Source organism: Pistacia vera, unplaced genomic scaffold (genome assembly GCF_008641045.1).
Source record: "Pistacia vera cultivar Batoury unplaced genomic scaffold, PisVer_v2 Contig435, whole genome shotgun sequence".
NCBI lineage: Eukaryota > Viridiplantae > Streptophyta > Magnoliopsida > Sapindales > Anacardiaceae > Pistacia > Pistacia vera.
The window spans coordinates 412005-556183 of record NW_022196263.1 but is presented as its reverse complement, the minus strand read 5'-3'; the positions used below and the strand labels follow the sequence as shown (position 1 = coordinate 556183).

Here is a 144179-nt window from a genome sequence, read left to right as displayed (position 1 = left end):
ATGTGAAAGGAGCACCCTAATTCTAATACCCACTCCTTAGCACAATCTGATATGGACACTCTAAGGACCTTAGGTTCTTCTATTAGGCTTTTTGTGGAGGTTAGATTACTCTCTGTGTTGCCCTGTTTTTGTTTCTTAATCCATTCAAAACAGTTCTTTTTTAGGTGACCAAGTTTATTACAGAAAAAACATTTTCTTGTTTCAGCTTTTTATTTATTATTCCCTTTACCCCTTTTCTTGTCTGTGGACCCCTGACTGTACCCTTTCCAAATTGGCTAGGTTCAGGCTTACCCCTCACAAACAAGTTGTTATCATTTCGTTTTTGGACGTTCAATTTTAACTCCCTAGCTTTAAGTCCTACTACTATTAAGTCCAAGCTAGGTACAATACTAGAGTACTGAAGTGCATTCTTGACTACTTGGTAGTCATCTGTCAAGGAGTTCAATAATATCATAGCAAGGCTGGTCTCTCATAATTCTTGATTTGTGCCTTTCAGAAGCAAGGTCATTTTCAGAAATTCATCTAAGTTGTCCTCTATAGTCTAAGAGCTGTCCATCTTATATGAAAATAAAGCACCTTTAAAGAAAGCAAGATTCGGTGCAGATTGTAGAGCATACAAGGATTCGAGCTTACCCCACAACGCAAGAGGAGTTTCGATTCTGTCAACCTTCCTCAGTATGTTGTCTGAGAGATTCATCATAATCAGGTTGTATGCTTCCTCGTCAATATCCTCCTTCTTCTTTAATTTCTTTTCAGATCACTTCTTGGGATCTTTTTCCAGCACAAAACTAACCTTGTTATGACAGAAAAGTGTCTTCATCTTCTTCTTCCAACTACCGAAGTTGATCTTCCCATCATATTGGGTGATTTCCATTTGGGTAGTAGTGTTTGCCATGGTGAGGTGTTTTTAGGTTTGATTGAATGGATTGACAGACCTAAGAACAAAGAATTGTTCTTCGCTTTCCAAGATTCAGTAAACCCTAGTTTTTCCCAAATTTGTTTAATTGACACCAATTCTCTCAAATTTATGATCTATAGACTCCTAATTAGATCAAGGACCGCCAAAATTGAGAAAGCCACAAATTTTTGATACCCTAGAAATTTTCCAAATCTAATTTGAGATGTCCATAACCCAAATCTAGTCACCAATAGCTCTTATACCACTATTATTTCACAATCCAAAATCAAACAACTCACACAAATCAATAGATCACACACAAGAACACCAAGATTTACCTTGACTCACTTGCTCAAGATTTGAGCAAGCTACGTCCATGTTAAGCTTTGGAAATGGGAAAGCTCGCTACACTAATATTAAGAGTGTATCAACAATTACAAATATTACAAGAACTCACACAAGAATCTTTCTCTTCGACCTGTAACTTGACCCCTAGAGAGACTAAAACCCGGAATCCCTAGAATAAGAGCAATTAGACCCTTACCGAATGACTAATGCCTAATCACTCAAGATTCTCACAAGTTACAACCAAATTTCAGAACACAATTGCAAACCCTAGCAAAGAGCAACTGATACAATATGAGAAAAGCTTCGAAAGAGAAATTGGGTGATTTTAATATTTGTCTCCTTTTATACTGTTGACGTGAAGGTGAGATTTCAGCCGTTGGATTGGTGTTGGATCAACGGTCAGGATCCAACTCAGCTAACCCCCAAAATGACAACGTTCCACTAACTCTCCAATGCGGTGTCGTTTCAAGCCTTCACTTCAACAATAACTTTATCGACTAGAAATACTCAAGTTTATATGTTTCTTCCTTTTTTTTATAGGCACATGTTGTTTTAAAGAAAAAGGGATATAAAAATTTTTATAAAAATGAGTAGAATTGTTTTCAAAAAATATTTTTCAATACAATCCAAAACTATTATAAAATTAGGAAATGATTAAAAATCGTTTTCACATTTTTCTACATGCTTTGAATCTGAAAATAGTTTTAAATTTTATATCATACACATTTTTATATATTAAAAATATAAAATACAACTCAAAATTTGAATCATGTTTTATTTTTTAAAATGAATCTATGTGATGGACAATTTACTCTACATGCAGCTCATAATTTTAAAATCTACAGCTTCATAATTTAAGATTTTGTTGTTTAAATTACTTAAAAGAAAAAAAAAATCTATGCTGTGAGTGGACAATTATTTATTTTAAAATGAAGTTATTGTTAAAAATTTCCTAGCACCATTTTATTAGAGTGCTTACCACTAATTCAGACTTGGTTTATGTAGATGGTGCAATTTTTTATTGATGTTTTTCTTTTCTTTTGTTGAAAATGAAGGAAGCTCTTTATTTTAAGAAATTAAACTATAACAAATGTTAAAAAAAAAAAAAAAAATAGAAAATCCTCGCTAAATCTTAATATTATAACAAATGTTAAAAAAAAAAAAAAAATGGGTGCAAGTTTATGATGCTCTATTTTGGTGAATTATACATAATTCACATTTTTGTTGAAGATGTTTCAATTATATAAATTTTTGTAAATATGATAATTATGTCATTACTATAGATCAAGATTGTATAATTATAAAATCATGTTCTTTCGAAACACAGTTAAATTATTATCTTTTAAAAAGAAAAAAAATGTCATCATATACACGTACAACTACTAATCAAACTTAAATGCAAGACTCAAGTTGAGCCTATTTTGTTAAATTTATCTATTGACCCACAAAACTTATTTAAAGTTATAAGTACTCTTCGAAGTATTTTTTTGGTTAAACTAATCTACAAAGCTTTTCTACCTTTTCCTTATCTAAACAATATTCTCATGAAACTATATTTTCATACTCTATTCTAATAAGCTTTTCTCATGTAATTTTACTCGAATAAGTCGTATCAAAATACTCATACTTTTAGGATCTGCGAAGCAGATTATGCACCAGAATTAAACATATTTCAATCAGTATGATCTAACATTTACGTAAACTCAAAGTTATAATTTCAAGATAAATGCAAAAACCCAAAAATATATGTCTTTATCATAATAGGAAGACTGAATAATCCAACAAATAAAAAAAAAAAAAAAAAAAAGAAGACTTAATTTGAAAGAAAACTTAACACATAACCAAATAGAAAAATTACAAAAGAGAAGAAAAAAAGATTACCAACTCAAGAATAAATATAGACGTTGTATAGATGTTCTAAGAAAATAAAAAAAAAATGGTGCTGCACTTAGTTTTGGACAACCCACCAAAATAGATGGCCCTGCAGCTGCATTACTGGTGGTTGAGCGAAATGATGTGATTATTTCATCCTGTCCGATGTCATAAATTCCATGCCACGGCCAATTGACCACTCCTTCCATAATTATCTCATGGACCCATCAACTTGCTTTTTATCATCAGTAAAATTATCTATTGCTTGTATTTCTTCCGAATAATCATTGCTGACAAGCGCGATGACTGATTATATCCAAGAACAAGCATATTCACCTATATCTTTCACTTCCCTCCACTGTTTTGTTATATAATCTTGTTTGTAAACTTGAAATCGGTAATTTTATAACCCATGTAATGACCTGAGCGACCAACTACTATCTTTCATCTCCACAAGGAAGCAGGTAGAATAATTGATAAATGTCCAACCCTAACTAATTGGTCAATCTTGGACTAGAGGATTCAGATCACAAGTAAAGATTTTTCCTCTAATTCTAAAGCAATAATTTTCCCATGTGATCATGGCATCCGAGATGAATTGTTTCTAATCTAAGACGGGGATCACCTTCTCCCTCTTTACGAATTCAAGTCCAGATTGTATCTCCCAGTTTGCAATAGAACAAGTTATTGTGGCAACAATAACGAAACAAAACAGCCGCTTGAAAATCAGGTTGTGAAATAAATACCCTTTCAATTAACACCTATAGCACTCATCGCAACCAATTTGAATTATCTGGCATGGATGATATTCACTAGATATCTCCCGCGGAAGGCGGCGGAATTTGTTGACCGGAGATATTTTTGCAGTGCATGGTAATCCTGGTTCACCATATTGAGCATCGACATAAACTTCGTGCATTGATAGCGTTGGCAATTTTGGAGGAGCATCGAGGTGAAGGTTAGTGAAAGGCAAAAATTTACCATTGAAGAATAGAGACAAGAAGTCGATGGCGGATGCGGTGACTATCACTTTTGCCATCGTCTCCATGACAAACAAACTCACAAAACGAATATAACCACATACCTGGTCTAGTTTTTTGAGAAGGATGAGTACTAGATCTTCAGAAGCTCATACACTTAGACATGGTGTTGTGTGTAAAAAGAAAAGTTTGCAGTGAGTATGTGAAGATTTAGGGAATTTTGCATAGTGTTATATAATATGGACTCCTAATCGGATATGTTTAACAAGAAGAAACGTAGCAAGGATATGTTTCCCTATCTATGTATTACAGAATTTGAGTTGTTCAAAATCCTCACATAAGGAATTTACCTAATATTGAAGTACTGAAATAACTCATTAATATTGAATAAAGAGTAGAATTAATATTTTAACAAAATATATAAAACCAACTTAATTAACAAGTGAAAGGACCCTATCAACCACTATTGGTTGGTCTGATAGTAAAAGTAAAAGGATCTAATATGAGTTCCTAGTTCGAGTCCCCTATGCCCTAATAGGGGTTGCTATTGAGGGGATTTACGCGTCCTAAACTTCAAAGTCCCGAAAGATTAGTTAAAGTGTGTGTAAGCTGGTCTGAACACCTCCGATCCCACAAAAAAAAAAAAAAAAAAGGGGGACCCTAAAGTAAATAGAGATCTAAGCAAGGGAGACATATAATATTGGTATAATATCCGTTATCGTGCTGCTGCTTTAATATTGTGATTTCTTCATCAAGTTTCCTGATCCAACAGAAATAATCTATTTCTTAAAATATAAATAATCCGGTACATGATCTTGAATAATTGTTTGATGATGTGGGTTTATAATTCCTACAGCGTTCTACAAAATGTGAAACCAGAGAGCAGGGGCGGATTCAGCCCCCAGGCCTACCCTCAGATTTGAAAAAAAAAATTATTATATACATACAAAAAAATATTATTAACATTATATACTTATACCCACGTTCAGATTTAAAAAAATAGAACTATTATACATACTGTATATCTAGGTCTACAAAAAAACTTGTTTATATATATATATTTCAAACCCACATTATATTAAAAGTTAAAACTCTCTCTAGTGTTTTTCTACACAACTTTACCTGTTTTTTATGATTTTATTCCCAAATTCTTTACTCTGTCTTTCTCTTTCTCATGTTATTCGCTCTTAAATTTTTTGTTGGACGCACTCAAGAATCAAAACCAAGTCAACTCCTACTTTTTAGGCTTTTTAGTTTTGTAACAATTTTTAGTTTCCGTTCACGGTTTTTTTAATTAGTTTCCTACTTTTCTGTATATTTTAATTTAAATCTTCCTTGTAATCTGTATATATATTATTACGATCATTGAATAAAACACAATTCAAAATCATTACTTTTCTCCTATTGTGCTTGTCATTTTCACATGGTATCAGAGCAATAATTTTTTTTTTCTCTCTATATTTCTTCACCATGTCTAATGCAAATCCTACCACCAACATCACATCACCATCATCATCTCCACAGTCATCACTACATATCAAAACAGATCCTTATGTTTTCATCACTCAGATAGCCCTTCTACTTTCTTGTTCCACCTCTATTGACAGAGACAATTATGGGCCATGGAGTCGTGCAGTGACAATGGCACTTCGTCAAAAGTAAGCTGGGTTTTTGATGGGTCACTTCCCATTCCACAGGAGAAAGATGCTATTTCCAACTGGGAACGATGTAATGATTTGGTTGAAGTTGGATTTTTAATTCATCTCCCCTGAGATCCGTCCAAGCATCTTGTATGCTGAACTGCAGCACAAATTTGGACAGATCTAAGGATCGTTTTTCTCAATCAAATGCTCCTAAGATCTATCAATTGAACAATCAATCTCTTCCCTCAAGCAAGAAGGTATTTCCATTTCATTATATTTCACACAACTCAAATCCTTATAGACGAACTCATTTCCATGTCTGCATCACTCCATGTATCTGTGGTAATGCTAAAAGCAGTATTATCAGCAAAATCAGATTGTGCCATGGAGTTTCTTCAAGGACTCCTGATCATTTTTCAGCAATTCGCAGTCAAATTCTCTTGATGGGCCGTTCCCTTCAATTCAGCGTATCCATAATTTGGTTCGTCAAGAAGAAAAACAACAAGAGATTAATATTGGAACAATTCCTACCATTGATTCGGCAGCGTTTCATCATTTAAAACCGCCTTCTCAGCCATTGGGAAAGCGTCAACGTCCTTTTTGTGAACATTGTAACAAGCATGGTCATACTCTGTGCCACATGCTACCGATTCATGGCTTTCCAAATACGTAGTAAGAATTCGGGGCCACCTCCATCCACTTCCGCTACTAATCAATTAACACCTGAACATACAACAGCTTCTGGCACTTTTATCCAAAGAGGAATCTAGGGATCATCATCCATTTGGCAGGTACAATTCTCACTTATTTGTCCTCTTGTTGGATTATTGATTCAGGTGCTTCTAATCATATGCATCTCTTCATTTTTTTCTTCATATTCTACTGTTCATAAAGCATGACAGTTCAATTGCCTGATGGTTCTCATGCGCCTGTGACACACATAGGCCAGTTCATTGTTCACCATCACTTATTCTCACTAATGTTTTTCACATTCCATCTTTCAAATTCAATTTGTTATCTATTTCACAATTAACTAGTTCAACAAATTGTGATGTTTCTTTTCATCTTCTGAATTTATATTTCAAGACCGAGCAACAAGAAGAAGATTGGTCGAGGTGGTGCTCGAAATGGTCTTTTTTACCTAGATGCAGATTTAGTTTTTTTCTGCTTTTCCATTCAAGCATTGTAATAAATTTGACCTATGACATTCTCACCTTGGTCATCCATCTAGGTCTCATTTTGATTTCATTGTTAAGAATTTTCCCATATTATGCGAATAAAGATTTTGTTTGTGATGTATGTCCACGTGCTAAACAGCCGCGTCTTCTTTTACTCAAAGATCATCTTGTTCTTCTCATTGTTTTGAATTAATTCATGTTGACATTTGGGGTCCTTTTCTATCCCGTCCAAAAATGGATCACGTTTCTTTTTAACTATTGTTGATGATTATTCAAGTGTGTACTTGGATTTATTTAATGAAACATAAATCTGAAACTTTCAACATGTTAATTCATTTTTTTAATCAATCAATCGTCATTCAACACAAAATTTCTCGTATCAACTCGGTAATGGGCAATTTTTCTTCCTCAACTTCAACCATTCGTTCAGATAATGGTACTGAATTTCTTTCTAACAATTCAAACATGGTTTCATGAACATGGTATTATTCACCATGTGTTGCATTGCGACCCCCCAACAAAATGGCATTGTCGAACGTAAGCATCGACATCTCCTTGATGTTGCTAGATCTCTACGTTCCAAGCAAACTTGCCTCTTTCTTTTTGGGGTGAATGTATTCTTCCTGTCGCATTTCTTATTAACAAACTTCCAACTCTGATCCTCACTATAAATCACCTCATCAAGTTTTACTTGGCACTGTTCCTTCATACTCGTCTCTCTCGAGTTTTCCGATGTTTATGTTTTGCTAAAAATATGAATATTCAACATAAGTTTGATGAGCGCCAAACCTGGTATTTTTGTTGGTTAGCCATACGGTCAAAAGGATATCGCATATATGATTGCAAAACTCATCAAATCTATGTTTCTCGTGACGTTATATTTCATGAGTCAATTTTTCCATATCGCGTCTTCCATCTCCATCATTAAAAATTCAATTACTATCACTCCAATTAGATGATGAACTTTGGACTACACCACACCACCGATTGTTCCCACTAATATTTCTTCTAGTGATTCTATCCCTCATAATCTAGTTGATTATTCCATGATTCTCCACTTAATGACACACCCATTTCAATGGCACCTAGTCCTCATCTTGATATTCACCCACTCTCCACCTATTTCCGAGGACACTCATTCTAATACTTCTCCCCCAATAGCACCTGGTTCATAATAAATAATCATTCTCAACGAATTCGTCGTCCACTAGTTCCATCTCAAGATTATATTTGTAACCATATTTCACTTTCAACTGATTTTCCACTAGCCAATTATTTTTCTTTGTCCCATCTAAGCAATTCTCATCGTGCTTTTCTAACAAATATTATTGAACATCAAGAACCACACTCTTATTCTCAAGCCAATAAATTGTGAATGGCGCAATGCCATGGCCAAAGAAATTCAGGCCCTTGAATCAAATAATACTTGGTCTTTATGCTCACTTCCCAGAAAATCACCCATTGGTTGTAATGGGTCTACAAAATAATATCCGATGGTTCAATTGAGAGATATAAAGCTCGTTTAGTTGCCAAAGGTTATACTCAAGTTGAGGAATTGACTATCATGATACCTTCGCACTTGTGGCCAAACTAGTTACTGTTCGTCTCCTTCTCTCCATTGCTGCCATTAAAAATTGGTCTCTACATCAACTCGATGTCAACAATGCATTTCTCCAAGGAATCTCCATGAAGAAGTTTATATGAAACTTCCTCCCGATTTCTCTCGTAAAAGAGACTCGTGTATGCAAATTAATAAATCAATCTATGGTCTCAACAAGCTTCTCGTCAATGGTTTTCTAAATTCTCAACCACTCTTATTCATCGAGATTTTCGACAACTGTTGCAGACTATAGTCTTTTTACATTATTCATGATCAGACTTCTATTTTTGTTCACGCCTATGTCGATGATATTATTATCATTGGCAATAATGATGATGCCATCACTGAAATCAACACTTTCTCGCTCAATCTTTTTCCATAAAAGATCTTGCCAATCTTCGATATTTTTTAGGTATTGAAGTGTCTCGATCTAACAAGGAATTTTATATGTCAAAGAAAATATACCCTTGACATCTTATCTGATTCTGGTATGGCTGGTTCTCGACCATTTGAATTTCCTATGGAACAACATCTTTGTTTACGACCAAGGATGGTACTCCTCTCCCTGATCCGACAATCTATCATCGACTGGTGGGACGTCTTTTATATCTTACGGTCACACGACCAGATATACAATATGCTGTAAATACACTTGTCATTCATGCAATTTCCCTATTCGACTCATCTTGATGCTGCCACACCAGTTCTTCGTTATCTTAAAGGTACTGTTGGTAAAGGATTATCTTTCTGCATCTAGCTCTCTTACTTTTGTTGGATATGCCGACTCTGACTGGGCCGGTTGTCCTACTACACTTGATCCACCACTGGTTATTTTACAATGTTAGGTTCTAGTCCTATTTCTTGGAAAACCAAGAAACACCAACTATTTCTCGTTCTTTTGCAGAAGTAGAATATTGTTCTCTAGCTGCACTTACTTCGAGTTGCAATGGTTAAAATATCTTCTTTCTGATCTTGGTTTCAACCATTCACAACCATTGTAGTTCATTGTGATAGCAAGCTGCTATTCACATTGCTGAAATCCTATTTTTCACGAACGAACCAAACATATTGAGATTGATTGTCATTTTGTTCGAGAAAAAATTCAAGGAGGTCTCATGCTCCTTCCTACCTATGTTCTCATGACCAGTTGGCGGACATTTTTACAACCACTTGGAGGTGATGCTTATCGTCGACTACTCTTCGCAAGTTGGATGTCCTTGACATTTCAATCCCAACTCCAACTTGAGGGGGGTGTTGGACGCACTCGAAGCAAGACCAAGTCAACTCCTACTTTTTAGGCTTTTTGTTTTGTAACAATTTTTAGTTTCCGTTCACTGTGTTTGTTAATATTTTCCTACTTTTCTGTTATTTTAATTAAAAAATCTTCCTTGTAATCTGTATATATATTATTACGATCATTGAATGAAAACACAGTTCAAAATCATTACTTTTCTCCTATTTTGCCTGCCATTTTCACATTTTTGAAGACTGAAATTGTTAAATTTTCACTACTCAAGGTGTCATATTAGCCCTTTTTTCTATTTTATTTATCGATTTTAGGTATGTGTATTGTTCATTTCAATTTAGTTTATTTAAGATTGAATTTTTTTTTCTTTTTGAGGTTTTTGATTCTAATTTGAGAGAAAAATATTTAATCTTGTGAGTTTATTTTGTATTTTCTGTCTAAGAATGAATCTGCTTTCTCAATAAAACCTAAACTATATTTTAAAGGATATTATTCTTCATCCTTCATCCACCCTTTCCTACATTTTAACGTCACCTTTTAGTTGTTCAAATATTAAGAAATTTGAGTTACTATCTATGTTAACAAAAAAAAAAGTTCCCCTCTTTTATTAATTCATATTAAAAGTCAACGTAACGGGACTTGATTAAGTTTTTGTTGACTTTAGCTTAATTAATTTAGGTTTGATCAACGCTATGAAATTTTTATTATAATCTTTGAAAGCCAAAATAAAATATTAAAAGAAGTTTTTGTTCAAGGTTTACTCAACATTTTTACTCAATTTTGCTTCTCATAATTTATTCAAGTAGAAAATATTGTGTTATTATATATCTTTTTTCTCAGGTTTTAATATTATATTTTTTTTTTAAGGTTTGATGATTTTTTAAAATTTTCACTAATTATTTGACAAATAATGGCGGGCTGCGGAGGCCCCCCTCGATAAAAATCCTGGATCTGCCACTGCCAGAGAGAATACACAATTCACTTCACAACATCCTCCCTCGAGCCAAGCAGTATGGGTTTCTTGAAAGAGCATAGCTTTAATACCAGAATACCATTCTTATTAGCTGCAGCTTGCTGGACTCTGATTATTTTAAAAAATAAACTTCTGCACCTGCACATCTTCTCTTGTTGCTGCTGAATCACCCTTCTAAATCCACTTCTTTAACTGAACTTTTAGTCTCAGTTTCTCCTTTAATTAACATGAGATTCACTCAAAGTAAAACCTATAACTTGACTAAATTTTCTTATTACATTCTAAACCTTAAACAAACTTCTTTTTCTTTAATGGTATACGTCTAAGCCCACTTGAACTTTTAAGGATCTCATACACCACGTGCATTTGTATTTATCATAGTCAAATTAATTTTTTTAATATATTTCTGAGAAGAATTGATTTAGCAATCTCTCTTACACGCTTACATTGAAACAGCCAAAGCATTTATACACAGCAAGTGATAAAACCAAATTAAAACTGAAATATTCAAAATCAGGTGGCGAATATTTCTCAGATGGTTTGGTGATACTCTTGGACTTGGTCTCTAATAGAAGTGGATAGCTCTTGGACTTGTTCTCTACAGAAACATCTTGGACTGGTCTTAATCATTAACACCCCCAAAACTGGACGGCGGAAGAAAGCGAAGTCCCGTTTGGAACGTTAGAAAAAACGGAGTCTGTGACAAGGATTTTGTAAAGACGATGGAACAAATCTTGTTACTAGAGAACCGAGGGCACTTTCCCCGAACAAAGTGATAATCATAGCAATATGTTTAGACCGAGAATGAAACCACCAGATTTGTAGTCATCGAAAGAGCTGATGTATTATCACAATACAAAACCATCGGTTGAGGTTGAGAAACACCAAGCTCTGTATTCGCCTCCGTGGTGATCGGATACAGTGCGCTGTTTCTTAGCTAACCAATAGATTAGATGGACCCGAGAAACATAAAAATCCTATGGTAGACCCGCGAGTGAGGGACACCTACCCAGTCCCATTACTAAAGCCATAGAGAGATGGAACTTTGAGCACGGATCGCGAGACATAAATCGGGGTTCCTTGAAGATATCTCAAGATCCTTTTTGTTCAGCAAAATGTACATTTTATAGCATGAGATTGGGATGGCTGGGGTGTCAGATCTGGGTAAATGAGAGGTTGGATGTGGACTGAGGAGGTAGTGACGACTTGGGTTGTTACTAGGAGGTTGTGACGAGCTTGGTTTGTTAGATGGAGATGCTATTTGGGCTTGGATTGACATGTGGAGATGGTGTATTTGGGCTAGTGGATCCTGGACTAATGGTGGCAGGTGTAGCTGTTATTGAGTGATGTAGAGGTGGAACATAGGAGGCGGAGGTGATGATATTGCAGCAGTTTGAGAGAATTACCTGATTCAGAAAGATCTGTTCATTCAGCCATTGTGGAATAGCGGTCGAAGAGGCGCTACAAAGAATTCGAGTGCTTGCATATGGAAAATTTTCTTCATCAAATATTACATGCCTAGAAATGCAGACACGGCCACTAGCCAAATGAAGACACTGATATCCTTGGTATTTTCGCTATATCCGAGAAAACACACAGAAGAGACCTCAGTTGAAACTTGGTCGATGTGTAAGATCGGATCATGGAGCACTAAGAGCCAAAAACCTGAAGATGTGTGTAATTTAGTGCCGCTAAAAAGCAAGAAACATGAACTTTTAGAGTGTAATGTCGAAGATGGTAAGAGATTAATGAGATAATTTGTCGTTGTAAAAGCCTAACCCAGTAATGCAAAGGACTTGTGCTTAAAATATCATAGAGAGACCCATTCAACAACAACTCTGTGTCGTCGTTCTACGAGACCATTTTGCTCCGGTGTCCGAGGACACGAAATAAGATGTTTAATTCCATTTTCTTGTAATAAAGACGTGAAAATATTACTCCATGAATTCACCACTCAGCCATCACTTTGAAAGGATTTAATCTTGGCATCAAACTGATTTTCTACCATCTTCTTGAAGGATGAAAAAATTGCAACAGATTTTTTCTTCATTGGAAATAACCAATTATAGCGTGTATAATTGTCAACAAAAATAACATAATGCTTAAACCTTGAACGATGAACAAGGAGAAGGCCCCCAAACATCCCTATGGAGCCTTTCAAATGGCTTGACAGCCTTATAATCAGAAAAGTAAAAGTAAGTCTACCGCTCTTGCTCAAATGACAACTCTCACATACCCAATACGGTTTTTTATTTTAATAAATTTCTGCTAGTGTAGGTAATGCAAGGACTTCATATCTGTATGCCCAATCATCTGTGCCATATATCTCTTCAAAAGCTAATTGTTGCCAAAAGAAATAGAGCAGAATGATAGGCTGATGCAAACTGTACGTAGAGACCATTAATGTCTGACTGCTCAACAGATCCTTCACATACACCCTAGAGGAACCAAAGGTAATGAACAAGGGTAATCAGATGTTAGTTTAGAAACAATAACAAATCCTTCTCTATATCCGGCAAACGAGGACATCATTAAGAGCCAAGTTAAATGAATGAGATGATAGAGTTGTTGATCCAATATGAGTAATAGGAAGTATGGCCCCATCACCAACCATGAGTTTATCATATCCAATTAAGGAGAAGAGGAAGTGAGCTTACAACAAAAATCAGTCACATGAGAGGTGGCTCCAGTATCTGGAAACCACTCGTACCAAGAGATCTAGATCTGAACAGCAGCGAGAGCAGCAGGCATGGATTCATGTTGAGACGAATTGTCAAATCGATTCCAACAACGTAAAGCATCATGGTTACTTTCCCACAATCTAACATTGTCACCACGATTGATTTAGAGAGGAAACAGACTGTTGATTACTGCTGGAAGTAGTAGAGGAACCTTTAGAATGGATGGTCCGTAAAGGGAACCACAGCCCGAAGAAGTAAATTGGGATTTCCCATGGATCCTTGACCGCGACCACGTCCTCGATAGTTATTGCTTCGACTTGTTTGAGTATAAAAAGCTTGATTTGGATTTGGTGTAGGTAGAGGTATTTGCGGTTCTGGATTTCATACCCTTGAAGGTGAGCACAACATTCTGACAGGAAGGGATGGTGGGCTTATACATTGAAGTACGAAATTATTCATATTCTCGACCCAAGCCTTCTAGTAGAGAAAAACTTTCATTTGCGGAGCAACCGGTTTCCCAATTGCATTAAGTTGATCACATACACCCTTTAAAACTCCTGAATATATTCGTAAAGATTTGGTATCTTTTTCTATGGTTTGTATTAAGCTAGTAAATCGAACTCCAGATATAGAGCTTTGTAAGAATGCTCCACTAAGGAGTTCCATCCTTGAGATGTCGTTTCCAAGCCGACGGCATATCCTATAAAGTATCTTTAGAAAGTGTACTGATAATCCATGATTTAACAAGTTTATCAGTTCGGGTCCAGGATTTATAATCCGGATGTTCTAACTCTGCTCCTGCATCATTGACAGTGGAGTAGGTGAAGAAATGTTCAATCAAGGAATCCAAGCAGATCCTAGTTGAAACAAAATCCTCAACTTGAGTTTTTCCAATTGAGATAATTTGTTTCAGACAATTTGAGGGATACAAACTAGGTACATGCAGAGAAATAGGGAATGGATACTTTGGTGCAGCAAAAGAGAGTGCCATTTGTGATTGCACAGGAACAAGTAATAGCAATATGGAAGAAAGAATCAAAAGAGTGATTCTGATGATAAAAAAAAAAAAAGAAAACAATAGTTATTTAAGAGAAATAGTTAAAAATATTAAATAGGTTTAATTAATAACTACGGTTGTTTTGATATATTTATAATTATAAACTTTTTTTTTCAAAATCCATTCTTGCGTCTGCCCTGAAATGGAATATCCATTCATTTAAAACAAATAGCAGAATGGGATTCTCAATCCCATTCCCATCCCCTCACCTATTGCATTGATATATAAAAGAAAGAATGGGTTGGAAAAATATTATGTATTTCTTTGTCTAGCTTGAATTACAATATCAGCTATATAAAGAATTTACAAGAGAATTAAGAAACCCAAAGAAGATAGAGATAAGCTTTGCTGAGATTTAAATGAAAATAGATAAAGATGTTGTATTTGAAATGAAGATAGATAAGGCTTACACAGCCCCCCTCAGCTGTCGATTCTACATGCAAAAGTCGTAGCTTGTCTCGTGTCGTTCAGAGTCTGCATCCTAGTGGCTTGGTGACGATGTCAATGAGCTGGTCCATCACTCAAAAAATTTAACTTGAATCTTGCCTTGAGCAATCAGTTCGCAATAAAATGATAGTCTAATTGGAGGTGCTTTGTACAGCATTAAATATAGATGTATAATTATGTAAATTGCTCCTACATTATCACACCATAAAGTTGTTGGAGACAAACACAGAACCACAATCTCGCTTAATAAGAGTAGAGCCAAACCAATTCGAATGATGCATTTGCCAAGCTCGATATTCACTTTTAGTAGATGATCTAACAATTGTGGTTGTTTCTTTGCAGTCCAAAGATTAAATTATTACCCAAATACACAGCGTAGCCATTTGTAGAGCGTTTGTCATCGGGGCAAACCCCACACCCCCCCCCCCCCCCCCCCCCCAATCACTATCAGCAAAACTTTGCAATTGCAAATTTAAATCCTTGGAGAGGACATTGCCGATGAAGTATTATTGTGGATACCGCAACAACCTTTTGAGAGCTTTCCAATGATCTTCATTAAGACAACGCATAAACTAACATAACTTGTTAACAAAAAAATGTTATATATGTCCGGTCGTGTCAATGTAATATACTGAAGAGCTCCGATAACTTTACGGTAGGGCTCTACAGCCGAGATTGAACAAGCAGAATATTGACTGAGCGGAGGACTGTTGGCCATAAGAGTGGCACAAGGTTTACTGGTAGACATCCCTATCTAGTTCAAAAGATCGAGTACATACTTTTGTTGGGACAATCGTATACCTTTTTGCAAATAGTGTACTTCTATTCCTAAAAAATAATGAAGAGTTCCCAAATCGTGGCCGGGAAAGACTACTTGAGGTTTCTTAACAAACCAAGAAATTTATTGTAAATTGGAACCTATTACAAGAATATCATCGACATAGACCAAAACAAATAATTTTGATTTGTTAGTATTCAAAATAAATAATCAAACATCTGCACGTGAAGCCACAAAACAAATTTGTAGTAGGAATTCAGCAAGGCCCCAATTTATTCAACCAGCACACAAGATCTGATTGGTCATGATCAACAAATCTATTTGGTTGTTCCATGAATATTTCTTCAGCCAAAAAACCATGAAGAAAAGCATTTGATATGTCCAATTGTCGTATTTGCCAACCAAGAGAAGTAGATAAGGCCAAGACTGTGCGGATTGTGGTTGTTTTTACCACCGGACTAAAAGTTTCAATGTAGTCGAGCCCACTCTGCTATTTAAATCATTTGGAAACCAAGCGTGTCTTATAACGATCAATTGTACTATCCGACTTTCTTTTAATCTGAAACACCCATTTACTGTCTATGATATTTTTGTTGAGGGGTCTGGGTACTAAATCCCATGTTTTGTTGGCAAGGAAAGCATTGATTTCTGCTTGCATAGCTTCACGCCACTTAGCATATGGCTGATTTGGTGCACTAAAGGTATGCGTTGACAGATAAGTCATTCTTTTTCAATTCTTGAAGTTCTATATTTAATTGCAATTGGCGGTTTTGAGAAATAGAACCAAAGGCAGTGGAGAGGGCTTTCCAGACTTAGAAAGAGGTAGAGAGATTGATGACATAAGGGAACACTTCTTCTGTTAAAGAAGACAGTAACCAAGAGAGAAGCATTTGGTCCTTTTGGAATCATGTTTGATATGCAAGATTAGGAATTTATTGTGGTGGTAGAAAGAATTGTTTTTGGTGGGGCGTGTGAGGAGCCATCAATAAAACTGTTGAGATTTTGATAATCAAGGAGAGGAATAAATTGAGTTTTCCAAGCTAGAAAATTCTTTGTATTAAGCTTAACAGATAAGGTGTGATGGGCATTTGGAGAAGAAGCAATGGGATTGACCATAGTTATTTGAGAGTTTGAAGGATCTTGAGATGCAATATTCACAACTCTGATAACATGTAAAAAAAAAAGAATAGGCTAGAAAAATATTTTGTATTTCTTATGTCTAGCTTGAATTACAATATCAACATATATAAAGAATTTATATGAGAAAATAAATAACAGTTGTATAAGATAATAACAAGATAAAAATCCCAAAAAAGATATAGATAAGTAGTTACTGAGATTTGAATGAAGATAGATAAAAATGTTATGATTTGAATGAAGATATAGATAAGACTTAAACATGCCTTTAGTTCAAAGATGCTCCCTTCTCACTCGTAACTCTAAATTAGGCAGTTTTTATTTGTTTTTAATGAATGGATTTATTATACATGTTTAGCGGATCATGATACAATCAGTTGGTTAATTCATTTTGGCTTTATTCATGTTTAGAGGATCATGAAATGTCACATCAACCCCTCACTCCCTTTTTATTCCTTATAAATATCCATTCCCTTTTTAATTTTCTTTTTTATTTCAACAACTCTTTAGAGTTACTCAATTGCTCGTAAAGTCTAGATATTTCGATGGCATTAAACTCCTTGAACTCCATGCTTCTCTTTTGAACAATTGCTTCTTCTTTGACTTGTTGCAATAATTTTAACTTCGCCTTTTGAGGTTTCGCTTTCGCCAACGTTTTAACCATTTACCAAAATGCATGCTAATTTATCTAATGCACAATATTTGATTAATTTCACTTGAAGCATCAAAAGGTTTAATTTGTAACATGTGGGTTGTTGTCACAGACTCACATGGAGTTTTCATTATTTGAGTTAACATGAAGTCTATGTGCCTCCTTTAAGATTAACATAGTATTATTCATCCAAAACGTGTTTAAGTAAAAATAACTTATAAACATAGAGATCGATCAATACCTGATAAAAGCTCGAGTTATTGGCATAGCTGTAAGGGCTTTCTCCACCGTTCATGGGATAAGATTTAAGTGAAGGTGAATTGGTGTTGATCTCCTTATAACCTTCCATATTTCTCTTCCTCAATATATTCTTATTCTTAATCTCTTGCTAAGTACTCCTTTATATAGGATCACAAAACAGAAGTTACCGTGGGAAGTATTCAGCTAGTGAAATATTTTAAATATGTACTACATATTGATTTTAGTATAGATGAAGGAACCCGATGAGCTTGGTTCAACTTTGCTTCTCTTAATTTTGTTGCTCTGTTGGATTTTACAACACTCTTAAGAATTTACTAGAACTAATTGTACTTCTTTAATCCTAACCTAAATCTAATTCTTGTTGGCTTATGATTACAAATTACTTTTTCATTATTTTTGAGAGTAACCTTACCCTAGTACTGTATCAACTTCCTATCTATGCATATCAAATTAAAATAGAGTATATCTACCTATCTATACATAAACATTTTAAAGATTCTTTAATATCAAGGATAACATTTCCCTAGTACCATATCAGCTTCATATGAGCTTCTATCTATATATAATATATACTTTGAAATTAATAGAGTATTAACTTTCTATCTATTCATAACATTTCCCTAGTTCTGTAAGACTTCCTATATATATATATATTATTTTAAAGATTCTTTAATATTGATAATAATGTTACCCTAGTATATACATAGCTAAGAAACCGAGATAATCCTCGGAGCTTTCATAAGGGAAGGCCTAGTACCAAAAAATCAGAGTTTGGAAAAAAGTAACTACGACAAAGCTTGCATAGAGAAAAACTTGAGCATTGCAACATGTGATGGTTTACGGATGAGATTGAGACAGCCACACTCTCAAATTTCAATTTATTACGAGCTTTCCAAAATGTAGTAAAGAACTACACGTNCCTCCACTGTTTTGTTATATAATCTTGTTTGTAAACTTGAAAGTCGGTAATTTTATAACCCATGTAATGACCTGAGCGACCAACTACTATCAGTTCATCTCCACAAGGAAGCAGGTAAGAATAATTGATATAATGTCCAACCCTAACTAATTTGGTCAATCTTGGACTAGAGGAATTCAGATCACAAGTAAAGATTTTTCCTCTAGATTCTAAAGCAATAAGTTGTCCCATGTGATACATGGCATCCGAGAATGAATTGTTTCTAATCTAAGACGGGGGATCACCTTCTCCCTCTTTACGAATTCAAGTCCAGATTGTATCTCCCAGTTTGCAATAGAACAAGTTATTGTGGCAACAAATAACGAAAACAAAACAGCCGCTTGAAGAATCAGGTTGTGAAGATAAAATACCCTTTTCAATATAACACCTATAGCACTCATCGCAACCAATTTGAATTATCTGGCATGGATGATATTCATCTAGATATCTCCCGGCGGAAGGCAGCGGAATTTGTTGACCGGAGATAGGGTTTTGCAAGTGCATGGTATAATCCTGGTTCACCATGAATATGAGCATCGACATAAACTTCGTGGCATTGATAGCGTTGGCAATTTTGGAGGAGCATCGAGGTGAAGGTTAGTGAAAGGCAAAAATTTACCATTGAAGAATAGTAGACAAGGAAGTCGATGGCGGATGCGGTGACTATCACTTTTGCCAATCGATCTCCATGACAAACAAACTCCACAAAAACGAATATAATCACATACCTTGTCTAGTTTTTTGAGAAGGATGAGTACTAGATCTTCAGGAAGCTCATACCAATTAGACATGGTGTTGGTGTGTAAAAGAGAAAGTTTGCAGTGAGGATATGTGAAGATTTATGGAATTTTGCATAGTGTATATATAATATGGACTCCTAATCGGATATGTTTAAACAAGAAGAAATCGTAGCAAGGATATGTTTCCCTATACTATGTATTAACAAGAATTTGAGTTGGTATCAAAATCCTCACATAAGAGGAATTTACCTAATATTGAAGTACTGAGAATAACTCATTAATATTGAATAAAGAGTAGAATTAATATTTTAACAAAATATATAAAACCAACTTAATTAACAAAGGTGAAAGGACCCTAATCAACCACTATTGGTTGGTCTGATAGTAAAAGAGTAAAAGGATCTAATATGAGTTCCTGAGTTCGAGTCCCCATATGCCCTAATAGGGGTTGCTATTGAGGGGATTTACGCGGTCCTAAACTTCAAAGTCCCGAAAGATTAGTTAAAGTGTGTGTAAGCTGGTCTGAACACCTCCGATCGACCACAAAAAAAAAAAAAAAAAAAAAAAGGGGGACCCTAAAGTAAATAAGAGATCTAAGCAAGGAGGACATATAATATTGGTATAATATACGTTATCGTGCTGCTGCTTTAATATTGTGATTTCTTCATCAAGTTTCCTGATCCAACAAGAAATAATCTATTTCTTAAAATAAATAAATAATTCCGGTACATGATCTTGAATAATTGTTTGATGATGTGATGGTTTATAATTCCTACAGCGTTCTACAAAATGTGAAACCAGAGAGCAGGGGCGGATTCAGCCCCCAGGCCTACCCTCAGATTTGAAAAAAAAAATTATTAATATACAGACATAAAAAAATATTAATTAACATATATATACTTATACCCACGTTCAGATTTTAAAAAAATAAGAACTATTATACATACTGTATATCTAGGTCTACAAAAAAACTTGTTATATATATATATATTTCAAACCCACATTATATTAAAAGTTTAAAACTCTCTCTAGTGTTTTTCTACACAACTTTACCTGTTTTTTATGATTTTATTCCCAAATTCTTTACTCTGTCTTTCTCTTTCTCATGTTATTCGCTCTTAAAATTTTTTGTTGGACGCACTCAAGAATCAAAACCAAGTCAACTCCTACTTTTTAGGCTTTTTAGTTTTGTAACAATTTTTAGTTTCCGTTCACTGTGTTTGTTAATTAGTTTCCTACTTTTCTGTATATTTTAAATTTAAATCTTCCTTGTAATCTGTATATATATTATTACGATCATTGAATGAAAACACAATTCAAAATCATTACTTTTCTCCTATTGTGCTTGTCATTTTCACATGGTATCAGAGCAATAATTTTTTTTTTCTCTCAGTATTTCTTCACCATGTCTAATGCAAATCCTACCACCAACATCACATCACCATCATCATCTCCACAGTCATCACTACATATCAAAACAGATCCTTATGTTATTCATCACTCAGATAGCCCTTCTACTGTTCTTGTTACACCTCTATTGACAGGAGACAATTATGGGCCATGGAGTCGTGCAGTGACAATGGCACTTCGTGCCAAAAGTAAGCTGGGTTTTGTTGATGGGTCACTTCCCATTCCACAGGAGAAAGATGCTATTTCCAACTGGGAACGATGTAATGATTTGGTTGGAAGTTGGATTATTAATTCAGTCTCACCTGAGATCCGTCCAAGCATCTTGTATGCTGAAACTGCAGCACAAATTTGGACAGATCTTAAGGATCGTTTTTCTCAATCAAATGCTCCTAAGATCTATCAATTGAAACAATCAATCTCTTCCCTCAAGCAAGAAGGTATTTCCATTTCATTATATTTCACACAACTCAAATCCTTATAGGACGAACTCAGTTCCAATGTCTGCATCACTCCATGTATCTGTGGTAATGCTAAAAGCAGTATTGATCAGCAAAATCAAGATTGTGCCATGGAGTTTCTTCAAGGACTCCATGATCATTTTTCAGCAATTCGCAGTCAAATTCTCTTGATGGAGCCGTTCCCTTCAATTCAGCGTATCCATAATTTGGTTCGTCAAGAAGAAAAACAACAAGAGATTAATATTGGAACAATTCCTACCATTGATTCGGCAGCGTTTCAGGCATTTAAACCGCCTTCTCAGCCATTGGGAAAGCGTCAACGTCCTTTTTGTGAACATTGTAACAAGCATGGTCATACTCTTGCCACATGCTACCAGATTCATGGCTTTCCAAATACGTAGGTGAAGAATTCAGGGCCACCTCCATCCACTTCCGCTACTAATCAATTAACACCTGAACAATACAACAAGCTTCTTGCACTTTTATCCAAAGAGGAATCTAGGGATCATCAGTCCATTTGGCAGGTACAATTCTCACTTATTTGTCCTCTTGTTGGATTATTGATTCAGGTGCTTCTAATCATATATGTACATCTCTTTCATTTTTTTCTTCATATTCTACTGTTCATAAAAGCATGACAGTTCAATTGCCTGATGGTTCTCATGCGCCTGTGACACACATAGGCACAGTTCATTGTTCACCATCACTTATTCTCACTAATGTTTTTCACATTCCATCTTTCAAATTCAATTTGTTATCTATTTCACAATTAACTAGTTCAACAAATTGTGATGTATTCTTTTCATCTTCTGAATTTATATTTCAAGACCGAGCAACGAAGAAGAAGATTGGTCGAGGTGGTGCTCGAAATGGTCTTTTTTACCTAGATGCAGATTTAGTTTTTAATTCTGCTTTTCCATTCAAGCATTGTAATAAATTTGACCTATGACATTCTCACCTTGGTCATCCATCTAGGTCTCATTTTGATTTCATTGTTAAGAATTTTCCCATTATTATTGCGAATAAAGATTTTGTTTGTGATGTATGTCCGCGTGCTAAACAGCCGCGCCTTTCTTTTACTCAAAGATCATCTTGTTCGTCTCATTGTTTTGAATTAATTCATGTTGACATTTGGGGTCCTTTTTCTATCCCATCCAAAAATGGATCACGTTTCTTTTTAACTATTGTTGATGATTATTCAAGGTGTACTTGGATTTATTTAATGAAAAATAAATCTGAAACTTTCAACATGTTAATTCATTTTTTTAATCAAATCAATCGTCAATTCAACACGAAAATTTCTCGTATCAACTCTGGTAATGGGCAAATTTTTCTTCCTCAACTTCAAACCATTCGTTCAGATAATGGTACTGAATTTCTTTCTAAACAAATTCAAACATGGTTTCATGAACATGGTATTATTCACCAATGTAGTTGCATTGCGACCCCCCAACAAAATGGCATTGTCGAACGTAAGCATCGACATCTCCTTGATGTTGCTAGATCTCTACGATTCCAAGCAAACTTGCCTCTTTCTTTTTGGGGTGAATGTATTCTTCCTGTCGCATTTCTTATTAACAAACTTCCAACTCTGATCCTCAACTATAAATCACCTCATCAAGTTTTACTTGGCACTGTTCCTTCATACTCGTCTCTTCGAGTTTTCCGATGTTTATGTTTTGCTAAAAATATGAATATTCAACATAAGTTTGATGAGCGAGCCAAACCTGGTATTTTTGTTGGTTAGCCATACGGTCAAAAAGGATATCGCATATATGATTGCAAAACTCATCAAATCTATGTTTCTCGTGACGTTATATTTCATGAGTCAATTTTTCCATATCGCGATCTTCCATCTCCATAATTAAAAAATTCAATTACTATCACTCCAATTAATGATGATGGAACTTTTGACTACACCACACCACCGATTGTTCCCACTAATATTTCTTCTAGTGATTCTATCCCTCATAATCTAGTTGATTATTCCAATGATTCTCCACTTAATGACACACCCATTTCAATGGCACCTAGTCCTCATCTTGATAATTCACCCAACTCTCCACCTATTTCCGAGGACACTCATTCTAATACTTCTCCCCCAATAGCACCTGGTTCTATAATAAATAATCATTCTCAACGAATTCGTCGTCCACTAGGTCATCTCAAAGATTATATTTGTAACCATATTTCACTTTCAACTGATTTTCCACTAGCCAATTATTTTTCTTTGTCCCATCTAAGCAATTCTCATCGTGCTTTTCTAACAAATATTATTGAACATCAAGAACCACACTCTTATTCTCAAGCCATAAAATTTGGTGAATGGCGCAATGCCATGGCCAAAGAAATTCAGGCCCTTGAATCAAATAATACTTGGTCTTTATGCTCACTTCCCAAGGGAAAATCACCCATTGGTTGTAAATGGGTCTACAAAATTAAATATCGATCCGATGGTTCAATTGAGAGATATAAAGTGTTTTTATTTGCCAAAGGTTATACTCAAGTTGAGGAATGACTATCATGATACCTTCGCACTGTGGCCAAACTAGTTACTGTTCGTCTCCTTCTCCATTGCTGCCATTAAAAATTGGTCTCTACATCAACTCCGTGTCAACAATGCATTTCTCCAAGGAGATCTCCATGAAGAAGTTTATATGAAACTTCCTCCGTTTCTCTCGTAAAGGGAGACTGTGTATGCAAATTAAATAAATCAATCTATGGTCTCAAACAAGCTTCTCGTCAATGGTTTTCTAAATTCTCAACCACTCTTATTTATAGGTTTTCAACATCCGTTGCAGACTATATCTTTTTACTATATCATGATCAGACTTCTATTTTTGTTCCGCTATGTCGATGATATTATTATCATGGCAATAATGATGATGCCATCACTGAAATCAAACAATTTCTCGCAATCTTTTTCCTAAAAGATTTGGCAATCTCTCGATATTTTTTAGGTATTGAAGTGTCTCGATCTAAACAAGGAATTTTTCAATGAAAGAAAATAACCCTTGACATCTTATCTGATTTGGTATGCTGGTTCTCGACCATTGAATTTCCTATGGAACAACATCTGTTTACGACCAGAGGATGGTACTCCTCTCCCTGATCCACAATCTATCCGACTGGTGGGACGTCTTTTATATTACGGTCACACGACCAGATATACAATAGCTGTAAAACACTTAGTCAATTCATGCAATTTTCCCATTCGACTCATCTTGATGCTGCCAACCGGGTTCTTCTTATCTTAAAGGTATGTTGGTAAAGGATTATTCCTTTCTGCATCTAGCTCTCTTACTTTGTTGGATATGCCGACTCTGACTGGGCCGGTTGCCTATTACACGTGATCCACCACTGGTTATTTTACCATGTTAGGTTCTAGTCCTATTTCTTGGAAAACCAAGAAACAACAACTATTTCGTTTTCGTAGAAGAGAAATGTTCTCTCACTGCACTTACTTTGAGTTGCAATGGTTAAAATACTTCTTTTCGATTGGTTTCAACCATTCACAACCAATTGTAGTTATTGATAGCAAAGCTGCTATTCACATCGTCGAAAATCCTGTTTTTCACGAACGCACCACATATTGAGATTGATTGTCATTTTGTTCGAGAAAAAATTCAAGGAGGTCTCATTGCTCCTTCCTACTACTGTTCTAACGACCAATTGGCGGACATTTTTACCAACCCATTGGAGGTGATGCTTCTCGCACTACTCGCAAGTTGGGTGTCTTGACATTTCAATCCCAACTCCAACTTGAAGGGGGTGTTGGACGCACTCAAGAATCAAGACCAAGTCAACTCCTACTTTTTAGGCTTTTTAGTTTTAACAATTTTTAGTTCCGTTCACTGTGTTTGTTAATTAGTTTCCTACTTTTCTGTAATTTTAAATTTAAATCTTCCTTGTAATTGCTAGAGATGGGCGCGGACCGGGGACCCCATGCCCCAGGCATCCCCGTTACCCTCTCCGAGGACCATCCCCAGCCCATCCCCGCAAGCGGGGATTTTTCTCATGCATCTTGGCCTGCTGGGGACAAATCATGACCATCCTCGTCCGGCCGGCCGGCCCCGATAACCGGGGCTTCCCGGGTTTTCGCCCCATGTAAATCAAAACTTTCCGTAAAATTAATTATTTTAATTGTGAAAAACTAGTACGTTGATAAGTATTATATTTAACAATTTGACTGTTTAATTTGAATAGTTAATTAACTTAATTCATTAAAAATGCAAAATTTAAGGTAAGAAAATATAAAGTCTAACAATTTCTTGTAACATTAAATTAAGATTAAAAGCAAATTGATATGAATAATTGAATATGGTGAATAACAATTTCTTGGAAAAATTGGAACATACTCATGGATTTCAAAGCAACAAATATAATCATCATTCAGGCTACATTGCTACAACTATGCGTCTATGCCATTCATAGTTCAAAAAGTTTGTAAACCATATATTTCCAATTTCTTAACAACTTGTTAAGTTAAATGTCATCTAATTTCTGAATAGTTGGAACGATAATCTACTTTCATTAAGTGATTATTAGATAATCGAAAACTTGGATCTTAAATACTATTTGAAATTCAAAAGAACTGCAGGGAGGGCCACCTGAACGATTGGGAAAAGCCAGGGCCCATTTGTGGAAAGTTAAAATATTGGATTGCTGCCGCTAGAGTACTCAGACAACTCCAACAAGAAATCAAGAATTAATACAATAATTATATTCAACTTAACATAATTTATTAGGTAAATTGCTTAGTTATTCAATTGTATGGAGGCTTAGGTTTAGTTAGCCATGTTAATTAATTAATTTTTCATGAAATTAACATAACTAAATTCAATCTTAACATAATTTACTAGGTAAATTGGTGAATTAATTCATAAAACACTATCTCCACTACAACTAATAAAATTAGTCAATTTGTGAAAGGGACAAATCCCATTATTTGATTAAGTTTAACATCATATTTAATTGATAAATTAATTAATTACAAGGATAATTGAATTTGTGTAATTTGTAAGTCATTAAGCAATTGTATATATTCTTATATTGGTTTATAAATTGTAATAATCTAATTAAATTTATTTTTGGGTCATGTCTCATGTATTGTTATTTTTTGAAATTCACAAAGTAATAATACATATATTTAATTATTAAACTCTCTCGTTTAAATTATTTTTCTATAAATTTAATACAAACATTAGAAAATATTATAAAAGTATATATCATAAATGTAGATACATTACTTCAAATTATGATTTAAACTTTAACTTTATATACAATTTTGTAAAGGAAACAAAAAAAAAAAAAAAAATTCTCAAAAAAGCGAGGCAGCCGGGGCTCCATGGGGATGGGGCGGTTCGGGGCGGGGCGGGCCGGGGATTGCACTATCCCCTCTCCCGGCCCATCCTCGGATGCAGGGACATAACTAAGGACCATCCCCGGCCCTATCCCCGTTTTTTTTGGGGATTCCTCGGCCCATTTGGGCCTGGTCGGGACGGATCCCCGCGAGGCCGGGGCAAACGCCCCATCTCTAAATCTGCCTATATATTATTATGATCATTAAATGAATAACACAGTTCAAAATCATTACTTTTTCTCCTCTCGTGCTTGCCATTTCACACTTTTCCTCTCTTACCGTCTTGAGATCATGAGCTGCAGCATCTCAAAGTTAACCACAAAGTTCTACAATAAGTCAATAATTTGTATAGAACTTACTTCTTCCCCAAAATACATTGTGTTGACGCTTGATTTTGGACGCCAACGACTCGCACGTGGGAAACGCTGAGCTGACTCAGGAATCACATGTGATGGATCCATGAGATTTGAATATGGAGCTAAGATTATATATTGTGCAGAAAATATAAATAAAAGATTGGCAAGAGGGGGTTTTTATAGTGGTTCGGATGCTCAACAAGCGACTCCTACATCCACTGTTATTTTATTGATCTCTGACTATTTCTATGATTTTGTCCGTAAGGCATACAAAGATGAAGAAATACAGTGTTTACAGAGAGAGAATGAAATGAAGCTCAAATCTCAGCCTAGCCTTCTTCTTCGGGAAGAGGAGTGCCCATTTATACACCTTTGCACTCAATGTAATGAGTGTTTTGCAAGTTGCCTTGACACATGGAAGGCTCTCGTCCATTCATTTCTTGAAATGAGATAGAGTTGGTGTGAATATCTTTGGAGATATGGGCTTGGCAGCTAGCACAAGAAAACATTAAATGATCTGACATAGGCGTGACTTTTGAGGCATAACAGAAGCCCCCTAGTTTTTGAAGTGCGTAATCGCACTTCAGAAACTAAAGTCTTTGATCTGACTGGCTACAATCTCGAACTGAAGAGCTCGAACTATTCCTAGCGCGATCGAGTGTTGAGAGCTAGGAGCTGATCGCGATCTGTTAGGAAAACGACCTGAAATTTGTTAAGAAAATGACCTGAAATCTGTTAGGAGCTTGACTTGAACGAGTACGACCTGAGCACATAACGAGCACAACCTTGGCTCGACTTGAGCACATAACGAGCACAACCTTGGCTCGACTTGAGCACATAACGAGCACGATCTATGCTCGACTTGAACAAGTACGACCTGGACTCGATCTAAGCACATAACGAGCACAACCTGTGCTCGACTTGAACCAGCACTACTTGAGCTCGACCTAAACGCATAACAAGCATGACCTGTGCTCGACCTGAACGAGCACGACCTGGGCTCTACCTAAACGCATAACGAGCACGACCTGTGCTCGACCTGAACGCATAACGAGCACGACATGAGCTCGATCTAAACGCATAACGAGCATGACCTGAGCACATAACGAGCACGACCTGGGCTCGACCTGAACGAGTACGACTTGGGCTTGACCTGAGCACATAACGAGCTCTACCTGAGAGATCATAATGAGCTCTACCTAAGAACACAAGAGATTAGCGATCTGAACACGCGATTTGAAGTTAAAGATCAGCGATCTGAAGCCGAGGATCAAGATGGCATGGGCGTGCGATCTGCGATCTGGCCACGCGATCGGAGGACTCTGATCGGTGCGATCTACGATCTGGCCACGCGGTTGGAGAATTCTGACGCAGGTTTGAGATCTGAGCACGCCATCAAGGAACTTGGATGCAGGTTTGAGAATCGAACCTGCCTGGGCCACCAAACTGTTGACGCTTGATTTTGGACGCCAACGACTCGCACTGGGAAATGCTGAGCTGACTCAGGAATCACACGTGATGGATCCATGAGATTTGAATATGGAGCTGAGATTATTTATTTTGCAAAAAATATAAATAAAAGATTGGCAAGAGGGGGTTTTTATAGTGGTTCGGATGCTCAACAAGCGACTCTTACATCTACTGTTATTTTATTGATCTCTGACTATTTCTATGATTTTGCTCGTAAGGCATACAAAGATGAATAAATACAGTGTTTACAGAGAGAGAATGGAATGAAGCTCAAATCTAGCACAGCCTCCTTCTTCGGGAAGAGGAGTGCCCATTTATACACTTTTGCACTTAATGTAATGAGTGTTTTACAAGTTGTCTTGACATATGGAAGGCTCTCGTCCATTCATTTCTTGAAATGAGATAGAGTTGGTGTGAATATCTTTGGAGATATGGGCTTGGCAGCTGGTACAATAAAATATTAAATGAGTTGACATAGACGTGACTTTTGAGGCATAACATATAACTCCACTCCAACTAATTGTCAGCTTAGAGCAATATGCAGCACAAACAACAAATATGATCTCTCTATATATATACATATACATAATGTTTAAGGCTGCGTTTGGATGAATATTTTCATCCATATTTTGAGACAGATTTTGAGAATAGTGTTTGGTTCAATATTTAGACAATAGGATCTTCAAAAATTTATTCCAACACTTTTCTGACAGCTTGACCGTTTGAATTTTTTTTTTTTTTTTTTTGCAACCTTCCCCTTTTTCACGCGTTCTCTTTTGACAGCTTATGACACATTTGATTGTTTTTTTGCGGCCTTCCTTTTTCACGCGTTCTGTTTTTCTTCTTTCATGCTGCTTTACCTGTTTTTTTTAGACGAACAAGAGAAGGTTATTATGGTATATTGTGTACTTCATAATTTTATTAGAATGTACAATATGAATGACCGTATTTTCGAACAAACGAATAATAGTATGGGTAATGAACAAGTATATTTTGATCGTCAAAACGGGATAGAATATGAGCGAAATGGAGAAGGACTGAGTCTACCGTAACAAGGTATTATAGACAATATGATGACTGTATGAGATAACATAACGAATGCACTGTAGATAGTACAGTAGACCATGTCGTAATTGATAATGTAGTATACATGTAAGAATGATTGTAATGGTTGATAATTAGTACTTTTGTTATATATGTATTAATATGATGTTTTTACACAGTTAGATTAGTACTTGAAATTAATATGAGTTTTTGTTTCTTAATATCTACGGGTGACAAAATTACCAATAAAATATTTAGTATTATTAAAATGTAACTTGATAAGTTATATATATAATAATACATTATTTTAATAAAATTCAATAAAATATTATATTAATAAATCATTTATAAAAAAATATATTAATCAAATATTCAATCAAAATACACAACCAAACACATATTTTGTAAATTTTATTCTCGTAATCATAACCCTATCTAACTATCCAATCCTATCCTTAAAATCCTATCCAAAATACTGAACCAAATACACCCTAAGTTATTTTCTGTGTAAAGAGGTTTCTCTACAAAAGCTAGCCGTCTGCAGAGCAGGAGAGACAAAGGTTTAATCCTTTTTCCAGAACGTTAAAAAAAATTCCCTTCTATACACAAATTGATCTAAGTAGTGATGATTTATTAAAAAAAAGAACAATTCGTCCACATTTCTATCCTCACCGTTCTCCAATCTTAGTCTCGCAGCACGTCACGATTGAAAGTGGCACGCATAACAATGACCATCAGAGATTACAGTTAATACAAACATTAGAAAATATTATAAAAGTATATATCATAAATGTAGATACATTACTTCAAATTATGATTTAAACTTTAACTTTATATACAATTTTGTAAAGGAAACAAAAAAAAAAAAAAAAATTCTCAAAAAAGCGAGGCAGCCGGGGCTCCATGGGGATGGGGCGGTTCGGGGCGGGGCGGGCCGGGGATTGCACTATCCCCTCTCCCGGCCCATCCTCGGATGCAGGGACATAACTAAGGACCATCCCCGGCCCTATCCCCGTTTTTTTTGGGGATTCCTCGGCCCATTTGGGCCTGGTCGGGACGGATCCCCGCGAGGCCGGGGCAAACGCCCCATCTCTAAATCTGCCTATATATTATTATGATCATTAAATGAATAACACAGTTCAAAATCATTACTTTTTCTCCTCTCGTGCTTGCCATTTCACACTTTTCCTCTCTTACCGTCTTGAGATCATGAGCTGCAGCATCTCAAAGTTAACCACAAAGTTCTACAATAAGTCAATAATTTGTATAGAACTTACTTCTTCCCCAAAATACATTGTGTTGACGCTTGATTTTGGACGCCAACGACTCGCACGTGGGAAACGCTGAGCTGACTCAGGAATCACATGTGATGGATCCATGAGATTTGAATATGGAGCTAAGATTATATATTGTGCAGAAAATATAAATAAAAGATTGGCAAGAGGGGGTTTTTATAGTGGTTCGGATGCTCAACAAGCGACTCCTACATCCACTGTTATTTTATTGATCTCTGACTATTTCTATGATTTTGTCCGTAAGGCATACAAAGATGAAGAAATACAGTGTTTACAGAGAGAGAATGAAATGAAGCTCAAATCTCAGCCTAGCCTTCTTCTTCGGGAAGAGGAGTGCCCATTTATACACCTTTGCACTCAATGTAATGAGTGTTTTGCAAGTTGCCTTGACACATGGAAGGCTCTCGTCCATTCATTTCTTGAAATGAGATAGAGTTGGTGTGAATATCTTTGGAGATATGGGCTTGGCAGCTAGCACAAGAAAACATTAAATGATCTGACATAGGCGTGACTTTTGAGGCATAACAGAAGCCCCCTAGTTTTTGAAGTGCGTAATCGCACTTCAGAAACTAAAGTCTTTGATCTGACTGGCTACAATCTCGAACTGAAGAGCTCGAACTATTCCTAGCGCGATCGAGTGTTGAGAGCTAGGAGCTGATCGCGATCTGTTAGGAAAACGACCTGAAATTTGTTAAGAAAATGACCTGAAATCTGTTAGGAGCTTGACTTGAACGAGTACGACCTGAGCACATAACGAGCACAACCTTGGCTCGACTTGAGCACATAACGAGCACAACCTTGGCTCGACTTGAGCACATAACGAGCACGATCTATGCTCGACTTGAACAAGTACGACCTGGACTCGATCTAAGCACATAACGAGCACAACCTGTGCTCGACTTGAACCAGCACTACTTGAGCTCGACCTAAACGCATAACAAGCATGACCTGTGCTCGACCTGAACGAGCACGACCTGGGCTCTACCTAAACGCATAACGAGCACGACCTGTGCTCGACCTGAACGCATAACGAGCACGACATGAGCTCGATCTAAACGCATAACGAGCATGACCTGAGCACATAACGAGCACGACCTGGGCTCGACCTGAACGAGTACGACTTGGGCTTGACCTGAGCACATAACGAGCTCTACCTGAGAGATCATAATGAGCTCTACCTAAGAACACAAGAGATTAGCGATCTGAACACGCGATTTGAAGTTAAAGATCAGCGATCTGAAGCCGAGGATCAAGATGGCATGGGCGTGCGATCTGCGATCTGGCCACGCGATCGGAGGACTCTGATCGGTGCGATCTACGATCTGGCCACGCGGTTGGAGAATTCTGACGCAGGTTTGAGATCTGAGCACGCCATCAAGGAACTTGGATGCAGGTTTGAGAATCGAACCTGCCTGGGCCACCAAACTGTTGACGCTTGATTTTGGACGCCAACGACTCGCACTGGGAAATGCTGAGCTGACTCAGGAATCACACGTGATGGATCCATGAGATTTGAATATGGAGCTGAGATTATTTATTTTGCAAAAAATATAAATAAAAGATTGGCAAGAGGGGGTTTTTATAGTGGTTCGGATGCTCAACAAGCGACTCTTACATCTACTGTTATTTTATTGATCTCTGACTATTTCTATGATTTTGCTCGTAAGGCATACAAAGATGAATAAATACAGTGTTTACAGAGAGAGAATGGAATGAAGCTCAAATCTAGCACAGCCTCCTTCTTCGGGAAGAGGAGTGCCCATTTATACACTTTTGCACTTAATGTAATGAGTGTTTTACAAGTTGTCTTGACATATGGAAGGCTCTCGTCCATTCATTTCTTGAAATGAGATAGAGTTGGTGTGAATATCTTTGGAGATATGGGCTTGGCAGCTGGTACAATAAAATATTAAATGAGTTGACATAGACGTGACTTTTGAGGCATAACATATAACTCCACTCCAACTAATTGTCAGCTTAGAGCAATATGCAGCACAAACAACAAATATGATCTCTCTATATATATACATATACATAATGTTTAAGGCTGCGTTTGGATGAATATTTTCATCCATATTTTGAGACAGATTTTGAGAATAGTGTTTGGTTCAATATTTAGACAATAGGATCTTCAAAAATTTATTCCAACACTTTTCTGACAGCTTGACCGTTTGAATTTTTTTTTTTTTTTTTTTGCAACCTTCCCCTTTTTCACGCGTTCTCTTTTGACAGCTTATGACACATTTGATTGTTTTTTTGCGGCCTTCCTTTTTCACGCGTTCTGTTTTTCTTCTTTCATGCTGCTTTACCTGTTTTTTTTAGACGAACAAGAGAAGGTTATTATGGTATATTGTGTACTTCATAATTTTATTAGAATGTACAATATGAATGACCGTATTTTCGAACAAACGAATAATAGTATGGGTAATGAACAAGTATATTTTGATCGTCAAAACGGGATAGAATATGAGCGAAATGGAGAAGGACTGAGTCTACCGTAACAAGGTATTATAGACAATATGATGACTGTATGAGATAACATAACGAATGCACTGTAGATAGTATAGTAGACCATGTCGTAGTTGATAATGTAGTATACATGTAAGAATGATTGTAATGGTTGATAATTAGTACTTTTGTTATATATGTATTAATATGATGTTTTTACACAGTTAGATTAGTACTTGAAATTAATATGAGTTTTTGTTTCTTAATATCTACGGGTGACAAAATTACCAATAAAATATTTAGTATTATTAAAATGTAACTTGATAAGTTATATATATAATAATACATTATTTTAATAAAATTCAATAAAATATTATATTAATAAATCATTTATAAAAAAATATATTAATCAAATATTCAATCAAAATACACAACCAAACACATATTTTGTAAATTTTATTCTCGTAATCATAACCCTATCTAACTATCCAATCCTATCCTTAAAATCCTATCCAAAATACTGAACCAAATACACCCTAAGTTATTTTCTGTGTAAAGAGGTTTCTCTACAAAAGCTAGCCGTCTGCAGAGCAGGAGAGACAAAGGTTTAATCCTTTTTCCAGAACGTTAAAAAAAATTCCCTTCTATACACAAATTGATCTAAGTAGTGATGATTTATTAAAAAAAAGAACAATTCGTCCACAGATCTATCCTCACCGTTCTCCAATCTTAGTCTCGCAGCACGTCACGATTGAAAGTGGCACGCATAACAATGACCATCAGAGATTATCTCTAAAGGCAAAAAATGTCACCACGTTTCTATCCAAATTTAGAGCTGTCGTGACGGAACTGTTAAAAACTCAAACTCCTATTACAAAACGCTTCGTTTCATTTATAATAATTGAAGTTTATACTGACCTTGACCATCTTCTCCCACGAATATCACATTCTTTCGCTCTGCAATTCCATGGAATCCAAAGATTTAACAGCTCCGGCGCCCTCACAAACCTCCCAAAACCCAATTCAACCGATATCTAATAACAGAGACTTCTTGAACCATCTAGAAGCGTACCTGGCAAAACGCGATGGTGTGGACAAGCTTCTCAAAATCTCCAGATATGCAACCAAGATCATTTTAGCCTCTTCAGTGCTGCCTGAAACTCTTACTGTAACAGGACGACTCAAGAGCTTCGAGTCCAGCGTGGGACTGAGTCGTAAAGCCTTTCGACTCGGTAAATTCATTCAAGATGTAAACGCTTTGCGAAATTCTGGCATAGATTCCAGAGAAGATCTTGTTCTCTCTATTATTGCGTATGGAGGCGAAGGTTTGTATTATTTTGTTGAACAGTTTGTTTGGTTAGCTAAATCGGGATTGATCGATGCTAAACACTCGCGTAATTTACAAAAGATCAGCGCTTGGGCGGAATTTATTGGTTATATAGGTAGTATTAGCATAAAATTTAAGGATTTGAAGAAGATTATGGAAGACGAAGGGTGTTTGGCATCGACTATTGAGATTGCGATTGCGAGAGGAAATCGATTTAGAGAAGAAGAGCAGAGGATGAAGAAATTGAGAGAGAAGAAGTTGATGAAGAAACTTTCAGTTGTTCAAGATTTGGCTGATGGGTTGATGGCTTTAGCTGATCTTCGTGATGGCAAGGGAACACTTTCGGCTCCGCTTTTTGTGGCCTCTGCCGGTCTTTTATCGGCGATTATTAGTTCTCATAAGAATTGGGTATCTTGCTGAGTTTCACAAGGTACGGTTGTTTCAAAATTTGGGAATTTGTTTCGTTTACTGAATTATGAATTTTATAAAAGATGATTTCATAATGCAGTTATGTGCTTATAGCTGCCTTTGTGACAGTGACCAAGCGTGAAAAGTATTCTTGTACTAGAATCATGAAATGTTGATGTGAACCCGTGAAATTTTTTGGGTTCTTTATACCACTTCATTTCTCAGGAATAAAACTATAGTTGCGGTGGGATGGGATCCATCTTTAACTTTGTTCAATATACTTCACAAGAACAGTTCAATAACCTTTTGTTTCAAATTATATTTAAAGGAAAACTGATGGAGCTTGGTAACATTTTGCATTTGCATTTAACAAAATCTTTCCTGTTGAGTAACTTATTTTGATTCAAAACAAGTACTTTTCCTCTCTATTATCGCATGTGTTGGTTAGGGTTTGTATTATTTTGTTGAACAGTTTATTTGGTTGGCTTATTCGGGTTTGGTCAATCCCAAGCACTTGCAAAACTTTGGAAAAGTTAATGCTTGGGCCAAGTTTATTGGGTGCTTTGGTAGTATTAGCCTTACAAATAGGGATTTGAAGAGGACAGAGGAAGATAGGCACATGTGAAATCAAGTATAAAAGTGGCAATCTCAAGTGGAAATGGTACAAAGAAGAAGAGGAGTGAATGGGGAAGTTAAGAGAGGAGAAGTTGATTAACACACTGCCCTATTATTCAAGATTTGGTTGAGGGATTAATGGAATTGTGAAAGGAAGGTTATTGTAGCCACTATTAGTGGTTGTGCAGGAATTTTATTTGCAGTTATTAGTTCTCGAAAGACTTGGATTTCTTGCCGATTTTGGTGGCCATTAAAGCATGATTTTTGTGTGTTCTTATCATTGGTGGTTTGGCTTTAGTTTAGGTTTTATGATGGTGAAACAAAATTTAATGATGCAGTGATGATGGTTAGCTGAATTGGTATAGCGAGAAAACTTTTTAACCATCACTGTGGGATACACAAAGTGAATTCATTGAAGTTTTTTGGGTTCACCTTTTTCCCAGATCCTTCCTTTAGGTTTGTGCTCATTCTGCTGATGATTAGTTAAATTCATAACCTATTGATGACAGAAAAGATATGACTGCAAGCAATTTGAGAGGTCCTACACTAAAACAAAAAGACAATATGCCAGAGTTTTCTCTGCTGCTTGTTTTTGGTTCTTCATACTGGCTTTATTTTCACATTACAAGTTTTAAACAATTGTGGGTTTGTAATATCAAAGATTTAGTTGCAGAGCAATTGTTGGAGTCAAATATTCTTAGAGATATAAATGCTTGCGTTAGCACACCTCTCTCAGATTTTTTATTCATTTTGATGCAATGTCATGTCGGTATCCTAGTAATCTTCGTTACCACTCAAACTCACAACAGTTGATGTTAAGGCTTATTAAGCTAGAGGCAGTTGGCTCCTCCTTGGAGAGTGTTGTGCTATTACACCAAGATACTTTAATGTGGGCTCGAGTACTATTGCTGCATATAATATTGTGTTTGATTCTCTCCACTTGCTGCAAGTGCTATCTGGCTGTCTGCCAATTTATGTTTTTTCTTCTTCTGGGCTCCAATGCATCACACTGATTTTTTATTACAATTGGCTGATAATGGTACAAGTTACAATTTAAGATGCATCTTTGGGAATATAAATTCCTGACTTTTATTCAACAGAAATCGGAAAAACAAGATTAATAAAATAATGAAGAATTTATAGAATCTGTGTCTTGACGTTTTTACCATATTAGTCCAGACGGAAAACTCTTTCCTCTCTTCTGCTGGTTAGGTCGAAATTAAATTATAGCTACCATGTTCATTTTTTTCTTCATTAGTCTTGGATATTGGTGTGTCTAAATTTGTATTTTCCTACACATTTGGGTTCTTCAGATTTTTCTGTGAGAATCAGCCTGCTTTGACTAAAATAAGAAATTAACTTCTTCTTGCATTAACTAATGCGATTATTGTTCTCCTGATCCTGTGCAATACAGAGCTCCTGTGAACGTGGGTGGATTTGGGAATGTGTTTTGTCCCCTTCTCTAAGGCAAATACGCTTTGTCTTCAATGAATGTTTTATTTGAATTGCTTTCTATTTGGTAATTTCCTTCACTAATGTAATGGACAGAAATATATAGATGGTATTCTCTTCTTTTCTATCTCTCTCGAAGTTGATTTACTTCTTTCTGGTCCGATGACTGCTGACTTGATTTGGTCTTCTCTCATCCAGTATCACTTAGGCCATTTAATGATAAAAGTACTGGCGGTTGTAAGTTGTAACTTTCAGTTTTGTCATGCATGCATGGGTTTGGAGTAAATGCCTCTAACCAGACAGTGACAATGTTGATGTTATTTAGGTGTCTTGATCGTAATCAACTATATAAGTTGGTTATATGTCCATGAAACGAAACAAAAAGTTTAGGAAATAAGATAGCGAGGTGGGGTTTAATTGGGCCCGAAAATCTGTTGTAGACTACTTTCTTAAACCAAAGAAATTCTTTGAATTGAAACCAAAAAAAAAAAAAAAAAGGGGGCAGGCATGGTCCTCTCATCAATTTAAGGGAAGAACTAAATTAGCCGCAATTCTTAATTTTAAGATTGACAAAAAATGGGATTGTGATGACCGTTCAAAGAGGGATAAAATTTAACTGATTAAATGGTAAAAATTAGCGAGGCAGTTGTAATATGGGTATTTCGGTTTGACAAAGCGGTCCAAGCCCAACGAGTCCAATGAAAAGAAGGGATCGGATTTGGATTTGGATTTGGATTAGGATTGGGGTAGCTTGGAGAAAAAGATAAAAGACTAAATAATTTAGTTGGTCCCACAATCGTGGGATGTTCCATCCAACGGCTGTTTTGTAATCTCAGTAATATCTGATGATGAACGCACCAAGTTGAAATCTGAGCTCACCAAGTGGCGTATTTTATGGGGTTTTTCACACACACACTTACCCGCAACCTTCAGGAGAGGTGGACAGAAAGAGATGATGATCCTTTTCTTGGATCTACAATACAAGCTTTCTTATTCCTTGCTCAAACTTGGAAATAACAGTAATGTCTATCCAACAATAAAACTCTAGACCTAATAATTTCCCAATTATTTTAAATAAATCCTAAATAATGGAGTCTGAGATGAAAGACCTGAATTCGAAGCCAGCTAACTCGACAGCCCCCGCTGATGGCCCAACCAAAGACGACAGGCCTCTTCTTAAGCCCGAGTCCACTGAGAGCCTCGAAGAATTGGAGAAGAAATTCGCAGCTTTTGTGCGCAGCGACGTGTTCGGCACCATGGGACGTGGCGAACTCCCATTGTCGGAGAAGGTTCTACTTGGTATCGCTCTGGTCACGCTAGTTCCAATACGAGTGATATTGGCGATGAGCGTATTGGTATTGTATTATTTAATTTGTCGGATTTGTACGCTTTTCTCGGTACCAAATCGGGACGAGGAGCAAGAGGATTACGCTCACTTGGGCGGGTGGAGAAGGAGCGTTATTGTGTGGAGTGGTAGATTCTTGTCTAGAGTAATGCTTTTTGTGCTTGGGTTTTGTTGGATTAAAGAGACTTATAAGATTGCTGATGCTCAAGATAAGTCATCATCTACTCAGGTACTATCCATATGTATTTATGCTTATGCTTATGCTAATGCAAATAATTTATTACTTCACTTTACATTAGCTAGTTAGAGAGTGTAGTGGCATTTAATTTTTCTTCTCTCTGTTTCATTAATTTTTGACAGAGTGAGGTCAATAATCAAGTTGAAGAACCTGAAAGACCTGGTGCTATTATATCTAATCATGTATCATATTTGGATATTTTGTATCACATGTCTTCTTCTTTTCCGAGTTTTGTTGCCAAGGTTTGTTAATTACTTATGCTGGCTTTTATTAGCTTTAGGTCACCTTTTGGTGTTGTTACTGACTTGTTTCTCTTTTTATTTTGTCAAATTTGATTCTGGATTTTGTTGATGAAGAGATCAGTCGCAAAACTTCCTCTAGTTGGTCTCATCAGGTTAGTTCACTTCATACTACATCCTTCAAATTTAGCTCTGGTTTGTCAATACAACAAAATATTTAATAAAGTTTAGCTCTTGTTTCTCCTCAGATTTTTTCACATCAAATCTATTTGTTACAGAAAGTATCTTATTTTTTTGCTTATTCCAATTGATTGGAAATGCATATTTTTGTATTTTTTTGGGAAGTGAGATGGGGTGTTCTTAAGGACTACCCATCTTTTCTTAAAAATTTTCAATTTAAGAAAAAATCATCTGTTGGTAGTTTTCTTGCATTGTGCTGCTTTACCTTCATGGCTTGTTGCACTTTTATGTTGTGTTTTTTTGTTTAAGGAATAGTGTGCATTGGGTAAGAGTTTCAATTCTTATGACTTCTTATTGACAGCAAGTGCCTCGGTTGTGTCTATGTTCAGCGGGAGTCTAAATCATCTGATTTCAAGGGTGTTTCAGGTAGATATAAATCATTGACGTTTATGTGTTTTTTGCAATTTATTTTGAATTTTTTTATTATCAAAATGCATGTATTTTTGTGTTTTAACCAATTTTGTGTTGGGAAGGTTTTGGAAGCATAAGTAGCTCATATCATACTATGATGCCATGTCAGCACTTTTAAATAGTACCGTACTGTAGCAAGAAGCTCCTTGAGTTTTATGATACATCCTGAATAGAAATAAATTAAAAACAGTACAAAAGTTAGATGTTTGTCATGTTATATATGCAGCACCCTTGCAATATAACCACAAGTTAAGGGTGCCCAATTCATCTGTATAACATATGGCGCTTCTGCCAGTATGTCTGTGTTATTTGACTCATCAGGCTAGGATCTTGTTGCCTAGGCTATTAAGAAGGTGATTGGCTCCCCAGCTGTAGGGAAGAAACAAAGTCATCATATGACTTAAGTTCTACTTGCATTTGAAGTCCAATTGCTGAATCGCTCTCTTTTGCTGGCAGGTGTTGTGACTGAAAGAGTTCAAGAAGCTCATCGGGATAAGTCTGCTCCAATGATGATGCTATTTCCGGGTCAGGGTTATAGGATCTTGTTCATACGTTTTTCTCTGTTATTTCTCTTAAGTTTATGCTGCATATTACATAAATTGCTTTGGTATTATTTGATATTCTCTGCTTTCCTATTTGCCATAGCACTCTGTTGAAATCTCGGAGAAAATCCAAATGATAAATAAATGAATAAGCGTAAGGATTTTTTCTGTGGAACTGAGTATGTTTCCTATATCTAAACATTCAACCATGACACTAGTCATCGTAACACTGATGGTATAGCTCAACTTAAATCTACTGTTTTTGTACCCATGACCAAATTGATAAAATTTAAGAGCATTTGCACTTGACTTACATGTATTTGCCTAGTTTCCTATCAGTTATTGATTTTATCATCAATTTCATTGCAGAAGGTACAACTACAAATGGTGACTTTCTACTTCCATTCAAGACTGGTGCATTTTTAGCAAGAGTTCCTGTGCTTCCTGTGATTCTCAGGTATCCTTACCAGAGATTCAGTCTTGCCTGGGATTCAATATCTGGGGTATGTTTTTTTCGTGCAACTTGTACATTTATGGGTTACCACAATCTCATATAATGAAAGCTGATTTGTTCCCTGATTTCCTAATAGTGGATACAATATATAGTGCCATATGTTTTCTGTAACTCTCTACTAAACCATAGTCTACAGATTCTCCGGTTTTGGTCATTAAATGGTGGCTTGGCATTGGATGAATCTTATATTTCTAGTTGTTTGGATGCTGACAGTGGAATTCTTAGTTTAAAAAATGATTGTGAATTTCTCTTGAGTTTCATAAGTTTATTACAGCCAAGGGAGACCCAATGCTTGCAGTTTAGAGTTTGGTACGTACCTTTAAATACCAGGGTGCATACAGAAAAAGGTCTTATGGTTTGTCTTGCATTGAGATGTTCAGTTAAAAAAGGCAACTTGTTGGATCTGATCATTACAAGATGTAAAAAAAAGTAGGTCTACTTTGGGTTGCTTAACTAACTCTTCTTCTCCTTGTTGACAAAGGCATTGAGTAAAAAATTCCCTCTAGAGCGTATATTTGTCTAATTGCTTATAATCCTTGTCTATGATAATCATAATCTCCTTGTACTATATCCTGTGTATTAATAAATATCAGGTGGTGATATACTTTTTCATCATATTTAAAATTTGTTTTTGTTAATGCAAATATGTATTTCTATTTGTAGGCACGCCATGTCCTTTTTCTTCTCTGCCAATTTGTAAATCATATAGAGGTGACCAGGTTACCTGTCTACTACCCGTCACAGCAAGAGAAGGATGATCCAAAACTCTATGCTGAAAATGTTCGAAGGTTGATGGCTGGCGAGGTATGCGTTTCCTTCAATTTTAACCATTAGAAGTTTGAAAAATTGAGGTACCATGATTTCAACCATTTTTTCTTCACAGCCTGCATAAAAGCTGACTTTCAACTAGAAACTTATCTTAGAAGACTCATGAAACTTAGAGGGCTTCACCATGACTACTCTTGGAAGGCTAATGTATCAATGCTAATAACCTTGATGCTTTGTAAAACTTAACCTTGATGCTATAACATTATTGTTGGGAGTTAGGACCTCAGATATGGTATAGGGAATTAGTATCCATTGGATAAAATTTACTTAAATAAGAGAAGATCATTAATATTCTTGTAAAATGCACAAGCAGATCATTAACATTTTTGTAAAAATCCGCAATGTATTAGAAAGAGGAACTGGATTTGAGCTTGACAGGACAATTATAGAAGGTAAAGCCATAACAACTGTGATAGAAAGATTATAACTAAAGAGATGTCAGAGTATATCTTTCTTAAGTTTTGCTTGCCATTGGGTTTTGTATTCTGAAGCGCTGGAACTCCTCTAGAGTTGCTTGTATTGTGGTGATGTGGTCTGTACTGTGGTGTTGACTTTTTTTTTGAAACGGTGGTCTTTATTGTTATTAGCACCACCACAGCTTGAATTGGCATTTGTATCGACATGAATTTGTTTCTGTTTCTGCTTTTCTTGCAGGGTAATTTGATAATGTCAGATATTGGGCTTGCTGAAAAGCGAATATATCATGCTGCTCTCAATGGTAATAATAGCCTGCCTAGTGTTTTGCATCAGAAAGACGATTGATAATTTCTTGGCCTCGCTCCCAAATGTTATCTAGTCTCAGTTGAGAGTTTCTTAGTTTCTATTGGCATTTTCTCATGAGTGCACAGCTAAAACAGGCAGTGGTTGTGTCTCCCCTTCTTACTCAAAGAGAAACTGGTGTGCCATTATTGTCTTGTAATTTCTTGTATGGAAAATGTGGTCATTGAATACAGTTTTAGTTGTGGTGGTTGAATTCAACTTCTGAGATTTGGTTATATGTCCAACGTTAATGCTTAATAAGTTAACTATTTGATGCCCTGACACACTTTTAGACAGAAGTATGCACCTGTAAATCTGAATCATTTCTTTCGTGTTCCTGCAGGTTTGTTTTCCCCATGCTAATTCGGATTGGCCGTCTGTAAATTCATTGTATGATTCTATTATTTATGAAAAAAAAGATTAAAAGTGATTTAGAAAATCTGTGCAGAACAATTGTTTTAATTGTCATCAGTTGACAACATATTACCTCAATGTTGAAGTACAGTGGTGGAGCTAAACTAGCGTTTTCAAAGAAGGGCTGCCTCTGATGTTTCCACATTTAGCAGTTAATAGACATCCAGGAAGTTGATATGTTCGTTTATGAGATGGCTTTTAGGTATTGTGATTGGTGCTACTTGGTCTTCAATGTTGAGTTTAATGCTTAGAAACAGAGGCTGCCTTTGTATTGGCTGAGATGCGCTCCTTGACAAGGGACTCAGGAGCGACTCATCACATTTCTTATGGTGGGGTCATATCCATTGGATTTTTGAGCAAGTGTTTGTTCCTGTAAATTAGTACTGGCGGGTTCGGCATTTGCAATTTTGCATGAATTTCTAAATTATGACCTCTTAATTACTGCCATGACTCAAGGTTCTGAGCTTTAAAAGAAATATTAGGGTTCAAATGCTCTGCAGTGCTGTTCGTTCAATTGATCTATCAAATTTTGTACTACCCTGGACCTACACAAAAGCAACATTCATCATCTCCGTGTTTTTTGAAGGTCCAAAAATGGAATAACATATTTGTTTTTTAATATGGTATAAAATTAAATTGTTATACAATCGCTTTCATTACTTTACATAGTGATGCAGATTCATTGATCAATCGCAACTATTAAATTAATAGATTTGAACAACTTACATCAAATTTCTTCATTAATTTTTAGATACGCATATAATTCTAATTTCTAATTATTGAGATTTGAGAGTGCTTGAATCTAATTATTAAAACTTACATTAGATAATTTATTAAGAAAAAATTAACCTTTCGATCAGTTTTATTTCGAGTCCTAATGTTCAAACTGATTTAAAAGAGTTCTAAATCTGGAACCCTCACTGCGCGCAATTTTTTTTTTCTTTCTGCAACAGCTCTTGAATATGAACCTAGAGAAAAGCCTTTGAACCCTGTGAACTGGGCCGGACCCCAATATAATCCGCATGTTCTCATAAGTCACGCCTAGATAACAAGCGTCAAATTTGACAGTATTTACAAATTGATGAACAATCTCTAGTAGCACAAATGATGCAGAATTTCTACAGACAGCTATTTGCCAAGAACATTAATAAATGACATGAAAAATAACACTCGAGTTATGAGCACAATGTACATTTCAAAGATGGCAACGCCATTGATCCATCGAGATTCTTCTTTGATCAGTTGCTTGCCATCTTAGTAGTTTCTAACAGCAGAGGCCAAACCAAGGCAACCATCAATCCGAAAACTTGCAAAACCAAAAGAATATAAGTGATGGCAGCCTTCTCATGTTGGCATTTATGTAAACAAATCTCTGTAATCAAGCTTAGGGANGCATTGCAACATGTGATGGTTTACGGATGAGATTGAGACAGCCACGCTCTCAAATTTCAATTTATTACGAGCTTTCCAAAATGTAGTAAAGAACTACATGTGCTTATAACCCCAAGGGGCGGCAGTTAATGAGGTTTGTTCATTTCCTTGAGTTTCTGAGTTCAAACCTTAGGGTTACTTACCACAATAATATTGTGGCTTACTTGATCCTTTGGGCTTGTAGGGTGTTCAATAGATTTTAGGGATTTGTTGAGATGCATGCAAACTGGTCTGAATACCCCGATTACCAAAAATAAATAAATAAATAACTATATGTGCTATAGATAGCCAAATATTAAAGAACTACATGTAGATAGAAATAATATTTAAGTCAAATAGTCCCTTCACATAAAATTTAGATTTTATTTTTATTCATGGCTCTTATACTAAGTAAATTATCACATGACTTGAAAGCTAGGGGAACTAGAATATAACGATTGAACAAATCTTGACTTTACATGAGTTAATTAAAATATAAATTAAAATCTTTTAAAACTTAAGTAATTATTTTTTGAGAAATTCCTCTATATAGCCATCTTCACTAATTTAAAGTCAAAAAATGTCAAGGTTTTGTTTAAAAGACAAAAGTAGTCATAAAATAATGTGAGTTAACCTAATTGCTTTTAATAAAAAATTACAAGGACAAAAGTAGTCGGAAACACAATCTAGTATGCACTACAAGGAAAATGGACTACAGTAACATGCAAAAAATATTACCATAAGTAAATAGTAACATGTATAAGGATGCTATGACAGCTCATGTTACTAAAAAGTAAACATTAGTAATACTTTCTGTATTTTACTATTCATTTTAGTAACTGCAATAAAATATTGTTGTTAAATATATTGTAACATTTATTCGTAGTTACGAATGGTTTTAAGTAATACTACATAAATGCTATAAATAAGTTTTCTGTAACATTCTTAATCTATTATAGTTTAGTTTTTTTGTAACACTCTCAAAATGTTATAGATAACAAATTTATAACATTTTAAGATTGTTACAAATTGGTTTTTCTTAACATTGTTGAAATGCTATGGAAGAATTCTAAATAACATGTAAAAAGTGCTACCAAAGTTTTAAAAAGTGTAATAAATAGATATTCATTGCATTTTGTAAATGTTACAAAATTATTTTCCATAACATTTTGAAAATGCTATCAATGTTATAGCATATATAAAAACTGTGAGAGTTGTTATTTTAATAATATAAATTATAAACAATGATACACTAATTTTTCACAGAACATTTCATTGATGATGAACCTTCATATACAAAAAGTTTGCATATATGCCTAATAAATAGGCACCCAACATCCATAAAATCTAATACCTAGATGATTGGAAAATTAACTATGAATAATAGTTAATACTTTTCAATCATTCAAAAAAATCTAACAACAAAAACCATCATGCATACCATCTTCCATTCCCAATTGTGTTTTACCAAAAAAGTACTCTTGCATTTTCACAACCTACAAAACCATTAATAAAAAAAAACATCTTCGAAGGGTACGTTTGTTTAGTTATTTTGAGTATTATTTTTGAAATATTATTGTAAAGTTGAATTGGGTTATTATTTCGAGAATAGGATTTAAAAAAAAAAAAATGTGTTTGATAGAATATTTAGTTGGGTTATTATTACGAAAATATGATTTGGTGTTTGCTAAAATATTCAGGATAGTATATTAGAGTTAAATAAATTGTAAAAAAATTATTTGGTATATTTTTTTTATAAAGGATTTATTGATAGAACTCTTTATTGCTTTTTGTTAATATTAATTTATTACTATAGCCTAAAAACTTATCAATTAACGTTTTAATATTATTAAATATTTAATTGTTAATTTTGTAATCACTAACTTAAAGACAACTTTAGAACTATTAGTTTCAAGTACTAATACATCATTTAAAAACACCACATTAATACATCTCTGATGAAGCTGCTGATTGTCAACCCTTAGAATCATTTATACAGCTATACTTCATTAATAACTATGACATCGGTCATATGTTCTTCCCACATTTCAGCCGTTATGTTATCCCGCACATGCGCCATGTCGTCAATAATACGTTGCTGCGGTTGACTCGATCTCTCCCCATTTCCTTCATTTGCTGCCTCATTTTGGTCGTGCAAATATACTTCCTCAGTAGACTGTTCGAGATTTCATCCTGCATATTGTACCTTCTAATAAAATTATGAAGTACATAACAACCCCTCTGGATCATTTCGATTATGATGGCGATCATGTAGATGGTAAGGATCTCGTCTATGAGGGGCAAGGAACCCCCCTCTATTTGCATAACCCGCATCAACCAAATAGTATTTACCTGTAATCGAACCACACATGTTATTTGATATGTCAATCCAAAAAAACGGGAGCAAATACACTATAATACGTAAAGAAGCTAGTTGTACCTAGTGGAGGCTGTGGGATTAATCCAGAATTAGGATCATCAAGAACCAAATTTAAAACCTTTAAGTCGTGGGCGGATTCTTCCCAGCCAGTGACGACATAAGTAAACATCATCCTGAAGTCACATACAATCATGACATTCTGCAACAACATTCCTTTACAATTCTGGAATACACCGGCCAACTCAGTTAGAACCCCAGCATCGACATGTGTGCCATCAATCACCTCTATGTCCTGTGAACAAAAGATAACATTCAATAATATCAACCGATTGTCAACATAAATAACACAACGAACTGAAGTATCTACAAATAATAATAATAATAATAATAATAATAATAATAATAATAATATAGTAAAACCTCTTTATAATGATACTCTATATAGAAATAAACTCTACATAATCATAAAAAAATTTATTCCCAATTCGGAATAGTTATAAATAAGAATAAACTCCACATTGTAATAAGTTATAATTATTATAATTCCCGTCCTAAGGAAAATTGTCTCCACATAGTAATAATTATCTATATATTGCAAAAAAAAATATGTTATGTTACATTAAGGGTTTAAGATGAAATAAAATATTTATTTAAAATTGTTTGGGACAATGATTTATGTTTTAGAGTTGTTACCACATCTTTTAACTTGCGGGTACATTACTCCAAAATATTTCTAGCTTCTCAAGCATACTTAGAGCGTCTTGACACAAAAAATTTTGTATTTCCGTACTATCATCCTCATGATTATTTCATTTCTCTTATTGTCAAATTATAGCAATAATTTCTTCTTCAATTAAAGCATACATAACTTGTTGCTCATTTGGATGATTGAGAAAGACATTAATATCCATTCGATTAGTGTAGTGACGTTGTGGAATCTGGTCACTCAATTATACAATAACTCTTTTATTCTCCTTATCCACTTCATTTGTAACTTGCAATTCATCGACACCGGGAGTCCTAATTTTGCAATGCTTAAAATAATTGGCAATTGTTTGTGGCTTTACATCAATTGACCATGCAATAACTGCATTTACAATTCTATCAAGGACACTTATCTTTGTTGGTTCTAAGACATGATCTTCTATCCGTTTCAAAAATAGGCAATTGAAGCGCTAAATTGAAACCTGAGTACTATTAAAACATGAATTGAAATCCTAATATTGTACTACCAAAACATGAATTATGAAATAAGAAATTTTTGTAACAACACCTCTATTAAGTTATAACCTCCTTATAGTAATAAAATTAGTTATTCCCACCATTATGATTATAGAGAGGTTTTACTGTAATACAATAATATTTTTGGTTGGTTGATATTTCCTCTGGAACTTCAATGAAGTACGGTGCCTTGATAAACTTTGTCTGCAACCCACATATCACGTTGCAAACTTTACCCACATATCTAGAGATTGTCTCACTCGAATGTTGAAAATCCTTCATAATAGTATTGTATGTCCCGTTTTTTCCAACGGTTGTAAAAAATATCATTACATGTTCTTCAATAGTCATTGTCTTAGAGTCTCGCAAATTCCCTTGCTGCGCCAAAATGTAACATAAGTATCTAAAGCATTGTTTATCCATGCGACACTTTGCAAATATTCTATCAAAATGGCCATTAAGTACTTCCAACATGTTATTGTCATGGTCATGGTTGTCAAAACGTGTATCGTATCGTGTATTGAAAACCTAATTTTCCGAATCGCGTATTATATCGTAGGATACATCTTTTTCAAAAATATTAATAAAATAATAAAATTTTTCTAAAAATTAATATCATTCCAAAGATTAATTAAAGAATTTTGTGGTATTATTGGCTTTAAATTATGGTATTACATAATCAAAATTAAGAATCTATATCATTTTCTCTCAACCATTAATATTATTTCCAAGATCAATGTCAATATTTATATCTCCACTTGTATTATAATTATCATGCAAAATAGGCAACACATGTTCCTCTTCACTTTCTTCATGAAAAATAGGTAAATTTGGCAGGTTTTAGTGAACCAGGTTGGGTGACCTGGATCCAACCCGAAATTTTTTTTGGGCCTTTGGCCTAAATTAATAAAATCGTATCAATTTGTATCGATATTTTTAAGGATACGTATCATATCGTATGATACATATCAATGTATAAAAATGTTGAAGATACACTCTCTGATACGTATCGTTGGTGACCCGTATTAAATCGTATCGTAAGATACATATCTCGTATCGTAGGATACTAATAACCATGATCATGGTTGTCAAATCGGGTATCGTATCGTGTATCGAAAACCTAATTTTTCGAATCGTTTATCGTGTATCGTATCATAGGACGCCTTTTCCAAAAAAAATTAATAAAATAATAAAAAATTTCTAAAAATTAATATCATTCCAAAGATTAATTAAAGAATTTTGTGGTATTATAGGCTTTAAATTATAGTATTACGTAATCAAAATTAATTACAAAATTAAGAACTTATATCATTTCCTCTTATTCATTCATATCATTTCTAAGATCAATGTCAATATCTATATCTCCACTTGTATTATTATTATTATCATGCAAAATGGGGCAACACATGTTCCTCTTCACTTTCTCCATGAAAAAATGGTAAATTTAGGCAGGTTTTAGTGAATTGGGTTAGGTGACCCAGATCTGATCCGAAATTTTTTCGGCCTTTAGCCCAAATTAATAAAGTCGTAGCGATATTTTTAAGGATACGAATGGATACGTATTGTATCGTAGGATACATATCAACATATCGAAATATTTAAGATACACTCTGATACATATCGTTGGTGACCCATATCGAATCATATCGTAAGATACATATCGCGTATCGTAGGATACTAATAACCATGGTTATTGTGACCAGTTAATGCGGATGTATGTTATAATTGTCGTCCATGTGTTTCAAAGTCTGTTTCCAACGCGGCACTTTTTTAAAACCTGGACTAGACAGGCCGGTTCGACCGAGACTTGGGTTCAACTTCTGTCCGGGTTAATATTAAAACAGGTAATAATCAAAAAATCGCTTCTGACCGTTAATGGACCTGTTAAATAGTACAAACCGACCGGTCCAACCAGCCCAAAGTTTAATCTGTTTCACTATTTGAGCCCTTAAAGAAAACCTAATCGTCATCCCTTTCATTCTCCATTTCTTTTCTAAGTTTCAGTCGAGCTAGCTGCAACAGCAAAACGTGGGAGATTCTCTTCATCTTTTTCTTCTTCATCTTCTTTTAACTTCCAATTACATCTCCAATCGTCGAATCTTCTTCATCTTCTTTAACTTCAACTTCAACAACGGTGAGTGAAACTCGGGAGATTCTCTTCATCTTCTTTATTGATTTTGCTGTAAAGCTAGTGTTTCTGGGTTCTAGTGGCTGTTTTTGTCCTCTTGTTGGGTGCGTCTCTGCGAAGTTATTTTTTTTCCCTTTTGGTGCTAGGCTTCAACCATTTACTGGGTGGTCTCTTTTTGCTGGTGCGCTAGTGCTGGTGCTTTGGTGTTGGGTTGGTTTTGCCTGCTGTTTTTGCTTTTTAGCAGATTTGGGAGGTTGTTTCTCTTGTTTGAGTGGGTGCCCTTAGGACTTTAGGCAGATTTTTGAGCTCTGGCTTTGATAAGGGCTTGTTTTGTCTCTCTAGTTTGTTTTGTGAAGGAGTAGGCTGTTTTTTTGTGTATTTTTTTTTTTTTTTATATGATTACTAGTTACCGAAAAAAAGAAAAAGTCAAAGAAGCACATCGGAGGGTGATGGTTGCGACGTCCAGAACAGGTGGTAGCCATTACCTTGCTCAGGCGAATGAAAGGGCAGCAGTTCCGTATTTTAATAAGATTGATCTCTTTTGTCTTTGTAACATCAACATCTAGAAGCTTAGGGTTAAATGTTGACAGGCCCAACCGATAGTCCAACCGGTTGGACCAGTCGACCCAAGACCCAGGCAACATACCGGATTTCTCAACGGGTCAGTTTTTAAAACAGTGCAACGCAGTAACTGTGCACAATGCAATCACAACATCTACCAAAATTTCCCTTTTTCATTAGCATCAATTCGGTTACGAGCTCTATGCCTAGACGACGCCATCTAAACCTATACATTTGTAAAACATGGATCATCAATTCATATTGTTGTGGTACTTAGAAAAATATAACATTCAATATTTATTTGTACTTCCAATCTCAAACTTATATGAAACCTACTCTCACATTAAAACAGTAGCACATTGTATAAGTACATACAATAGCAAACATAATTACGTCGAAACTAAATCAAGATGCTACAAAAAATAAACAACCGTATAAAGGATTAGTGCCCACTGGTTAGTACAAAATTGTGAGACTACACGTAGGACAAACAAGCTCATCCTAATCAATTTGAAAACCTAGTATAAACCCAATTTAACCTATGCTCAGGTGGCAATTGTACGAATACCTCCCTAAACCTTGGATTTTCATACAAGTATTTGACAACTTTGTTATATATATTTGTATGAACTTGCATAGACGTTAAAATGTCCATACAGTTGGACATGGAAAATGGATTAGATAGAGCACTGGAGTTCTCTCTGACCCCCTCATCTTCACTACGATTTGCAGCCCTGGATCCCCTACTCCTATCGACAAGTATGTCTACCAGTCTGCCAATCACATCCACAAGTTCTTGTCTTTGGTCGAATTTCTTCCTCCTCTTCTTGGGTCGTCCATGTGTTCCAAATTCTATTTCCAACGCGGCAAATGCACACAATGCAGCCGCAACATCTACCAGAATTTTTGTTTCTTCATCAGCATCATTTTGGTTACGAGCTCTACGCCTAGACGACGCCATCTAAACCTATACATTTGTAAAACATTAATCATCACTTCATATTCTTGTGGTACTTAGGAAAATATAACATTCAATATTTAACTGTACTTCTAATCTCGAACTTATATGAAACATGCTCTCACATTAAAACAGTAGCATATTGTATAAGTACATACAATAGAAAATATAATTACATCGAAACTATATGAAGATGCTGCAAAACATAAACAACCGTTTAAGGGATCAATGCCCACTGGTTAGTACAAAATTGTGAGACTACACGTAGGACAAACAGGCTCATCCTCATCCAAAAAACAACAGTACTAAACTATATTTCTAAATATTGAATAAATTACCACACCCCAACACATAAAAAAATAAAATAAAATAAAATAAAACCTCCCAAGTGAAAGTAAATTCCCAAATGTGAATGTGATCCCGAACTTGATTGGATTAAAGAAAACAAGCATTGACTGTGATATGAGGAAAGATAACAGTGAAAAAGAGTAATAACATGCACTGTCTGCCTTGAAAAACAAGGTAGTCAATCCCTTTTCTGAAGAAGTAGTGAAGTACTCCATTAAATTGATATAAAGATGAAGGATACATGAAATTCTGTCTTTGAACATTAATTGAAAGCACCCGGAAGAAGAGAGTTTGCGTTTTTCATTTTTTTTTTTTTTTTTTCTATTTCCTCATTTTGCTTCTTTGGCAAAATTGACATAAAAAATCACAAAAGATAAGTCATTAGAAACAGTGAAACTCAGCCATGTCACACTCCATCATGTGGCAGAATGAATAAAGTTGAACCGAATGATTATCCTACCAAAGAAATTCAAAGAGTGGAAAGAAACCAACAGAAAAAGCAAATGCAAACACAATTCCACCACCAGGAGAATCCAAGAAACATGCAATCTTCTTTTAATGCTAAAAACTTCAAAATCCAACCAAAGATACCACCACAAGTAAAGTAGGGTTCATTTCAACAACAGCATTCTTCTTTTACTTCACTCAAAATAACACCCCAACCTAAAAGCAGAATCCAATTACATGAATCAGATTTTGGTAAAGGATCATATTTCCTTAACTGAATTTTTGATGCAAATACAACATCACATTTCCCCTAATGGGTATTTCAAAATTACCTGTCCGATAACATTGCCAAACCCTCCAATAACCTAAGAGGGTGTATTGATGAAATACAGATACAGTACATGCACCAAGGCCTGGAAGTGAAGATAGTGTGTACAAGAATCTACATCACGTGCAATAAATGGTTCTTATCAAAAACCCTATCAACATGTAAGCTTTCTCACCAAACCAAAATACCAATACAGCCCCTTGCATTGTTTTTCTAATCTTCCTCCATTACCATCCTCACCTCAAAATCTTCAAACATCATTGGAATAATTAGCTTTACTGCAAATGAATCAAAAGGCAAAAGAAAATAAAATTTTGTGTAGACTAAAACTATTATTTTTGGTTTGATAAGATTAAGAAAATGTTTTGTACACTTGAAAAAGAGATGAGGATGATCAGATCAAGATCAAATCCACATCTTTTGTAAGATGATCTAACTTCAACGACACAGACAGGACATTAATATTCAACAGCCCATCATCAAGTTGAAGAAATCCCAGATCGCATAAATAAACAACTAATCTAGATATAATCTAACGAGAGCCTAAACTTTTAGAACCTAAGCCTTGATAACATACACTGTCTGCCTGGAAAAACAAGGTAGTCAATCCCTTTTCTGAAGAAGTAGTGAAGTACTCCATTAAATTGATATAAAGATGAAGGATACATGAAATTCTGTCTTCGAACATTAATTGAAAGCACCAAGAAGAAGAGAGTTTGAGTTTTTCAAATTTTTTTTTCTATTTCCTCATTTTGTTTCTTTGGCAAATTTGACATAAAAAATCACAAAAGATAAGTCATTAGAAACAGTGAAACTCAGGTATGTCACACTCTATCATGTGGCAGAATGAATAAAGTTGAACTGAATGATTATCCTACCAAAGAAATTCAAAGAGTGGAAGGAAATCAACAAAAAAAGCAAATGCGAACACAATTCCATCACCAGAAGAATCCAAGAAACATGCAATCTTCTTTTAATGCTAAAAACGTTAAAATCCAACCACAGATACAACCACAAGTAAAATAGGGTTCATTCCAACAACAGCATTCTTCTTGCACTCGTTATTAAAATGAAAATGTTCTGCAGGAAGTCGTTGGCTTTATCAATTTCAAGTTCCAACCAAGCAGCAAACTGAATTTTAATTCTTAAAATCACCCACAAAGACAAAGTATTCAGGTTATTTTGAAAAATAATGAAAACGTGAATCGGAAATTATGTACTCTACAAAAATTTACCTGTTACAGTCTCTGAAATCAAATATGATGAACGATTGTAAGATGAACGAATGTGGAAGATGAAAGATTCAAAGAAGATCAAAATCAAACAGCGAAGGTCCACGATGATCAATCGGTCAAAGATGAAAACAGATCGAAGAAAAGACTAAAGAGATCGAAGAACGAAGATTCAAGTTCAAGAATGAAGAAGTTTGCGCCGTCAGTGAGAAGAGAACGAACAAAGAAGAGAATGAGATGAGTTAGCGAATAAGTTTTAGGTTTTTACCTTTCCAACATTTTTGACCCGGTTTTCCGTACATTTGGGCCCTCTATGAATGAAAAGTGACAAAGTAAACCCCAAATAATATATTTGACCCATAAACAATAAAAATAAGACAAAATCAATCTCATTTCACAGGAATAATATTTTATTTCCCAGTAGTTTATGATAACACTTATAAAATGTTACTATATTTCACTTTTTAAAATATGTTAATGTTCCCACAAGATAATATATATAAATAAATCTTTTATATGATTTTATTAAGCAATTTCTAACTTTAAAGCTACTAAAATTTTCTAACCTTTTGCACCATCTCCATTAGACAAGATCCGAGAAGTTGGAAAACCAGTCCAGCAGTGGTTAGAGATTGTTATGCCTAGAAAAGTAAGGCTGACGCAGCACCCTATCACCGTAAGTAGTCAAACCTTAGGTAGGTCCTGCAGTCATCCAGACGTAGCCACGTCGCGTGGTGACGTGAGCAGCGCAGTAAGTGTGCGCCAGAATGGCAAGACGCTAAAGGCGCTCCACGTGTCTAATCCCTGCACACGTCGCACAAATCCCTCGAAGTAGGTAAACGATGGGACACAAGGAAGGATTTGCATGGTAACCTAACCCACTCCCAAATTCAGCAATCATTACCTCAATACATCCCACTATAAATAGAGAGCTCCTCTCCCGTTTGTGGGATTGGCTTATTTTTACTCTGTAATAGCTTATTCTCTTTCTCTCTCTCTCCTATTTGTATTCTCAGTACTCTAAAGTGAGCTCGCTAACCGCGACCTGATCCTTCAAATATAAATACAATATCAGTAGACGTAGGATTCACTTGTTTAAGCATGTGAACCACTTTAAACATTGTTTCCCAACTTTTACACTTTCAATCCCTCATTCACGTGTGTCTACTAAGTCAGCTCAGCGTTTCCCATGTACGAGTCGTTGGTGTCAAAATCGAGCATCAACAGTTTGGCACTAGAAGAAGAGTCTGATTTAGTATTCGTCCTTTATCGGGAGAATCTCTGACTAATTGATCCTACAATAGCAAATGGCTCGCCGATTCGAGTCTGAGCGAACCAATCGAGGTGATGAGGAGATTCCCCAAGTACAAGACACTTCTCCCGAGGTGCCCTTAGTTCCACAAAATATCGTGGGGGATGTCCCTTTGAGCTCACGGCTTGACCCAGCTGTCATGAGCTATCTGAAGAGGTTCAACAATACTCTCCAATCGGTCAACCAAAGGCTAGACCGGTTGGATCGGGGCATACCACCCGAATCAAATGAGGCAGTGCAACCACCAAAGATGCATGTAGGTCACATAAAAGCGTGGAAAGGGCACTAGCCCATGTCGCGCGTACTCTAGCATGTCGAAAGAAGGGAAAACAAATGGAAAACAGTGGGCCTAGGGCTTCAAGGGTCCAGCGAACATCGACCGCGCCCGGGTATAATACTCGTGGCTTTAAGGCTCGGTGACATGTCGAGACCTGAGCTGTCCCGTGCCACATCACGCGAGCATTCCCACAAAAGTGCAAGGCGAGGTGATTCTCATCACCGCCGAAATGACGACTCTGATCATCATGCGAGAAGTTACCACACTCTGCAGGTCGGTCCGTACCACCGCGGGGGTCATGAAAGTTCCCCGAATAATGCAACGCCATCAACGACTCTAGCCAGCTCGGAACTGCCAGCAGAGGCGAGGAGGAATCCGACCTACGGTCATTCCTCGATCGCAATCGTGAGGGTTGAACCCACATCGCGAAAAGTAATCTACAAGTAGCTCGGCTACCTTAGATTGAGGAGCTACAGCAAGCTTTGGATCAGTTAAAGGCTCAGCAAAATGAGCAAGGGCAGGTCACAAAGGCGTCTCCTTTTTCTCTGGCGATATTGGTCGCCCCTCTCCCATCGAGATTCAGAATGGCCAACATGCGGGCGTCCGATAGGAACTATGATCCGCAAGATCATCTATACGAATTCAACGACCTAATGGAACTTCACCAAGTTTCTGACTTGGCAAAAGGTTGTTACTTGGCAATAACTCTTACTTCGCATGCTAAGCGGTGGTTCAGGTCGCTCCCTGCGGGATCCATTAGCCCGTGGAATCAAATGAGCTCAAAATTCCTGAGACACTTCCAGGCGAACAGGAAGTTCCCAATGCCTACATAAGGCAAGAAAGGGACGAATCCCTCAAATCTTACATCGACAGATTCCACAAGGAGCTCCATAAAGTAGCTCACACTCTTGAATAGTCTATTTGGACTCTCATCATCGTGGGAGTTTATCCACATACAGATCTGTGGAAAGAGCTGCAATCAGAGGATGACATTTCCCTCACCAGCTTCTACAGCCTTGCGGAGAAATACCTCCGTATTGAGAGCTCCGTGGTGACGCTCCACCACCACGAACCCGACACTTCAGGTGGTGCACCTAGTTAGGGGGAAAGTAGAAGAATTGATCGCAGATGGCTAATGACGATCAACAAAAAGGAAAGAAACCTCGATTTGAGCCCAAGAAGTCTTATGCTCCAATTCCTCGTTGCGATCGCGATAGGAGTCAATACACCCATTTGAATACATCTGTCTTAGCCATTCTTGACAAATCAGAAGAGGCTAGTCTGCTCGGAGAGCCCGAGCCCATGAAAGGTCCCTCTTCATCCAGAAATAATAAGAAATACTGACGTTATCATCGGGACAATGGGCATCACACCAATGAGTGTTGAGCTCTCAAGCAGGCAATCGAAAACCTTATCAAGCAGGGGCACTTCAAAGAATACGTTGATGACTCTACTCCCGTGAGGGAGAAAAATCAAGAGGAACCTGGAAAAAACCGTAGTCATCGGAAAAGCATCTGCAGCGTAGGAGTAATTTTTGGAGGACCGCACCTCGCAGGAAATTCGCGAGGTGCCTAGGAGAGATATGCTCGCGCAGCCCACCACGACCCCATCAGTGTGATGAACACGACGCAGCGACCACCAAAGGTTCACAGGGATGAGGAAATCACCTTCTCCGAAAAAGACGCAGTCCGATTGCACCATCCCCATGATGATGCTCTCGTCATGACGCCCCAGATAGGGCGCTTTGACGTCCACAGAATATTGGTGGACAATGGAAGTGATGTGAACATTCTGTTCCAACCAGCTTTCGAGAGAATGAAATTGGATGAGGCCAACCTGAAGCCCGCCTCAATCCCTCTATATGGTTTTACAAGGGATCACCTGATCCCCAAAGGAACGATCTAACTTCCAGTCACGCTGGGCGACTTTGATGAGGTGACCAAGATAACTGAATTCTTAGTAGTGGATTGCCCATCCACTTTCAATGGCATCCTAGGAGGACCCCTACTAAGAAACTTCAAGACAGTCACTTCGATATACCATCTCAAGATGAAGTTCCCCACCCCAACAGGGATAGGGGAAGTAACCGGATCTCAGCACGCATCTCGCGAATGCCATGTAAGGGCAGTGCAGATGGCATACAAAGGGAAAGGCATCTCACGCGGCATTCCATGACAGGCAATGGCGATCAACCAGATCGAACCACAGCCTGGCCTAGTCGAGGATAATATGGATCCTCATATCCAGGAATGCCCTTCTAGTGGGCCAGTTGAGGATTTATCAGAAGTGTCGGTCGATCAGAACGAACCGAGCAGAATGTTGAGGATTGGAAGCAATCTCAACCCCCAGCTCGCCAGCGACCTGACCAACTTCCTCAGAGAAAACATAGATGTGTTCGCATGGACTCATGGTGACATGATCGGGATCAGCCCAGACGTGATCTGCCATGCCCTGAACATCGACAGTGAACCCAGATCGATTCACTAAAAGAGAAGAGCGATAGATCCTGAGCGATATGCTACCTTAAAACTTGAGGTAGATAATCTCCTTCGCAATGGATCCATCCGAGAAGCGCTCTATCCGAGCTGGGTTGCTAACCCGGTTCTTGTAAAAAAGCCCAACGGCAAGTGGCAGACCTATGTTGACTTCACCGACCTTAACAAAGCATGCCCAAAAGACATTTTCCCCTACCAAGGATCGACAACCTCATGGATGCCATCTCCAGGCACGAGCTGCTAAGTTTTATGGACGCATACTCGGGGTACAACCAAATTCTGATATACACGTCGAATGAAGAGTATACCTCTTTTATCATGGATCGGGGGCTATATTGCTAAAGAGTTATGCCCTTCGGCCTAAAGAACGTTGGTGCAACTTATCAACGGCTGGTTAACCGAATGTTCTTCGAGCAGATAGGGAAGTCGATGGAAGTCTATGTCGATGACATGCTAGTCAAGTTGCATGTCACTTCAGATCACATAAGGCATCTCGTCGAGATGTTCAACATCCTTCGAAAGTCAAGTGCTCGTTCGGAGTGTCCTCGGGAAAATTCCTGGGATACATGGTTAACCAAAGGGGTATAAAGATCAACCCCAAGAAAATCCAAGCTCTCCTTGATATGAAAAGTCTGACCACCAAGAAGCAGGTTCAGAGCCTCAATGGGCAAATTGCGGCATTGAGTCGCTTCATATCGAGAGCAACAGACCACTGCTTGCCGTTCTTCAATGTATTCAGGGCTAAAAAGAAGTTTGAGTGGACTCCCGAATGTGAACAGGCGTTCCAGAGCATCAAAGAACACCTCGGGAAGCCACCTCTTCTGTCCAAGCCTCTCCCGCAAGAAATTCTCCTCCTGTATCTATTTGTCTCACAATGCGCGGTCAATGCAGCATTAGTTCGGGAAGAGAACAAGGTCCAATGGCCAGTATATTACGCGACCAAGTGTCTGTTGGATGCCAAGATGTAGTATTCGGAAATGGAACAATTAGCTTATGCCCTGCTGATCGCTTCCAGAAAGCTGCAACCTTATTTCCACGCCCATACAATTCATGTAATGACCAGTTACCTTCTCAGACAGGTTCTCTAGAAGCTAGAGGCATCGGGTAAACTACTCAAATGGGCCATGGAATTAAGTCAGTTCGATCTGTAATATAGACCGAAGACAACCATCAAAGGGCAGGTTATTGCTGATTTCATTTCAGAATTCTCATATCATCCGATCAACAAGTCAGCGAAATCAACTAGGAAACTATTCAGAATCTGTCGACCTAGAGCCTATATGTCGACGGATAGTCAAAAAGGAAGAGGTTTGGGGCAGGTCTTCTCCTCTTAAGTCCCGAAGGGGCTTATATTCATGGCATCCTCCGGTTTGGGTTTAAAGCGACCAATAATGAGGCTGAGTATAAAGCTCTACTCGTTGGATTGCGGTTGGCCAGAGAAATGGGCTCAACCGCGATCAGCATCCACAACGACTCCATGCTGGTTGTCAACCAGATTTTGGAGGAGCCAAGAAAGAAAACATGATCAACTAACTGAAGAAAGCTAAGGCCACACTCGACCCGTTCAAGTACTTCACGATCACACAAATTCCTAGAGATAGCAATTCTGTGGCAGATGCCTTGGAAAGGATAGCCTCGTCGTTGGACTCAGACGCACCAAAAAGTATTCCCATTCGGTTCATAGAGACCCCCAGTGTAAGCTTGACCAAACAGGTCGTGAATACTGTGGAATCAGTTTCTTGGATGACCCCCATCATCCAGTATCTCTAAGACGGGACCTTGTCGAAGCGAGGACCCTATGAACAAGAGCTGCTCATTACACACTCATTGGAGACCAACTGTATAAGCGAGGGTTCAGTGCCCCTCTCCTCCGATGTGTAACAGATGAAGAAGCAGACTATATCATGAGAGAGATACATGAAGGGATCTGTGGTAATCACACCGCCGCATGATCTCTCACAAACAAAGTTATTCGTCAAGCGTATTATTGGCCTCTGATCCAAGAAGACATCTACAACTTTGTCAAAAAGTGTGACAAGTGCCAGAGGTTCGCGAGCATACCGCGAGCTCCTTCCTACCAGCTGATAACCATGACCAGCCCTTAGCCATTCTCCATGTGAGGAATCGATCTCGTTGGTCCCATGCCAGTTGGTAAAGGGGGAGTCAAGTATGTCGTGGTCGAGGTAGATTACTTCATCAAATGGGTCGAAGCAGAGCTATTAGCCACGATCACGATCAAAAAGCTCAAGGACTTCGTCTTCAAGAACATTGTGTGCCGCTATGGGACTCCTCATATCCTCATCTCAAATAATGGTAAATAGTTCGACAACGAAGAATTCAAGCAGTTTTGCGACGAGCTGGGTTCCATAAAAAATTTGCATCAATCGCTAGCCATCAAGCACACTTTGAAAGCCAAACTTGGCGAAGCCAAACTTGGCGCAGCCAAAGGGAATTGGGCCGACGACCTTCCCAAAGTCCTATCGGCATACAGGACAACTCCAAGAGCTTTTACCTTAGAAACCCTTTTTTCGCTAGCATATGGCTACGAAGCAATGATCCTTGTGGAGGTAGGGACCGGTTTACTTCGGAGGGACCTGTTCAACGAAGCCGACAATGAAGGGTTATGCGTGCAAGTCTGGATCTAGTTGAAGAACATCACAGCAAGGCTCAACTAAGAATAGAAGCCTATCAGCAACGCACGAAAAGGTTCTTCAACTCTAAGGTCAGAAAAAGAGACTTCCAGGTCAACGACCTTGTTTTGAAGGAAGTTCTTCTCGGTACTAGAGAACCAAGTGCGGGAGTTTTGGGACCGAAATGGGAGGGCCCAAACCGCATCGCCAAAGTGATAAGATCGGGGACTTACCATCTCAAAAGGCTGAATAGTTCTGAAGTACCGCGAGCTTGGAATGTTGAACATCTCCGACCATATTATCAGTAATTCCGGACTCAATTTATCCTTGTAAAGATTTTATTTTTCGTAATCTTTGTAAACAAGTGTATAATTCTGTTCTTTTGTAATTGCTTTTTACATATATAATTCTGTTCGCATAGACTTGTTCCAATGTAATTATAAACAGTTAGAATGCGAACTCGTATGTAAATATGGTACGAAAATTGTAAGTACTCAAAAGATTAAGAAAGCGATGTCTTTATTCATTAATGAAAGGGAAAGTACATAAGCGAGCAGGAAAAGGCTCCAAGAGAGCATTCACTGGCCTTCATCCCCAACTCCTGGAGGCACGACCTCATCACCCCCAGGCTGATCGCCTATCACCTGGCCGGCCACGGCCTCCTCTGGGACATACTCCGAATGCTCCCCCAAGTCAGGTCCTCAGGCAGCCTCCACTGCATCCTCATCGTCAAGCCACGCCATTCTTTTGAGGATCTCCTAGTATTCCTCCGGGAGATCGGATATATCCATTTCAAGATTCTTCGGCCTAAGGGCATAGATAGATTGGATTGCCCATTCAATAGCCTTGCTCTCGATCTCCGATTCTTGCCGCTACATCTCTTTGGTCAGAGAAGTGACTCTTCCCTGACTAGTGTGAAGTTTGGACTTAAGCGCCTGCCTTTGCTTCTCGAAAGCCTCCCACAGCTCGCTTCTTTCTCGCTCTACTCGTAAGGCCCACTGGGAGGTCGTTTGCAACACCTGGTCTTTCTCGTCAACCTCCTTGGAGAGTCGAGCCATGGTCCTCTGGAGCTCTTTTACCTCTTCGCTGCGCCTATCCAGCTCAGCCTTCTGAAAGTCCACCGTGCGAAGAGCAGCATTCCTCTCATTCAGGTACTGGCGGTGGATAAGTCTTTCTCTGCTTTAGCAGCTTCCAAGTCCTGTTTGAGCTGCGTGTTTTCTTCTCTTAGTGCGACCACCTCCTCGGCAGCTCCCAGCTGAACATTTTGTAGGGACAATTGCATGGAAAACAGGGCCTGTGAACAAAAAAAGTAACTGCTACCGCAAATAAGCAAAGTCTTCGCCGAGAACAGTTCGTTCTACCTTGCTCAAGTGCTGAATGGATGTGGACATCAGGTCTATAGAACTGGAAGCCACTAACTCTTCGAATGCTTTCGCAAGCTCGCATTGCAGCAGGGTTAGGACTACCGACTGCAGATGGTCTGGGAGTTGGCCTATCGAGTCCAGCATAGGTGTGCTAGTACCCTCGGCAGGTAAAGTCTCCCCTATGGGCGCTTTGCCCGACCTCCTCCCGAGGACTGTGGTCACCTGTTGTCTTGTATGTGGCCCCCCAGGGGAGATGGAAATGCTAGCTGCACCCCTAGGTGGCCCTCCCGAGTGGAACGCCTGGTAAGGCTACGGCCTCTCGAGCTGAACGCCTAGGCCCTCCGATTCAGACTCTGACTCTTCAGTCCAAAGTTGCTTCTGCTTCTTGGACTTTTAGGTCACAGTATTTTGCTTTGGGCGAACGGCCAAAGGCTGAGGAACCCCAGCAAGTCGTACCGGGGCACCCGCCAGAGTCCCCCCTACGGGGGGACCGTTGGAAGTAGCTTCAATCGATCCGATGGCACCTACTTTGGGAAAAGTGAACTGCCTCGATCGTGACAATCTGGGTACCTTTGGAGGCATGGTCGCTGCATGCGAACCTCGTTAGTAAAACAGTTCGCTACACGCAGCATCAAAAAAAAAAAAAAAAAGACAGGTTAAGAAGCTTACTCGGTGTGGTCTCTAAGGCCGCTTCTGAGTTGAAGAAGCCGTACTTCCTCAAATTTGTGGTTGTCACGAGCAGCCTCACATCGTGACTTTCTTCGGGATAGAAAACCGAAGGTTGTGATCCTATCCAGATCCACAAGCAGCTCTAAACTGGTCGTTTTGTTAACTAGCAAAGAAAATAAACAGTTCATTAGCGAAGAAAAAAAAAAAGCTCGTAAACTCAAAGTAAAGGAAAACCTACTTGACTCCTGAAAACGGCAAATGTCGTCATGACAAAAGAAAAAGAATTTCGTCTCGTACGCCACACATTGCTCGGGTAACTGTGTATTCCCGCTTCAATGGTGGTTCGCTTGGACAAGGAGTGGACAAGTAGTAGGAATCCTTGTCCTTACTCTTTTTTAGAATGTACGAGCAACCGAGCTCTACCGCGGTTAGCGGCACATGATGTACATGGCCACGGCTATCATGTACGCGTTCGGTGTAAGCTATATTGGTGCGATCTCGAAATGATCGAGGACTGACCTGATGAAGGGGTGGAAAAGGATCAACCCCCCAACCTTGAAAATCTCCTCAAAGATCGCAGCCAGCCCTCGTGGCGGATTCCAAGCTGTGTGTGTCCTATCTCGGAAAACCTCCACGTTGATAGTGTATTGGTCTACCACCCTTTGAAGCTCTTCATCAATAAGTATCGAGAAGATCTCTCGAGGGGGACCCGCAGGAGCATCCTGCCCGAGCAAACTGGTCCCTTCCTCGGCTCTGGTCGTTGGGAGGTCCATTCTCCTACGGTCTGCGAAGCGAGAAGTAGGGAACCATTCAGTCCTCGTACACTGTTTCGTACGATAACGTGGGGGAGAAAGTAAATATTTCCTCCCTAAAACCTAGAAAAACCCTAACAGGATATTTAAGAGCCACCACCAGCGGCTCTATCCCAATGGAGAGTATTTCATCTCCAACGAGCTACCGATGGACAGTCATTGCATGGCGACTGTTGAAAGCAAAAACATCAAAAATAGGAGAAGGGAATCATCTTTACCTTTTGAAATGAGAAAAACTGACCCTTCTGCTCCGAATATCAAGCGAACACCGGACTAGAAAGCAAATAACCAAGGCTCACGAAAGTTTCTCGCTCTCTGTGAGACTAAAAGTGTTGTGCCTTTGCCTGAGAAGAGCTTGGGGTTTTATAGTGAAGGAAGTGGCACTTTGGTTTCCCGAAGTCAAACGACGTTTGGGCAAAAAACACATTTGACTGATCGTGACCATGTGTCACGAATCAGCGAGGAAGAGTGACCGTCATGCCTCGAGAAACCAGATCGTCATCCCCTTTCGTTGAAACACTCAAGCGACGGCTCGTTTCCCTCCACCATATTTAATGCGCCCACGTCCGCATTTAATGCTCTGATAGGGAATGTTGTTTCAACATGGCTAGCATTTAATGCTATAATAAGGAATGTCGTTTCAACATGGCTCGCATTTAATGCGCATGGTTAGCATTTATTACGCAAAAGACACGTCTGTCAGAACAAAAAATGTTCCATCAATGTGTCAGCCGAAAAAGTGCAACAGATAACATCTGAAGAAGTCGTTACATAAAACACTCTTCGCCTTCAGTCGCTAAGCGATTTGACCATTCGAGCTCACCCCATCAGTCGCGAAACAACGTGATCGTTCGAGTTCACCTCACGACAATCGTAAGGCGATGTGACTCTTCCCCTTAGCAAAAGTTTCTTAAGTGTAATCAGGCCGCGGAATTCCATCCAGGTCAAAATCAGCATTATAGCACTAGGTACCTAAAGCCGGGTCATTAACCCTAAGGGCAAAGATCGTCCCAGGTCGCTTGCGAGGAGATGCCCTCTCGACCTCCCTTGCAATTAGGTCAGGTCGACCAGCATCTCTTCAAACACATCAGATCAAGGCATAATTGTATAGTTTCCAAGGTTCGATTCTCAAACCTTAAAAACTAAGGGACTTCTGTTATGCCTGAAAAAGTAGGGCTGATGCAGTGCCCTGTCAGCGTAAGTAGTCAGACCTTAGGTAAGTCCTGCAGTCATCCAGACGCAGCCACAACGCGTGGTGACGTGAGCAACGCACTCCTACCAATGCAATGGGTGCGCGCCAGAATGGCAAGAGGCTGAAGGCGCTCCACGTGTCTAATCCCTGCACACGTCGCGCAAATCCCTCGAAGTAGGTAAACGACGGGACACAAGGAAGGATCTGCACGGCAACCTGACCCACTCCCAGATTCAGAAATCATTACCTCAATACATCCCACTATAAATAGAGAGCTCCTCTCCCGTTTGTGGGATTGGCTCATTTTTACTCTGCAATAGCTTATTCTCTCTCTATCCCATTTGTATTCTCAATACTCTAAAGTCAGCTTGCTAACCGTGACCTGATCCTTCAAATATAAATACAATATCAGTGGACGTAGGATTCGCTTGTTTAAGCATCCGAACCACTTTAAACATTGTTTCCCCACTTATATACTCTCAATCCCTCATTCACGTGTGTCTAGTGGCGGACCCAGGATTTTTGCCCAGGGGGGGCCCTCGCTCCGCCACTGTTTGCCAATCAACTAGTGAAAATATAAGAAAATAACATTCAATTCACAAGGAAACACAAGAAAATTTTTACGTGGAAAAACCTCTTCAATGTGTAGAGATAAAAAAAACCACGGGAATATAATCTAACAATCCACTTAAATCCAATATAATCAAAAGAGTTTACTGATGCATATTTTTGACAAACATGCAAATATAGCAAGTGCACTAGTCACAAAAAGTAATAAAGTGATAAGTAGAGTATCGTTCCCACGAGGATAGTGTTACTAAGTACCGATTTCTCTAGTTTAAGTCCTAATTGAAGCAACAATAAATTGGATTGATAGAAAATTAACTAACTAAATACAATTTAAGAAAATATAAATGAATGATAATGAAATTAAAGCGAAACCCAACAACTTAACTAATTAAACAAAATGCTAAAAAAAATGCTAAGGTGTTGATTTCACGTAGATATGCTAACCCAAATCATAGAATCTATTATCCAAGTTCTAATTCCTTGATTGAAAATCGAATTCCCTAAGTTGTAAAACATACATTCTCAGGCTATATTTTCCTACTTATCCCTATTAAGCTTCCGCACCTAACAAAATAAAGATTAATAGTTTAAAGTCTTTTAAGCTTAATAAAGATTAATAGCTCAAAGTCTTTTAAGCTTTATGGAATTCTATCTAGATTTCATAAATCGCTAAACCTATCTCTCATAAATCGCTAAACCTATCTCTAGTGTTTGCTTAATCTACCGTATTTATCCCAAGAGGCATAATCACAAATCATTTCTCAATCTTATTATGAATAACACACATTTGAATGGTGATCAAGCATCAAAAAGTTATTAAGCAAAGAGATAAACACTCAATCATGAAATTAAAACTCAAAGTAAATCAATTCATATAAATTTGAATCATTGTATCAAGGTTACATCAAACCTCAGCTAAACAACTCAGTTCATACTCAAAAACAAAATAAAATAATAAAAACAAACTGAATCAAGATTCATCATTGAAAAACAAGCAAAAGATGGAGAAATATTCTCTAATTTGAAGCCCAAATCTTCAATAATCTTCTCCTTCCAAAAGCTGCCTTTCAAATGACGAACCAAGGCCCTTTTTCTTTCGTTTTCGTGCTAATTTATACCACTTTCACTTAAGGACCAAGCCCTAGCAAGCCAAAAAGCGTCGTTTTATTTTTCACATCTGACGCAGTTTCGCCGCAACGAAGTTTTTTCCTTGCCGCGGAGCCAAATTTGAGCATGAAAGAGTCTTAATATGGAAAAGTGTTAAACATATGAATTGTAGCCCTTTAAATTATGTTTCTACTCGTTCAAGAATCATAACAATACGAGGTCTACAGCTCAAGTTATAGAAGAAATACTGAAGCACATCCAAAGACGTTTTCCTTCAGTTTCTAATATACTGTTCACGACTTCAAGCCAAGTTTTCACCCTTGTCCAGTCAGAATTAGGAAAAACCCAAAACATGAAAGTTGTAGCTCTGCTTCTTAGCTTTCAAAGCTTCTAAAATCAGGTCATTCTGAGTTTCCAAGCTCAAGTTATGTAATTTACGCTCAAAACTGTCATCTATACTCAAAATCATCATTTAGGCCTACAAAGACAAATTAATAGAATTAGGTAGCAATTATGGCCCAATTTGTATGAGAAGTATCCTAAATCCTATCGAAATTTAATACAAAATCATAGGGAAAAATAGGATTATCATTTACAATAACCACAAATTCACCAAAAATATTCTACATAAATTTAGAATTCAATCACAACTCTAATAAAAGTAAAATACACAAAGGTTTATAAAAATATGGATTACAATCACTCCAAATCCAGATACGCATGTAAAAGGGAAGGGAAATTGGGAATTGGGAAAGAAAAACTTAAATATAAAAAAGGCAAAACCTAACTTTTTTTTCTTTTTTTTTACCTTTTAAAAAAACTTCTCAAAATTTTTTTAAAAGTTGAGGGCAGGCCCGGGCCTACCCTCAAAGGGCCTGGGTTCGCCCCTGCGTGTGTCTCCTGAGTCAGCTCAGCATTTCTCACATGCGAGTCGTTGGTGTCAAAATCGAGCAGAAATATACAGATATTATCACTAAACCAGGAAATATAAGAGCCATCAGCCCTCCACCCACAAGTTCTTGCGCTCTCGCAACCAGAAACCGCGCCAAGTCTTCCGCAAACTGATCCAAATAAGCCTGTAAAACTTCGCTCCTTTCACTGGTGTAGTGAATCCTCCCACCATTCCAGGCCTTGGAGGTTTTGCCTTTGACTTCTTTCGGCACATTGGAGAGCACCAGTGGAGTGCAAAAGATGAGTACGCAATGTGAAGGGAGGCCTTCGGAAACAAACGATCATGGACAGATCTTGGAACTCCGGCTGCACAATATCTCCTTCCAGGTGGGAGTAATTTAAAGAGAGTGTTGAAGTCATTGCTGACATGATCGTTGAAGAACACTTGAAATTCAGCTGCATTTTGTCCCTTCTTCTCCTGATTTAAGTTTAAGCTCTACAGCTTCGATTATCGCCTGAACTACTAGAAATGCATTTGGCCCAGTAGCGCACCCAAAATCTGCAATGCAAAATGAATGAAACAAACCTGAATGAAAAACTTGTTTGATGTCAAGCTTGTTGATGATCTCCTGGCAGATGATTTCTTGAGCTATCTCTTTATTTTTCGCTGCAAAAAATAAAGCAGTTCTAAGAAACCTTACTCAAAATTCTAGTCAATAACAGCAAATATAAACAGAAAATAGAACCTGATAGTAGGAGTTTTCAGCACAGCTGTATGGTCCATTTCCTTCATACATAGAATATGAGTTAGGATATTCATTTTGGAAAATAATACAGCCATCAACGGTAATGCACCGAATAATGTGGTAAAATCCTGACCATTGATTAATTTTAACTTAATATTAATCAACGGTCAAGATTTTGTCACGTCATTCGATACATAAATTCGATGTACTACCATCGGCGACTGTGTAGCATTACTCATTCACTTTTCCCTTCAATCTCCATCTCTAATTCCTCTTCCGAATTTGTGTGTGCGCCATATATATTTATAGAAGATCATGAATCATGATATGATATCCCATGCCAATATTTAATATTCAACGTAGGGTGGGTGGCACAGACTGAAACAGCTACAAAATCACGTGCAAGAGCAATATTTAGTACAGTTTCTATTTGACTTGAATTGACTTTTGGGATCTCCATAAGTTTCATTAAACTAAACCCACAAGAGACAAAGCAAACTGAGTAGGTGGCATATTTGCTACAGTTTTTATTTGACTCTACCAATAATGTTACGGACATTGAGACTCTACGTTAAATTACGTGTTTCACGACTCACACTAACCACGTTTTACATTTACAAATATTTTAGTTTATATGTTAATGTACTCCCGTATATTATTAATGGTTTTAAAAAAATATCATGGTTTATGCACGTGAGTTACGGACTTAAGTACAAACCGATTCTTCCTCACTTTCTCCTTCAAATTATAGTTCTTTCACAATTTTGAGTCCGAGAACATGTCGCAGGGACTAAAACAAAAACAGAAATTGGATCCTGATAAAGAGGAAAAAAAGTCAAAGGAAGTCGTGGCGGTGAGCAAGGATGATGAAGAGGCGAACAAGGACCACAGCCTTAAGATTGTGGAGAAACATCTATTGATGCGTGCGGCCAAGTTAGTTCAGAATGATGCTGACGACGACAATGACGTCGTATTAGATGATGAGAAATATGTGGATCTCTCTTCTTCGTCGGCCAAGCAAGACCATGACAATGGCAAGAGTAATGGAAAAACTGGAGAATCTAACGTTATAGATGTGGAGAATCTCCAACAGCGTTAAAACATATAAAACAAAAACGCATTTGGCCCAGTAGAGCAGCCAAAATCTGCAAAGCAAAATGAATGAAATAAACCTGAATGAAAAACTTGTTTGATGTCAAGCTTGTTGATGATCTCCTGGCAGATGATTTGTTGAGCTATCTCTGAAGCTTTTCTCTGCAAAACATGAAGCAGTTTCAAGAAATCTTACTCAAAATTCTAGTCAATAACAGCAAATATAAACAGAAAATACTACCTGATAGTAGGCGTTTTCAGCATAGCTCCATGGTCCAACTCCTTCATACATAGAATATGAGTTGGGATATTCACTTTTCCCTTCAATCTCCATCTCTAGTTCCTCCTCCGAATTTGTGTTTATGTGCTACATATATATATATATATAGGATCATGATATAATTTCGCATGCCAACCATTGGATCTTTTCAATAAAATCCAATGTTTTTTTTATCGTTGTAAACATCAAACACTTAGCGTTGAATGTTACGTTTTCCAAATATTATACCAAAACCAATATAGTATTGAGGGTAACGTTATCTCAGTAATGTATCAACTTCCTGTCCACACATGACACGTATAATATAGTATCAGATTCCTCTTTCTATTTCAGGCATCTCATGTGTAAAATGAAACGAATGAAGAATATTAATAAATTTATTTGGGTTATGAATTAGTCACTTTTGTTGAATGAAAAGAACCTGGAACGGCTGCAAGAGTCAACTGAGGTGATAAGAAGGTCGGTGGCACATTTCCCACATTTGTTATGTCAATAGTCAATACAAGTATATGCTCGTTGAACAAATAAATATGGAAATAAGAAAGTTCATTTTATAATATTTACCAAAATGTAATAACAATATGCTGAGAGCCGAAATACGAATTAACAGAGACTGCAATTTCATATTCAGGTTCGTAAAACAAGTTCAGAGGATTTCTAGATTATAAAGACAAATGAAATATTGTCATTGCAAGTTTTCTGGAGTTTTGGCCCTTATATCAATCATGATGCCAATCAGCAGCATAATAAAAAGGACTGCACAAGGTAAAAACTCAGAAGAATTTTGAAAAGTAGTCTTCATAAAAATCTACAATTTATTTCTTTGACAGATGGTGTTTTGACTTGAACAGGAATTCACACTCTTGTGTATTTTTTTTTCTTTCCTCTCAATCCTATAATCTATTTACACACGTTACAACAATATTAAGTAAATGAGAAGATCAACAAAAAAACCGATTACAAATACATGGCTCACAGATATTCTACTTGAAACTACTTTTCATGGTTTGAGTTGTGCAAAGACCGATGAACGAAGTTCTTGTTGAGGTGAGAGGGTTTTGCCGTTCAGAAGCATTTGCCCCACAAAATCCACACGAATTGACTTGAAATTGTAACTCTGGTTCAATTTCCATGAAACAAAATCTAAAAATCAGGTATATGTTCTTCATCATCCTTATGGTAGATCTATAGAATAAAGAGCAATCTAAGATTTTTCGGACAACCATGTACCCAAATAAAATTTCGTCCCTCCATGAACAAAAACAATAATGAAATTCCACAATCTATGAGAACATACCTTTCCTTTCCAAGAAAAAACATGATGACGGTAATAAGGTTGCAATAGTGTTACCTGATCTCCTTCTTTAATCTGCAATCAGAGGGTTCAATTAATTCTAATCTACTGTGTGTATAAATCAACAAGCAACAGCATGCTTTGTGGTTTTCTCAATATATGCAAGGTACTTCTCGATTCATTTGTGGGGTCTATAAAAATTATCTAATTTGACATAGGGGCTTTACAGACATTTAATGGACTGAAAAATGTAAAAGTCAAGCAGCTAACTCTTACCACATTATCACGCACACTGTACACAGATAGAACAAAGCATGTCTGATTTGAATCACAAACCAAATAGTATCTGCAATATGAAAAAAATAGAAAAGGACTTTGATTGTTATCTCAAAATACTATTAGCTTAATACAATATAAAAGTGCATAATTCGTGATAAAGTTCCAAGCAAGATGAATCTGAATGCATGATACTTCCTATAGCCATCCCATAAAAATAATTATAGTCTATAGACCCCTCGGCATATCAGGTAACATAGTTTTAAGGAGTATAAGCTATATGCCTGTGCAGCATAAGTTCATGATTAATATATTTTGATGTGCAATAAATACAGTAGTCAAGCAGATTACTCACAGGGGAGTGACATTCTCATAATTCACGAAGAATAGCACTTTTCCAACTACTGCAACTCTGTTCAGACCCTCCGAAAGCATATCCACAGCGACTATTTTATGAGAAGAATTCACTAACCAAACAAGAGGCACGGAAAAAATAAATATGAACATGTTAAGTTAGCAAACTCATAAGTAGAAGTAGTAAATTACCAGATTAATGACTATGCGCTACTAACTAAAACAGAAGAGCCATGTAGCTTACACTTAGCAGCAGTAAGAGATGATGCCAAAGATGCAAGTCGTTTGCCTCTAGCATGTACCTATAAAACCACATCTGATCAATAACAGATGCACCTCTTGAAGAAATAAAACTATTTGCATTGGTACCTTCAAAGTGGTCTTTAACTTCTCATTGACCTTCCTTAGAAAGTATAATGTTGAACAAAATTTAGCACCATAAAATGGTTTATAAAATCATTACCTTCAATAAATTCTCTATCTTATCGAGAAGATTAACCATCTTTTGGACCTCCTCAGCAGCACTAAGACTAGGATCCTTTAAGGCAGCAGCTTCAAACCCCCTAAGAGCCCTCTCATAATTCTCTAAATATGTGTCTACCTGTAAACAGGAACTGCATCAGGAACTTATAAACCACCAACGAATTAAAAAACAGTAACTTGCTTGTGACAGGTGGAATTGAAATCCACCAATGAATTAAAGTATTAAACAATAGAAAGCAACCTGATGATAAGACAAATATGATACTAACGCAAGTACACCTGATAGCAACATAAACAAGATCTAGAGACTTTTCGATCTTTAGTTATTTAATAAATTTTCATAGAGAAAGATGAGGAGAAAAATTCAACTTACAGTGGCACAGTTAAAATACAAGTCAGGATTGGACTTCATTTTTTCGTCTTTCTCCTAATACAAATTAATCAAAATGAGAAGATAACCAAAATCATTAGGAAAAATGAAGAAGAAAACTTCAAAATGCTCCTTAGCAGCCCTTAATCAACAGATTCTTCCCAAATTAAAAAAAAAAATGATCAATAACAAAACTATAATTTGAAGAAATCAACTGGGAGCAGGAAAATGCATTCCAAGGGAAAGTTCTGCTTTGCAAACTTACAGCATTTTGGTAGGCTTTTAAAGATTGCAAAAGTTTCTGGTGATCCCAAGATCCAGTCACAAAGAAACTTGTGAGGCATGCATTTCCAAGGTTGTCTGTCATTAGGATGATATGTTATAACATATGAGAAAGATGATTATAATAATATAGGTGAAAGAAATAAGAAATGATATAAAATCTCAAAGCAGAGCTTCTTACAAAGGGAAAAAGGAAAAAGGCATAATGTGCAAGGGTGGGTTAGAAACCCAAACACATAAGAAAAATAAAAAGATCACATATGTAAAAAATAAAGTGTACACCCTTCTCTCCATGTGCAGCAATAAGAGAAATGGTCGAATCATCAAATAGTATTCACATATGTAGCAAACCACAAGAAAACCAATAAACATAGCGTACGCAAATTAAGTTATCAAGTCAAGACAAAGTACAGCATGTGTTTACATGAAAACATATTCAAAAGATCATAAAAGCGGATCATAAGCTAATTTTTTATAGTTGAATTTTAGCATATATAATTTGGTACTGTACCGAACAGAAGACAATACTACACAATTCAATCCTATGCCATCCAATCCTAGTATATTCCAAGTGTCCAATCCTCTATGGCATGCCAAACAAGGGCTTAAACTAATACAAAGTAAAGCATGCATTTACATGTGGAAATTATTAAAAGATCAAAAGATTGGAACATAAGTTCCTTTTTCCTAGGATTCAAATTGAATCTTACACCAAGAATTTCCATCCTTGACATCCAATGTGATAGCTTCTTTGGCATGTTGAATGCTTTCTTCAACAATTTCTATCTGATTCTCAGAACCTAAAAAACACAAAAGAAATTTTAGTAAAACGATGATAAATCCATATTGAAGTAGAAACTACAACTTCTGTTTTTCCACTACTTCAGTTATATTTTTGGAGGGGTAAAGGCACCAGAGGAGGAATAAATGCTATTACTTTGCTTTACATTCTCAAAAGAAATCGTACCAAAAGTTTGAATCTCGACTTCACAACGGATAAGACTAAGATCAGAACATCTTCAGAAAAATAAAGAGAGTGAGATAAGAACACAAAGACTATCAATGGCCACAGCGTTATTAATTTGAAAGTGTCAATTTGCAACCCTGTCTGCACTAGCCTCACCTTAAATTGCAGCATTGTAATAACTAGTAAAAGTTTTAATTTAATAGACAGGAATGTAGATGTTTCTGTAATCATCTTTCCTAGCCAGCGACTACCTTTTTTTCTCTAAAGCCAGAAAGAATCATTCCAGAACAATTTTAAGCACAAATGGACTAAGACTTCCTAGCAAGCCCGTAGATAGAGATAATAGAATGTGCCAACAGGCAAGAAAATACCATTTGAAATTGTGGCTCTCAATATAATACCCCTAGGCAGCCAAGAATTAAGTGTAAATCTTAATACAGGGGAAGGAAAATTTTCTTGCCTTGAGCCATGCTTCTTTCGAGCATAGATAACTGACAAAGTATTTTCTTATTTGGACCCTGCATGAGACAAAAATGTAAAATAGATAAAAGGTTAGTAAAATGACACTTAGAGGCATAAATTCTTTAAAAGCAAAATGGCAATCAACTGTCAAACATAACCTTGCTTAATGCAAGATTGAAGCAGTTCTTAGCAGCAGGTAAATCTCCCTTTTTCCAAATGCTGACGCCCAAACATAGCCAAGCGTCTGTAAGAGAGGGATTCAACTTCACCTGGGGCATCAAAACTTCAAAATATGAATATGAACCCGAGCATTACAGCAAACCAAACTAATAAAGCACCGAACAGTCTACTCTTGCTTACAGCTTTTGAGAGATGATCCTCTGCCTCTTTCCTGTAATCAGGTACAACATCCAATATCTTTCCTCGCAGATATTCATACGTTGCACGCTGTAGAGGTGACTTCCTTTGTTCTGCGAAAGAAGATGATATATTTCACTTCTAATGCTAAATGTAACATACAATCAAAAATGTGTAGTGCAAGACCCATTACATAAACATCCGAAAGAGATTCATCAAAAGAGATATATGTTACTAAATGTAATATATAATTTAAACCACAAGAAACATTATATCACTCAACTAAAAAAAAATTAATTCAAGAGAGGCACCAACATTAATCCCTAAACATTTAGCTTCAGCACTCAATATAGCACTAGAACAGAAAGCTGCAACTAGCAATTTTCCCCAAGTACAATACCTACGCTTAGGGTATTCTATCTTACAAGGAGCAAAATCCCAATTATGAGACCAAACTGACGTCATTTCAATAATATACAACATGTTATTGATCCAGTATATCTCATATCACAAGAGTGGCATTACCCATTACCACGAAACATTCCGGTAACGTTACTGTACTATAACCCCATTTTAGAATAACAGAGTCCTGTTCAGTTTTCTTTATTTACTCTATGTGGAACACTATGCTTCTAGTCCAACATTGTTATCAGGCCAATTAAAATATCAAAATAGTAATATAAAACAATCATATTTATGAAATATGTTATCAAAATGATGTTCAGCACAATTCATATTCCATTACTTAAATATTACAAATAAAAAAAAAAACCAACAACAGCCCATGTTCTAATAAACAAATTACATAAATTAATTTCCCATAAACTGACCCAACTCGGTTCCATTTCAGCTCCTAAATCATTAAAAAAATGAAGAATGAACACAGAACAAGCGCCAAAAAAACAAAAGGCGATGAAAAACCAAATGGGTAAGAAGAAGAAAAGGCGAATAGGGTACCAGGAGGGATGGAATCGAGGAGTTTAAGAGCCAGATCAGATTCGTTTTGCAATCTGGTGACTTTGTCATCTGGGTTTTGAGGAAAAAATGTTTCTTTGATTTCGTACAGATTGTCTGCAGCTTTTCTGGCTCTTTCCCACAAATCTTCTTCTGGTTTTTCTGCTGATACATCACTCATTTTAGTGACTGTGTAAAGAAAATGGCAAGAGAAGGGTTTTAAAGAGTGATTACTTGGTGAATTCTGGGTGTGCTTTAAGACTTCAGAGAACCATAAAATATTTGCTTAAGTTGAGCGAAACGGTGTCGTATGGAAGCCAAACTCAAATTTGTTGTATCATTTATGTTTGTTTTTAATAAGCTATTTTTGAATTATTTTATTGCAATATTTTAATTTTTTTATCAAAGTTATAACAATAATAATAATAATTTTATATATTTCAAATATTATTCGAAATTTTAATCCCGAATATACATATAATGAGTTAAAGTAGTAAATGATAAATGATTTTTTCAATGGAAGGTAAATTTTGAAACGTTTTTCTCAATTATTATTCTAAACTTTCTTTTTTTTTCTTTAGGTGGTTGGGGTGTTTGGACCAGCTAAATAAGTCAGATAAGTTACAAATATGGTAGGTGATCACTTGATGGGACTCGAATACAAAGATAAACTAAATTTTTTAATTTTGATCATCAGGATGTCCGATGTTAGTTTACGCACATCTTACTTAATCTTCGAGGTCTATTGAACACCCTACAAACTTAATAAGCTAGAGTATATAAATAAACATATTTTCCAAAAGAAAATCGAGGAATTTCTTTAGAACTTTATTTTGGTTGAGAAATTAATTATTTATTTTAAAAAATAAAGAAATAATTAATATATTTAAGATAATTATTTCCTTATAAAATAAAGTGAGCACAATTTCATGATCATCTCCTTCTTTCTCGTCTTTAAAGGTTACAAATGGTGCCAAATGACACACCATATCTCGGCACATAAAGAACTTTATGAGAACTGTTTAAATCACCAAGCTCGTGAAGTCTGTTACAATATTCTGTCATGGCTCTCATCACCAATCTTAAAATTTATATATATTTTGCAGCACAAAACTTCAACTTCATTGCAACTCATCCATGGAGAAACTTGCCCTTCTAACACTCATTATTTTCAGTTCTTTGTGCTCTTTAATCTCTTCAGTGAATAATGTACCAGCAATCTTTACATTTGGGGACTCCATTTTCGATGCCGGAAACAATCACTTCAACAAGAACTGCACTGCACAGGCTGATTTCCCTCCTTATGGTTCAAGTTTTTTTCATCATCCCACCGGGAGGTTCACTAATGGCAGAACGGTTGCAGACTTCATTTGTTAGTACTACTAATTAACAGTTATGTAATTTGTCTGATTAGTTTTTTTTTCAATGGATTTTGTTTTGAGTGTTTTCTCAAATATTGGCAGCACAATTCATTGGGATTGAGTTACAAAAGCCATATCTGGAAGTGCATATTGCAGTCACAAATGGAAGTAGAAAAGATTACCCAAAAAATGGCCTCAACTTTGCCAGTGCTGGCAGTGGTGTTCTGCAGGAAACAAATAAGGACTGGGTAAGAAAATTTGCCATAGGAGTGATTCCGAGCTTGATAAAACAAAGATTTTGAACATCTAAGCCTACTATCATAGTTGGTTACTCTATATAATATTGGATAAATCTGCTCAATCTGTCTTTCGTAATTCCAGAATCAATAATTTAATATCTTTAATCAGAATACAGTGACACAAGTTAACAATGTAGCAACGTAATATTTACATCAGGAAAGGACATAATTTTGATTATGTAACAACAATAAAGTGCATTACTTTTCTGCAAGAAAATGACAGTAGAAGATCATGTATGACACAAGGCTGAAGGCCACCACATCCCCATGAATCAAAAGCTAAGGCAAAACAGATTGGTAAAAGCAAAAACAAAATCGTAACCGCAGTATATCATGAGTTACATATTTGAATACGGAAGTTCCTTATTTTTGCTTCCATTTTGATGTCATCACAGGGAGTCACATCTATCCAAGACCAGTTAAAGCAATTCAAGGCACTGGTGAAGCAAAACAAGATCGACAAAACCCTTGTAGAAACCTCTCTTTTTCTATTCGAGTCAGGCTCCAATGACATCTTCAGCTACTTTGCATCTTTTGGTCCCCCAACACTGAGCCCAGATGCATATGTTCAAGCCATGTTAACAGAAGTTTCCAAGCTGATCGAGGAGATTTACAGCCTTGGTGCTCGCCGCATTGCGCTGTTTTCGCTCGGACCCGTTGGCTGTGTCCCTGCCAGGGCACTCTTGCCTGACGCGCCAGTTGAAAGTTGCTACGGGGAGATGAATGTGATGGCTGAGAGTTACAATAAGGGATTGGAGAGTCTAGTGAATGATGTCGCCAGAAAATACCCAGGTGGAGTTGCTGTTTATGGAGATGTTTATGACCTTGTTCAGCGATTTAGAGCCATTCCTTCACGCTATGGTAATCTTTTTATGCATCTTCTTCAATTTGAAAACTTCAAATTTTAGCTTCATTTAGACTTCATGATTTCAAGACAGTGATATGAAGAATGTCTTCTGTGATCAATCAATTATGTAATATGTGTTGCATCCACCAAGGGCCTCCCAGAACTTTCTGGAGTTAGTGTAGCATTGCGACTCCCATTGCGTCGCAATACACTAACATGCCATGCATGATGCCGCATAGTCGCGTCAGGATAACATCGCTATAGATTTATTTTGTTTTTCCTCGACTGATAACCCCGTAATGGCACAGGTTTTTCTGATGTTTCAACTGCATGTTGTGGAAATGGGACTCTTGGAGGATTGCTGCAATGTGGGGAAAAAGGCTACAAAATCTGTAACAATCCTAAAGCATTCCTGTTCTGGGATTATTTCCACCCAACAGAACACGCTTACAAGATCATTTCCAAGGCCTTGTGGGCAGGAAAGAGTTCAAGCATCAGGCCAGTGAACTTGAAGACTCTAGTCAACATTACCTTTAGTCAAGTTTGAGAACATTATCTTGAAGAATTTAATGTTCATCAGAAGATAGATTAATGCACTACTTATTTTAGCACGTGTCAGTTTATATTGCTGTTAATTTGTCAATGGAGTTAGGGATATGGTTGGACTTTAATTAAGGGAGTTATTAATTATGAATACTCTGTTGTTTTTCAACTCAAATTCAATTTTAAATAATTATATTCATAGTTATACTCCTAATTTTGAATATTGTTAGATTAGTTTCCACTGATTAATTGGCTGCTCAATTTTCGCCTAACAAAAAGGTACTTCAACGACCCCAATTAGGCAATTATCCATTGTATAAATCTAAGTTTGATACCTATACATATATAGTCCTCAAAAATCTTGATTTGTCCATGACATTAATTAAAATGCAATAACAAGTTCAATTTAATTATAACCACTAATAATGTGGTTTGGATAGTAAGACTTTAGCCTTCTAGGATCTTGTGTTCAAGTTCCACAAAGTGGTCATCTATCACATTTGTGATTTATCTTATCCATTAGGTTGATAGAATATTTAATGAATCTTAGAGATTAGTTGATATGCGTTCAAGCTGACCCAAACACCCTAGTTATTAAAAAAGAAAAATGCAATAACAAACCGTTTACCATAGCAAATTAATGAAACCAATCTTTTTTCTTTCTTTCTTGAAAAAACAAACATTCATAAGGGAAAACCTATATTTATCTTATAATATCAATTTGATAACGTTATCACGTCGGTGAAGTAAACCAGAAGAAGCCTTCGAGAGGAGGATTGTCATTTTGTTGGTCCAAATCCGGATGAACCTTACAACTTAGATCCAACTCAAAAGCACAAAACCATTATCAGCTAGAAGTTATATCCAATCCCATCCCATCCCATCCCATGCCCATTGGCCACAGCCCCGCCAAAGGGATGGCCACACTTTATATCAAATAAAACACAACATTATAACAATAGCTCACCTTTTGGTGCCTTCTGGTTGCTTCACAAATTAAGCAAATTCAGGTAGTGATTAATTAATTAATTAATCAATCTGGTATTGAGAAGACTCCTCAATTAATAACTTTTCTTAATTCACTTCATTAAGATTATTATGGAATTAATTGGTGGGTTATACTTTTCATTACTTTTGACAAATGACATGTTATCTATTCAGCCAACCCCTCCCCCCTATGTTTACGGCTTTAATTTTGGTGAGGGTGGGCCTGTTTGTAATGTCCTTTGATTTTTATATGCACATCAAAATTTTTAGCGCTCCTTATAGCCACCAAAATTAGTGAATCTTGCTAATAGGGCCCTTTTGTTACGACCTTGTTATCGATTCATCAGACAATATTTTTATTAATTTAATATATATTAAATTATTATGAAGAAAGACACATGGGATTTATATATTTATATAAACATATGACATCTACTTTAATTAAAGTATATAGTACTGATAGGATACTGTAATGTTTTATACGAGGAAACAGAACCTTCAAGAAAAATGATAATTCAGTGTTTAAGAGAAGAGAACTTTATTGATTATTGCTTGTCAAACCCTAATTGTTTTAGGCTTTATATAGTCTTGCACATTATTTTAATTATTCTAATTCTAAGGATATTCTAATTATTCTAATTAAATAATAACATAATTATAAAAGGACTTTACCTAATTATCTTAATTCTATGCTAATTCTAAAAGAATCTAAACATTTTCTTCCCCTTCGGTTCAACCTTGTCCTCAAGCTTGTAAGGTACTGCACAATCAACAACAGTTATCTCGGTTTGTCCTCGCATTTCATTGTCGCCATTGCCAGTAGGGGAACCTCATCGTCATCCTCCTCCATCAGCAAGAGAAAGAACTTAACCCTATATTGATGCCCAGAGCGAAAGCGCTCATCACAGTTATAGCACAACCCTTTGGCATGCCATTCTTGCATCTATGTCGTCGTGAATCTCTTAGGAAGCAAGGAATCTGATTGGTTTGGAGTTGGCAAGAGGCCCTACTGCTCTGAAGATATATTAGAAGCTGATTTATTAGAGTCCCAAGATATGGGGTCGATAGATCATAAGTATAGGTGAAGATCTAGTTTTAGCCTTGATATGAAGCAACTCAGAAGGAACACACCTTAAAGGCTAGAAACTTGATTAGAGACCTCAAATTTTGTCTTATAAGCAACGATATATACTGCTTGAGTAAGTTTGGCCAATTGCCCCTGGTAATCCACAAATTCCGAAAGCCCAAAACGAATATTTAAACCCTGCAAGAAAGAACACCAAGAACGAATCTACCCATTTGAATGGATCCAACGATACCATGAGAGAGCTAGCCCATCCATGTGGAAGGAAGAGATTGTCAACCGTTGCTCGGTAAAGGTATTATGGTAATCAAAGAATTGTTCAGCTTAAAATATCTAGCCATGCGGATCCATGCCATCAAAGCGTGGCATCTCCAATCTGAAAAGCTTAAAAGGTGGGGCAAATCTAGAAGAATGCGAACTTGAGCCGAGTGAAGGAGTGCCATCACCACTAGCATAACTATCTTCTGTCATCGGTCTTGCTCTAGTTTGGCGTTAATAGCAGTCAATTTTAGTGTAATAGCCTTCAAAAGACCATCTAGGGAGTCAAGTTGGCCTCTTGAGCATCCAACTTGGCCCTTATTGAGATATTTGTTCATCCAAAGCCTTTATCCGAGAAGGGTCAACCATGGAAAGGAAAAGAGAGCACCAATTGATAGGATAGTGATTCTGTTTTATATGAGGAAACAGAACCTCTAAAAAGAATGATAATTCAGAGTTTAAAGGGGGAGAACTTTATTGATTATTGTTTGCTAAACCGTAATTGTTTTATACTTTATATAACCTTGCACATTATTCTAATTCTAAAAGGACTCTAATTGCCTAATTAATTCGAATCTAATTGCCTAATTCTAAATATATTCTAATTGTTCTAATTAGATAATAGCATAATTATAGAAGGAATTAACCTAATTATCCTATGTCTATCCTAATTCTAAAAGAATCCTAACATATAGTCATACGAACTTTTAGGTTTTTGTCAAATTCTTTTATAAAGAAATATCTCCCAATCCCATTTTTAACAAGATTAATGTAAATTTGCAATCCACCTCCACTTAAATCGCAGATATTCAGATAGGGAATCAAACTTGAGACCATATATTTATCCACACTATCTACAGCTCGTCCTAACCATCTAGGTTATCCACCGATGTGTATGATCTCAATACCCACTCACAAGCAAGGCATATCAATTAATTTAGGACCCATAACTAAATTCCATTTCTTAATGTTATATCAAAAAACTTCTAAACCATCCTTTGAAGATTTGATTTAGTATATCTAAATATGCTAGACAAAGCAAAAGATTCTATTATTTAATTTTAAAAAAAAAAACACATTTTTGTTGTTTTCTAAATACAAAATATTATACTTGATTTTCTGTTTAAATAATAACAACGAGGTTCACATTTTAAAAAATATAGACGTTCACAACTAACAATGTTCATGTTTTAAAAACCTAAACATACAAAGTTGGGAGCATCTCAATTAATTCGAGATATACAAAATTAAGATGCTAACTTTATATGTGTAGCATTAACCTTTTAACAAATACAAATATTCAAAAACAAAAAAAAAGGAAATATATTTTATCTCGAGACCATATTTAATCATAGTTGGATCCGTATTTGTAAAATATCAATGAATCTAACAGTATTCAAATACGATCCTGCTATAGTCTTACAGTATTAAGCCGAACCTAATTCAAAGAATTTTCGTGTGTATATATATATAATATAAAGTATCTATTGATTTAGTATATCTGAAGATGCCCGAGAAAGGCCACCATCTTTGACTTCATATTCCTCGTCGATCTCTTTGAGAAAAGAAGTCTTCAAAGAGAAACAAACATCATCCCATGTAGCCAGCCATGTCACATGATATCCCAAACCTGATAATATTTAATCAAAATTCAAACCAGCTAGCCATCTTCAATCTCCCTTTCTCAGGTCCCACACGCATTTACAGCGAGCTTTGTCCTCATAGAATAGGGGTTCCTAACAATTTCCTTCTCGACGTTTGAGGAAAATTACGAATACACCCAAGAGTTTCAGAAAGAAACAAATGCATCTAAAAAATGATTACTTTGCTGTGTAAAGACCATAATACCCTTTGTCTAATTAATATTCTTTTGGTTTTTATTTCTTCAATTTTTATTTTGAATATATAAAAATTGAAAAGAATCTGAAACTTTGTTCAAAAAGACTTTAATATCCTCAGTCTTATTATATTTCACTTTTCTATTTTATTTTATTTTTCATTCTTTTAGTGTGTAATTTAATTAGATTTTAATGTTTATAATTAAAATAAAGGGTATTATAGTCTTTATCTGTGATAAAACAATCAACTTGTTGGGTACATTTGTCACTTTTTTCAAACATTGAGGACGAAACTGTCATAACCTCATGACATCTCACCTGCCCAGTCTTTTCTCTGTAAAATCCTCACGCGTCTTCACATATGAATAGTCGTCTTCTTTCCACACAATCTATATATATAATTTATAAACATTCAAAGTCTTCACATTCTCATAAAACTAACAAAAAAACCCAGGAAATTCTTCACCAGTAAAGCTCTTAATTTTCTCTCGTTTTCTCGACATGGGTAACTACGTTTCTTGTACGTTAGGTTCAAGCCCGTTAATGAAGAGCAACAAGGCGGCCAGAGTGGTGCTCCCCGGCGGAGAAGTCAGGCAGTTTCGGCAAATAATAAAAGCTGCAGAGTTAATGCTGGAGTGTCCGAATTTTTTCCTTGTAAATTCCAAGTCTCTTCACATTGGAAGAAGATTTTCTGCGCTCGGCGCCGACGAAGAGCTCGAGTTTGGAAACGTTTACATTATGTTTCCAATGAAGAGAGTAAATTCTGTGGTTTCTGCCACCGATATGGCGGCTTTCTTCATGGCGGCGAACTCTGCCGCGAAGAGGATATCCGGTGGCGGAAATATTAGAGTTTCGCCGGAATCTGGAATTGAGATGTCGTGTTCATCGTCGCCGAGGTTGAGTTTGGAGGGCGTTGAGGAAGAGTTTTCGGAGTTTAAGTATAGATTAGTTGTGTGTAGGTCGAGGAAGCCACTGTTGGAAACGATAAAGGAAGAGCCGATTTATTCAAGGTAAGAGATGAAGAGATTAATCAGTAATTTAATTATTATAATTTTTTTTCTTTTTATTTTAATTAATATTAATTGTGATTATAAAAATGATTAATCATGTTTAGAGTATTATTTGATAATCAATGTAATTGTGATTACTGACTATATTTGATCTCCATTATGTACAATTGATGAACCAACAAAATATATATATATGGATGGGTTTTATTTCGTATCAAAATTGGATTAGTGTAATCACCCTTAGGTGATCGAATGGTTGAATAGAGATTCTAAGAGTATTATTTAAGAGGTTTTGTGTTCGATTCACTTCAATTGCTAATAGAGGTAATCACTGTAAGTTTACCTGACTGTTAACTTCTGATCCCAGAGATTAATTGAGGTACGTGGAAGTTAGTTCAGATACCTTGGTCATCGGAAAAGCAGAAACAGCAATGATGCTCTGATTGGTGGAATGGTGCATATTTGGGCTGAAATATTGGCCCACTTTATTCATATGGGCTCTACATATTCCAGTTCATTAATTTTAGGCCCTTGAGATCCGGTTCATTTGTCTTGCCAAAACCGCAATGATTGTCGGTCACTTTTTTATCAATTGAACGACAACAATCCATTCACACTTTTGATTTTATGTCTTCGCTTTCTCACTTTGATACCTCACTTAAAGTTTATAAAATAGACCTTGTATGTTAATTCCCCGACATCCCCATCACGAGGTCAGGAACGGAGGCGAGGAATGGGGTCCCCGGCCCCAACCCACCCCGTGTCCATCCCTACGTAACTTTAAGATATTATACCTCATATTATTTTTGTTGATGACTCTTTTAATACCCTTTAATCAATTAAATGTTTTTTCTTCTCTAATCGATCCATATCAAGAGAGATAATAATACTTGGTACAAAATGTTTTTCATAATTAAAACAATACATATTAATCATCGCTGAATTGAAATCTCGAAACTAATGATATACTCGTAGAACCAATGAGATACCATTTCAAATGTGTTAACTCATAATATCCCATCCCATCAAAGTTGGAGCTGGTGCACAGTAATTGATGCTCCCCAAAACCAGGTAATTGATGCCACTTGCTTACCATTGAATTGAAGGTTAAATTAAATTAATTATGAAACTCAAGACTAGAAATTCAACACCTATTCTCTATTATATTATATATTATTGCATTAAAAAATAATTAATTTTACATAATCATCTTAAATGTTGTGTTAGTGGCTTCACAAGATCTTCAACATTTATCCCCTCCCTTTCCCCTCCCAAATTTTCCCATCATTTCCTCTAAGTTTATCAACTCTCATCGCGCTGGATAACTCAACTTGTGACACCTGTCACCCTCCAAAATTTCTTAGATTTTCAAAACCCTAGCTAATTTCAAAGAATTGAAAATAACTTTCAAATATTTCGACTAATTTGCTTGCTACAAGTAATTCTGATCTGTTAGGGTTTATCTGAACGGTCAGGTCCGTAGATTATCTCGCTTTCCAATTATCATAAAGTTTTTATAAATTTTTAGATATTCGTTTCATTTTCAGAATATTACAAGGTTCGATGAAGGTTACGGTTTTGAACTTGAATTTGTAAAACGTGGTCGTGGTCCGTGGAGAATTTCTGGATTATTTATTAAAGTTAGATCACATATTAATAAATACAAAATCTAGGGTTCTGCAAAAAAATTTATAGAACTCAAAAATTATGAACAAGGAAGGAGACAAGGAAGATGAAAAAAGAACCAGTAAGAAAAACAAACCCAACTGCACCAATAGCGGAACCCAGAATCTGGATCGATTCAGAAATCATTTGATCAATAAATTTTTTATGTTTAAGATGATGATCATAATAAACTCGTTGATAATTCCAGCCATTTTGGTGTCTACAACCGCAGTAGTGCTGCTGGTTCAAGCTCAAACTCTCCTTCTTCTTCACTTCATCTATTCTCCTTCTCAACACACTCAAATTCGCCTCCACCATATCCGCAGACTTCCCTGTCAAATAAAAAATAATCAGTCACCATATCCACCATGTCCGCAGACCTGAAATAATATTATATACATATATGTACATGTATATGTGTATGTATTTTTGTATTTATACCTTCGTCTTTGAAGTTTTGAGATCTCACCTGGGGGTGCTTGAGTTTTAGTGATGGTTTGTGTTTATTGAGAGATGGAGAAGGAGGAGGAGAAGTAGTTATATTCAAACTACAAGAAGTAGTTGGAAGAGAGGAAGCCATATATGGAAGAAGAGAGCTGATAAATTTAGGTTGTAATTCTTGGTTTTTTTATAGACAGAATATATGAGAGATTACCAACCCTAATTATGTAATATTAATTATATTGTTGTAAACAATGATATAGTGACAGTTGTTCCCTAGTCTTTTGCAATTGCGAATCTAGGTAGCTTTCCTATCGGCAACCTCCATTGGTACATTTTGCATTTTCTTCGTCTTTCTTGCATATGTCTGTATTTATTTAAATTATAATCCGGTTATACATATTAGTTCTTTGACTCTATTGCAGATGTCTGTATTTATTTAAAATATAATCTATTCGGATAAGAGTTTTAGTTACTATCATTATTAATAAATAACAACCGATGAGAAATTTAAATTCAAAATCTCTTAAATAATATATTTAAGAATCTTAATCGAACCAGTTTTTTTTATTTTAAATATTATATTACTGAATGTAGGATGAATATCATGAGAAATTTGTAAATATATATGCCGATCACCTAGAGAGGATAAAATAAACATCTTTTATTTCAAGAATTTCAAATGTCTAATGAACCTCTTAATAAGAATTCGAGTCTAGATAAAAGATGGACCATCTACCATAGGATCTTGCAGGATTCCCAAGAAAGTTTTCGATTTTTTCTAAAAGCAGTTCATCTACTTTCAAGTTCCGTGAATAGTCGGGTATTTTGCTAATTATTAATTAATCAAACGGGATTTTGTCTTTACTTCTGCTTTTCACATGCAATCACCACTTGGCCAAACTTTCATTGGTGAAGTAAGTCGTACAATTAATTTAAAATGATTAACTACTGATCATAAATTAATTATTTAGGGTTTTCAAGTACAGGTGTCGGATCTACATTCAACCAAGCATGCATGAGACAAGAAACTTGGATTTTAATTTATTAATTAACTCACCCTAAATAATTTGCAGAATCCGATACATTGTTTTGAGAGATTTTCAGCTTATAATTAACCTATTTTATATAAATAAATATAAATATAATTATAATATTTTAAGTTTTTTAAGTGACAAATGTCGAATTGAGAATGAACCAAGCATGCATGAGTTTAGCTACGTAATTAGCGTAAGCTAATTGAGTCCTTAAGTGTCCTTCTCATCGATCTTCTCACTTGTCTATAGGGACCATTAGTACAGTTTTTTGAATTTAAACCTTATAATTAAATAATAAATTATGTATAATAATTAAATTATACCTTAATTTAATCTATTTATCTTTTAATATTTATTACCGTTAACGGTTAAACGTCTACATTAAAGAATTCTTAAAGAATATTTATTAACGTTAATGGTTAAATGTCCACAGTGAAGAATTCTTAAAGATCGTATATTTAAATATGTTCTATATTAGTAAAAAACAATACATATTTTTCAAAAAATATCAAGACTTAATAGTGTATATATAAGTGTTTAAATTTTTAATCCCAATTAAAACATGTTTTTGTTTAGTTCATGAATCAAACAAACATGACCTACTCAAAAGATAAAGAAAAAAACGTTTTTTATTATCTATTTTAATTATTTACATAATTAAATTGAGAATAATGAAAGATGCCCAGAAAGTTGATTAATTAATTAAGTTAATAATAATAATAATAATTACTATTATTATTATTATTATTATTATTCGAATAAATGCTTGATTGATTGCTTACTTTAAATTATTTGTCAAAAGGTTGTGATGGCTTTTATAAATGGTAGGTAAACCTATTTTTTTATCATTTAAATTGTCTATATTATTGATAAGTACATATTATATTATGGAATAATTAATTCTTAATCCAACAAATTAAGGCAAAGGATTAAAGCAATGTAGTAGGCCAATTAATTAAAACATACAAAATTAAAGAATTTCCAAAAAGAAGAATATTAACTAAAAATTAGAAATATAAATATTTATTTAAAAAATTATATAAATTTTCAAGTTGTATTTCAATACTGTTAATATATGAAAATGTATTCGGTATCACATTAAAAATTACAAAACAATAATAAAACATATTTAAAAAAAAAATCGAAAATATTTCAATTCATTTTAATCAAACCCATTTTCATAAAAGTTCTTGGATTATTTTTGTTTTGAAAAACACTTTATATTTTTCATATTTTCAGAAACTACTATATTAGATTTTCAGTATATGGAAGCATCATCAATGAGTAGTTAGGTGAGAAAGATACTTTAGTGTTTTATTTAATGGTTTTTTTTTTTCTTTTTTCTTCTTTATAAAAGAAGTGGCAAGTGTTGGCATGAACATAGCCAGTTGAAGTTAGACACTTGGCAAACACCCACAGAAGTTTACAAGACGTGGCAAACACCCACAAGAGTATATTTATGTGTGTGTGTGTGTGTGTGTGTGTACATAGACCAGAATCCCTATCTTGTGAAAACAGAACTGCCTTTTTATAGATTGCAAACCTGAAACCACATTAGCTTTTAAAATACTTCAGGATCTTTTAGGAATTTATTTTATTAATTTAATAGATTTTTACTTTCATTGGACACTACCCATAATCATAAACAGACTCATTATATAGTTCCATGAGATAATATACCAATAATATCACAAATTGATGCATGCATAATACAGTATAGATATTTGATTTATCCATCAACATTATATCTAGAGCTCCTAATAAACCCTTTTTGAACCCTAAACCGCTCCTAATAAACCCTTTTTAAACCCTAAACCTTCGGGTGTAAACCACACTGTTGACCATTTAGCTAACCCCTTCAGCAATTTACGAGTACATTGTTATTATATACTCCATGCATGACCGATTAGTTTTAAACACACTCACGATTATTACAAATTAATGCATATATACTACATCACCGGAGTTAAAAAAATAGAGTATCTATCAAACCCCTGAACTCCAGACCTTGTAAGAGCGAACAACTCAAGGGGTTACACTATTCTATATTCTATGTGTGGTTGAATATGTTTGAAGGCACTCAAGATTATCATAAAATATTATGATAATTTCAAGAGATTTGTTATACAATATGAAAACATCGGGTGTGAATGAAGTTAAAAAGTATCAAAAAGTCGTCTATGATATGATAGTACCCCATAAACCCATCACTTAATTGGTTTAGAGATTCTTTTCCTCCTAAATGTTTGCAAGAAAAGAGCACTAGTAAGATATGTATCAATGCATAATGGGGAGCATGGGGAGACCTAATCCATGTAATCAAGTATGGCAATTAATTTAGGGAGTTTGGAAAGAGATGGAAGTACACCTGTAAATTAATAATATAATTATCATAAAGGAGATGAAAAAGCATGTACATTAATCATCTAAGTGCACTTTTTAAAAGAGGAAACTACCAAATACCAAGTGTAAAGATGGGTACTTTTTGCTACAATGTCTAGTAGTTAGGCAGATAAAGTTTGTGGTAATAGTGGATTAGATTAGACTGATCAAATATCTTCGTCACTCCATCAGTGAATCATGTAGTTGAGTGCATGTATTAGTAGCCTGATACCTTATCTCATTGCTCATATAAAACTATTATGTTATCGGCCAATAATAACACTACTTGATCATTGATAGCCATTAAATTATCACTATTTAACTCTAATTTTCTGATTGAAAACTACAAAAAGGAAAATACTACACTTACCCATTTTGCAGACCTGACTCCCCCATCCAACTGACGTCGAGTACAACATGAGAAGTCCCCATACCGACCACATCATGTCAGACAGGATGGGGAGCTAGTCAGCGAAATCGGTATGTGTAATCTTGCTCCTACATAAATGAAGTAAAATTGTATATACAAATTCTTAGCAGAAACTAAGTTTATACAACTTTTGGGATATAGAATATCATTTATATCCTAAAAGAGTTTCGACTAATCGTCAATTTTAAAGCTCAAGTGAACAAGCAAAACCAGTCCTTACTCCTCGATTTAGAGTTTGTACTTAGGAAAATCCTATCCACTTCCAAGTCTCCATCAAAATTATACATGATTTTTTTATTTTTGTCTTGAGGCAAGTTACAGACATACACAAAATGACTACTACATTTTTATTGACAGCAGCATTCCTAACTAGGAGGAGAGCATATGCACAGAAAAAGCAGAGAAGCTAATCCTACGCCCTCGCCAACGAGAATATGGCACTACGAGTTAACGCAACTTACATGGAAGTCAATGGTCTTTACATATAAACATCATACTAGAACAAATGTCAGTCACTGGTCAGATGTCCATGTCATAAAAAATTTCTCCATCTTCCTCGTGACAGAACTCATCCATAACAAATCCATCCGACACTAAATTACTGCAAGAAGAATCAGTGGTGAGACCAATGAATAGTCATTTTACAGTTCAGGAGACGCTTAAGTAAATAAACATTTTTACCCACCTCAAGCAAGAAAAACGGAAGCTCACAACTCGCTTTAGTTTTCTATTGTAGAAAAAGAAACTGAAGGACCATCTGAATAAAACAGAAGGGTATTATTAGCCATATATATCGTGACAAGAACACAAATTATGTGATGTATGATAATAATATTCGTACTTACATCGCTCCTTTCTCAAGAAATGGGTCTGCATCAGAATCTGGATTGTAACTGTAAATTTCGCACTCAGGTAGTCTTACAACCTGCATCACTAGGTGTCAAAAAGTGTCTATGCACATTTTGCATTCAGTTTTTGAAGTAAAGTTCACCTCATCCAGAGCCTTGTATAATGTTTCTAGCAGGGAACAGCCACTATCCGCCTCAGCCCATTCCTGTTCAATTTTTTAAGCAAGTAACCAAAGTCAAGGGTCAAGGAGGTATTTGACAATCATAAAACGTTTTTTAAAAAAAAAAAAAATATATATATATATATATATGTATGAAAAAGAAACATGAATATTGATAAAAGGAAAATAGTAGGAACAGATATTTGGAACAGTGAAACCATTTATTATGTCATTAATTACAGATAGTGCGCCAGTCCATCATTATCTGCACTACTTAAATCACATCAAGAGTACAATTGTACAGGAAGGCCGAGCATTAAATGTGCCTTCACTTTACTCCTACTAGTTCAGCAATCAATAAAATAGCACCAAATATTATTCCAGACAAAAGAGCTTTAAGGTGCAAAATTTCCCAGATTCAAGCAAACGCAGAACAGAACACTATACAGAAAAATTACCAGTAAGCTGGTTTGGCGATCTATTACTGGATGGAGAGACATTTACAGATAAGAAGATGCTACAGAGAGGAACAGTTATGGCCATGTGATTCCTGTCATGAAAGAAAATGCAATTTTCTACTTTCTCACATGCATGTGCCTCTTAAAGAGAGATATCTATACTATCCATATCTGGAAAGTAGTATAATTTAATACCTTTGAAGCTTCAAACATGTAAGTCTCAAAAATCTGCTTAAAAATGTCCCAGCTTTCCTCTGTGAAGAACTGGTGAGCTTTCACTGCACTAAAAACCCAAAAAAATCCAAAACAATATCGTAATATGAGGAAATAGCAATAAAAGACACATAGATGCATCATCGGAGTGCAATTCATAGTACTAATATGAATTGTAATGCCAATATGAGTTGCATCAGACACGAAACAACAAAATGAATGTCCAGGATTAGACTTGGGAAATGGAGAGACTTGAACTCTCAGCTCCTCCTAGAGCAACAGTTTTATAAACTGTCTGTCACCTTTTGACAACACTCCCAATGCAATTAAAAGAGGATCATATAGTGGGTTGCCATGTCGCCCAATAAGCTGACAGTGACATTACCCATGATCCTCCTTTATAAGCTCTCTGTAAACGGATACCTGAAGTCGAAATCCGGATACATGTGACTGAGTGTAAGAACCAAGTAGATCAATGTCTTCCGGCTGGAATTAGAATAGACAAAAACCAGTTAAATAGACATACACACAATCCACACTTTATAAACCTATTTGGGCAGCATGCACAACCTGGATCTGCTCAACAGGTATTCTGCTGGTGAAGAGGAGTCAGTGTCTGATGATTTGCCAAGATAATCAAGGATCTGAAGTAAAAAGGGGTATGCCAAACAAGGGAGGGGAAGAAAAAGAAAAAGAAAAAGAAAAAGGAAGAGAAAAAAGAGACACATGCATTACAACTCGATTATTCAAATCAGGAAAAGGTATCAAGATTATTAAGCACAAAGAATAACAATTATTCAATATGCAGTCCAGAGCTTTTTAATTTAAGTAAATAGCAACATATGCATAATTAAAATTGAGATGTGCAAAGAGTAACTATCCTGTTCTCACACTCCACTACTCTAGATTTGGGTAACACATCAGATGTGAAAGAATAAGATAAAAAGAATGTAATGCACACAGTAAAAATATGAATGACGAAAAAAGTATTAGTGGAGCAACATTAAAGGAAAAGGTTACTAACATTTAAATATGTATACATAGTCAGACTCAAAAGTTTATAGCAAACCACGTGGGCAAAATGTCAAATGATGCTTCATTTACCTCGTGCTCCAAGCTGAGAGATAGCCTCTTATCTGTTCCCGTATGCTTGCCTAAAAAGAGACAATAAACTAAGTTTCCCTTTGATAAATAGAAAAAAAACAGATCCAGAACTCCTCATTTTATACTTACAAGAGTATGCTTCAAGATTTCCTTTGATAGTACGTTCTCCGAGATTCAAATGATTCAAGAAATCATTTATCCTGGAAAAATTAAGATTACAGAACAACTTCATTTCAAAATCAAATTCAACAGAGCAAATTACATCTTAGACGCTGAAAAGTTTACCGGTCAAGAGGCGTGTACTCTAAGAACTTCATGATACGCCTATTAAAAAAAATACAGCAATTCCAATAAAAACAAAAGAAAATGCGCTGCGAACACACGCTATATGCTGTAATGTGAAAACGAAACAAAAATTACACAGAATCAACGACAAATTATTTATTTTCAATCAAATTTAAAGGCTAATACTATTCAAATGCATAAATTTGCTTAATATACACGTATACCGTAACTTAAAAGCCAATTCAGACGAAGAATTCACCATTAAAGAAACAAAATCGAACAAAAACGTAAACAAAGTCAAATTGTCTCAGAAACGGAAACGACGAAACAGAAACAAAAAGAACAAAAACGAAAGCACGGGGATCAGTGCAATTACCTTGAATAGGAATTGGAATTGAAGAGTTTCGAGTTCGATAGCGTTGATTCGGTGATTTTAAATCGATTTATAGCGTTGATTTGAAAATGAAATCTGAGGAACCCTAAATTCGAATATTCGAATTGGTACTGTCTGAACGGGGATTAATTATTACATTGATTTATTTTTATTGGATTTTATAGGCGACTTTAGAATTTTGAATTTGGTAGATTGGGCGTTTTGGGCTGGATCAGGCCCATTTCGGCCCATTTGTCATCAACGATAAGTAAATGGATTAACTGAAAACGAACTTTTAATTTTAGTGACTCAATGAGTCCCTAACCTTTAGACTTTATCACAAAGATCCCTATAGTTTTAAAAACATTAATTTTAATGCCATCGTTCGTTTGAAAAACATGTAAATGGTGATAGTGAAATTTACCAACTAGATAATATTTTTTTTTAAATAAAACAATAAAAAGGTAATAGAATCTTAGAATTGGATTACACGCATACACGTGGCACTAACAAAAATTAATTTAAAAAGCCAACAGAGAAGCATTTTTTCCTAATCCACCGAACTCGGACCCACTTTTTACCCGAACTCACCAACCCGACACACCCAACAGATCCACATAACGGAAAGTCGGAAACAAATAAAAAACAAGACATAAAAAAAAAAAAAAAAGGAAATTAAAAACACAAAAAACTGTTTCACTGTTTCGCGAAACGGATCCAATCGAATCGACGAAAAATTCTCTCAGTTTTTCATGTCTCACAAGCTGTTGATTCTGATTCTGAATCTTCTGTTGCTGCTGCTTTTGTTCGTCTGCGAAGCGGTGGCGTTTTCGGCGGGATCGCGGTCGATCCTCCGATCAATTAGTAACGGAGAGGTCGATAACGCCGTCGACTTGAACGTTACGAACTTCGACGCCGTCCTCAGAGATACTCCGGCTACTTATGCCGTCGTTGAGTTCTTCGCTCATTGGTTAGTAACGTTTGAATATAATTTAATTAATTAATTAGTTAATCTGATGATGATATTGTTATTATGTTTATTTATCGGATTATTCACTGTAAACTATTTATGATGAAATTAATCACTTTAGTTATACCGTGTTTGGCTTTAATTGGTTGAGAACAAGAGTGAAACTGTGGTAACTAAAAAGTAATAGGAAGGTGCTTAATTGATTAGCATTGACTGCATTTGGTTGGTCTATGTTGGCTCGTGAGTAGTGGGTTGACTTTTCGTAAGAGCTTAAGTGGTTAAATTGGTGGTTCATTTGGGATGTTAGTACATTCGGATATTGGAAGAACGTGACATGAAGAATGTGACATGTGGTGGATTTTGGGTTGTTGGGGGGCATTTTTTAGTTGCATTCAAACCCTTTTTTTTGTTTTTATGAATCCGAAACTGAATAAAAGCGCATGCGGTGGTGTCCCGTTTATGCGATGAAACGTCATATTTGTAAAATCTATGTTGGATTGTAACAAATGAGGCTGTAAAGTCAGTAGAAAGTAGTGTTTAGCTAAAAAAATTCTTCTCCTTTCCAAAATTATAGTATGACGTATTTTGATTATTTTTATCTTGGGAAACTATTTGAAAATTCTCTTATGAGGCATTTCCGAAGATTTTGTTATACAAAATTCAGTTTGTTAAGTGTTTTTGAGTTGTATGTAAATTTTGATATAACATTCTGTTGAATTATACTTTCTAAACATTTGCTTGCTAAACATAATTATATGCTAAGATTCAATAGAGCTGTTTAACCTCTTATTATTGTTGCTAATTATGGCGAATCTTATGCTATCAATGTGTTTCAATATTTTAATTTTGAGAAATATATCACTTCAGAGTGTTTTTAAGAAATAGATGTTATTTAGTTATTTGATATATACATCGGTGAAAAGCCGTGGCATCATTAATGTATGTTAAAGAACTGCTTGCATATATGAAGTAAATTATATGTGGACAGCTGGCTTGTTTTCCAAGAAGTCGGTCCCGAACAAAAGAGGGAAATAGCTTCCATCATATGAGTAACTATGAATTGTGGAATTATTTACCAAATGACAAGCTTCTCTGTTTTTAATCAAAATATGAAAGTAGAAACAGAATAATTATCAATCTCCTGTTGTCGCAAACTAGTAGTGAAATATACTTTTAATGTGAAATGGAGCCAAAATAGTCAAGTGATTGATATTTATTACCCTTTTTGCAATAATAAATAAAAAATTCCTATAGCTGGGGTCATTCCATTTTTTGCATCAATGAAGGCATCCAAACAGTTTCTTCCATTTTATGGTACCTGAAAGTTTGGATATTTTCCCAGTGATTTTTCCTATTTTTAACACATTGTCGCCTACACAGGCTTGAGATTTTTAACACATCAAGAGCTCTTTTATGGCAGTAACTGTTCTCCCTTTAGAGGTCCACTTGAGCCTATGTGGCTCCTCAGTTGATGCCTAGAATTTGTTGGTTGCTTTACTGTCATGATGTGGAATGCAACTCTTTGGACACAACTGCTGTGTCTACCCATGTTTAACACCTGTTTGGATGCTACATCCATCTGTTTTATTTTCTTAAAAAATGGACAGCACAACAAGATTATTATCCCATTTTGTTAAGCAACTATACCTCTGTACTGTTGTTAATGGTTTTATGCCCTATAGTTGAGATTATTATTACAAACAATTAAAAATTGTAAGACATTTATCCTTGATAAATTCATGCACAGGCATACAAACTATATCCTTGAATCTATATTTCAGGAAGTTGGCATGTTTGTATCCTATGTCTTTATTGTAGTCAGTACACTTTGTTTCCACAAATTGCAAATATCATTTTAGGATAATGAAAATAATTAAAAATGACATTTGCTGTTTGATTTACAATATTACTTGTGCCAATGTTATGATATATGATGTAAATTTTCGTGCAATGCTGGTTTTCAGGTGTCCTGCTTGCAGAAATTATAAGGTAATATATTAGTTTGTTTTGTTTGATATTATCTTATTTATATTGGGTACAATTTAATTACTTGAGTATCAATTATGCAGCCGCATTATGAGAAGGTTGCAAGGCTTTTCACTGGACCTAATGCAGTACATCCTGGTATCATATTAATGACTAGGGTAGACTGTGCATCGAAGGTATTTCTGCTATGTCTTCTTAATTTATTTCCCTTCGGGTATGATGTGCTTGAAGTTGAAGTCCTGGAATTGTTTCTTTCCTAGAAATGTTTCATGGCCTGTATCATTGACTGCCAAACTCTTTGATAAGATTTCAGCATATGTAAAATGACATTTGCTTACCACACTCTTTCTAAAGTTTATTTTCTTTCATTGCCCTACTTTGTATGACATTTCTTCGATATATTGTAGACATGGCTTAGTGATTTTCCCTTTTACTTTTTACTGTTTTCGGCAGCACAGATAAATACCAAACTTTGTGATAAGTTTTCTGTGAGTCATTATCCTATGCTCTTCTGGGGCCCACCTTCTAGATTTGTATCTGGTGGTTGGGAACCTAAACAGGATAAAAGTGAAATATGTGAAATTGATGATGGACGGACAGCTGATCGCTTGCTTAACTGGATCAATAAGCAATTAGGCAGGTATGGGTATCTACGGCTATTGCTTATTATATAATTATACTAACATTTTTTATCCTATTTTCTAGTTTGCAATCTGTGATTATTAGCTTCAAACCTTGCTCTCATTTATATTTGTATGCTCCTATGCAGCTCATACGCCTTGGATGACGAGAAGTACGAAAACGAGCCTCTTCCATCAAATATATCAGACCCTGGACAGGTCTTTCTGAGAGCATAGCCCAAATTTGCTTCATAAATATTAAAAACAAAATCTTCTCCTTTAGTTCAAGTTACTAACTACTGCATTGATGGCTTTGAAGATTGCTCGAGCTGTATATGACATTGAGGAGGCAACAGCCACTGCCTTTGACATCATTTTAGCACACAAGGTAGACATTTGCTTCTGGGTTCTATACTTGTTTGTGTTTTGCTTATTAGCAATTATGATTTCAATGAATATCATGTTGCAGATGATTAAATCTGAAACTAGGGGTGCATTAATAAGATTCCTTCAGATTTTAGTGGCTCATCATCCTTCAAGGAGGTAAAGCTCACCTTTCATTGTGCACCTTTTTTTTGCAAACTACGGTGCTTCTTGCTGTTTGCTGCTTTCATTTGTTGTTTATTTTTTTTTTTTTTGGTTCTGCCTCATTCATTGTTTTACTCTTGAATATTTTGGATCAGGTGTCGTAAGGGAAGTGCGGAAGTACTGGTAAATTTTGATGACTTGTCCTCATTATATGTGCAATCTGATAGACAGGAAGTTGTCATTGGTGATGGGAAGAGTGCCCTGGGAAATTTCCAAATTTGTGGAAAAGAAGTTCCTCGTGGATATTGGGTAAGTACCCAAAGGCACCTTGTTGCTCTGCGTATATTTGAAGCATTGGTCTTTGGGCTTTAGTTCCAGTTTAAAGAGTGGAGAGGGGTCAGGTTAGGTTAGGTTTTAATTAAAATTTTGTGAAAAGAGGGAAGAAAAGAAAAAAGGAGAGAGAGAGAGAGAGAGAGAGAGTACTCTTGTTGTTTATTGCTTAGGTAGAGTTCAATTTATACTATTTTGTTTAACTTAAATTTTCAAGGGATTTTTCTTCAAATCTGATAAAAGTAGGGAAAAAAGAAAAGAGAAGTTTTCTTATTGTCTACTGCTTTGGCAGAGTTCAATTCATACTATTTTGTTTTACTTAAATGTGCTTGGGAATTTATAATTGTTAACTTTATTTTAGAACTAAATCAATATGATCACATTATTACTGGAAATAAAAAAGGATACTAGAAATGACATATTTTATGAACATCAACATGTATGGATGTGATTATACCACTGATGACGTGACTGAGAAGTATGATGTCTTTAACTGTGGATTGTTAGAACAAGAGTTCTTGATTATTTTCTTGTTTTATGATTTTGTGGAATAAGTTTGTGAGAAAAAAATAATTTATTGTTTTTGGCATGCTCTGGGTATTCTTTTGTAGATGTTTTGCCGTGGCAGCAAGAATGAAACAAGGGGTTTCAGGTAATTGATTGTCTTTTTCAAGCCATATTAAATTATCCTTTTAGTTTTCAGATAATTTTAGGTTATCAATCTTTTAGAATAAACCCTGTCATATGCTTATATAGAGAAGGATATACATGCATAGAGTGAATAGGTGTGATGTCCATCTTATGTAAATTTCTGTGTCTTCTCTAGTTGAGTCATTTCTCTGGTGTATTTAATAAGAGCTTGAATTTTTGTCTTTCAAATATAACTTTGACATTTCTTTTTGAAGATATCTTATTCTAATAAAACATGCCTTTTTATATCAGAATCTTCCTATTACATTTACTTGCGAACCAGAGACATTACCTAATGGAGTTCGCTCTTAGAATATACCTGTTATGATTTTATCAAGCGTCTTATATAAGCAGGATGGCCATAATTACTCCATCTGAGCTTTGGCTCATAGGGCCATATGAAAACATATTCTAAAAAAGATATATGATGCAAACATCAAGTAGTGATAGTTCCCTCATGAATTCATGATGAAGACATGGAGAGTTAGCCCAATTTACTGCATAGACATGATGAACACTTGTCTAGGTGTTTGGATAAGAGAAATGAGCTGACACAAGGTGAAAGTTTATGACTAGTTGTTGTGGAACTACAAGGCTGGGCCACCAACTGGTTCATTTCTGAAGTTTTTTGAGAAATGGAGTAGAAGGGAAAGGCAAATTTCTGTTTTCCATTGTTACAAAAAGGATACATATATAAGCATGTGTTGGCATATTGTTGGTGTGAACATTTCAAGGTGGTGATGAGTAACAAAGCAGAGGTCTTCATGTTTCTTTATACAGACTTGGAGACACACATAGATATGCACTTTTATGTAAGTGTGAATTCTGATAGCCAGTAGAGTATTCTTAAATTAAATTCTGGTGGGTGCTTCACTTTCTTTGGCAAACCATAATTTAGCTAAAATTTTCCTAGAATATATGAAAAAGAATAGAAAGTAAACGCTTGCTAACTCCATTTATCGTCATGCTGCCTCCTACAGTATTTGTAATGTAATTTCATTCTTTTTCTTTCTTTCTTTTATTTATTAATTTTGGGCGTTATCACCTATTCATAAGTTTATGCTTACAACATGGCTATTATTTGAGGGGCTCCCTTTAGTTGAAATGTTTTATTAAGTTATTAATTATTACTTAATATTATTTGCAGCTGTGGCTTATGGGTTCTACTGCATTCGCTCTCTGTTAGAGTTGACGACGGAGAGAGCCAGTTTACATTTACAGCTATATGTGATTTTATCCACAGTTTCTTTCTCTGTGAGGAGTGTCGTCAACATTTTTATGACATGTGTTCAAGGTAAAAGCAAATGGAATAATTTTTTTTTTCTTCTGACACTCAAAGCTCCTTTCATTGATTCATTGATATTGATTACTATTGATTTTCAGTGTTACAACTCCTTTCAATAAAACCCGTGATTTTTCCCTTTGGTTGTGGAGTGCACATAATAAAGTCAACGAGAGATTAATGAAGATAGAAGCATCTTTAAAGACTGCTGATCCCAAGTTCCCAAAGATTATTTGGCCTCCAAAGCAGCTTTGCTCTACATGTTATCGCTCTCTTAGCAAAGGAGATACCAAAAACAATCAGATTGACTGGGACCAGGATGAAGTATTCAAGTTCGTGTCTAGTTATTATGGGAAAACACTTGTATCTCTGTATAAGGACAAGGATGCTCTAAGGAACGAGGGTATCGATGGAGTTCTAGAAGATTTGGTGGTCTCGACAAATGCAGTTGTAGTACCTGTGGGAGCTGCACTGGCAATTGCTCTTGCTAGCTGTGCATTTGGAGCACTCGCTTGCTATTGGCGTTCACAGCAGAAGAATCGGAAGTATTACTACCAACTACACTCTTTAAAGAACATATGATAATTAGGAGGGTAATGAGCTCTTTTAAAAATATTAAAAGAAAATGGAAAGAAAAAAGAAATAAGAATTAAAAAAGGGGATTGATAGATAAATTTAGAGAGGTTTTGGTTGTCAGGAGGTAAACGTTCTCATGTGTTTTCATTCCGCAAAATTTCAGGCCCAGGAGAAGTTGGAACTAAGATTGTTTAAACGACAAAACCATATACACAGCCCTTAAGGTGCCCAGCCGAATGAATCAGGCTCTAAATAGGAATCCAGATGACAACCTTGTACCAACTGGCCGTTTTGAGGTCCTCTTCTGTATCCCCTTGCTCATTAAGCTTTTGATTTTGAAATATTTAATTTCGGACTGTACAGATTCATATCATAATCTTAATTTTGGATAAGAGTTCACTTATTTTAATTTACACTGTATTTGGTTAATCGGTGGAGCATGGTTAATTGCAATGGCTCATCGAAGTAGAGCTTATTGATTAAGAGTGAGTACACGTCTGATGCAAAAATACTTCCGTTTGTAATGGAAAAACTGGATGAACAAATACTGAAATAGTTGTAGTTGAGTATGCTTATTGATTTTCTCTTTCATCTTTGATTCTATTTCAACCAGTGTGCTACTTTCTAACGTGTTTCTGCCAAATGTAGTGAAGTGCTGAGAATTGTCTCCGTTTGTGCTAATTGATTGGATAATGCGGAGAAAGACTTTTTGCATAGGTATATTTACATAAGTTAGTGTATTTGATGAACGTATTGATGGTATAGTACCACGATGAGTAGGAAGAAGGAAATTCTTAAACCTGAGGTGCTTGTTTGGGCATATTATCCCATGAATATGGACCTTAACAGTTACCATTGCGCTGTGATTGGAGTTAGAAATGTGTAAGATCTGGTATGGTGGAGTTGGATGAATTGAAAACCATAAAACGTCTTTTCATTAGCAGGGAATTTCTATGAGTTTGTCTCCGTAAATTTTACATGTCAGCTTGCTGGATAAGTGAGAGTCTGACCGAGTTTATGAAAATTAGTTTATAAGTAGTAGTATTTATAAGATAATTTAAGTTTATAAGCATTTGAAATTGAAGTACTTACGTGTTTAGTTAAAGTACTTAGAGTATTTTCAATTATGTTTTTTATTTTAAAGAGCATTTTTTATATAAATAAAGAACATCTTTGCTAATTTTTAAATATAAAGAATAAGATTTTTATTCAAGTTCAATGAATTCTTTAAATTTAATAAAAATGTTTTTTATTTTTATGAAAGAGACTTAACTGAAAGAGAATTAATAAATAAAATACATAAAAACTTGTAGTTTATTAATTACAATTAGGATAGAGAATGAAATTTGACTCTCTAAATGTGAAGAGTCAAATTCACTCTTTAATTTATATTTAAAAGATAAAGAGTTTGTTGGATTCTTATTTTTATGGATAGATTTTTTATAATAAAGAGTTTGAGTCATATAAAAAGTCCTTTAGAGATACTCTTATAAGTGATTGATAAGTAGTTTACGTATTTGGTAAAATGTGTTTATAAGTACATTTTATTATTAAAATGACCAAAAATACACTAAATTATTTTATATGATGAAATTTTAAAATTAAATAGAAGTAATGTGGAAATATACTCAGTGTTTATAACAAGAAAAAAAAAAAAAAAAAAAGTAGTTCTTCCCCAATTTATTTATTTTTTTGGGCTTATAAGCCCTAAAAAGTTACAAACAAACAAATGAGTTTGATTTTCTGATTTATAAGCTTAATAAACACTCCTTAATGCAACATGTGTTTCTCGAAGAATGTTACAGTTAATTCTTGAATGCAGCAATCCATTAACTTTAAAACCTTCAAATTCAAAATTGAGGTTTGCTCAATACAGCATTTAAATACTGTTCTTTTTATTTTATAAAAAATAAGGAATATAAAAAAATCTTATGAACGTGGTTAAGTCGACCGAGTTAAAATGTTTTAGAAAATAATTTTCATATACAATCTTTAACATGAGTGTAAAATCAAACAATAAAAAAAAAAAAGTCATCTTCTCAATTTTTATAACTTTTAATCTGAAAACAGTTTTTAAATAATATATCAAACAAACATTCAAATACTAAAGCACAGCTCAAAATTTTAAATTGCTAAAATACAATTCAAAATTTTGAATTTTATGTTAGATTACAAAAAAAATGAAGAATGGACTTTTTCCTATTGTTATTTTATAAAACATTTTTTTTTTTTTTAAATAAGTTTTAGCAAATATTTATGAATGAAGGGCCTTTTTTTTTTTTTTTTTTTTGGGTAATTAAGGGTGTATGTGCCAGCTTAGATGCACCTCTACTGAAGCCTTGAAGTTAACGATTAGATAAAGTGTCCAGTGGGAAACTAATTCCCCGGGACCCTATGATAACGACTGGATAAACCCTCCAGTGGAAGACTAATCCCCCGAAGTCTTGAAGTTAACCAATTAACGGGAATCGAACTCAAAACCTTTTGAGTAATACATTCAAGAGTCTTTATTGTCTCACCCTGTTTCTGAACAGAAGATGTTGTCATCTTATTCCAAATAATACACCGGTAAAGCAAATGAGAAAAGTAAACAGTGTGTAGGCAACTAAAACAGCTTGCTTTCTCCATTAATTTGTATATACTTATTCTCTTTTTCTTTTTCTTTTTCACAGTTGCCAAACAATTACACTATCCCATTTACAAATCTACACTTCATCTTTTGATTTTGCTTGCTTTGGTAGTCATAGTATAATTGTTTCTATGTACAATGGCATAACTTTTTTTTCTGACCCTACAATCTTTTTCTTTGCAAAGCTAATTAAAATCCCCACCAGAACTCTGCAGTGAGTCATAATGCATTTAAATGCTGCTGATCACAAGCCAATAATGATTCAACCATTGCTTAGATGACATGAAGGATCTGGGCATGCGGCTGAGGGGTCGTCGAATGTTGAGTTTCTTCGTTCGACGATGAACTTGGGGGCTCCTAAGATTACCCAGATGATCAAACAAACAAAGAAACTTAAAATGAGCATTTGAGTTTTGTATTGTGTATGTGTATGATTGTTTAATTGAACACTGCAGAGAAAATGCAGAAGGTCACTGGTTATAAACTTACAGGTTGATGGCGGTGGCGCTGAAAAGCAGTTACTGCTCGTACCATGACATAGATTGGAAGAACAATGCCGAGGGTTCGAAGAAACAAAATCTGCAGGAAATGAGAAAACTTAGAATGAATTTTCTGCAAGTATGAGTTTCTGTAAGTTTATCTGAGTGATGAAATGTAGTCTTACCAAGAACAATTGGAAGGTAAATTCATTGGATCCATTAAGTATGAGGGGAAGTGTATGCCTTAAAATTAGAAGAATCATGAACTGCAGAAGAGAAGCAAATCAATCTTTTTTATCAGAAATTTCAAGAAATCTTCCTTGAACTAGTTTCCGAAAGTTAGCTGAGAGAGAGGGACTTACGATTAGAGCAAATGAACGACAGCAGATCAAGCTTCGTGTAGTCGAAGCTGAATAGTCATCATAGGTAGGTGAATGCAGGAAATTCCGGTCAGTTGAGACCATCGCAATGATTCGTGGATTATTCAACTCCCTCCTGGAGATTTCCCAGTTTCCCCTGAATTGAAATATTGTCAGAGAAAATTATTGGTGAAGTTGTTAAGGAAAAGAAAGAAGTGGAGGTAAATAAAAACTACCTGAAGCTCAATGGAATGTGTCCAAACTGGAAAAGGGGAGGTGGAGCTGTGTAACCAGGCCTGAATTGCTGCATTTTTCACACAATTTAACATTGATTAACAGCTCAATTTTCAAGTTAACATGAAGCTAATGAACTACAAATCGAAAGAAAAATGATAACTCTGTTGGAGTTGTCAACCATTTCAACATTCATGGTTTGCATAGACGCATTGGGAGGCGGGGGTTGCGGGGGCAGCGACCTCGAGCCCGTAGACGGTTTTGGGTTTTTTCCATGTACAAACATTTCTTTAAGTTGTTAATTCTTTATTTAGGTTTGGGCTTAAGAATAGGAATCTTTGTAAAATTAGGTTTAATCTCTTAAACTTAAACACACTTTTCTCTTGTAATGAGTGATAACAAACTTCATTATAAAACAAAAGAGGTGAGACAGTATTGAAATAATATTGACTCTACTGAACGTAGTCTACATTAGGTGAACGAGGACAAATCGCACATATTACTTTCTCTCTTTATTGTTTATGTTTGTTTGTTTACTGTTTATTTTTGTTCCCGTATTACTCTCTATTTCGTTCAAACTCGCCAATTTATTGATGGAATTCAAGAACATCAACTCATTAAAAAGTCCTACCTGGTGGCATATCTCACAAGTGGTGTCACCCTTCTCATTACACCATCTCTGTACACATCTGCGATGAGCATACTGCAAAAATGAACACAGCAAATTGAAACATCAATCCTGCAAAGGAAATCAAACTTTTCCAAGAAAATTATGATGCAATTTGCAGTTTAAAAACATTAATCATGAATCCAAACAAACAATTGAAGGCCTCATATTGTCTTGAGGTCAAAATTTTGCTGCTAAAAGAAGCTGAAAAGGAAAGGGAATTTTGATTTGAAGGCTGTGGTTGAATGGAATTAATTAACTAACCTTCAAGCTGCCACAACAAGAGCAAGGTGTCTCCATATTTGAATCTTCATCTTCATCTTGGCAAATCCTGCACTCCACCACTTTCCCTGGAGTTGATATGTCTCTGAACTCAATCTTCTGGGGAAAATTCTCGACTTCTGAGTCATCAACTGTTGATTTCGCCGCTTCGAGAGACCGATTTCTGCTCTCGATTGCAGCTTCTAGAGTGGATTCTGTCAGCAACCGATCCACCAGCAAAACAAAATGATCTCCCATGTTCAAATTCACACCTCTTCAATAACGAAATTCAATCAAATTCAAGACTAAAACTCCTTGATCAAGCTCTTTACTTTCAATTTTAACTCCTGAAATTCAACAAACATGTACAAGAATTAGAAAATTACAAAAAAAGAAAAAAGAAAACAAAAAGCTTTACAAAAGGAGCAAAAAGATCGAACAATGAAACCAGTAGCTTTATAAAACAGCACTAAAAGCTGAACGGCTGAACCCAATTCAGGTAAAAGCCAACAGTCAGAAGACAAAGGCAACAACCCAATTGAGAAAAACACATGGAGCAACATTCAAAACGCACAGAAAAATGAGAAACGAAACGAACCCAGATGCCAAAAGAAAGAGTACTTTACAGAAACACAAGGCTTAAAAGTTTCAAAAGCCAAAAGGGATGATTATTTATGACTTAAAATAAAAAATAAAAAACAAAAGATACAAAGGTAACAGGGAGAAGAAAGAAGAGACTTACAAGGAGAGAATCGTATTAATTTGTTGAAGCTAAGCCAAGTTAAGAAAAAGCTCTCTCTTTCTGTGGTTGAATCTTCTTATGTATCTTCTTTTCAATTTGGAAAGCTTGAAGCAAGAGGTTGAGTGTTTGCCTTTTGAGAAAACTCAAATCAAAAGCAGCAGAAATACCAATGATTATATATGTTTTTGTTTTCTTTGTTGCACAAAAACACTTTCCTGTTTTCTCGTTGGGTTTTGGTTTTTGTGTCTTCTTCTTCATGCCATGCGTTTGTAATATATATTTATATATGTATGCAAAGGATTCGGCTTTGTGAGTTTGTATCAGCTTGAAGACAAAAACAGAAAAAAACAAAAAACAAAAAATAAAATATATTAAACAGATTTTAGCGGCAAACGAGCTAGCTCCACCATTGCCACCATCTTACGTCAACGCTCTTGTCATTTTGTAATGGGATTTTCTTTTCTCGTCCATTTTCTTGGGAAAGTTTTGGTTTTTCAATGGAATTTATCCAATAATATTTTTCATCTTTATCTATTTACAAAATCTATTTTTATAAAGTAAGACATATCCAAAACTAAGATAGATAATTAGATAAATAGCGTAATTGAAATTGAAATTGAATAATTGGTTAAGCCCTCCAATTTGACCATGTCCAATTTGGTTGACCAAAAAGAAAAAATCAAAATTGGTGAACTATTTGGTGAGCCAAATGCTTGCTTGGTTGACCCATTTGGGTGGAGTTGAATTTAATTTAATTGGTGAGAATTGATCCACATGGATTTTCTCGGATCTGTTTGGTTGACAAGAAAATCAAATGAAGAAAAAGTTGGTTACTTCATTCATTGGTTTTGTTGACAACCACCACAATGCAAAACTAATTATTGGAGAACCATATTCCATGCATTAATTTATTTTATTTTATTTATTCTTTGCTTTTCATTTGCATAGAGGAGTCAGTTTTATCCTCCAATAGGGCACATCTATAAATATATAGAGTAGCGGGTCAAAAAATTTATATTAAAACTTAAAATGGACCAAAATAAAATCTAATTACACATCACATTTATATTCTGTTTTCCTACTCAAAATTATCACAAAAAGAAAAAAATTACATATTAATATTTTTTTTTTTAATGTGAGGGTGGGCCACCCTCAATATATTCTGAATCCGCCCCTATATATATATATTCTCTTGTACATACGTCTTCATCTTTAAAAATACAGACTTATTTCTTTTTCGTAGTTTTGATTTATGACAATTTTTTCATATATTTTCTCGTTGTCAAAATAATTAAATAAAACCGTCTTAAATAATTCTCTCCCATTTTCATTACCATATTAAATGTTTTTTAATGCACTTTTAAAAGTCAAAATATGAATAAACTATACTTGACCAATTTTTTCTATATTATGTCCAAATGATTTGTTCTTTATATATAATCAAAAAGAAAAGAAAAATAAATAAAGCAAAATATAACATATTCAAAGTTCCATCTTAATATAGTTGCACTTAATTTTTAAAATTCTATTATTTATTGTTTCTAATTATATATTTTTTTGAATCCATAATACCTAATATTCTTATTTATTAAAGAATTATTATTATTTTTGTATAATTTACTTGTAATATTTTTTTTTTTTCTATTAACAACATGTCTAGTAAATAAAAGTGTTAATAGATTTATTTATTAAGAAAAGACCCAATTTTTGATTGATCAGCCTTTGACCATAATTAATAAAATGATATTATTAATTTAATCTGTAAATGATTTAATAAGAAATAAGGTGAGGTTGATCAACCAATTTTAGGTCTTGAATAATTTGATTGGATTATCCTGAAGGTTGGGTACATTATTGTGTACTTATGTTCAACTAATTAATTATTTAACATATATTTTGCTAATAATGTTTGATTAATTTAAAATTAAAATAATATAACCAAGATTCCAATAATGTACTAGTTCATGAATAAAATATATAGCCCCATGAGGCCCATGACCAATTATAGAGAGTTGAGAACTTCAGTCAAAAGCTTTATTTAGTACTAGGTAATTGCTTAGGACCAATATACCTTAATTTAAGGGTCTCACAAATATTTTATAATATATGAAATTAATTTTTTTTTTTATATATATGAATTTATCTTTTCATGGTATATTTTAAGCCCACTTGATTACCCTTTTAGATTTAATTAAATTTTTCTCCTCATCATTAAATAAATATGCAACAAACAATAATATCTTTGACAAATTAATTTTCCCTTCTATTTTCTCGCTTTCCAAACACTCTTACTCCTAAAGATTCATCGATTTTCAGTAGTCAATAGGAAAGAAAAAATCTTGAACGAAGAACTAACGCCCTATAACTTAGTAAATTTCCAAAAAACTTGGACATTTTTCTTTATATACAACTGCAAAACATAGAGGAATAAAAAGTGTTTTATATTTACCCTTTAACTTCTCATTTATCAACGGTTAGATTATTTCAACTCAAAGGCTGAAAATTTAAGTCACCATTTTAAGTAAAAAAAAAAATTAAGTCACCATTTATATATATTTACCTTTAACTTCTCATTTATATTAAAACGTCCTGGCTAGAGAATAACTCTCTCTCTCTCTCTATCTACATATATATGGACAAGATCTTTTACTTTAATTTGTGACTTAAATTGAGGTATAAGTTTTCGGCCGTTGATATTTTGCAGTTTAATGGATATAAAATTGAGATATCTTATTTAAATATAAAATTTCTTTAGGTACCTTACCAAAAATCTGTTGGATGATAGTCCAATGAACCTTTATCATATTTTCGATAAAATGGTAACATAACTTTAGTATTATATTTATAGTAACATCTGATTATAATCTATCGATAAAAGTATTTTCAGGATCTGCATCTAAAAATAACATATAAACATATTTTATTATACACATTTTATCATAATTGAGTAGATACATATAAATTCGTAAGAATATACAATCAAAAGAATTTTTATGAACAATGCTATGAACACCGACATTTTGTATCGAATTTTTATATTAAACGATGTATCCACTGAATCAGACGAGCCACGTATCACGTTAACAAATAATCCGTGAATGAACGGTTGTCCATCAAATATCGACGATCGTCCATTGTTATTGGACAGCCGTTCATTTGAAATGGACTCCCATCCATGTTGTATGGATGGCTGTTCACCTAGAATAGACTTCCGTTCATAGTTTAAACCAAAAAAAATTGGCCTAAATTATTTATGGACCGTCCATAGTTCCATCTTTTAATATTGAAAAATTTTAAATTTTAAATTTATTTAATGAATCCTAATTGAGTTAGTGCCTTATTCTTATAACACTTGTCCAATTACTTTGAATATAGACAAAAATTTAATGAAGATATCGACATTTACTTCTTGGATTGAGACCAAATGTTGTACATTTTTTTAAATCAAACAATGGATGGACACCTGTCCATTCTAGGTGAATGCCCATCCATAATATATAACGGGAGTCCATTGTTATTTTCTCATGGATAAGCGTCCATTATAAGTAAACAGCCGTCCAATAATCACGAACGCCCATTTTTTTGCTTTTAAAATTTTTTGGACGAGTGTCCATCTTATATGGACGCCAGTCCATAGTAAATAGACACCCGTCCATATAAGATGGACGGGCGTCCATTATTTTTCTTTTAAAATTTTTTGGACAGGCGTCTATATAGTAAATAGGCACCTGTCCATATAATATGAACGGGAGTCCATTAAATATGGGCAGGCGTCCATAAATTTTGGATGGCCGTTCATTCACGAAAGACTCCAGTGTAGTCTTGTCTAACTGGTTGTCATATTCTTCGGTACAAAAACTCGATGTAAAATTTCGATGTCCGTAGCATTACTTTATCATGTTTTCAATAAAATGGTAGCATAACTTTAGTATTATATTTATAGTAGCATCTTATTATAATCTATCGATAAAAGTATTTTCAGGATCTACATCTGAAAATAATATATAAACATATTTTATTGTACACATTTTATCCTAATTGAGCAGATACATATACATTCGAAAGAATATACGATCACAAGAATTTTTATATGGCTGTGACAGAGAATTTTAGACAAATAAAAGATTAGGGCTAAATCGGACACTATAAATTTATAAAAAAAAACTGCCTAACAACCCTCCACAACGAACTTACAATTCCCCAACTGCACCATCCAATCTCTCCCTTCCACGTTTCAACCTTTCCCGCCAAAACCAACCGTCTTCCCAGCGTAACAAAATCAGAACAATCACGAAGCGAAAATCAAAAACGAAAACAAAAATCTAAAGCTTTATCAATGGCGACCAAACTAATCTTCTTCTTCATTTCACTCTTCCTTCTCCCTCTCCATCTCTCCACCGCCGCTGACACCACCACCACCAACACCACCCACATCCACTGCGCCGCCGACGTCCTCTCGAACTCCGGCTCTCTCTCCATGTCTCTCACTCTCCAACTCTTTTCCAGAACCCTCACCTCCCATTCACACTCACATTCCCACTCAAATTCTTACCCTCACTCCCACTTTCACTCTTCTTCTCTCACCCTCTTCGCTCCCTCCGACGCCGCCTTCGCCGCCTCTGGCCAACCCTCGCTCTCCATCCTCCAACTCCACTGCTCCCCTCTCTTTCTCACTCTCCACTCCCTCAAAGCGCAACCTTGCAACTCAAGAATCCCCACTTTATCCCCCAACCACTCCCTCATCGTCACTTCTTCTCCTTCCAACGACGGCGAAGTCTCTCTTAACGCTGTCAAGATTCACCCCTCGCCGTTGTACGATGATGGGTCGTTGATCATCTTCGGAATAGACGAGTTTTTCAACCCAAATTATCGCGGTTCAGCCCCCACCACGAATACCAAAAACAACCCGAGTCTTGAATGTGGGGTGTCGTTTAATTCGTTTGTGAGTGCGTTTAAGGACGTTCCCGAGGTTTTAAGATCAAAAGGTTACTCTTTCATAGCGGCATTTCTTGAATTACAGCTGCTAGGGTTTAATAAAAAGAATAACATTACTAATTTATTGACTTTGTTTGCCCCTGATGATGATGCTTTGATGAGTTACATCGTAAACGTGAGTGAGTACTCATCGTTGTTGTTTAGGCATCTTGTGAATTGCAAGGTTATGTGGAGTGAATTGGTGGGTTTTGATGATGATGTTGGGGGGGATTTTGTGATCGGGACATTCTTGGAGGGGTTTAAGTAAGTGTGACAAGATCTGAAGATGGAATGTTGATGCTCAATGGAGTAGAGCTTACCAATCCAGATGTGTATTACAGTGACTGGCTGATTGTTCATGGCATTCCTGAGGTTCTAGTGGTGCCAAAGGGGCAAGAAAAAATGGCTGCGAATCAACCGGCTTCTTCGAAGATTCATGAGCAGATTAATGCTCCGGATTAAGGCCTTTTTGTTACTTCATTAGGATATTTAACTTGTTTGAGATTTTGATCTTATAGATTGAATCAGTCTTCATTAAGATTGTTTAGGCCTCTTGAAATTACTGAAAATTGACAAACAAAAAGAGTTTCTGGTTCTGTTTCTTGTGCATGCTATGAATGAGTACATCTTCTGTTCATATTCATATTCATCTGCTGTTTCGGATTGCATTTCCATTAGCAAAAGTTTGTCGAAGTGGAAAGCATATCAAAATCACAAACAATAGGTCAAAGATTCTAGCCCATGAGCCATTATTATTAATGATAATAGAGAAGAAGATAAAGCCAAAATCCCACAAAAGGGAAAGAGATTAATGCATACCAATTAACAACTAATTGCTTTTACTTTACTATACACAGGTAACAGAGTACACTAGAAATGGCTATAATATGCCTACAACTCAAGATGGAGCTTCGCCCCATTTTGGTTCCTTCCCCTAATAGGGATTACAGCAAAACTCAGGATTAATAACCAACTGTTTTTTCTATTTATACTAAATTGTATACTACAACATCTAGACTTCACTTGAAGTGTTCGGCCTTGATACATGATTATTGCTATATTCGCTAACATTTTTCTTCTGAATCCCACTTATGCATTTTATTGGTAAGGATAGTTTCACAAACTCTTCCTCCCTTCGGGGGCGGTTCGCATGGAGTATCCAAAGAACGAGGCAGAGCAAGACTCCGCTTGAGATTAAACCCAATCCTGCATTTACAATTTTTAGATAGTGCTCCAATGGCGGGCAGTAGTTCGAGGTGATGTTTTGAAATGTGTCCCGGACAAAATTGCAATCCTGAAGACTGAGTAAAGGTGGGGTGTAATGCTCAAGAGCATAGATTTCTTGCACGGCCGATGCCAACTGCCCATAGAAGTATGGGGTCACCCTTCCGGCAGTCCTGCACAGCCCAGATGCATCAACTTTGCAAGTGTAGTTCTGCCAAACCTGAAGATAACCATGAAGAAATTGAGTTAATCTAAACTGTTTTGCTTCAGTGCATAATACGAGTGAGGTTTCAAATTTCATAAATGTTTTAAGTTCATTTTCCATTCAGTGCATAATTCGAGTGAGGTTTCAAATTTCATAAATGTTTAAGTTCATTTTCCTTATAACCTTAATAAGGGTCTTCCAGTGTTGTATATTGAATAAATCAAGCAGCACCCAAATATGTCTTTACAAGATGTAGATTTTTTTTTTTAATAGAAAAGAGAAGCATTAAATATAAATCCATGTATAAAACGTACCTCAGAAGCATTTGCTACAGAGACTTCTTGAGGCCCACACTGACGGTCTTGTAGCTGAGAGTCATATGGGTAACATAGTGCAGGCATCATAGGTCCAGACTGATTGTAATAAAACTGGTAATCTGGAGATGGATTTGTATCGGCAACAGAATATATAAATTGATTGACGACATTGACAATGTCAGTGATGACTTGTTTACTCTTAATGAGAGTTTGGTTTGTTGTTTTCTGGTCAACGCATGGAAGAATGTTGCTCAGAGCAGTCTCGGCATGAGGATGGTCTACCCATTCACCCATGGCCATACAGGTGTCCGATACTGCACTGCAATATGAAAAACACAATTTTCCTGTCAGTTTGTGCAAACGAGATCTAAAGAGTAAGAATGGATACATACTGAATTCACATTTCATCTAAACATAAAATGAAGTAGAGAAACATAAAAAAAAAATGTCTGCATCCAAAATCGCATTATCTTAGTTTCGAGGATCATGGAAACTTCGAAAAGTAGAAATATTGAGCATTGCACACCGATGAACTTTAGGAAGAAGACAATTTAAAAGCTAGAAATTTTTTATTTCATCTGCACTCACAAATAAGTAGACAAGTTTATAGAGATCCCCATCAGAAATCCAACACTCACTTGTCAAGGATTACGAATACTCCACATAGAATGAATGTAATTGCCACTAGTAACCATCCACTCACAATGAATCTGCAACAATATACTGAAACATCAGGCAGAGATATGGAAATCATCCAGCAAAATGGAGCTTATTGGTGCTTAAAGTAGAAAACATGTCAACCACGTGCACTTACATATGAATTGCATGCTGGTGCCCAAGGATAGAGAGGACTGCAACCGAAAAAGAAAAAAGTCAGTGGTACATAATAAACGAGTTGATGACAAAAATTAATACAAGTATCAGTTAAATAAGATTTCTCAACAATACATACGAAGACCAATGAGGGATAGGAGAAGCATCAATGCTGCTACAGTTATCAATGCAGATCGCCTGCAACAACAAATTCAAAACTGACCATTAACATTTTTAGTTCCAATATAGATTCCATTTCAGGTAATACTATCAAGATTTTAAGTGCATACACAGCATTGAAGACTTTTTTTATTTTAGCAGAATTTTCACTGGTCTTCTCATTCAGAGTATTTGCTGCAGTACTTAAATCCACATTTAACTTGTCAATGTCATCCATGACATTAGAAGGAAGGAAAATCTGGGCCACATTAATAGTCTTTGCTAGGGAGAGATACTCTGTAACATTTCTCAGGGTTTCCACAGTGTAGTCTGATTGGTTTACAACATACTTTAAAGTACGCAAAGCTTCACCATGAAATTCATCCTGCCCAACCGAGAGAAGAATGCATCCAATCCTGGTGATAAAGGATAATCTATTAGCGGGCAAAATAAATGAAGAGGGCAGTTCAAGAGATTATTTATCATGTGACAAACAGGAAAATAAAATAATAATAATAATTAAAAAAAAAAAAAAAAACAAGGCATGACGGGTTTAGAATAGGACTGATTCTAACTCTCATATTTGTTCTAATCTTGTTCGGCTTTAAGAGCCACCACCTCCATGTACACAGTTCAAGGCATATGAACACAGATAGTAAACTCCCAAAGAAAGCACACATCTCCATAGGAGACTTTTGGAATAGGTTTCGATCTAAATGATTCTGGAAGTTGGGCCAAATGAAGAAGGTAAAAAGTAAGTAAGATGTAAAACAAGATAGAATCCTCATAGTCTCTGACAGATATCAATGACTTCAACCATTACAGTGAAAATATCATTATACTTGAGGTATAAAAATTAATAAGAAAAGAAAAAAAGAAGCATGAGTTCAGATGATTACGCTGCAGCACAAGTGAACACTATGAGCAAGATCAAACAAATTCTCTGCGATCGAGCTGATCCTTCGCCTTCAATCGTTATTTTCCATCCACAGAAATGATGTATCACAAGAGCCACGCCAAATGAAACAAACCAGAACACTGCCAGAATGAAGCCAGCCGCACCCGTAAATCCAACAGACTGCATACACAATGGTCAGAAAACTTATGTCACTCATGCCTCTTAACTCACAATTCAGTCAGGAATCTAAAAATCAAATGACCAAGCAACTTCCTCCTTCAATTCATCTTCTTATATACTCAATCTTATGCTAAAGTTTTCTAAGCATAAGATTACTTTAGCCTTTTCTTCACAATCTAAGCCTTATCAATGTGATATGTGTGAACAATTACTCTAGCAATCACAACATTGGCGGATTAATCAAATCACTACTAGAATGTAACACAGAAAATGCAGGACTTACAGCCCAGTAATGCTTATTGGTGATATCCCAGCCGCCCCGATATCGCCTGAACCGATTAAGAATGTCAGGCCTCTTGGTCCTGTTTGCTGCCAACACTAGAGACTCTAGCGGAGCTGGCCCCGGAGCTTCTGCAGAAGCATAAATCTCATTCTTCCAGGCTCCTAAATTATGTTCTCCTGCACTCACAACAACAAATTACAATCAAATCATTACCACATACTTAAAATTTCCCTTTTTATTTTCTTCAAAAAGAAAAAAAAAGTATCTTTTTTTCTCATCTTTCCTTATATTTTTCTCGGCAACCAAACAGAACCAAGATTACAAAACCCAACACATTACTAAGATTTAACAAAAACCCAGAAACCAAAAGAGTGGCAACAAACCTAGAATGAACTTGACAGGATCATCATGGGGTCCATCAGCTGAAACAGAGCTCAAAGAAGGCAAAAAAACAAGAACAAAAACGAAGAATGAAGAGCTAGAAGTAGCCATCTTCATTTCATTTGAGATGAAACAACAAACAAACAAAAAGGCCGAAGGTTTTCTCACTCAATCATCATAAAGATTTGGTCCTTAAGAACCGAACCAAATCAAGAAATTGAGAGAGAATTAAATGGGAATGAATTAGCTGAAACAGAAAAGGAAAGAGAACAAAGAGTGAGTCACATGACGAAGAGGAGGTTACTATAAAGGCGGGTGTGTTTAATGAGTGAATGTGTTTTAGAAGACGTCATTAAGTTAAGCAAAAGCACATGCTAACCAAAAGCACTTATTTAATAAGCACTTCCAAAAAAAAATTAGTTTTTTTTTTTTTTTTTGGTTATATTTACTTCATATTGCCCTTTTTAATTAAACAAATCTTTAAAAAAATATATTAAGACCGATTTGATATAGAATTTTAATCAAACGAAAAATAAATATTATAATAAATGTTATAAAAAAGGAGTTTCGAATATAATTCTAAAACCCGAAATAAGATATAACGTGTTTTTAGACATTAAAAATTATATTCGAATCACAAACCGAACTAATTATCGACCCAATTATAAATGAGTGTCCTAATTGTTAAAACTAATTTTAGTGTAGTTGAATAAGTTGGTAGAGATTTTAGGTTTCTCATAAATTTTTGGAAATTAAATAGAATTTTAACAAATTTTATGAACGTTTTGCAAGGGCATTTAAGTAAAAGAACATAAAAGTAGTTTGGGATCCTAATGAATGGGAACAGAAGTGTTGTTTTTTTCGTAAAAAAAATCCTAATTTAGTTGTCTTTGGTTGAGCGGTTTAAGAAATCATTATCCACTGTGGTTAGGTACACAGTACCACTCTCATCTCACTATTATATTTGTTAAACTGAGCTAATCAGGTCCGTTAAAAGGTGGGACCTGCGAAAAGCTTCTTCCTTGTGTGTGTGCGACCTTTTTGCTATCACGTGATGTAATCGGACGGTCTCTATTAAGTGTTTATAATGTTGATGATGCATTTAAAAAATGTCTACAAAGTACAAATATAACCCAAAAAAAATTTGTTGAACAACTCAAGAAATATATTTTTTTTTATTTTAAAAAATAATATTCTTAAATATCAAAAAGATGAAAATAAGATCTTATATTTTAAAGATCTAGGATTATGCCTAATATAATATTATATTATATTAAATTAGTGTTTTTAAAAATAATTAAATTAAAAGTACTCTTCTATTATAATGCTTTGAAGCTAGTACTGTATAACATCTAGAAACCCGAATAAAAAATCAAAATATTTACCCCATTTTTAATCATTTATTAATTTTGAACCCACATTTAACAACATTATACGTATTTTAATGTATTAAAAATATCATAATAATCCCACCATTTAGATCACAATAACAATATGAACCCAATTTAAGCAAAAATCAATTTTAAAAATATCTAAAATAAAATATACATGAAAAATACAAAACAAAACAAAAAAGTGGTGGAGCACGATAAATTATAGTAAGATCGAATCACTGGATCTCAGTCATAATTGAGGAGCATGAAACGTGTTGGGTATACTCGCCACGTGATGAAGGTGAGACAACGAGGGTCACCGTGCGACCCAAAAAATAATAATGGTATTGGTGGGCCAATCCAACGGATGAAAAGCAACCGATCATCGCCATTAGATGCTGGTAATCCGCACCGAATGCTAAAAGTAATACTGATCTGATACGCGCCTAGCCTGCCACAATCTTCGGTGAAGCAATATTTGCTTTCACATTTTTTATGCAGCCGTCACCGTCAATTCTGCCTCAACTTTTATGACGGTTAGTTAATGTGGACCGTCCGATCCCCTCCACTTTTCGCCGTATTAAATGCATCGTCTCACTTATCTTGCGGTGGGAGTTTGAATATTAGAATTTTATCGTTGAATTTTAGAATATTATAATGATAAATTTAATTTAAAATATATCACGAAAAAATTTTAATGAGTAAGTTTTGATATTAATTTTGTCAGGATACTAAATATCATTAAATTCATTGAAATATATCAATTTAGTACGAACGATAATCAACCAAACGATACTTTGAATTTTTCTTTTTTTGGTGATCAGAGTGTCCGAGTCAATTTGTGTACACCTCAATTAATCTCCTAAGACCCTAAAGTTAACAACCAAGTAAACCCTCCAAATGGTCACCTTTATTAGCAATCGAGAATAATCGAACTCAAAACTTCTTGAGTAATATACTTAAAAGTCTCTATTTTCCACCCAGCCACCCATGAATGGTTTTATTTTATTTTATTTTTTAAAATTGAAACAGGGTATCTAAGTCAACTTACGTGCACCTCGACTAATCCCCGTAACTAATACATCATCTTGCTGTCATAATCACCCGCTTAAGTATAGATTTAATAAAATTAATATTACGACATCCTACATAAAGAATTGGAATGATAAATTCACGGGTAATATATAAATGAATGTTGGCTTACCATATCTTCGTTGTCTTGATGTAATTGCCATTACACAAACTAATCTAATAAAATACAAACCAAAATATTCCCAATTGGTAAATTTTAAGAGGGGTCTTCATCATCAAGAAAAACCCAAATATATGCGTACGTTATTGTTAACCAAAGTTGTTCGAAGTCCCCATCAAAATTAGGGTTTATTCAAATTCATATACGTGTCTTTGAGTATATCAAAATCATTTAATTCTAGTCTCGCACTTCATTTGTTTGTGAAAATGACCCTTAAACAACACAAAGACAAAATACATGACATAACAAACTACCTAGTAGATAAGTTACCTAATCCAAATTTGGGATAATCTCTTACCTATCTACCTTTGTTATTAAGAATTTATGAAAGTAAAAATATGGGTCGTGTTGTAATCTCGAAGATGAACGTCCTCAAACTTTTAGTTGTTAGCTTTGATTTTTGCATTTTATATACGATAGCGATCAAATTTGTTGGCCCTTAATTAATTTATAAGTTAAATTTATCAAATGTCAATTATCGATGGTTGGCTTCACAAAATACAAAAATCAAAACCTACAATCGATCACTAATTTTTAGTTCGGGTTAAAAACTTCAGGATGTTCGTACTTGAAAATTTTCTATAAATAAATAAATTTTCTTCTACAAACGTCAAAATCATCTAATTGTAGTCTCTTGCTTCAATTGTTTTGTGAAAAGGACTCGTTTCTAGACAAGGGGACAAAACCAAACCGATATATAAATTTGCATGAGTCATGGAATTGCAATTTGGAATTAGGTATTTCTACCAAACTCATACGTAACACTTGCTATTTTTGATAATCTCTTTTAATTAAATTTCCTTATTATTGTGACAATAGAGTCCAAATACATCAACCATATTATATTAAATTAATCTTAGTGACGTCTAAGTAAGTCAACGAGCTATATTATATTGTATGAATTAATTTATACAAATTGTGATATACTGTATTAGGTTCATGATTTTTTTTTTTTTTTTATTTCAGTTAATATATCAACTAAAAATTAGGTGAAATATCACTTAATTTAAAATTTAAAGCCAATAAAAATTAACGGATTGTAATTTTGTAGATTTTCTTAAATTGAACAAATTATATATATTCAAATTATACATCTTAGTGGAATGTTAATTATATATATATATCAAAATGGTTAAATATAATTAGTTTTCTGAGATTAATATTATTAATCCATTAAAAAAAAGCAAACGGTGTATTCCCACCTAAGGTAAAGCGAAATGTCAAGTTCCCACCTGTCAAGTTTTAAAACGACACTTTTTCCACCCGTCAAGTTTTAAAACGACATTTTCCACCCATTGTTATGTTCTGTTAGGAAAATTCGTTATTTGACATGATATAAATAGCGTAAAGACGAAGATACCCTTCTTTTTTCTCCTCTTCTTTCTTTCCCCCTTACCTTCTCACCACAGTATTCTCACACAAATTCTCCACCCTTATCCAAATCAATATACAACAACATCATCCAAATAAAAACAAATAATAATAAAAAAACTGAAGAAAAAAAATAGTTGGCCGGATGCGAGTCGGTTGGAATCGCACTCAACCTAGTGCGATTTCAGTCGAAAGGTGATGGTCAAGGATGAGTCAGCGTTCAGATAATCAAAACATTTCAAATAACAATCAAGCAAACTCCAATCAATCAACCAAATCAAACAAACTCCAAATCACAATCAACCAAATAGCCAACAATCAATCAACAGACGAGGGGTCGTGCGAGGTCGAGGTGGCCGTGGGCGGGCCGTGGTGAGGTGGGATGTAGGGTGGAGGCAATGTGTATTCAAGTGGGAAGGTGGATAGGATAAGGGGACTGGTCGATCACGTGATATCCAATGCGACGACAATGATGGGCGGTTGTTGCGTGAAAAGGGTCATGGGAAGTAAGGAAGACAGTTGGGAGGGTGAACAAGAGAATGGGTGCTTCAATTTTCGACAGATTGGTATGTTTTTTTCTAAGTTTATATATAAGGGATAGAATGACATAATTAACCTTTACTATTTTTTGAATTTACTATTATGTCCTTCCTCGGTTAAACTTGACAGAAAAATTTTAACATGAGTGGGAAAATGTTGTTTTGAAACTTAATGGGTGGAAACTTGTAATTTCGCTTTAGGTGGGAACATGCCACCTGCTCAAAAAACGAAAGAAAGGGGATGGTGTTAAATATTTGCTTGAGACAACTCATCTTTGTGTTTGAATTGTAAATTTTAATGAAGAAAATCGAATCTTGAATTTCAATTTTCTAATTCTTTGAATATTGGAGATTTGCTAAATCTTGACTTGTTGCACGTGTGTTCACATGAAGACTCGGCTTTCTCTAATGGAGGAGCCTTATAATTTATATATATTTTTTCAAAAGATAGTTATAAAAAGAAAATGAAGAAATTAAATACTAAGATTACCGGCAAATAAATACTTAAAATATAAGGAATAATCATGATAAATGTAATACTTTATTTCTAGCTAATATACTCGTAAAATATATATAAAAAAATATACATATAAACGAGTATAAATTTATGGCCCATATTTAATTTTCCTTTACATATAAATCTTTATATAATATAATAAAATCTCAAAATAGTAACTTGACAGTGTAACCCAACTCTTCCACTGCATGATGTTCTAAGCGACCGTATCTCACTTATTACCTGCAAAAACATTAAAAATAACGGGTTGAGTACTAATTGTTCAGTAAATAAATCCGTTATGCAATCTTTCTCTCTCCGTTGCTTAACTTCTAAATTTCTTTCCTTACATTACACTTCTCGATTCTTCTCTATTCTTTCTCTTTTTTTTTCCTATTCTTTCTTTGTTCTTTCTTTGTTTCTCTCTATTTTTTCTCTATTCGAATTTCCCACTACTCAAGATAATGAGCATGGTATTATACATTTTCTTCACACTTTTTTCAAAATAACTTTAATAAATTTAACTAAGGGTATAAGAGCACAAGTAAAGTTACGTACCTCGATGTGGACGTTACAATATTAATCTAATTTTTTAGACATATAATATGGTCAAATATATATCAATATATTAATTTAACATAACATCCATAAGTGATTTATATATTTATAATTTATGAGTGATTTTAGAGAAAATATGTTTCTTTTTTTTTTTGACCTTTAACTATTTATGTAATTATCTGGGTGCATGGCTGTCGGCTGAAAGCTCTCTCGAGGCTTCTTTAATTAAATTAAATTATGTGCAATCAAAATTGATAGCCAAAAAGAACTTTCTAGAAATTAATATTGGGGCCAGAAGAAATTAATGTGCCGCAGAACTGGGGGATGAGTTGTGGCTATCTTTATTATAAATATCTCTTTAAGAAATTTTATTTTGGTCCTATTTTCCGTACATAACTTAGGACCATCTGCCTAGTTTATTTATCGATTTATTTATTAGATTATCGATAACCATTTTTTAAAAATAATTTTTTTTAATTTGTTTTTCAATTTAGTACCCAAAAAATCAGAAATATGTTCAACATTGGTGTTTAGAAAATGTTTCATAAAAATAAAATAGAAATAGAAATTTTTTTATAATTTTGAAGTTATTTTACATAACAATAAAATATAGAAATCTATGAGAAATCTATGATGTGATTATTTGATTATTTAATCACATATATACAAGAAAATTTCGTGTTTTGAGTCATACAAAGTGATTACTTTTTACATTTGTAACTTATCTAGTCCATTCGGTTTGTACGATGTTCAATGAACTTCTAAGATTAGTTAAGGTACGTGCAAGCAGGCGGTCACCTATCACATTTGTGATTTCTTTGATCTATTGAGTTTATAAGATATTCAATAAACTTTAAAGATTAGTTGAGATACGTGCAAGCTGATATGGACACCCCGATTATATATATATAACTCCTCCAACATCCAAAATGGGTAGTAATTACTAATTAGTGGAATCCTTAGTTGGATTAAAATTAATTAATTAAGTGTGATATATAATATTCCATTTGAATGGATTAAAAATACGATATGACCAACTAAATTATAGATTCTTGATGGTCTAATTAATCAAGGTTAACCAAATGGGATTATGCTTTTGATGGTCTAATTATTTTTTATTACTTGCATGAGAAGTCTTAATGAATGGGCAATTAGGATTGGATTTAGATTTCTTTATTAAAAAGATATCCCTTTTTTTAATCAATCAATTAATTAATTAATTATAAATTTGTCAATCAACTTTTCACTATATGTGACAAAAAATGCCAGCCATGAAAGCAAAAGTAGAAATTAAAAAAAAAAAGGCGCTCAAAAGTGCTTCCTGTCTTGTCAACTTTCTCATAGCTTTCATTATTTCCATCAATCAACTTTTTCTTACACCATTTATTTTATTTTAGAAATATATATAAAAGAAAAACTAAACCTAATAATTATTATATCCTAATTAAGGGATCCTAATGATGGGGACTTTGACAAGCGCAACCTCTACCCAATGATTAACAAGATAAGAGAATATCCGAGCATCAATTGAGGAATGTTATCAGATTAATTAAATTTCAGAATTTATAATTTTAAAATAAAAAAATAAAGTCATAAATTGAAACTTATATTATCTCTTGAAGCAGGACGACAAGATCTTTGTATATTTTACATTTTACTCTCACATTTGTGGTTTATTTGGTCTATTAGATCTATAAGTTTAGTGGGTCTCAAGGTTAGACGATGTGTGCTAGGAGTATTCAAAAAAATATAAAAATCGAGTTGAACCAGTAATCGAACTGATAATTGAACCAAAAAACCAGTTAACCAAAAAAAATATTTTGGTTACGGTTTGAAAAATTCAAAAAACTAGATTTTCGGTTCGAGAAAAAATAAAAAAGGGTTAATTGAAACCAGTTTTACAAATATATATATTAAATAAAAATAAAAATATATATTATATATTAAATAAAAAAAATTTCATTTTGAATTTTTATTTGTATCAATTTTTAATGTATTATTAGTAGTAGTCAATGGATATGTATGAATGTTTAATTTTTATTTGGATATGTATTATTTATATTTACAATTTAATTTAGAAAAAAAAGGGAGAAACCGGTTCAAAACCAATTAACCGCTTTTTTTTTAAGTGGTTAACTGGTTTAGTTTTAATTCGAAAATTTTTCCAAACTAAAAAATAAGTTCGATTTAGAAAAGTGATTAACTGCTTTTGAATACCCATAGATTGTGTGCAGCCTAGTTTTGCACACCTCCATTATCAATAAAGAAAAAATTGTACGTGATTGCGATATAACCAAAGTTGTCGAAAATTTACTCTTTTTCTCTTGTTCCCGTAGCTCTTGCCATGATTTTAGGGTTTTTGGAACCTTTTTGCGCACTACTACTTTTGCTGCACCATCAGATCAGATGGTGGTGGGCACACCAAACTTTATTCATGGAGAAAAGGGTATAATATTATTGTCTTTATGTACTTAATTTTTTATACAGAAGTTTTGATTCATGCATCAAGAAGATGGACAAGTTTTGTCAAATTTTGGGTGCAAGGAGAAAGAATAAGATAGCTTAACATTAATACAGACAAGAGGTCCCCTCAACCTTGTTCACACTTAAGAGTTTGTGCCAAAAGCTGCTAGCACTATTATTACCACGTTCCCTTTTTCATCTTTGGGAAGAAAGAAAAAGAGGATTTATAATTAAATTATTGATTCCTTTATGTCAAATTTTATAATATTATTGGGCTAAACTACCGATGGGACGATAAAAATTTTTGGATGTATTATTTAAAAGATCTTGAGTTCGATTCTTTTTAGTTGCTAATAGGGGTGAACACTTGAAGGTTTGTTCGGTCGTTCACTTCAAAGCCCCGAGAGATCAGTTGAGGTGCGTGCAAATTGGATCGAACACCTTCGTTCACAAGAAAAAAAATGTTATTTGGGCCTATATATTATGATTTAAAGTACTCTAGTTGGGTTGGGCCCAAATAGCTGGATTTGTATTGTCAAATGCTACAAGCCCATAGACAATCCTATCCTTCTCTGTTTTTCTTTCTCATTTTCTCATGAACTTGTTGCATTGCAATGCTATACGTACAGATTTTTCCTTTTCAAAGAAGGTTCTGAAAACAAGAAAGATATTATACAATGCAAAGACAAAAAGACCTGGATTTTTCTGAAAGCATAATGTATTTATTTATTCAAACTGTTTCCACTAAACAACTTGCTTTCCAAGAAGATACGTCCTGTAAATAAGAACACAGCTTCTGGACCACATTCCCATTAAGTTTTCTAGGCATCCAACGCTCACAGACTGCAAACATTACAGGTGTTGCAGTCTTCGGTGTATTGGTGGATCATCCTACCTTATCCCCAAGTAAGGTCATCTTTGGATAGTAATTTATCCAATTATGATCAACCATTATTTCATAATCTAATAGTTATAATCTCACATGCAAGTTAGTACGGCAGATAATGATTATCCAGTGGATCAACAGTTGAATGATCTGAAAATAGTTCAACTATCAGGCTCCACAGTTACCTGGATCAAGCATTTAAACAATTCTATCCTACTTTTGTGATATAACCCAAGTTTAGGTTCAGCAATAATACTTCGAAATGCCAACACTTCATGTTGCATCATTTGATTGCAAAGTAACCAAAATCCTCACCAATTTATATTAACAGTTTGAACAAAACCTTTTAACTCAGAAAACAAAAAGTAGATGCATATAGAAATAATTTTGTTTTGCATACTCGATGTATAACCTTTATCAATGAAACTGGCTTTTTGCAGACTTTTCATGGTGAGTTGAAGCTGACCTGCAGGCAGGAGTCATAGTGAACTAACAGAAGGGCAACATATTCTAAAAAGTTAAAGAGGAAACGCAGCTCATCTTCCTTCAATGCCAGAACTCTACTAATCTTGTTTGCCAAACTTGCCAATCCCATTTCCTAAGCTATGAATCACTTGACATTCCACAAACTCAGAGCCCTTATCCCTGTAAATTCGTCCAAGTCACTAATTAAGACAGAACTAAAGATGCGGACAAAATGTTTTGATTATAGAGATACAAACAACTGAGGTTTTATCCAGAGTTCTGCTCAGCAAGCACTTAAATTAAGCACAATTTGTGTAACAAATGAATCTAGTGGATCTATGACAGATTTGCTTCCAAAAACTGAATAGAAATTTTCCAAGGAAATACATTATAACAGATTATAAATTTTGTCAGCATGTAGGAGTCGTCTTCACAGAAAATGAAATTACATAAAAAGGTTCCAGATGCATGATCAGATTTGAAACCATATGAGGATAAGCATGGAGATGGTAACAGAAAAAACAAAATTTAGAAAGATGACATCGATATCAGAAAAAATGTCAAGCCGTATGAAGCCAACCTTTTCAAGATAAAGGAATAAAAATATGAACATATATCTGCAAAAATTATTTGCCTACAAGGTAAAGATTTGTCTTTGTTTGAAAATATTATAGATGAATCTGATACACAAGGTAGCAAGGAGTTTAATCATCAAAATTATCTACACTTAACACCACAGCTAGTCAGAATTCAAGAAAAGACAAAAATATTGCAATCAGTCTCAACTTCCATAACTTGAATCATCTTCTAAATTGTCAAAATACAAGTATGTAAGGCCTAGAGCAAGAAAGAAAATGTAAATGTATACTAAAGAGCATGACAAATTAAAAGCTAGCTTACCGAACATATTGGCAGAAAGTGAGTAAGGCTCGATCAGAATAATAGATATTTTGCTCACTACAAGCAAGTGTAGCAGATTATAAACTTGTTTAACAGACGAATTACAGCAAAAGCAAGAGCTGAGAAACTCTCGAGGTTTCAAAGTTCTGCTGCAGTCAAATAGCATGCCGATAAATACCATATTCACAACTCCTGCATCATTTCTTAGAATTTTTATTACATGTGCTTCGTAAGGATTCCAACAGCTACCTTCAACAATTGAGCTTATACAATCTTAATGGTGTAGGAGTTGAATTTTATTCACTTTGTTGGCTTTAGAATCCATCTCACTCACAAACACCTGGATTTCTTGGAAAACTCTCATTGATTATTGAAAGAAGTCGAGAAAGCTCAAGATAAAGGATGCCTCAACAACATTCACAATATTTGGAGGGCAGTAATAATATTCATAACAGTATAGCATACATAATTGTCAACAATCCAAGTCATGTAGACAACTCTGACTCACAAGTCCAGCCACATTGAAGAAAATTATAAACAAATTAATATCCAATAGGGAAATAGATTGAGTTGCACAAAATCTTTCCATATATTCTGAAAGCCACTTTACACATATACAGTCCTCAGGGACAAAATCTGGGGATTCTCTAAGACTGTTCATAAAACACACTTTCTCCATAAAGGACTCATCACCACTCATTTGGCAGAAGAATAAGATAAAGAATGGGAGGTTACAAGGCAAAACAATGTCCACAAGCATTTTCAACGAAATTACAATCAGATTGATAGGTATGAACCTACTAACAATGACTTCTGGCTTCAGGTTAATTGTCAAGGAAATCAAATACAATCTCTTTGGCATTACAGTTAAAGGGTTAACACCAAAGTAACATGAATTAAGTGAAACAATAAACAAAAACACGCTATTTCACTCTGCTCATCAAGAACACTCGAGGAACCTAGAACAAGTTATTTCACTCTGCTCGTCAAGAACACTCAAGAAGCCTTCGGCTTCCAAAGCCAAAACCAGACCCTCCAACAAACATTTGCTGAATGAATGTACCATCATGCTACCCAACAATTTCAGAAAATAGAGAAAAAAAAAAAAAAAAGAAAAAAAAGAAGAAGAACTATGCACAAAGAAAATTAATCCAATCAGAATTTGAGCCACAGTTTGATGATATATTGTCAACAAAAATAGTTGCATATTCCAGATTTGTCAAGCTATCAATCACAACACAAGAAACATGCAGCCTAGAATAATAACAATAAAAAAGAGAATAGTACTGAGTATAAAAATCTGACCCAGTCAAATCCAATGCTTTTATAAATATTAGATCTAAACTTGCAATGACAACTGAAATACACCATATTTTTCTTCTTTTCTTTTCTTTTTTTCTATCATTAAGTCGTCCACAAAATTACCTAAAAATCTCCTAATCCTTATCCTTGTCTCAGCAAAACTTGAGGATACATTTATCAATCGGCTCTAATAAAATGAACTCAAATATCCCTCTCTGGGGCTTCAACTGAAAAAGGGTAAACAAATAGTTAATCCTATAAATAAGAAAAACTGAAATACCCTTCATTTTCATTGCTTATGCTTGATTGCAACCCCAAGCTCCCCTGCAACAATCACTGTAGTAGCCATATCAAGAAACATGCCATGCTCAACAACACCAGCAAGCCTCAAAATTGCATCACAGGCCACCTTCAAATCCCCAATATCCTTCTTGAAATACAAATCAACAATATAATTTCCATTATCAGAAACGAATGGTTGGTTTTTTTCCAAGCAAGTTCTCAACTTTGCCACACACCCAGAATCCTCAAACAACTCCTGCAGTCGTTTTGCCGTAAATTTCCAACAAAACGGCACTATTTCAACCGGCATAGCCAGTCCACTCCCGCCCAAATGACACACCAATTTCGACTCATCAACAATCACCACAAACTTCTTACACACACTCTCCACCATTTTCTCCCGCAGCAGAGACCCACCTCGCCCTTTCACCAAATTCAAAAACGGGTCGACTTCGTCCGCCCCGTCGATGGCCAAATCGAGAACCGGGTGCGTATCAAGATCCGACAAAGGAATCCCCAACGAGACCGCCTGTTCATGCGTCTTCTTCGAAGTGGGTACTCCTATAATGTTCTTAAGCTTGCCTTGGTGCAACAACTCGGCGATTCTATCCACGGCGTGCTTCGCGGTGGACCCGGTTCCGAGACCGAGAACCATACCCGATTCGACAAACTCAACGGCCTTGTAAGCGGCAATTTTTTTGAGCTCGTCCTGGGTTAAAATAACGGGAGGAGATAATGAGGATAAAGAAGACTCCATTGAGGCGGGCTTTTCAGCGGGAATCAAATGGGGATAAGCAATGGCCATGGTGAAAAAAATGAATGAATTGAAGAAAAACGAAAAGGGTGTAAATAAAATGAATCAAAAGTTATGGGTTAGAAGGAATGAGGGGCGAAGAGGATTAGATCAGGAGGCGGGTGTGGAGGAGAAGGCGTGAGCATATTGATGTATTTATAAGAGGCGGAAAGGAATGGTGGAGGAAGATAAGCCAAAACGACATTGTTTTGTGTTTGTGTTTGTTTGCTGGTTCAAAGATTTTGGGGAAGTGGAATATTATTGAACTTTTTATTTTATTTTAATTAGAGAGAAGAACCACTTTGTAGGGATTGAATTTTTTAAGGTTTTCTATACGTTTTGTCTTGACTCTTGCCTTGATCTTTACTCTATTTAATAAAAATTAATTCTACTTATTTTTAATTAAGAAAATACCTAAAATACTACCAGGGTATCATATCAACCGTATTTTATAGTTTTGGACTACAAATTTCTTGTTAAGAGTTTCCGAATTTTATGTTGATGTATTGTTACTGTAATAATAACTTATTTAACTACCTCTAAATAGTTAGACGGTTCGTTTAAAACTCTTGGATGTATTACTCAAGATGTTTTGAGTTTAAATTTTCACAATTATTAATAAGGGGTAGCCATTGGAGGTTTATTTGGCCGTTTCAAGGCTCCAAGAGACTAGTTGCGATGTGTGCAAGCTGACCCAAACACCCTCAAATACCGAAAAAAAAATTAATATCCAATTTGTATAATAGATTAGCTAGGGTGTTCGGGTCAGTTATAGCCTAGGTAACCACTTTGTGTAATTCAAACATAAGACCTATGAGTTGTAGGTGGCCACTTTGTGAGACGTAAACACAAAACCTGCAGACTGTAGGTGACCACTTAAAATACAAGACCTATCAGTAACTCGTTTAGATGGGTAAAGTGTTGCCATCAGACCACAAAACTAGTGGTTGATTTTCTCTTTTATTAGTACCTTCAAATTGTATTAGATTAGAGTATCTTAAAATACAGAGGATTTAAAGCTAAATGCTTGCTCCATTAAAGATAAACCAACTAGATTATGTAAATGTAAAAGCAGATTGTCAATAAATGAATCTGATTATTAACTATTTTCAGCAAGAACATGTATGGTACTATAGAGATATTACTATCACCTGTATTGTCATCTATTACATTATTACTCACATAATGTTTTAATTAATAATTATAAGCTCCTTATAAGTGGTTAAAATGCATTGATTGGTTGTATAAATAATGAGTTATCACCGATATGTTATGTTCATCTAACGGCAACTCGTTACATCCTTAAATATAATATATATTTTTATTATTATTAGAAGTATCTGGGTTAGTTTGTATATACATTAATTAATCTCTTGATGTCCTGAAAATGTCAATCAGGTAAAAACACAAGTGACCATCCCTATTAATATATTAGTATATGAAGGAATTGAAACTCATGAGTTCATATAACTTTTTTTTTTATCATTTTATAGTGATTCTTAAATATAATTTATACATATATCCGTGCCAAATTTTTTCTCTTTTTATAAAAATATTATGTGTTAATAGGAAGACAGCAGTCAAACAAGAGAAGTCAAGATGTTGAAGGAGTGAATCATAAACAGCTTGTTGGACGCGTCTGACCCGACGCCGACGGTGTCGCATGGATCACACTGGAATCCGTCTCCATCCACGTTTGCCCAATCTTCTTTGTTATCCCATGGGGCCAATTAAATAAGGGCCAACCAAAAATGTTTTTTCCTTTTACTTTAGAATAAAATTTTAGTCAAAAGATAATAAGAAACTTCCTACCTCTTGCATTATTTTTCGATGTGTCACCACAAAACCTCCAATTATCTTCGTGGATATAATGCTAAAATTTAAGTGACGGTATTGGTACCACGAACCGGCAACGTTACCAAACTTATGTGTTTCATATAAGGCCGTGTTATGGTATTGATTCGATAAATTATTATATTTATAAAGTTGAGATATATAAATTTAAAATGATAACTATTTTTGAGTAAAAGAACCCTAAATTATTAATAATTTAATAATAACTATTAAATTGATTAAAATGATAAATCAACAGTAATTGCTCATTTAAAGTAATTTATTAATACAATTATTTATTTTTATACCATAGTAAATAGTAAGTATTATTGAGTAAGAGAACCCTAAATTATATGCATGTAAAGTAATTGAATTTAAAATAGTGACCAAAATAATGACATTATATAAACAACAAAAAATTGCCTTAGGATTCTTAAAATATGCTTATTATATCTATTAAACTTGGTTTTATTAAATTTGAAAACTACTTCCTAGGACATAACTAAACCAACATTCATAAAAAACAACAAGAAACTAAAAAGAAATATATTTATCAAAACCTTCCAAAAATATTTTGGAAAAAAATAAAAATTTACTTTTAGTTTTATCTTATAGTGTATAATTATACGTATTAATTGCATAAAAGAAAAAATATTACTACAAAGACAAACTTTTTATATATATATTCTTCACACAATTTTGTATTTTATAAAATGACTAAAATACCCATTAATGGGTAACCTACATGGTTAGGGTGAACAAGTGATAGTATGGATAGACATACGATATTTGGTTCTGGGCATTCATAATTTAAGTGGAGGGTCGTAGCAGTTGGTTGCTATGCTAATCTCTTCTAATGATTAGTTGAGATACACATAAACTAGCTCGAACATCTTGGTTACAAAAATAATAATAATAATAAAAGACTAAACTAACATATTAAAAAAATACGAGAATGAATAATGTGATAATAAAGGATAATGATATATCAATGTATAAATATATACTAACTTTTAAGTGCAAACGTCCTGATATTTTATTAAAAAGAAAGTATATAGAAAAGAAAATTAGTGATTAATAGTTAACTTAATAAAATACAAAAATTAATTTTTAATTTGCACATTAAAAAAAAAAAAATTAAGACATCCACGTCTAAAAATTATATATACGTAGTATTATTTGTATTAATATAATAAACTATTTATGATTTTAGATGGTTGGTTTAGCTTAAGCTTTTGGTTGAACGGTGGGGACAATTTGAAAAGAATCGATTAGATTAGATGTTTGATTAAATTAATAAATAATAATTGATAAATAGGCGTGGTGCATGCTTGTTCCTCTTATTACGATTCTCCGCATATTCTAATTCTAAATCAATGGGTATTATTTTACATTTTATTATATTGTTATATTTATATATTATTTTATTTGATAGATTTCTTTATATCTTTGGATAAATAAAAAGCATATATTATATTCTTTTGGTATACTACTTTTTAATTTTATTTGTTTATTTCATTAGAATTGTGAATAATGCTTAAAAATTAGTTGATCTTATAGGTAAAATTAATTTTGTATTTGTTTGTTTATTCTAATATTTATTTTATATTCATTTGTGGGTTGTAATTTCATCAATTATTACACCATATTTCCATACTTTAAATACAAATAGATATAATCTATTTTTGTCATATTTGTGTCAACTTATTTGACTTGTTTTTTACAAGTCCATATAATCTTAGTCTAATATTTACTATTCGTATAATATTGCATTTTTATCATATATCATTTATTTATATTTTTTGAATTTATTTATATTTTTCCTTATTCATTCACGTTAGTTAATCATATGACATATTAATGATAAATATATACAGTTAAACCTCGATAAATTAATAATTTCAATTAAATAGGAGAACAAATTCAATTATTTGACTATAAATATAGAATCAAGGCGTATTTATTCCAAATATTAAATCAATTTTGACTTTTTTTTAATTGTTTGAACAGAATCAAAGGAATTATTTTCATTAAAAAATTTCATATTTTCTCAAAAAATATATAAACCATTTTAGTAAATAATTTATATAAAATAAATATAATTTTTAATATTAAAAAATTATTAAAATTAAAGTTCCAAATAATTTAATTAATTAATAATCCTAAATGAGCATGATTTATGATAATATAACTCCCATTAAAAGAACTATTGTTTAGTCAACCTTCTTTCTTTCGGCTCAAGGAAAATTAAGAAAAGTAATGGTTTTTAATTAATTAAATTTAATAAAAATATCAAACGACAATCGTCCAAAGTGGAGGTTCATGTAGAGAGATGATTAGGAATCTCCTTTTGGGGTCTTGGGATTTGACAAAAATTCATCTTTTTCTCGGGAAAGTCAAATACTCAAATTGATTTTCGCCACAATTTACTAATTTAGGTTACATGCGTGGTGGGCCATCTTTTTATCACCCATGATTTTGTTCTTTAGATACACTCAAATTAAATGACATCTAATTTTCCTCAGATTTCTGGGCCCAGAAAATCAGAAACACACTTGTTTGTTTGGAAGCCGAGAAAACGGAGCATGGATGGCTTCCTCACTTAAATGTTTGATGTGTTTGTAAGGTCCAATTGAGGCAGGTGTTTTTTTTTTTTTGGAAACAAAATGTTTAAACCAACTTGTACGTATCTTGACTAATTCCTGCAGGTGAATAGTTCAACATCCTACCGCCATGATCATCCACTTAAATCTCAGGAGTTATGACGATTCAAACCTCAGACCGTACGTCTTAACCATACGTTCCAACGTTAGTCCTACCACTTGAGCTACCTAAAAGTGAGTCCAGATAGATATACATAAGTCTTCTATTCAAGAGTTTTTAGTATTATTTAGAATTTCTCTCATTTGGTATACGTGTATATTTAATTATGACCCGTGTATGGGTTGTATATGTTAAAGTTGGAATGTCGTAATAAGATAGACTTACATGCATCGTCCATTTAAAGATCTTAGATCAAAATAGCTATAGTGTTGTATAACTTGAATGCCATCAACTTACAAACTTAACAAAACATTATTCAAGACAGATGCTAACTTATTCGATCATTACTATTTTGTGATACCATCGACATAAATCAGACGTTACCAATAATAAACAATGGATTAATGGATCGAGGACTAATTTATATGTTATTAATGTAATAATACAGACATATAAACCAAATATATCTACTCGTTAATAGTACATTAGAGTTAGGAGTTTTGGGTTTAAATCTACGATTCTTATAATATATTCAAAACTACGGTGTCATGTACCACAAATTAAGAAATAAAGTTGAACTCGATAAGTGACGAATATTTATCCCATGTATAAATATTTCTATATTTTTGAAGAATTGTGAAATTTTTGTATCACCTAATGTTTCCTCTAGAAAAACAATTGCAATATACGCAAGTAATTTCTAAATTAAACTAATAGAATAAAGTGTAGGTCTAGGTCCTTGCTAGAAGAAGAAGAGAATTTTCCATTCAATGTAAAATGGTAAAACATTTTGATTTCAAACAAATTGGTAAAATGATTTGATTTTGAATGTACAACCCTTTAAATGGGTTAAGAAAAACAAAAAATATAAGATATTGGAAAAACTTATAAACATTTTGAGAGAATTATTGTTTAGATAATTATTTAAGGGGTATTATATTAGACGACGTTCACGTTTTCAGAATAGAAAGAAAAACAAAAGAAATTATACTTTTATCGATAAAAAGACATTTTTTAAATAATTATAAATAATTTTAATGAATAAAAAAAAGTTCATTTATCAGTAAAAACATTATTTGTATCTTTTTTCATATTTATTATTATTTAAAAACGTTATCTGAATGATAATACTTATTGATGCTTAATTTTCAACCAACGACTCGCACGTTCAAAATACTAAGTTGCTTTTAGAAGCTACACGTGAATAATTGTAGGTAATATAATGCAAAGACTGAATAATAAATGAAAGATGATTTTTAAAGTGGTTTGGATACTTAAAGCGAATCATACATCCATTGTTATCTTATCTATGAGAGATTACAAGAGGTCGCGTATAGCGAACAATAAGCAAAGATACAATAACTGATTATTCAGATAGAATATCAAGTCAGTCTCTTTTTCGTAGGTTATCTTTGCTCTAAAAGTTAAAGATTATAATTAGAATGAAGGTTTTTGTATCAAAATCCCGAAAACGAGAGGGGAAGTCCTCTATTTATAGTAGAGGAAATCAATGTAATGATTACAAATCTGCAAGTGGGTTGGTGTTGTGCAAACCCTTCTTTGCCTCCCATTGGCTAATAACTTAGGATATTTCCTCAAATTACCTGGGGCTTGGACAAGTGTGCAGCTCCCATTCACTCAAACAAAACCTGAATTTGCCAAGTTGGTGACAGTTGTATTCTCTCTATATTGGGTCGATGTGGCAGCTCCTGGATAGCGCAAAGTCTTTCTAAACTCTAATTGGAGCTAGCTAATGTAGGCTTACATCAGCCTTGATTTTTTAGACATAACAGAAGCTCCACAGTTCTTAAGGTTTAAAAATTGAATCTTGAGAACTTCATGACTATGCTGCGATCTGAATTGTCCCGAAGAGTACTTGCTCAAACTAACAATTGAGAACAACCCAAACCAACATGAGCTTGCTGGCTCAACTCGACCAGCGAATTAAGTTAAGGTCACGACATGGATCTTTGAGTGTTATACAAGCGATCTGAGGTGATCATTTCAAAAAGGTTCAGCGACCTATGCCGGAGCCTACTTAGTGCTATACTGATGTGTTTCGAATTTTATCGATCATTCGCAACCTAAAAACACTTAGGATATTTTGTTGTTGAAAACTGAGAATTACTTCGCTTCGAGATTGACACATGAAGAAGAGTATTTTATTCGAACTACCTCTTCAGATGTTATCCGTTGCGCTTGACAGTTGTCTTAGTCAATAAAATGCTTTATTTGACAGACGTGTCTCTGCGCATTAAGTGCCAGCCATGAGCATTAAATGCAAGTCATATTGAAATGACATTCTCTTGTAAGGCATTAAATGCGGATGACGGTGCATTTAATGTGGAGGAGATAATCACGCCGTCGCTTGGCGATTTCAATAAACGGAAATGCCGGTTGATTTCTATAAAGCGTGACGGTTACTCTTTGCATTGTTCCCAATCTTCACATATAAAAGAAACCAAACGTCACCTTCTTCCTTATAAAACCCTAAGCCCACCCCAAGTCTTTCACAGAACTTACACTTTCAGAGAGAAAAACAACATTTTTACATTCAAGAAATCAGTTCATTCTCTTCCTGGTTGATACAGACTCCTCATTACGATAGAATGTTCATTCCCAACAATCCAGAGGTAAAGAAAATTTCTTCTCTTTTTCTCTCTTTCATTTATGTTAAAAAACTCAGTTTTTACAATAATGGTGAGTATAGACGTCTGATGGGTTTGGATGATGAACATTCTTGGGTAGTGTTTAAAAAGAAACACTCTTAAGAATAGAAACTTAGGGCATAGATCCTAAAAAAAAAACATCCTTTAGAATTTTTAGGGTTTAAGAAAGAGAAATAAGGGTTTCGTTTAAGCTTTTAAATCATCGTACGAGACAATGTGTATGGAGACTGAGTCACCTCTACATGTCGCACATTTTCAAACTTTAAGAGCAATGAACACTCTTGAGGTAAGAACAGTAGAAGAGGGAAGCTGGCGACCACTGGGCACCTCGGCAGGTCCCAGGATGGTGGTATGAACAACGGTTACAGGGGACAAGATACAAAAAGCGATAGACCAATTTGCGATCAACGTAAACATTTACCAACACAGCTTGCACACTGCTCAGGACCCTCCCGAAGGAATGGCTGCGATCTCGGAAGCAATTTTTAAATGTGGAGTGAAGATACCCTTCCACCCTTATATTAGGTTGATTCTCGACCACTTCCAGGTCGCACCGTTCTAGTTGATGCCCAATGCATATATGATAGCAATTGCTATGTATATTGCATTTGGCAAAAACAAACTCGGTGAGTCGATAGTAGTGGAACTCAACTACACTTATTATCTAAAGAGGACTAAAGACAAGGATTCATATTATCTCTCTAAGCGGTCAACGATCGAAGGAGGGATATTTGGTTACCCCATCAACGTCGGGGCCAATGAAACCAAGTATTTCTTTTTCGAGTATGACGGAGTCTGTAAATTTAGGGAATCGAGTAAGTTTTCCTTTTAATTCTCAGACTGCCTATCCTTTATCTTTAACTCTCATTTGATAACTAAGGCTAATGAATTTTTTGTTCTCTTGCAGAAAAGAAAATGACCAGGTTGCCCACGCTAGCTGATTTTAGCCGCATCAAGCATTTGGTCGCCTACTTGAACAGTCGCAACGTGAAGCTGCTCGCGGCTATCGCCAATCTACGAAAGTATGATTTTTTCACTCCCAAAGCACATTTGAAAGCTCTAGCACGTAAGTAACTTCTTCCATAAAAGATTTTTTTAAGTCTTTTACTAACGAGAGAAAACTTTTCTTGCTGATTTATTTTCATGTCATGCAGCAACCATGCCACCAAGGGTCCCAAAGACATCAAAGAAAACTGTGGGGTTAACTTTCCCCAGGATCAACCTGACTAAACCAGCCATAGCGACCCCCAGTGGTATCCCTACGGGGGGATACGAATTGGTGCCGAAAGGCAACAACTTGTGGAGCGACGCGAAGCAGCTCCCTAGCCCACATCTGCTTGGGCTTCGAAGAAGAAGGTAGTGAGTCAAAAGTCCAAGAAGAGAAAGCAATTACATGCCAAAAAAGACTCTGAATTTGAACTAGAGGTCTTTGAGGTATTGCCAGGTGGACTTCTGCCTTATCAGGTCTTTTTTACGGGGGTGCCCTCAAGAGAGGCTCCCAGGACTTCAGCTACTCCTAGGAGCTTGAGAAGGGGGAGTAGGCGAGCAACTGGTTGAAGGAGCGCCTGCCTCCACGAGGCAAGACCCGTTCGTGCTAGATTCATTAGGGCAACTACCGGAACATTTACAACCAATAGTTTACACCCTCTTGGAATGCCAACTTGCCACAGTCTTTGATGGTTTCGTGGTTTCTCGACCTGCCGATCTAGTGACCGTCACACTCCAAATGCAAAGTCAGGTAAAGCAACCTGTTCTCTTCAAGAACTCTTTCTTACTAGTCATAGCTTTAGTTTTTTTTTTCAAAAACTTAGAAAAAACTAACTTCCCATTCCTTTCCCATACAACCTTTGCTCGCCTTGAACGTGGCTCAACAGAAGATGGATATAGACTTTACCGACAAATTTCATGAACTGAAGGAAGAAAATGTCAAACTAAAGCGAAATCTTGCGGCTTTAGATGCAAAGGCAAAAGTTGCCCAAGTTCAGGCGAATCTAGATATGACTAAGAGGAACTCTGCTTTGCGAGCATCAGACTTCAACAAGGTGAGAAGAAGAATGATGAAAACAAAGAGTTCTGGTGAATAATAGCGAGGATCACTAAGGAGTTGAGCCAAAGAGAAAAGGATCAGCAAGCGAGCTTAGAGTGCGAGAAAGCTATAAAAATGACTCGAGCTAAGTTGCAGGAAGACTCAGAAAAGCAGAAGAGGCACTGCAGATAGATCTCGAGCTAGCTCAAGGGCGAGTCATTTTGCTGAACGAACAAATGAGATGCCAGAACCTTGAGCTCGAGAGGAAGGTTGCTCACTAGGCAATACAAGCTATATACAGCTTGCAGTTGAGAAATCTTGAAATAGACATCACCGACCTCCCTGATGATTGCCAAGCGGTTCTTGTTTCTATGCTCGAGGCTAAATAGGCCAAATAGTGCGAGGAACAAGAACCTCCCCCGAAGGACGATCATCTAAAAACATATATTCTTGAAGATCGTACAATCGATCCGGAGGTTGGTGATCAACCAAACGACTAAGAGGTCGCACCAGTGGGGTTTAGAAATGAAGACCAGTGATCGCTCTCTTTTCTACTAGAATTAAGTCTTTTTTGCTTATCTTCTGGTGATATAGCTCCTTATCACTTTTGTATACATTAATCAAATATATATAAAAAGAAAATTTTGATCATTTGTGATAGCACTTTATAACTCTAGCACTTTACAAAACAAACATAGCATACCCGATCATTAAACTTGTACAATGTTATAAAGAACAAGATTATTGAAAACCTAAGACTATGACACAAGTATTTCTTTTGAGGAGAATTGAAACAATCTTATTCACGATATTTACAACAATAAAGCTTTACAAGTAAAAAAAAAATGATTAAGCTATAAGTGAGTTCAGAATTACTGATAATAAGGGTGAAGATGCTTAGCATTCCAAGCTCGTGGCACTTCAGAACCATTAAACCTTTTGAGGTGATACGTTCCAGGTCGTATTACCTTAGCAACGCGACATGGACCTTCCCAGTTAGGCCCCAATACCCTCGCACTTGGTTCTTTTATGTCAAGAAGGACTTCTTTCAAAACCAGGTCGCCAACCCGAAAGTCTCTTCTCCTAACTTTAGAGTCGAATAATCTTTTTGCCCACTGTTGGTAGGAAGCTATTCACAATCGAGCCTTCTCGCCGTGTTCTTCAACTAAGTCCAAACTCGCACATAAGAGTGTCACATTGTCTGTTCACTGAAAAACTCTCTCCGAAGTGAACCAGTCCCTGCTTCCACTAGAACCATTGTCTCGCAACCATATGCTAGCGAGAATAGTATTTTTGAAGTAGAGATTCTCGGAGTCGTTCTATATGCCTATCGAACTTCTAGGAGATCTTCGACCCAATTGCCCTTGGTTGCGCCAAGCTTGGCCTGCAATGTGTGTTTAATAGTTTTGTTGACAGCTTCAAACTAACCATCGGCCTGCGGCCTTGCCACTGAGGCAAATTCCTTATGAATCCCTAACTCTTCGCAAAACTGTTTGAATTCCTCATTGTCGAATTACTTCCCATTATCTGAGATGAGTGTATGAGGAATCCCATAGCAGCACACTATATTTTTGAAGACGAAGTCTTTGAGCTTCTTTGCAGTGATCGCAGCCAAAGGTTCTACTTCGGCCCACTTAGTGAAATAATCTATTACGACCACCACATACTTGAAGCCCCCTTTACCAGGTGGCATGGGCCCGATGAGATCAATTCCCCACATAGAGAATGACTAGGGACTGGTCATTGTCATTAGCTAGCGGGAAGGAGCTCGCGGGATGTTCGCAAATCTCTGGCACTTATCACATTTTTGCATAAAGTTGAAGGCATCTTCGTGAAGCAAGGACTAATAATATCCTTGATGGATAATCTTATTGGCCAAAGATCGTGCGGTGGTGTGATTATCACAGATCCCTTCATGTATCTCTTTCATAATATAGTCTATTTTATCGATGGTTACACACTAGAGGATGAGAGTGCTAAACCCTCGCTTATACAGTTGATCTTTGATAATTGTATAATAGCAACTCTAGTTCGCAGGAGTCTTGCCTCAGTCTTGTTGTTGGAAAAAATCTCATCTTGGAGATACTAAACAATCAGTGTCATCCAGGAAACAGATTCAGTTGTAACTATGACTTGATCAGACGAGCTGATGCTGGGAACCTCGATGTATCGAACCGGAATACTATCTAGAGCATCAAAATCTAGCGACGAGGCTATCTTTGCCAAAGCATTAGCGATAGAGTTACTGTCTCTCGAGATTTGCTTGATCATATAGCATTTGAAGGGCTTGATCATAGCCTTAGCTTTCTTTAGATAACTGATCATATTCTCTTCTTTAGCTTGATATTCTCCCAAAATCTGGTTGACAACCAGTTGGGAGTCGCTATTAATTTCGATCATATCTGACCCTATTTCTCTTGCTAATCGTAGACTAACAAATAGCGCCTCATACTCAACTTCATTATTTGTAGCTTTGAACCCAAACTTGAGGACTCCATAAATGCGAGTCCATTCGAGACTAATGAGTAGAATGTCAGCTCCTGCTCTTCTCATGTTTGAAGACCTGTCAACATAGAGACTCTAGATTGACAAGTTCCTAATAGTTTCCTAGACAACTTCGCTGGCTGGCAGTTTGGATTCCTAATCTGGGTGATGCAAGAACTCTGAAATAAAATCAGCAACAATCTACCATTTGATTATTGTTTTCAGTTTGTAATATAGATTGAATTGACTAAGTTTCATAGCCCACTTAAGCAACTTACCCGAAGCCTCCGGCTTCTGAAGAACTTATCAGAGTGGATAGTTAGTTAATACATGGATGGTGTGAGCATAGAAATAAGGTCGTAACTTCCTGAAAGCGATCAGCATGGCAAAAGCTAATCGTTCCATCTTTGGATACCGTGACTTAGCATCCAGTAGTCATTTGCTCGTATAATACACTAACCACTGAACTCTACCTTTTTCCTGGATGACAGCTGCACTAACTGCATACTGAGAGACATACAGGTAGAGAAATAAAATTTCCTTGGGAAATGCCTTGGATAAAAGAGGTGGCTTTCTGAGATGCTCTTTTATACTTTAGAAGGCTTGCTCACATTCCAAAGTCTATTCAAACCTCTTGTTGACCCTAAGTATATTAAAGAACGACAAACAACGATCTGTCGCTCCTGATACGAAGCGGCTAAAAGCCAATATCCTTCTATTCAAGCTCTAAACTTGCTTTCGGTTGGTGGGATTCTTCATATCTAAAAGAGCTTGGATCTTTTCGGGGTTGACTTCAATTCCCTAATGGAAACTATATACCCTAGGAACTTTTCTAAGGATACTCCGAATGAACACTTAAGAGGATTAAGTTTCATTTTATATCTCCGGAGTATGTTGAACATCTCTACGAGATTGGCTATGTGATCTGAAGTGACATGCGACTTGACCAGCATGTTATCAACATAGACTTCTATTGACTTTCCAATCTGCTCAGAAAACATATGGTTAACCAAACGCTGATAGGTTGCCCCAGCGTTTTTTAGACCAAATGGCATGACTTTATAACTGTACAGTCCTCGATCTATAACAAACGAGGCATGCTCTTCGCCAGGCGTGCACATCAGGATCTAATTATTTCTCGAGTAAGCGTCCATAAAACTTAACAGCTCGTGCCCGAAAGTGGCATCAATGAGCTAATTGATTTTGGGCAAAGTGAAACTACCCTTCAAACATGCTTTGTTAAGGTTGGAGAAATCAACGCAAGTTCGTCATTTACCGTTGGGTTTCCTCACCAAAACAGGATTAGCGACCCAAGGGGTGATGAGACTCTCGAATGAACCTAATTGAGAGAAGTTTGTCCACCTCAACCTTAAGAGTAGCATAACGCTTTGGGTCCAAGGTTCTCCTTTTCTCCCGAACTGGCCTGATCTCATTGTCGATGTTGAGTGCGTGACATATTACATTCAAGCTGATCTCGACCATGATAGCATGAGTCCATGCAAAAACATCAATATTCTTTCTGAGGAAGCTCGTCAGATCTGCAAAGAGTTGAGGGCTGAGATTACTTTCGATTCTCAATACATGGGTCGGCTCGCTCTGGGGCTCGCTCTAGTTGATCAGTACCTCAGATAGAGTCTCAACATACCTACTTTAGGAATACTTCTCCTGAACCCGAGGATCTAAACTGTCTTCCACTAGACTTGGCTGTGGTTCGATCCTGCCAATCGCCATAGCCTGCTCGGGAATGCTGATTGGCTTCCCTTTCCCTTTGCACGCTATCTGTACTGCTCTTACATAGCAATTGCGAGATTCACTTTGAGACCCCTTAACTTCACCGCACCCTGTTGGTGTGGGAAATTTTATCTTCAAATGATAGATGGAGGTGATAGTTTTGAAGTTTCGAAGTAGATGTCACACCAATATGCCATTGAAATCGGATAGACAGTCTACTACCAAAAACTCGGCCATCTTGGTCACTTCGTGGGTCTCATCCAAAGTGACAGGAAGTGTAATTGTTCCCTTGGGAATCAGATGATCCCTTATAAAACCATGGAGGGGGATAGAGGCATGTTTTAAATCTGCCTTGTTCAATTGCATTTCCTCGAATGCTCGCTAAAATAGGATATTCACAGCACTATCATTATCCACCAACATCATGTGGACTTTGCATCGACCTATTTTAGGCTTGATAATGAGTGCATCCTCGGATGAGTGATGCAATCGTACCGCGTCTTTTTCTGAAAAGGTAATCTCCTCCTCTTTGTACACCTTTGCAGGTTGCGACATCGTGCTCATCACACTCACGGGATCATGACGAGCTTCTCGAGCGTACTTTTCCTAAGCACTTAGAGAATTCCCTACAAGGTGCGGCCCTCTAAATATTATTCTGACAAGATGGAGGCCCTTGTGACTACGATGCATCTTCCCTTGGTCCCCTTGATCCTTCTCTCGAGTGGGAGTTGGACCATCAACATACTCTTTGAAGTGCCCTTTTTAATGAGGTCTTTAATTGCCTACTTAAGAGCTCGACATTCATCTGTATTGTACTCATTATCCAAATGATAACGACAATATTTCTTGTTGTTCCTTGCTAAAAGGGGATTATTCATGGGCACCGGCTATCTGAGCAGATTAGCTTCTTTTGATTTATCTAGAATAGCTGATACCGATGCATTTAGCGGAGTATACTGATTCTTATCGTGATCGCGATGAGGAACCTGGGCATAAAATTTCTTGGGCTCAAACTGCTACTTCTTTTCCTTTCTCTGATCGTCATAAGCCCATTTACGATCAAGCTTTCTACTACCTTCTCCCCGGTTTTCCTCTATTCAACTAAGAGTGCTAGTCGAAGGATCGGTCGTGGCGATTCAAGGCGGCCACTGAATTTTTAATCCTGAGATACTTCTCAGTGAGGTTGTAGAAACGGGTAAGGGAAATATCATCCTCAGACTGCAGCTTCTTCCACAAGTCGATTTACGGGTGAACTCCCGTAATAATAAGAGTCCAAACTAACTCTTCAAGTGTATTAGCCACCTTATACAGCTTATTGTGGAACCTGTCGATATAAGATTGGAGAGATTCATTCCTCTCTTGCTGTATGTTGCTCAGATAGCTCAATGACATTGAGAACTTCCTGTTAGCCTAGAAATGTCTCAAAAATAATGAACTCATCTGATGCCACAAATTAATAGATCCTAGTAGAAGCGATCTAAACTAGCGCTTGGCATGGGCAGTCAGAGTCACTGCTAAGCAGCGACATTTAGCTAAGTTGGAAACTTGGTGAAGCTCCATGAGGTCGTTAAACTCATAGAAATGATCATACGAATCAGAATTTCCATCGAATGCTTGTATGTCGGGCATTCTGAATCTTGACGAGAGAGGAACAATTAATACAACTAGAAAAAAGGAAAACGCCTCAACGACCTGCCCTCGCTCATTTGGCTGAGCTCTAATTTGATCCAGAGCTCATTGTAACTCCTCAATCTAAGGAAGCAGAGCTACCTGGGGATCACTGTTAGTAAACGGTCCCATATGCGCAGTGGAAACAAAACAAATATAATATAGAGATCGTTTACATGAGCCAAGATCAAGGGTATAATTTTACAATTCATATTAAAATAAAATCTGCAGGAAAAATAAATCTGAGTTTAAGGAAAACAAACGCACGTTGGAGGCTCCTCCAAATTTGTTGACAAATGTTTTGCTACCGATCCAAGTGTAGGATCGAACCTGCGTAGTCCACACGAAGACAATCTCAAAAGAACTAAAGAGGAATTTGCTAGATCCTTTTTCGCTTTAAGATTAAGAAGAAAGGAAATCCAAAGAATTTGATTTAGGCTAAAACCCAAATCTGGCGTGGGAGGAGATGGGGCTGCTGTGTGTGTTTTTAATTTCAAGGGAAATCAATTTTAATTAAAAAACAATTAACACACACTTTTCTTTTTATAGTTAATTAAGTTGCCCTAATCCCATATGGAATAGGCTTGGGCTCCAACCCAAACGCCCCATATTGCCAAACACTCCTAATTTGATATTTTATTTTTCCATCATTATCTCAATTAAAATCAATTAATATATATTTAAATATATATTAACATTTAACAATAATGATAATATATTTAAATATGTGCGAACACACATTTAAACGTAATTTCACTTATTTAATTTTTCTAACAAATTAAATAAAGGCTACGACCTCAGCAAATTTAATTGCACTGTAAAATTACCAAAATATCCTTTTCGCCTTAAAAGACAAAAATGCCCTTCTTTCTTCTTGGATCTTAAATTATCTTCTATGTGTGTGAGCCATAGGCTCCTCATCATATTGGCAGTGTATATTATTGCGATTAACACCAATTAATCATTTCACTAATACACAGACCAAGATTGGCCCCTAGCAAGGCATCATGGCCACCCGATAGATTCGGATTCAGCAAAGTAGCTACCTGTCAAAGATATAGTTACAGTACAATTAAATCATTTCATCATAAAATATCTCGACGAGACAAAGGCATAGAAATAGTGTCAACCTTCGGTTACTCTCGATATTATATATTCAGTTTCTGGACCAATGACCCGTATTATAAACTGGATAGAGCAACAACCCAATCCCACTGTGACCACAGTTTTAAAGTCATTGCCATATACTGAATTGCGCCGTGAGATAACTTCTCCCGTACCCGGGAGTGATGAATCCTCTATCAATCCACCATAGTCTTGATACACTCCTTGATGCAGCCAATCACCACCGTATTGACAGCTCTGAAAAGAACTGCGTTAGGCTAGTGTCAAACTACACTAATCGGTGCACAAGGCGCTCCGGTGATCTCAAATCTAAGGATCACATGCACCACCATTCGTTAGAGGATTTGTTCCATAAACACTGGGGTTACCATCCATATGGAATCCTCTAGTGGGTCAGTCCAGTGAACTTGTTGCGGTGTCATCGCCTACAGCAAGCACCCATGTGTTGCACCAGGTTGTCACCAAACAACCTTGACAAGTGAGATTAGTCACTGCCTTTCAACAGGGTCGTTCAACACTATGATAGCCTTACCATATTATTTGTGCCCTTACTTCAGAATAATATTGGGGTTATGGACGTTTCTAGAACGGCCACCATATGTGCTCATAGGGTTCTCACTATCAAGATTTGAAACACTTGATACCATCGTCACGGTTCTACCATTCTAAGGACATATATCAATACATATTGCAATAATAATGATTTACGCGATATAGAATAAAATGCCTTTTATTGATTAATGAACATTATTACAAAGAGTCAATTCTACAATAATTGATTGGCTCTAGGGCATCTACTCTAACAATCACTCTCTCAAGGTGGGTTTGCCCCTCATGATTACAGTTGAGGAAAGACAGCAAGTCGGTCTCTTCCTTATCTTGGCCGGATCCTCCAGCATACCTTGACACATGCTGG

General features: G+C 35.5%; 11 protein-coding genes and 1 pseudogene across 19 annotated transcripts; 5 read left to right on the top strand and 7 right to left on the bottom strand.

The window, feature by feature from the left end:
• The first annotated feature begins 34041 nt into the window (after window positions 1-34041).
• LOC116143938 (peroxisomal membrane protein 11A-like) lies at window positions 34042-37329 on the top strand. The gene is made up of 2 exons (XM_031429381.1): window positions 34042-35049; window positions 37057-37329. The coding sequence occupies exon 1, from the start codon at window positions 34260-34262 to the stop codon at window positions 35037-35039; it is 780 nt and encodes a 259-aa protein (XP_031285241.1). The 5' UTR covers window positions 34042-34259; the 3' UTR covers window positions 35040-35049; window positions 37057-37329.
• A 659-nt stretch (window positions 37330-37988) lies between these two features.
• Window positions 37989-43226, top strand: LOC116143937 (lysophospholipid acyltransferase LPEAT1-like). 2 transcript variants are annotated; one of them, XM_031429379.1, is made up of 10 exons: window positions 37989-38668; window positions 38800-38919; window positions 39034-39071; window positions 39458-39522; window positions 40024-40092; window positions 40479-40612; window positions 41287-41427; window positions 42106-42169; window positions 42554-42600; window positions 42716-43226. In XM_031429379.1, the coding sequence occupies exons 1-9, from the start codon at window positions 38183-38185 to the stop codon at window positions 42571-42573; spliced, it is 1137 nt and encodes a 378-aa protein (XP_031285239.1). In that variant the 5' UTR covers window positions 37989-38182; the 3' UTR covers window positions 42574-42600; window positions 42716-43226. The 2 variants fall into 2 exon arrangements, with proteins under 2 accessions (XP_031285239.1, XP_031285238.1); XM_031429378.1 differs by lacking the exons at window positions 42554-42600; window positions 42716-43226 and having other exon boundaries at window positions 42106-42446.
• An 18272-nt stretch (window positions 43227-61498) lies between these two features.
• LOC116143994 lies at window positions 61499-69128 on the bottom strand (annotated as a pseudogene).
• Window positions 69129-69870: 742 nt separating this feature from the next.
• LOC116143956 (tetratricopeptide repeat protein 5-like) lies at window positions 69871-75111 on the bottom strand. Of its 5 annotated transcripts, none has more exons than XM_031429401.1 (13): window positions 74877-75111; window positions 73923-74032; window positions 73721-73831; window positions 73561-73618; window positions 72844-72933; window positions 72117-72211; window positions 71855-71908; window positions 71462-71599; window positions 71243-71300; window positions 71000-71111; window positions 70645-70714; window positions 70372-70443; window positions 69871-70191 (listed from the first exon to the last, which is right to left on the bottom strand). In XM_031429401.1, exons 1-13 carry the CDS (start codon window positions 75052-75054, stop codon window positions 70075-70077), a joined length of 1263 nt encoding a protein of 420 aa, XP_031285261.1. In that variant the 5' UTR covers window positions 75055-75111; the 3' UTR covers window positions 69871-70074. The 5 variants fall into 5 exon arrangements, 3 of the variants coding, with proteins under 3 accessions (XP_031285261.1, XP_031285262.1, XP_031285264.1); XM_031429402.1 differs by having other exon boundaries at window positions 70051-70259; XR_004130196.1 differs by lacking the exon at window positions 70645-70714 and having other exon boundaries at window positions 70050-70191.
• Window positions 75112-76010: 899 nt separating this feature from the next.
• Window positions 76011-77927, top strand: LOC116143993 (GDSL esterase/lipase 6). Its single transcript, XM_031429442.1, has 4 exons — window positions 76011-76245; window positions 76337-76482; window positions 76929-77394; window positions 77689-77927. Exons 1-4 carry the CDS (start codon window positions 76011-76013, stop codon window positions 77925-77927), a joined length of 1086 nt encoding a protein of 361 aa, XP_031285302.1.
• Window positions 77928-82591: 4664 nt separating this feature from the next.
• On the top strand, window positions 82592-83104 carry LOC116143992. The gene has a single exon (XM_031429441.1). The coding sequence runs from the start codon at window positions 82592-82594 to the stop codon at window positions 83102-83104; it is 513 nt and encodes a 170-aa protein (XP_031285301.1).
• A 1619-nt stretch (window positions 83105-84723) lies between these two features.
• LOC116143933 lies at window positions 84724-85421 on the bottom strand. The gene is made up of 2 exons (XM_031429376.1): window positions 85207-85421; window positions 84724-85097 (listed from the first exon to the last, which is right to left on the bottom strand). Exons 1-2 carry the CDS (start codon window positions 85343-85345, stop codon window positions 84799-84801), a joined length of 438 nt encoding a protein of 145 aa, XP_031285236.1. The 5' UTR covers window positions 85346-85421; the 3' UTR covers window positions 84724-84798.
• Window positions 85422-88990: 3569 nt separating this feature from the next.
• Window positions 88991-92647, bottom strand: LOC116143943 (repressor of RNA polymerase III transcription MAF1 homolog). 2 transcript variants are annotated; one of them, XM_031429386.1, is made up of 11 exons: window positions 92501-92647; window positions 92125-92230; window positions 91969-92039; window positions 91840-91889; window positions 91306-91379; window positions 91159-91221; window positions 90718-90805; window positions 90047-90109; window positions 89901-89980; window positions 89741-89812; window positions 88991-89656 (listed from the first exon to the last, which is right to left on the bottom strand). In XM_031429386.1, the coding sequence occupies exons 2-11, from the start codon at window positions 92154-92156 to the stop codon at window positions 89575-89577; spliced, it is 675 nt and encodes a 224-aa protein (XP_031285246.1). In that variant the 5' UTR covers window positions 92157-92230; window positions 92501-92647; the 3' UTR covers window positions 88991-89574. The 2 variants fall into 2 exon arrangements, with proteins under 2 accessions (XP_031285246.1, XP_031285247.1); XM_031429387.1 differs by having other exon boundaries at window positions 92125-92163.
• A 492-nt stretch (window positions 92648-93139) lies between these two features.
• Window positions 93140-99888, top strand: LOC116143952 (sulfhydryl oxidase 2). Of its 3 annotated transcripts, none has more exons than XM_031429400.1 (12): window positions 93140-93467; window positions 95432-95456; window positions 95537-95629; window positions 95912-96093; window positions 96223-96292; window positions 96393-96461; window positions 96543-96616; window positions 96757-96910; window positions 97543-97583; window positions 98769-98915; window positions 99005-99448; window positions 99643-99888. In XM_031429400.1, the coding sequence occupies exons 1-12, from the start codon at window positions 93250-93252 to the stop codon at window positions 99662-99664; spliced, it is 1539 nt and encodes a 512-aa protein (XP_031285260.1). In that variant the 5' UTR covers window positions 93140-93249; the 3' UTR covers window positions 99665-99888. The 3 variants fall into 3 exon arrangements, with proteins under 3 accessions (XP_031285260.1, XP_031285259.1, XP_031285258.1); XM_031429399.1 differs by having other exon boundaries at window positions 99005-99496; XM_031429398.1 differs by having other exon boundaries at window positions 99005-99888.
• A 2239-nt stretch (window positions 99889-102127) lies between these two features.
• On the bottom strand, window positions 102128-105224 carry LOC116143959. The gene is made up of 8 exons (XM_031429410.1): window positions 104851-105224; window positions 104112-104455; window positions 103812-103883; window positions 103183-103250; window positions 102950-103103; window positions 102773-102853; window positions 102598-102687; window positions 102128-102465 (listed from the first exon to the last, which is right to left on the bottom strand). The coding sequence occupies exons 2-8, from the start codon at window positions 104364-104366 to the stop codon at window positions 102382-102384; spliced, it is 804 nt and encodes a 267-aa protein (XP_031285270.1). The 5' UTR covers window positions 104367-104455; window positions 104851-105224; the 3' UTR covers window positions 102128-102381.
• A 5350-nt stretch (window positions 105225-110574) lies between these two features.
• LOC116143957 lies at window positions 110575-114618 on the bottom strand. The gene is made up of 9 exons (XM_031429405.1): window positions 114287-114618; window positions 113904-114079; window positions 113442-113620; window positions 112674-112958; window positions 112523-112581; window positions 112385-112421; window positions 112209-112280; window positions 111568-111889; window positions 110575-111268 (listed from the first exon to the last, which is right to left on the bottom strand). Exons 1-9 carry the CDS (start codon window positions 114399-114401, stop codon window positions 110837-110839), a joined length of 1677 nt encoding a protein of 558 aa, XP_031285265.1. The 5' UTR covers window positions 114402-114618; the 3' UTR covers window positions 110575-110836.
• An 11256-nt stretch (window positions 114619-125874) lies between these two features.
• On the bottom strand, window positions 125875-127132 carry LOC116143947 (probable ribose-5-phosphate isomerase 2). The gene has a single exon (XM_031429391.1). It carries the CDS (start codon window positions 126974-126976, stop codon window positions 126179-126181), a length of 798 nt encoding a protein of 265 aa, XP_031285251.1. The 5' UTR covers window positions 126977-127132; the 3' UTR covers window positions 125875-126178.
• Window positions 127133-144179: the final 17047 nt, after the last annotated feature.

Excerpts from the sequence above, each read along its gene's own strand:
- LOC116143938 (XM_031429381.1), top strand. The coding sequence starts at position 34,260 with ATGGAATCCAAAGATTTAACAGCTCCGGCGCCCTCACAAACCTCCCAA.
- LOC116143937 (XM_031429378.1), top strand. The coding sequence starts at position 38,183 with ATGGAGTCTGAGATGAAAGACCTGAATTCGAAGCCAGCTAACTCGACA. Across the intron at positions 39,072-39,457 it reads CCTCTAGTTGGTCTCATCAG|CAAGTGCCTCGGTTGTGTCT; the intron begins GTTAGTTCACTT and ends TCTTATTGACAG. Across the intron at positions 41,428-42,105 it reads GAAGGTTGATGGCTGGCGAG|GGTAATTTGATAATGTCAGA; the intron begins GTATGCGTTTCC and ends CTTTTCTTGCAG.
- LOC116143956 (XM_031429401.1), bottom strand. The coding sequence starts at position 75,054 with ATGAGTGATGTATCAGCAGAAAAACCAGAAGAAGATTTGTGGGAAAGA. Across the intron at positions 72,212-72,843 it reads CAAGGATGGAAATTCTTGGT|ACAACCTTGGAAATGCATGC; the intron begins GTAAGATTCAAT and ends TCCTAATGACAG. Across the intron at positions 71,112-71,242 it reads ATCTCTTACTGCTGCTAAGT|TGAATTCTTCTCATAAAATA; the intron begins GTAAGCTACATG and ends TTGTTTGGTTAG.
- LOC116143993 (XM_031429442.1), top strand. The coding sequence starts at position 76,011 with ATGGAGAAACTTGCCCTTCTAACACTCATTATTTTCAGTTCTTTGTGC. Across the intron at positions 76,246-76,336 it reads AACGGTTGCAGACTTCATTT|CACAATTCATTGGGATTGAG; the intron begins GTTAGTACTACT and ends AAATATTGGCAG. Across the intron at positions 76,483-76,928 it reads AGGAAACAAATAAGGACTGG|GGAGTCACATCTATCCAAGA; the intron begins GTAAGAAAATTT and ends ATGTCATCACAG.
- LOC116143992 (XM_031429441.1), top strand. The coding sequence starts at position 82,592 with ATGGGTAACTACGTTTCTTGTACGTTAGGTTCAAGCCCGTTAATGAAG.
- LOC116143933 (XM_031429376.1), bottom strand. The coding sequence starts at position 85,345 with ATGGCTTCCTCTCTTCCAACTACTTCTTGTAGTTTGAATATAACTACT. Across the intron at positions 85,098-85,206 it reads TCAAAACTTCAAAGACGAAG|GGAAGTCTGCGGATATGGTG; the intron begins GTATAAATACAA and ends TTTATTTGACAG.
- LOC116143943 (XM_031429386.1), bottom strand. The coding sequence starts at position 92,156 with ATGAAGTTCTTAGAGTACACGCCTCTTGACCG. Across the intron at positions 89,813-89,900 it reads TTTCTTGAGAAAGGAGCGAT|ATGGTCCTTCAGTTTCTTTT; the intron begins GTAAGTACGAAT and ends TGTTTTATTCAG. Across the intron at positions 89,657-89,740 it reads TTCCGTTTTTCTTGCTTGAG|TAATTTAGTGTCGGATGGAT; the intron begins GTGGGTAAAAAT and ends TTCTTCTTGCAG.
- LOC116143952 (XM_031429399.1), top strand. The coding sequence starts at position 93,250 with ATGTCTCACAAGCTGTTGATTCTGATTCTGAATCTTCTGTTGCTGCTG. Across the intron at positions 96,911-97,542 it reads AAGTTCCTCGTGGATATTGG|ATGTTTTGCCGTGGCAGCAA; the intron begins GTAAGTACCCAA and ends ATTCTTTTGTAG. Across the intron at positions 97,584-98,768 it reads AATGAAACAAGGGGTTTCAG|CTGTGGCTTATGGGTTCTAC; the intron begins GTAATTGATTGT and ends TATTATTTGCAG.
- LOC116143959 (XM_031429410.1), bottom strand. The coding sequence starts at position 104,366 with ATGGGAGATCATTTTGTTTTGCTGGTGGATCGGTTGCTGACAGAATCC. Across the intron at positions 103,104-103,182 it reads CACATTCCATTGAGCTTCAG|GGGAAACTGGGAAATCTCCA; the intron begins GTAGTTTTTATT and ends ATTTCAATTCAG. Across the intron at positions 102,466-102,597 it reads AGCGCCACCGCCATCAACCT|GAGCCCCCAAGTTCATCGTC; the intron begins GTAAGTTTATAA and ends GGGTAATCTTAG.
- LOC116143957 (XM_031429405.1), bottom strand. The coding sequence starts at position 114,401 with ATGAAGATGGCTACTTCTAGCTCTTCATTCTTCGTTTTTGTTCTTGTT. Across the intron at positions 114,080-114,286 it reads TCCTGTCAAGTTCATTCTAG|GAGAACATAATTTAGGAGCC; the intron begins GTTTGTTGCCAC and ends TTGTGAGTGCAG. Across the intron at positions 111,890-112,208 it reads GTATTCGTAATCCTTGACAA|TGCAGTATCGGACACCTGTA; the intron begins GTGAGTGTTGGA and ends TTCATATTGCAG.
- LOC116143947 (XM_031429391.1), bottom strand. The coding sequence starts at position 126,976 with ATGGCCATTGCTTATCCCCATTTGATTCCCGCTGAAAAGCCCGCCTCA.